The sequence below is a fragment of the Caretta caretta genome, chromosome 8, assembly GCF_965140235.1.
Source record: "Caretta caretta isolate rCarCar2 chromosome 8, rCarCar1.hap1, whole genome shotgun sequence".
NCBI classification, from domain to species: Eukaryota; Metazoa; Chordata; order Testudines; family Cheloniidae; genus Caretta; species Caretta caretta.
The window spans coordinates 1,701,117-1,827,941 of record NC_134213.1 but is presented as its reverse complement, the minus strand read 5'-3'; the positions used below and the strand labels follow the sequence as shown (position 1 = coordinate 1,827,941).

The 126,825-nt window shown below is 58.9% G+C and overlaps 3 protein-coding genes and 1 long non-coding RNA gene across 11 annotated transcripts; 2 read left to right on the top strand and 2 right to left on the bottom strand.

Moving 5' to 3' along the window:
• Positions 1-10,407: 10,407 nt before the first annotated feature.
• Positions 10,408-85,461, top strand: CPLX2 (complexin 2). Of its 6 annotated transcripts, none has more exons than XM_048860088.2 (6): positions 10,738-10,839; positions 21,207-21,302; positions 36,278-36,314; positions 70,720-70,835; positions 75,100-75,275; positions 81,177-85,461. In XM_048860088.2, the coding sequence occupies exons 4-6, from the start codon at positions 70,805-70,807 to the stop codon at positions 81,372-81,374; spliced, it is 405 nt and encodes a 134-aa protein (XP_048716045.1). In that variant the 5' UTR covers positions 10,738-10,839; positions 21,207-21,302; positions 36,278-36,314; positions 70,720-70,804; the 3' UTR covers positions 81,375-85,461. The 6 variants fall into 6 exon arrangements, with proteins under 6 accessions (XP_074987323.1, XP_048716045.1, XP_048716048.1 ...); XM_048860089.2 differs by lacking the exon at positions 10,738-10,839 and adding an exon at positions 12,209-12,230; XM_075131222.1 differs by lacking the exons at positions 75,100-75,275; positions 81,177-85,461 and adding an exon at positions 12,034-12,230 and having other exon boundaries at positions 10,408-10,839; positions 70,720-70,809.
• On the bottom strand, positions 77,522-95,561 carry LOC142072928 (uncharacterized). The gene is made up of 3 exons (XR_012669539.1): positions 94,633-95,561; positions 89,314-89,544; positions 77,522-77,830 (listed from the first exon to the last, which is right to left on the bottom strand). It is a non-coding gene; the product is annotated as an uncharacterized LOC142072928 (long non-coding RNA).
• Positions 95,562-97,165: 1,604 nt separating this feature from the next.
• On the bottom strand, positions 97,166-107,137 carry THOC3 (THO complex subunit 3). The gene is made up of 6 exons (XM_048860086.2): positions 106,903-107,137; positions 106,095-106,251; positions 104,958-105,162; positions 98,656-98,817; positions 98,471-98,571; positions 97,166-98,095 (listed from the first exon to the last, which is right to left on the bottom strand). Exons 1-6 carry the CDS (start codon positions 107,083-107,085, stop codon positions 97,932-97,934), a joined length of 972 nt encoding a protein of 323 aa, XP_048716043.1. The 5' UTR covers positions 107,086-107,137; the 3' UTR covers positions 97,166-97,931.
• A 150-nt stretch (positions 107,138-107,287) lies between these two features.
• On the top strand, positions 107,288-126,368 carry SIMC1 (SUMO interacting motifs containing 1). 3 transcript variants are annotated; one of them, XM_048860068.2, is made up of 10 exons: positions 107,288-108,753; positions 117,015-117,758; positions 119,299-119,528; positions 120,412-120,481; positions 121,444-121,592; positions 122,021-122,212; positions 122,893-123,021; positions 124,664-124,820; positions 124,901-124,985; positions 125,946-126,368. In XM_048860068.2, the coding sequence occupies exons 1-10, from the start codon at positions 108,712-108,714 to the stop codon at positions 126,167-126,169; spliced, it is 2,022 nt and encodes a 673-aa protein (XP_048716025.2). In that variant the 5' UTR covers positions 107,288-108,711; the 3' UTR covers positions 126,170-126,368. The 3 variants fall into 3 exon arrangements, with proteins under 3 accessions (XP_048716025.2, XP_048716026.2, XP_048716024.2); XM_048860069.2 differs by having other exon boundaries at positions 107,289-108,018; XM_048860067.2 differs by lacking the exon at positions 107,288-108,753 and adding an exon at positions 109,156-109,299.
• The last annotated feature ends 457 nt before the right edge of the window (positions 126,369-126,825 follow it).

Genomic DNA, 126,825 nt, shown 5'->3' with positions numbered 1-126,825 from the left:
TCCTTGCAAAGTGCTCTGAGCTCCTCAGATGAAAGAGGCTCTAGAAATGTGTATTGTTATGCTTCTCATGGCTTTCACACCAGGTACAATGAAGAAGCTTGTGTGAAATCGTAAAGCAAGTGCAGAATCTCCCCAAAGGAGTTGAAAAGAAAAGAAAAGAAAAGAAAAGAAAAGAAAAGAAAAGAAAAGAAAAGAAAAGCTGCCCCATTTTGCCACCCTAGAATATCCTTTCTCTCATTCTGGCACAGACAGGCAGTGGGTTGTGGAAATTACCTTCAGGTTGGGTTCCCTATTTATTTTGTTAGTTGGTTTGTTCACAATATGGATGAGTCTATTTACATTTAAAAAAAAAACCCTGAAACGTTTCATTTTCACTGGAGTTGATCAGAGACTGGTTAGAACCAACACCAAGGGTCGTGGTCATCCTTAGTGGGGCTCAGCCTCTGTTTGCCACATGTGCTTAACATCATCCCACTGGTTCGATCAACATTATGGACTGGCCCTGCCAACGGCAACCCGTGGGGGAGGGGGGCCCCCGAAGGGTCACATGACTCTCCCCAAAACACCTGGGGGGGTGGACAAGGCCGGCAGCTGGGGAGATGAAGGGGCAGGGCCAGAGCTTGCCTTCTTCCGCCCATGCTGCCTGCCTGGAACATCCCATAGAGTGCAGTTGCTGTGTGCCACACTGGGCAGTGTCCCCGGCAGGCAGTATGGCTGGAGGCTGCCTGGGACGTGCATTAGTGGTTCCACACACTAGGGGGACTGGAGCAGAGCCCTCCCCCCCGCCGCCAGGTAATGTGGAATGAGGAGGGGATGGGGAGAGCACAGGGGCAGGGTGGGAATGAGTCACATGGGGGGGCTCACGTGGGGAGCGGGACGGACTCACGTGAGGGGGTCACGTGGGGGACAGGGAAGAGTCACAAGGGGGGGGTCATGTGCCCCCCTTTAGCTGGTGCCCCCTTGTGTCCCTCCCACTAGTCACCTGCTGAAGGACCAGGTGCTCCGGTAGTACAGAGGAAGCCCCATAGAAGTACTGAGAGGTGGACTGGTACGGATCAGAATCTGATTCCACAGCTTTCCGTGATGTAAGCGTCTTCTTCCGCTTCCAGAGAAAAAGGGAAATCGTCCCTCCGGCATGCTCTGCCTGTGGCAGGCATAGGAATGGCGGCTAGCCCTGGTATGTTGAGTCAATCCTGTATTAAAAGACAGCACCAAAGAGTTACAAGACAGCATTTCAGCAGAGGCGCCGGGGCAGTTACCTACAGAACCAAAAAGGAAACCAGGCAAAGCTCTCCGTCCTTTTAGCAAAGCTTCTGTTCCCGTTTCCAGGCTGGTGAACCCCTAAGAGCGGAGAAAGTCAATCTGCATATTGAATGTCATAAATAAAACATGGTTTTAAAGAAACCAGTGCTGCCCACTTGGCTCTGGGCGGCTCTTGGTGCTCGGGCTGCGTCTACACTGGGGAAATTTACAAAAAACAGTCCTGCCAGCTCGAAGACCCAGGCCCCTCTTGCACTGATTAGAATGTGCCTGTATTTGCATCCAGGTTTTGCTGCCTCAGCGCTGGTGGGGATTCAGGTTTCAGAGGATGTGACGAAGTGGGACTGTTCTTAATGTTTCCTCTGAATAGTGTGGGGGTGCCTCAGTTTCCCCTAGGCAGTTCTTAAGTATCTAGGGGGTGGGGTAAGGGTGTATGATCATTGCAGAGCCCTAGAGGGCAGGTGTGTGCAGGAGTCTGGACACAGAGAATGGCCGACACCCTGTTTCCTGGCAACTGATGGCCTGGGCCCTTCCCCCTGCAAGGTGAAAGCTGAAGGGTTGGAGAACAAAGGAATCAGGTGACCACTTGGCCCGGGAAAGGAACAAAGCCCAGAGGAGGAGGGGCTGGAGGGGGTTTTTCAGTTTGGGGCTGGCTGGGACATGGAGTGAAGTGCAGACGTGGTTGTCTGGCTCACTGCCCCCCAAAATGGACCCAGCTGAGGGGTCCCGTTCTCTGCACCTGCAAGCTCTGTGTTAGACCATGGTCCTGTCGTCTAATAAACCTTCTGTTTTACTGGCTGGCTGAGAGTCTCGTCTGACTGCGAAGTTGGGGTGCAGGACCCTCTGGCTTCCCTAGGAGCCCCGCCTGAGCGGACTCGCTGGGGGGAAGCGCACGGAGGGGCAGAGGATGCTGAATGCTCCGAGGTCAGACCCAGGAAGGTGGAAGCTGTGTGAGCTGTGTGTCCTGAAGACAGGCTGCTCACAGAAAGGCGACTACCCCAGAGTCCTGACTGGCTTCATGGGGAGCAGTTCCAGAGCATCGCCCAGGGACTCCGTGACAACTGGTGGCAGCGGTGGGATGTACTGCACCCCGTGGATGGCGCTTCCTGCAGTAAGTGACTGGGGAGCAGTAACACGAAGGGGGATTGCCGAGGACCAGGCCTGCTGAAGGCTCAGAAAGGAGCGGTTTCGGGGGGCGGTTAACCCCTGGGAGTGTGTGACCAGCGAGAAGGACTGTGCAGTAATGGGGTCCCCCTGGGGATTGCAGCAAGCAGTCCAAGGGGCGGAGGAGTCTGCAGCTCGACCCTGGCAAAGAGGTGGTGACCTCGAGAAGGGCTGGCACACTAGGGGTTCTCCCTGGAAACCGTGGGGAGCTGAGAACACACGGGCCTGTGAGTCCACAACAACTTGGGAGGAGCGGAGTGATGGCCTGTCACCGTCTCCTTAAGAAGGACATTGTAACCCTGTGCAGAAAGAGAGGGTTGAGCATTGGAAAGTTCACCAAAGCAGAGTTAATCGTGCAGCTGGAGGAGGATGACCGCTCTAAGGAACAGATTCCTGACCCCAACTGGGGCTATAGCAGGATCTGGGAGCAGCTGAAGCGGGAGCCAGGCACCCCCAAGACTCCTGTCCCCGACCAGACGAGGGTCTTCACGATCGGGTTCCCCATCGGGGGATCGAGACGGACGGGATTGGAGCTGAGTCTGAGAGAGCAAGAGGACCCTGGGAGACAGCGAGAGCCCGAGAAAGAGCTGCAGAAGCAGCAGCAGCATGAACTGGCGGTGGTGGGGCGGAGAGGCCTAGGGGACCTCCCCGGGGTGAGTGGGGATAGATCCCGGGGGGCCAGTTCCGCAGGGAACCTCGAGACTAAATTGCTGCCCCTGGTTAAGGAGGGGGTGTGTGTGGATGCCCACCTCACTGCCTTTGAGCAGGCTGGCGATTTGAACCAAGGGGACCCTGCGGAAAAGCCCCGGTGTCTAGCTCCCTTGCTGGGTCCCAAGGCCATAGACTCCGTCAGCCAGATGGGTGGGGAGGTGGACAGGCTCCCACTCCTGACCCCAACCTATATGTCTGTGTGGAGTTTCCTGGGGCCAGGCCCCCCGGACCTCCAGTGGGAGCAGAAGGTGATGGTCAATGGGGAGACATTCTTGGGGTGGCCAAAGGGCATGGGCTGCATAAACCTTCCCACATGCAGCCTGCTAGTGCTATCGACCACCCCCGACCTAAGGGAGGGTGTGAAAATGGAAGGGCCTGGTGTAACTCCTACCAAGGAATGGGAGAGATGCTGGGGCATCCATGGGAACGTTGGTGGCTTCGAACTTCCCCAGGTCACCGGCTAAAGTGACCCCGCTCAGTTCGATCTCGAAGGGGGGAGAGATGTGACGAAGTGGGACTGTTCTTAATGTTTCCTCTGAATAGTGTGGGGGTGCCTCAGTTTCCCCTAGGCAGTTCTTAAGTATCTAGGGGGTGGGGTAAGGGTGTATGATCATTGCAGAGCCCTAGAGGGCAGGTGTGTGCAGGAGTCTGGACACAGAGAATGGCCGACACCCTGTTTCCTGGCAACTGATGGCCTGGGCCCTTCCCCCTGCAAGGTGAAAGCTGAAGGGTTGGAGAACAAAGGAATCAGGTGACCACTTGGCCCGGGAAAGGAACAAAGCCCAGAGGAGGAGGGGCTGGAGGGGGTTTTTCAGTTTGGGGCTGGCTGGGACATGGAGTGAAGTGCAGACGTGGTTGTCTGGCTCACTGCCCCCCAAAATGGACCCAGCTGAGGGGTCCCGTTCTCTGCACCTGCAAGCTCTGTGTTAGACCATGGTCCTGTCGTCTAATAAACCTTCTGTTTTACTGGCTGGCTGAGAGTCTCGTCTGACTGCGAAGTTGGGGTGCAGGACCCTCTGGCTTCCCTAGGAGCCCCGCCTGAGCGGACTCGCTGGGGGGAAGCGCACGGAGGGGCAGAGGATGCTGAATGCTCCGAGGTCAGACCCAGGAAGGTGGAAGCTGTGTGAGCTGTGTGTCCTGAAGACAGGCTGCTCACAGAAAGGCGACTACCCCAGAGTCCTGACTGGCTTCATGGGGAGCAGTTCCAGAGCATCGCCCAGGGACTCCGTGACAGAGGAACAGCCGTGTTAGTCTGTATTCGCAAAAAGAAAAGGAGTACTTGTGGCACCTTAGAGTGCCTAACCCTGGGGATTCATTAATTCAGCAGCCTGTCCATCGTGCCCTATCACTGCAGGGCTCCGAGAGCAGCTGGATGAGATGTTAGCGGGAGAGTCGCAGAATGCAGGGGAATCAGAGCTGGTGACCCAGCTGCCAGTTGTTTTCCTGGCCCCATTAGCTAGGATCCTCTGATTACAGTAGGGTTTTGCAAGATCCACCCGATGTCTGTGAAATCTGAGTAGTAAATTCTCCCACTGATAGTATCTGCTTCAGTCCCCATCTGGCTCCCAACACCCCCGTAAGGGAGCAGCCCCCAGCATTAATGAATTCATCCTCACAACACCCAGTGAGGCAGGGGTAGCTTACTACCCTGGTGTACCAGAAGGGGAGCTGACCCAGAGAGATCAGATGACTTTCCCAAGGAGTGCACAGCAAAGCTAGGAATTCAGAGTCCCAGGGCAGGGCCTTCACCAGAAGATCAGCATTTCTGTATGACTAGTTGTGCAGGAAACCTGAAGCTAAACCCAGGCAGGCAGCAGTGAGGAAACATCAGCAAATCCCTGTCACCAAAGACGCACAGGACAGTAGAAAGTCACCTTGCTGGCCTGGGAGTAGTGTGCTGGGAAGGGAAAATGGCTGGTTTCTGAAAGATAGTCTCCAGAAGGCAGCCTGACTTACACTGTCCGTTACCCGACCAGTGACCTCATTTGATTTAAGGGCTTCCCCTATTAGGAGGAAAGGCACCAAATGTGCCTTCATCTACTGGAGGAATTGGTGTCTGGGAGGACCCAGAGCAGGTCTCATGCCAGCTGGGCAACAAGGATTAGTTCCATTAGCATCTTATTGTCTTATAATACATGGCACCAGCACAGCCGCCTGCTCGACTGATGTTATTGCCACTGACGAGATGCCAGTTCCGCAGTGTAATAGCCAGCGGGTCACAGACCTCTACGGTAGGATGCGGAATCCTCTTCCTGCACAGTGAGCAAAGTAACCAACAAGCCATCGCTCTGGGGAGACAAAAGGCAGCCTCCATGTGTTGTCCTCAAGCTGCTCTGTGCTCCCCGGGCTGTCCCCGTGCTGTGACTCACCTTCGGGATGTCCGATGCCCGGCTGGAATTCCTGAGGCAAGAGGGGCTGGGCATGTTCAGTGAAGGGCCCTTTGCTGTGGCAGGATTTACGTGCTGTCTAGGCCTGGGACTCACACACTGGATGCTACGGCGGCTGGTTACTTTTCCCGGCAGCCAGCAGCGTGCAAGGTGCTGCCCCGTCTCAGGTGAAAAGAACGTGTGCATGCCCCAAAGAGTGGACAGTCTAATAATCGATGTGACGAGTGAACAGCTTCTTTCCCTGAAGCACAATGCCAGCCTCCCCGCTTAGAGCAGGCCCTCCCACAGAGGGGGAGCCCGCAGCGTGTCTGGCACCATTCCCTCTCCCCCGACTCTGGTCTCCTCCTCGAGAGATGACCTGGCCCCATGCTCAGGCATTGGCCTGGGGCTCAAGGAACCTGGCCTTCCTTCCTGGGTCTGCCACAGATGCCTTGGGTGCGTCACTTAGGCGGTGACAACACGAGAGGGCACCAATGCAGCCACGCTGCTGTAAGCTGTCGAGTGTAGCCACTCCGCGTCAGCAGGAGAGAGACGGGGTCCCACCACCTGAATCGACCCACCCCATCGAGCACCAACATAGTGCAGCCACACCGGCCCTAGGGTCAGTGTAGCATACGTCAGCTCTTGTTCACACGCCTCAGCGACATACATTATACCGCCATAAGTGAACGTGTAGACGTGGCCTTCATCTGGCTAAACTAGATTCTGAATTTCTTCCTCCCAGGGGTGTGCAGTTCACATAAGAGCGGCCACGCTGGGTCAGACCAAAGGTCCATCTAGCCCAGTGTCCCGTCTGCCGACAGTGGCCAGTGCCAGGTGCCTCAGAGGGAATGAACAGAACAGGGAATCATCAAGTGATCCAGCCCCTATCACCCATTCCCAGCTTCTGGCAAACAGAGGCTAGGGACACCATTGGCTAACAGCCATTGATGGACCTATCCGCCATTAACATTAGTTCTTTTTTGAACCCTGTTATAGTCTTGGCCTTCACAACATCCTCTGGCAAAGAGTTCCACAGGTTGACTGTGCGTTGTGTGAGGAAGAACTTCCTTTTGTTTGTTTTAAACCTGCTGCCTCTTAATTTAATTTGATGGCCCCTAGTTCTTGTTTTATGAGGAGTAAATAACACTTCCTTATTTACTTTCTCGACACCAGTCATGATTTCATAGACCTCTATCATATCCCCCCTTAGTCGTCTCTTTTCCTAGCTGAAAAGTCCCGGTCTTATTAATCTCTCCACATATGGAAGACGCTCCATCCCCCTAATCATTTTTGTTGCCCTTTTCTGAACCTTTTCCAAGTCCAATAGATCTTTTTTTGAGATGGGGCGACCACATCTGCATGCAGGATTCAAGATGTGGGCGTACCACGGATTTATGTAGAGTGTGACAAAGTTCCTCCTCTGCCTTGGTGGGTCCTGCGTTTATTGGCAGATTTGCTCGCCTCAGAGATTCATGGCAGCCCTCAGTTTGGCCACTTTTGCTAATGGCTCAAACCTGCCATTCATTCAGCTAACCTCATCGCTGGCCAGCATGGGGAAAAGGAAGGAGAACAATCCCCACAGTCTCTGCTGGTCCATCTAGTGGGTCAGGGGACAGGCCAGGGACCTTCCCCTCTGGTGGGACCCACAGTCCAGGTCAACTCCTCCTGTATCCAATAGGGAGTTGGGGGGAACCCGGGCCCACCCTCTACTCCAGGTTCTAGCCCAGGGCCCTGTGGATCACAGCTGTCTATAGTGTTTCGTGTAACACCTGTGTAACAGCTAGAACTCCCTGGGCTACTTCCCCATGGCCTCCTCCCAACACCTTCTGTATCCTCACCACAGGACCTTCCTCCTGATGCCAGATAGCGTTTGTACTCCTCAGTCCTCCAGCAGCAAGCCCTCTCACTCTCAGCTCCTTGCGCACCCCTCACTGACTGGAGTGAGGTCCTTTTTAAACCAGGTGCCCTGATTAGCCTGACTGTCTTGATTCTAGCAGCTTCTTAATTGGCTCCAGGTGTCCTAATTAGCCTGTCTGCCTTAATTGGTTCCAGCAAGTTCCTGATTATTCTGGAACTGCCCTTTTTACCTTACCCAGGGGAAAGGGACCTATTTAACCTGGGGCTAATATATCTGCCTTCTATCCACACTCCTGTCCCTGTTATTTCATTAGTTGTCCCCCGGAATCACTTGGTTTCCAGGTCCTGTGGATCCTCCCCTTAGCCTGCGGGTGGGCCCTTTAGCAGTGGGTGGGCTTCTGCCCGCCCGTTCCTGGATCCCAATAGGATCACTCTCCTGTAGCCAACTGGCCTGACCCTGTCACAAGAGGCAATATGATATTTTCTGTCTTATTATCTATCCCTTTCCTAATGATTCCCAACATGCTGTTCACTGTTTTGACAGCCGCTGCACATTGAGTGGATGTTTTCAGAGAACTATCTGCAATGACTCCATGATCTCTTGCTTGGTTACAGCCAATTTAGAACTGAGACTGGCCACTCAGTGCCCCATCTGTGAAATAGGGGTGACTGTCCTTTCTTTCTCCCACCTTTTCTCTGTCTTATCTGCTTAACTGTGAGCCCGGGGGCAGGAACTGTCTCCTCCTTAGTGTCTATGCAGCACCTAGCACAATGGGGCTCTGATTTACTTTAATAGCGATAAAGACTGAAATCAGAATCACAGCCAGTGACAGAGCAGAGGTCTTGGGAATAGTCTGACACTGCACAGCAATGGATTGGTTTTGATTCATTGTCACCTAGGAACGACAGCAATAACCGAGAGAAGATCGGGTGGGATCGGACACCATCTTGGGCTGGTACCATTGTCCTTGTTTCATGTGTTTATAACCTTGGTTCCCAACTCCCAACTTTGACCAGTCCTTGGTGTCACACTGTGGACTCCAGCAGACTAAGTAGCTAATGCAGGTCTTCTTTAAGCATCCACACTCTGCTTTGGCCCCGGGGTGACACATGCCTGTCACTGTCCTTCCTGCTCTTCCTCAGGTCAAGTGAAAGGCTGCTGACCTGTACTGTGTTATTTGGTGGCATCCTTAGTATCAGAAGCCATGCCAGGAGCTTTGCTCCTTACTCTGGTTTAGACATTAGCAAGATCATAACCCATAGCAAGGGAAATGCTGAATCTGATCTCCAGCCTTGATGGGTACAGAAAAGAGGATTTTGTTTTGAATATATTTCTTACTTTTAAATCTCCGCATGTAATTGCACAGGGTTGGATTCTGCCACTCCTACTCACCATGAGTTGGGCCTTGCTCCTTGAGGAGCCCCATCCATTTCAGTGGGACTACTCACCTAGTCCAGTGCTACTCTGCATGAGTAAAGGTGGCAGCAGCTGGCTCTTAAGCAGTTTTGAGGAGAGAGCCTTTCCGCTCCCTTCTGAAGGAGGCTCAGAACCCATCAATTCTTGAAGTCAAGACCCTCTCCCCTCCTCCCTCCGTGAAAGCAGTGGCCCTTTGAAGCCTTGCCGAAGGAATCTCAGCTGTTTGCTGGGGTGGCTTCTAATCTTGGTTGAGAGTTGTATGCTCAGCCCGTTCCTCGGATGCCATGGAAGGGAGCCCTTAGGACAGTAGTGAAGTTGGAGTTAACAGGGCCTGGTTTAATTAAACAGTCACTATATTGCTAGAGAGGAGGTGGGCGAGGTCACATCTTGTATTGGCCCAGCATCTGTTGGTGGAAGGTACACGCTTTCGAGCTGCACTGAGCTCTGCTTCCCATCTGGGGAAGGAAGAAGAGCTAAATACACCTAGGGACAGATTGTCCAGCAGATGGGGAACCGCATGTTGGAGGTGGTCCTTTGAAATGAAGTGGTCAGTTGTGGGTTAGACTGTTATGTAGAAAGGGTTTGAAGCAGGCAATTAAGGGTAGCGGGCAGTGTGGTGTGTTACAAATGAGCCATAAAACCAGGGTCCCTGTTAAGTCCATGGTGTCCAGCAAAGTTATGAATTCAAGTTGGCAGATCTGCCTTTTGCAGATGTTTGGCAGGTTTCCTTTGAGGACAAGTATTGAAAGATCAGCTAGAGAGTGATCTCTTTGTGAAAAGTGCTCGCCCATGGGTGACAGTGTGATTTTGTCTTTTATCATTTTCTGTTTGAGTTCATTTGAGAGTGTTGTGATTGTCTGGTTTCACCCACATAGCTGTTATTGGGCCATTTGATGCACTGGATGAGGGACACTGTGTTGTGATAGGCACGTGTTGGCTCAGGGATCTTGAAAGGTGTGCTGTGGGGGGTGTTGATCACTGTAGCAGTGGTCCTGGTCTGTGGGGAGCTTGCTTCTGATGATGAGCTTGGCAAGGTTGGGGGATTGTTTGAAGGCCAGAAGAAGGGGGTTCAGGAAAGATTTTTTTTCAGGATGTGATCCCCATTGGCAACAACACTGCAAACAGTTGTATTGCCAGTCAGTCCCCCTGGAGAGAGGCCCTTTGGCCACAGCTATCAACAGTCAAAAAAGAACTCAACAGCAAATGATAATGGTGAGAGTAATTAACCACTGGAACAACTTCCCCAGGTGCCCGGGAGATTCGTCATCACTGGCCATTTTCAAACGGGGGTGGTATGTTTTGCTAAAAGCTCTACTCTAGGAATTATTTGGGGGTGGGTCTCTGGCCTGTGCTCTGCAGCGGGGTCAGCCCAGATGATCACAACGGTCCCTGCTGGCTTTGAGAGCTAGGAACCTCTTCCCAAGCTTCTTCTCCCAGCTGTTGGGCACAAACGTTCCCTTTCAGAGTCTGGATCAAACTTCCTCCTTGTCTATTGATTAATGTGCCGGTAATAAGAGGGGCTTAGCCCTCCGCTCCCAGCTGTTCTGCATCGCACTTTCCCAGCCCCAGCAATGCTCCCCAAACCAGAGCGCCCCACTCTGACTGCGCCAAAGGGGGCTGTGGAGAGAGACCGGCAGGGGAAGGTCCCCGCTCACCTTGTCCGCCCAGGGGGGGAAGTGACACCCCCGCTGGCTGAGGCGGCCCGCCCGTGCTTTGGGGGGGCTGAGCCCCTTCCCCCCTCCCCCCCCGTGCGCTCCGCAGGTCCCAGGGAGGGGGCGGGTCTCCAGGCAGCTCCGCGCTCAACCCATCGCGGGCGAAACTTCAGCCAGCCCCGGCGCCGCAGCCCGCCAGCGCCGTGAACCCGCGGCTCCCCCGGCCGCCTCCAGCCGCCTCTGCCTCCCGTCCCGCGCCCGGGGAGCGCTGCCCCGCGGGCCGCCCGTGCCCCGCGGAGGGCGGGCGGCGGCTGTTTGCAGGCGGGGCGCGGGGTGGCTCGGACTCCGGCAGCGCGCACTCCGCCCGGCCCCGCCGGCCGCCAGCGCAGCCTCCCCGCCCGGCGTCCAGGTTCGTACCGCCCTTTGTCCGCCCGCTTCTCCTCCTTCCCCCGGCCCGGCCTCCTGCCCGCCTAGGCCCCGCTCCGCGCCCCGGCCTGCCGCCGCCGCGGGCTTCAGCACCGCGGGCGTGGACAGCTCCCTGCGCCCCGGGCGCGCCCCGCCTCGCCAGCCAGCGGGGCGAGATCCCCGCGGGGCCCGGGCCCGGCCCCGGCCCCGGCCCCCGGCCTCTTCCGCAGCAGCAGCCCCGCAGCGGCGGCGGGAAGGGGCCTGCTCGGTCCGGGTTGGGGCCCGGCTCCCCCGTGCCCCCAGCCCGCAGGGCTCCCCGCGCCGGCTCGGGGCTGCTCTCCGGCTACCCCGGGGCGCAGCAGCCCCCCAGTCACGGCGCGGATCTCCCTGCCTCCGTTCCCCGCGCCTCTTCATAGCAGGGCGGGTTATTGTGTGTGTGTGTGTGTGTGAGTGTGTGTGTGAGCCTTTAATTAGCCCATGGCTCCCGAGCCTGCAGGGCCCTGGAGCTGAAACAATGAATAAAAGGGGCTCCCGCCCACCGCCCTCTTATGTAAGCAAGGTGAAGAATAGCAGCGAGAGGAGGACGAGCTGCGTCCTGGGGGTGGGGGGAGATGATGCGGGATTCCCCCAGGAACCCGCCCTCCACCCCCAGGGCAGCACAGCTGCTTCCTCCCCCTGCAGCCAGGGCTTGCTTAGGGGCCTGCTTCCAGCAGGATTGCAGACCCAAGAACAGGGAAAGCAGGGGAAATCTTTGTCCGCTCCATGCAAAGAGGCCTGGGGCACTGCAGAGCCGCGAGGGGACGCTCCCCCCCCCCCCCCCAAAAAAAAACCCTCCTGAAACTAGGTGTGGGGTTTTGGAGGGATGGCTCCTGCTGCCCGCAATAAAGCCAGGTGTATGCACTGCGAGGTGGAAGGGGCCCAGGCAGGCAATGGGGCTGTCCCATGGCTAAGGAAAGGAAAGTGCAATTCAAATGTGCCTATTGCAATTAGAAGGGGTTGCTGGCAAAGGCCATCTGATGAATGGCTCTTGCCAAGCCAAGAACAGGCACGCCATGATAAGATCGTGGCCTGATAGAAAGCCCATCGGGCTGAATAGACAGACTCCCACTGAAGTCAGTGTGTTTTGCATTAGGCCTTTACACACTGGGGAAGTGCAGCTGGGGGCTCTCTACACACTTCCGGCATTTCTAAAAACCAGGTCCCTCGTGAGCAGAGCAGTCAAAGGGAAGCGAGTCGTCTGTCCCCTGCTCCATCATATGTCTCCCATCACTACTCGGGTTCTTGGCACAGGCATCTACAGTTCCTTGGCCCAGCCAGTCCGTCCTAAACACCCCGCTGATGGACCTCGCACCTTACAAGATGTCTCCACTGGCCCTGTTCTTAGGCGGTTCCCTGGTATGCAGACTATATTCTCCTTTTCCTTAGTTCACCCCATTTCTCTTAGTGCTATCTCGCTGACCCGCCCGCCCTCCTGTGCCTCCCATGGTATTCCTCTCCCTCCTTATTTAACATCTTATTTAGACACTCATCCTGCCCCTCCACTGTCCGTCTCCTAGCCAAGCTGCAGCTGTTTAGCCCTTTTAAGCTTTTGTACCTCACGAACCAGTCCATCCAAACCCCTAATCATTTCCATTGCATTTCCCCCAGTCCCCTCTGTGAAGTGAGGAGCGGGGTGCACAGTGGGAGCCAAGTCGCAGCATCTGCTCTTAGAAGCAGGTTTTGTGAACACAAAGTGCTTTAGGCAGGTGAGCTGCCCACCTAACGCAAGTGAGAAGGCCCATCAGTATTGGTGGGCTGACTTGCGTGAATAAGGCAACCAGGATTTGGCTCTGAGTTTCAGAATGGGTGGCCTGGGGAGGGCGCCTGATGCTGGGTTTTTCAGAGCTATCTGCTGGAGCTTAAGACGTAGGGTGCAGGCTGTTAACGCAGGTTAAAAGAAGGAGTTGGGTTGGCGGGGCATCAGCCCATTCCTGCTTGCAGAACAGTGCATGGCTACGAACAGAGATCAGCCCCGTACTGTACACCAGCAGCGTCTCAGTGCTAGGCCCTGCTGTAAGATTTGAACTCGTGTGTGTTGAAAGCTTGCTCAGAGTGCTATCCCCGGGGTAGCTGGGCCAGTGCTGGAATCCAGCGGCTCATTTACCTGTGTAGCAGAGGCCGGAGAAAGTTCATTGAAGACAGATTGACACATAAGAACATGTTTCAAAGTCAGCCTTGGCTGGGGCTGAGCGTTTGTTTCTTCGACTGCCTTATGGGATAGCATTAGTATTGAAATGATTCCAACTAGTCACAGCTATTAACACCTCCCAGAGGGGGATGAGAAATGCAGTTCACGCCTTAACTACTCCTGGTGTTGATTTGGAGCCCCCGGCAGCCACACTGATCGAGCAGACCCAGTGCTCTTTGTCAAGGATCTCTACACAGGGAAGGAAAAGAAATGACATCACAGTTTTAAATCATGAGAAGCCTCAGCGGAGATCAGGGCTCCCATGTGGCAGGAATGGTGGGCAGAGTAAGAGACAGTCCAAAGAGCTCCCAGTTTAAACAGACAAAGGCAGGAGACAAATACAGGTGAAGGGACTTGCCCAAGGCATGCAGCAGGTCAGTGGCAGGAGTAGAGGCCAGGTCCTCTGATCCCCAGGCCAGTGCCTAGCCACAAGGCCAGACTGCCTCCAGGGAACTTTTATATTCTGTAGAAAGCAGCAAAACGTTCAGGAGGAACCAACCCCTTCAATTTCTTGTTGCAATGCGTTATTTTGTGTTACCGCCGTGAGCTCCTCAAGCAGGGATTGTGTCTATAGTATCAGTATAGTATCAGTAAACTGATACTAAACTGGGAGGAGTGGTAGATACGCTGGAGGGGAGGGATAGGATACAGAAGGACCTAGACAAATTGGAGGATTGGGCCAAAAGAAATCTGATGAGGTTCAATAAGGATAAGTGCAGGGTCCTGCACTTAGGACGGAAGAACCCAATGCACAGCTACAGACTAGGGACCGAATGGCTAGGCAGCAGTTCTGCGGAAAAGGACCTAGGGGTGACAGTGGACGAGAAGCTGGATATGAGTCAGCAGTGTGCCCTTGTTGCCAAGAAGGCCAATGGCATTTTGGGATGTATAAGTAGGGGCATAGCGAGCAGATCGAGGGACGTGATCGTTCCCCTCTATTCGACATTGGTGAGGCCTCATCTGGAGTACTGTGTCCAGTTTTGGGCCCCACACGACAAGAAGGATGTGGATAAATTGGAGAGAGTCCAGCGAAGGGCAACAAAAATGATTAGGGGTCTGGAACACATGACTTATGAGGAGAGGCTGAGAGAGCTGGGATTGTTTAGCCTGCAGAAGAGAAGAATGAGGGGGGATTTGATAGCTGCTTTCAGCTACCTGAAAGGGGGTTCCAAAGAGGATGGCTCTAGACTGTTCTCAATGGTAGCAGATGACAGAACGAGGAGTAATGGTCTCAAGCTGCAGTGGGGGAGGTTTAGATTGGATATTAGGAAAAACTTTTTCCCTAGGAGGGTGGTGAAACACTGGAATGCGTTACCTAGGGAGGTGGTAGAATCTCCTTCCTTAGAGGTTTTTAAGGTCAGGCTTGACAAAGCCCTGGCTCAGATGATTTAACTGGGAATTGGTCCTGCTTTGAGCAGGGGGTTGGACTAGATGACCTTCAGGGGTCCCTTCCAACCCTTATATTCTATGATTCTATGATTCTAGCTTGATGTTTGTACAGCGCCTAGCGCATCCAGGTCCTTGTCCTCAGCAGGTCTCCTGGGTGCTACCACGTTATCAATATGAAATAAGAATGAAGGTGACTTGGGATTCTTATCAGCCAGATGGATCATTTAGCTTCCTCCTCTCATTTCCTAGTGTATAGACAACACAAACCTTTTTAAGAAGAAAAAAAAAAAACCCTGAGAACTTCAGGTACAAGCAGGGGTTTAAAGTCAGAGTTATCAGCACAGATGAGAAGTCAGGCAAATGGAATGACTGCTCCTGGAAGTGTCCTTGGGAGAGACGCAGGGAGCTGAAAGGATATTTGTCATTGCTGCTTCATGTCCCTTTTGTTGGCTTTTTAAAAGTGCCCAGCATTGGCCTACCTCTGTTCCCATTGAACTCAGTGCAGCTGCACTGATATGGTGAGTGCCAGCAGCGGGGCAGCTGTTCAGAGCATCCGCACAGTTTGGAACTTTCATTAGTAATGGAAACTGCCTCTGTGCCACCCACTTTCCTTGATCTATATGTTGCCCGACACCCGAGAGAGGGGAAATCCTAGCCTGACTCCCGGGCACTTCATTGCCTGGGAGTCTCTCAGATGAGACCTTACCCCGTAGCTTTGGTCTGCTGTCTGTGGCCGTTCATGATCCCAGGGCACGTTTTCATATGACTTGCTGCTGGCCCATTGTCTTTGTCCAAAATTTCATCTCCCTGCCATTGCTGCACTGCGAATTTTATGGTCGCTGCTCGGCCCCAGAGGTGGCTGCATTTAAGCGGTGCTGAATGTACAAAGTTTATAAAGTGCTTTGAGATCCCTCCAGACGAAAGGGACTAGAGAAATGTGATAGGTTCATATAAACGCATGCACCCTATCACAAATGCCTGTGAGAACTGTTTGACCGTCTCTCTGACACTCTCCATTCAGCCCCTTGACATCAAAGCCCGGCTGCAAATGGGGGCAGATTTCAGGCCCCGGATGGGCTGGATATGGGGCGGGCAGATGGTGTGTTTTAATTGGAAGCCATTTCCCCAGAACTTAGCTGATCTGTGACCCTCTTTCCCACACCCGAATGCTCCGGCTGTTGTGGAACTCACAGCTGCTGCTGCCGCGCTGGGAGAGCTTTGTTCTGCCGCCGGGGGAAGCGTTTTGTGGAGATGATTGGCACGAAAGACCCTGTGCAAAGTTTTCCTGCCTGTGTGGTTCATGCGCCTCTTTTCCTCGCTCACATCTTCCCGAGCTGCAGTTTTTTAAAAATGCAGAGGTTTTAAAAGACAAACGCGCCCTGCTTTGAAGCGCAGATGCCCTGGGGGCGGGAAGAGGCCGCAGCCAGCAGGTCCCTAGGGACAATGAAAGGAGCCTAGGAGGGAGGTAGCATCTTCTGTATCATGGCTACATACACAGTAATTTGACCTCCTGCGGATGAAAGTCCAGGGAGCTGCAATGGAGTCTTCTCAGTAACCAAATCCCTGGCTGTGCCTGGCTCGTTAGTGGTGTCTCCTGCCTGTGGGAGTGTAACACCTCTTCCCTGCTCCTTAGTGCTTTTAAAAGTGCGGCCTCCTATCCATTAGCACCATTGCTCCTCTGAAGTAGCTTTTGAGACGTGTTTTCCCTCTGCTCCCTTGGGTCATTTGTTTATCTACAATTTGCTGAATCTCCCTCCGTCCCCCATTTGGGGAGAAGACTGTTGCTGTATTACAGATGAATATTTCATTTCCCGGGGAACCTGGCTAACCCTGTGGCCTGGCCCCCCACTCTGGGCATTTGCTGTTTCTCTGCCCTCTTTCGGCTGCTTTGAGTTGCTAAAAGCCAGTGTTTTGCCCTGGGAGATTTCTGCATAGCATTCAGGGAACCAGTGGGCGGGTGATGTCACAGTGCGTTGCTGCGGTAATGGCGGTGATGTTGGTAGGACACAGTGATGATGCGCTTTTGCAACAAAGCGATGAAGGAAGAGAGGAACCAGCTCCGGATTGGTCCTGGAGACCCACAAACTCCTCCCCTTTTCCTTAAAGCTGACTTTCGTCCTGGCTGAAGGTGGTGGATTGCCAGCCCTGGCGACTGAGTCCCGTTGTTTGTCCCCAACCCAGGCAGCACCAGGGCGAGGTTCACACCCCGCCCCCCACCTCCCAGGAATCTACCTTGGCTCTGCCCTGGAAGGGCCTTTTCTGGGGTGAAAGGGGCAACGGGGGACTCCCTCACCCATTCTGTTCTTGGCCTCTTAGCTGCTTCTGCCAGAGAGGGGGCCAGCCACTTCCATCCCGGAGTCCCCATCAGCCCCCCTCCTTCATCCCATTAAGGGCTCCCTTCCTGGCCAAGGCATCCCATGTGAATGGGCAGTTCTCCCTGTCCGCACTCCCCACCATGAACCCCGACAGGCCACAGCCTCCCTTCTCGTCAGCTGAGAGTGACTCATTTCCATTCCCATCAGCACCTGCTGCCCCTCCCCGCCCATCTCCCCATCAGCCAGAGTCCCACCTGGGTAACGTAAGATCCTCTCTCCTCTTAAGGGACTGAGCACCGTATCTGCAGTGCCTACAGCCCTGCCACCCCAGGGAGCCTGTGAAAGCAACAGCCCATAGACACCTTGGGGCTGAAAACCCTGCTCCAGGACCCACTATCCCATTTACGTGAAGACACCTACCACTTTCCTGGCGCTAAAAAGCCCATCAGCGCTGGCAGACGTTTAATGCGGCTCTGTCACCGTGCAGAGCAAAGGCTGCTGTGACGGTGCAGGTCCCCGGGGCCATGCAGTCATGCTGCTCTTACCGCTCGTGGGCTGCTGCTCGGTGCTTGTGCATATTGTCACTCAGCAGAAAAGGGGCCAGCGGCTTCTGGGTCACTTACACTCCAGGGCCGAGTTCCTAGTGATCTAAGGCACCTCCGTTTTGGGGGCCCATGGGGCCTGGCGCACGACAAAGAGGTCTGATCCTCAGAGAGCGCTGAGCATCTGCCCTTGGGAAATCAAGCCCCGCTAAGCAGTTTCACTGGCGATACATGAATGCGTAGGCCGCGGCTCCTCGCTTATCACTGGCTGCAGCAGATGGCCCCTTTGGTGTCTTGAGTCTCTCCATCCCCTCTCCCAGGGAGCTGCCCTGCAGAGAGCTTGGCCTTGCTTCTTAGCGTCATGTCATAACAAATGTCACACAGATAGGAGCAGACACAAAATGATTGCCCCAAATACCTGCTCTGAGCTGCCGTGGCTGTGCCAGCCGGAGACATTGTCAACCCCCTGATTTAGTTCTTGTGCCAACAGAGCTTCCCCCCGGGCCTAGCCTCCTGCCTGTTGTCATGGAGCCACAAGATCTGTGCTATCCCCAGCTTTTAAACAGTCCCTTGGAGGAGCCCCAGCTGTGGAGCAGACCCCCAAGGGGTCCCACTCTTCCTTCAGGGTAGGCCTCATGGCCTCACCATCTCAGACTGAGCCACCTCCTGCTTCACCCCATGAGCTCTGACCCACAAGCCTAAGTGAGACAGGCCCCCAGGCAGAGATTGTTACACTCTTTGGGCACCTCAACAAGTGTCTGTAGTGGCAACAGGCAGCGGCTTCAAAACGCAGGAGGGTTTATGAGTCAGCTGGAAGGCAGCACTGGAAGTGTAGGTTAGCACAGAGAAATACAGGTGAGGACAGAGTCCAGCTGGCCAAACCAGAGCAACCCGCCAGCCACGCTGCAGGAGACTCTAATGCAGGCTCCGTCCCGTTGTCAGACCAAGGTGAGAGCAGTCGAGCCTCTTCCAAAAGCCCACTCTGATGCCGGTGCCCTGACACCTCCCAGTCTGGCATCCGCTCACCTTCCCTCCTGAGAGGTGGGGAAACCTCCTTCCTCTCGGTCCTTGGTAGCTAGGCATCAGTGTTCTGCCCCTCGTGGTTTTCGGTGTCTTCTCGGGTTTTCCATTGCTCTGGGTGGGCCTCCGCCAGTGCTGCAATGACCCATTCGGACCTCCCCAGACAATTAGTGACACCCCCACCCCATGTCCCTTGCACTTCCCCACAAGCAAATTCAGGCCAGGTCTACGCTCAAGTTATTGCTCCGGGGTGTGAAAAATCCCGACCGCTGAGCCACGGAGCGGTACTGACCTAACCCCCCGGGTGGCCAGCACTGTGTCAGTAGGAGGGCTTCTCCTGTCGCCATAGCAACCGCCTCTCGGGGGGGGGGTGCCTTAGCTACCCGGACAGGAGAGCTCTCTCCTGCCGGCATAGAAGCTTCTTCACCTAGCCACTGCAGTGTTTGCCCCATGACACACACACAGGATTCATAAAAAGTAGTACCAAAAAATTCCCATTTTGTCGCACCTGTCTCCCACTGCTTGTCACAAACGCCTCTTCTTCTTCGGCTGTCCCTCAATGCGAGGATGGAGTCTGCCAAGGGGGTTCATTGCTGGGTTTTTAAGTGGCTGAGGAGCTCAATTCGTGCCCTGCAGATTTTCCCACAGAAGTGACAGGTGTAATCTTGGAGGAGACATAGTTGGTGGCTGGAGCGTTGTGCCCTTTCTTTCCTCCTCTGTTGCGTCTCGGTCTCATGAGCACTTCTGTTCTCCTCAAAGTGAGCTGTGGCTTGGGGTCTGGTGTGGGTCCACCATGTTCTGTTCTGCGCCGAGTCCTCCCAGAGGGTTGGGCTGATGCTTCCCTTCGTCAGATGTACTTTCTGTACGTCTTTGAAACTCTTCCGCTGCCCTCCGCGAGCCCTTCTTCCCTGACTTAATGGAGAGAAGAGCACTTGCTTCGGGAGGCATACGTACACAGCAGCCAGCCCAGCGGAGTTGGTGTTTCATGACCTGCGCTTCTGTACTGCTGATGTTGGCTGCAGAGAGAACGCGGATGTTAGTGCGTCGGTCTCCCCAGCTGATCCTGAGAATCCTCCTGAGGCAACGCTGCTGGAACCCCTCCAGCCTCTTGAGATGTCCTCCAAAGGTTACCCAGGTCTCACACCCACAGAGAAGGGTGGGCATGACAACTGCCTTGTAAACCAGGATCTTGGTGCCTGTTTGTAGATCCCTATCAGTGAAGACTCGTCTTCCTGTCACAAACACTGAAAAGCCCTAAGGAAATTCACAGACTAAAATCTGCATGAAGTTGGCATTAGAGTTGGAAGGACCCATCAGTGACATACAGGGGGTTGTTTTTATTTTTTAAAAAGCAACAACATTCTTGTTATTTTTTTAAACTAACAAGAATGTTATTATTTCAAAAATGATGTTTAGAAAGCCAGGAAAGTCAGAGTTAATATTAAATGTCAAAGAAACCCAAGCATTTGAGAGTTTGTAAATACATGGTTAAAGCGCCCAAACGGATTTAACTCTGCCCTAGGGAGAACCAGAAATGGGGTGAAACCCAAGGCCATCACTAAAGATTGTTTCTCTTCATCACTGAGAGAAAAGCCAGGCTGCTTTCTGCTCAACCATAGCATGGTTGTGGTGGCTTTTTACCAATCCCTGCTCAGCCGTGTCACCTCCTGACAGCCATCCTTCCTTACACATCAGTCAGGTCCCCGGTGCCACCAGTTAGACAATTGTAATTGGACACAGAACTAGTAATAACAGCAAATGCAATTCTCCTAGGTCCAGGCCATTAAATTAGAGAATTTAACCAGAGAAGAGCAAAGTCTGTGCAGTGATCCAGCATCATTCCTAGTGCTCGCCATGGGGGATATTTGGGCCAGGGCAGGGAGATCCCCAGTTGCAATGGGAGACAGTGGGACTTACAGCCAGGCAGCTTACCTAGCTTGAAACTGGTGAAGCAAACCCAGTGCCAAGCTCCCAGTGCTGGGCACCCTTCGTAGAGTCTGGAAACGCTCTAAGAGCTGGGGGGGTGCCCCTTCTCAGTGCCCCGCCCACAAGCTGTGCAATGCTGCAGCTCTTGTAACATGCAGGGCATGGCTCGGTCCCGGAGAAAGTGGAGGGTGAACAGAGGTGAGGTTGGCAGCGGTGCCATCCCTGCAAGAGCAGCCACCCTGCCACGGTGAGGATGCGCTGCCCCTTCTTCAAGGCCTCGGAGAAAGCCCTTGGTCCAGAACTTACCCGGTCTTCCAAGGAGTCTGAAAGGGAGCAATGCGGGGCGGGGCGGGGCCGAGCGGGGAGGGCAGCCATCTGAACACAGCCGCTCCAGACTTCAAAGGCTCTGCTTCCTTCGGAATGGAATCTGAACTCCAGCGTTCTCCACTTCCTGCTATTTTGTAGACCTGCCGGGCTCTAGGCTTTAACTCCGGCTTAGCAGAGTGCTCTGGGCTGGGGACTTTCCCTCAGAGAGAAGGAGAGAGAGTGGGGTGGGGGCGGGGGCTCCTGGCAGTAGATCCCTAACATAGGGAAAGCCAAGTTCCCATCTCTAGGAAGGCACGGATATGGACCTAGGAGAAGGAGGGGGCTCAACATAAACTGCGGGGGGGTGTCCACCAAAAGTCGGGGCCCTGTGCCTGGTAGGGTGGCTGAGGCAGAGAGGCTGGAGGGGGGCGGCTTTGGGAAATAACGAGATGCCATCCTGAGGGAGACAGCACGAATTGGGAGCCACATGTGCTCTGCAGCCTGCTGCTGTACCTGGGGCCGCTTTGCACACAGTGTGAATTACACTCCTGCCGTGGTGTGGGGCTGACGGATCCGTCCCAGAGATGGAGGGTCGGGAGAAGCTGCTCAGCTCCCCTACTCTGGCCTCCTCTTCTCTCCTCTCTAGGGCACAGGCTGCCCCTGACATGCTCTGCCCCAGCGAGGAGCCATCGTGTTAGTGCCCCGAAGACAAACGGACGCCTGGCTGGAGAGACACAGAAAGGTAGGCACGGCAGCTGCCCCAGTCCCCTGTGTGCTCCCCTGCACCGCATGCAACTCTCCGGCCTGTCGCTGGCAACTTGCTCGCGCTCCCTCGGGCTCGGGGGAACCAGCCAGCTCCTGAGCCATCCTTCTCCCTGCAAACATTGTTCCCAGTAATGAACCAACAAGCACAAATGCCAGGAAGCGAGGTGCAGTCGTCTGCCAGGGCGAGCGCAGTGCCCCAGGGGCTGGCGGGAACCGCAGAGCTCAGCAAGAAAACAACAAAGCAGGCGTCCCGGCCAAAATCAGTGCTCGGCCTCTGGGCCCCTAGGAATCCTGGGCTTCCTTCTCCTCTCCTGGTGATGGAACCTCACCCCAGAATTAGAGTGTTTTCTATTCGCGCAGCACGAGGGCTGGTCTGAAAGGCGGGGGTTCCCCTGGACATTTTTGACTGTTTATTGAAAACCCCCAAACTGAAATATTTGGGGCCCAAAACTGCTGAAAACCAAAAACGAAACAAAACTAAAGGGGGGAAGGGCAGTTTTCTGACATAGTCAGTGATTTTCAAGGGAAGTGAAACTGAGAGCTGCAGAGGAAGGTCTAAGAACCCACCCCAGCAGAGGGGGATAACCTGCCCTCATTCAGGTCTCCAAGAGTTGAAGAATGACACCCCCTGAAGCAGGTGATCTAATCACCCTACCAGGATGCTTGTTGTTCTGCATTGTGATACCCATAGAAACGGCCAGTCCCTTTTGGGATCTTGTTAAGTTCTTGGCCTCCAGTGAGCTCGGCATTTACCTGCCTGCCTTCCCCTTCCCTTGTACGTGGGTCTCCCTTTCTCCATCTAGGTATGGTACTGTGCCCATCATTGTCGTATCTGACCATCCCTCCCATGGTCCTGCTACTGTCTTTGCAAACTGTGCCATTCCTCCCACACCATTCTGCTCCCGCGGCCCCCATGTACCTGGTATTTAGCAGGCCCCATTCCCCGAGTATCTGAGAGCACAACCCTTTGTGTATTTCTCCTGGCACCCCCCAAGGGTCCGGCCTTGCTATCATCCCCATTTCCACAGAAGTCGAGAAAGACTAAGGGCTGGATGTTTGGTTCCTAACGTCAGCTTAGGCTCCTAACTTCCACTGATTCCCATAGCAGTTAGGCTCCGGGCCGCAAGCTAGCACGCTGAGCATTGGGCCAGCCTTCCTTGCCGTGCAGCTGGCAGCCTGGGGCCAGTCCTCCTGGCAGACTTGCCATGCCTTGTCATGTGGCGGAAGCCATCCTGAGGGGGCTCTGTGCTACCTGCACTGCCCGTGGGGGAAAACACTGGCAGGACATGGCTTCTGGTGGCATCAAAACCAAAGTGTGTCCCAACCCAAAGCTCAGCTCCCAGCGTTCAGCTCAGACGGTCACTCAGATTCAGGGACAGTTCTCTGACAGAGCAGGGGGGTTGGCCCGGGATAAGACAAGAAGGGCCTGGCAGTGACCATTCCTGGCTCTGCTGGCAATTTGCCATATGATCCCCAGCAAGTCACTGCCCGTCTTTCTGCACCTCCATTTCGTTACCTGTAAAACAGGGACAATTACAGCAGCCCTGCGAGGTTCCCCCAAGGGTGAGGTGGAAGCTGGCCAGGGCATGTGGCGGCCCCATTACCATTTGGGTGCCCACTGGCAAAGAAAATCGAGCAGAAACCGTGCATCCGCCTCCCAGCAGGACAGTCTCCGCCTGAGTTATGAGTAGTGTTTGCAAAGTGAGCGAGGTCAACCGGGCACTTTATCCCCATCCATACCCGAGGAGCCTTCTGGACTGTTGCTTTCCCACAGATCTCAAAGCCTTGCTGTTGATGTCGGTGGGTGTTTGAAGCATCTCAGAGCTGTTCTGGGGACCGGAGGGGTAGGACGGGGGGTGGGAGAGGAGCTCTGCAGTGCGAGGTCTCCAGAGAAACCCTTTGTCTGATGCAGAGCGATAACTAAGTGGCTCCTGGTATTCTGCTCACAGCTCCTTCTCTGACTCCCCTGCAAGGCTTTGTGCATGTGTGCGCCTGCCATAAATATTGATGGGCTGGCCGAGGGGTAAGTGTGCATTTATATACCACATTAGGTAGGTAAATGCCATAAGAACCTGCTGTGTGGGTAGAATCATAGAATATCAGGGTTGGAAGGGACCTCAGGAGGTCATCTAGTCCAACCCCCCGCTCAAAGCAGGACCAATCCCCAATTAATAGGAGGTAGAATCTCCTTCCTTAGAAGTTTTTAAGGTCAGGCTTGACAAAGCCCTGGCTGGGATGATTTAATTGGGGTAAGGCCAGGAGAAGCCATGGCATTGGTGCTAGCATCGGGGCTGAAAGCGTTACGGCTCTTTAATGGAAAACGTGGGGGGAGGAATAAGGAAAGAACCTAGAAGAAATCTGCAAAGTCAGAAACCCGTTAAGAGAATCATCCGTACCTGCAGCAATTCCAGATACACAGCCTGAGCTTAGCAGGGACTTTCAGAGATAAATATCTGCTCAGAGAACCCACTTCCTGTGCAGCAAAGCCCAGGCAGGAAAAACACAGAGGGGCTGCAGTATATCTGTTTAATAATGCATGGCACAGACAGGCAAGGCGCATGCTGCTCTGTAAAAACCATGAGGATGAGAAGTCTCCCCTCCAATAGAGTCCAGCCTGCATGCAGATATTCCCAGGGCAGTGCACGGCCATGGATATCACAGGACAATCTAGGTGTGTGTGCCAGTCAAACCCAGGTAACTTCCTAGGGTCGGCACCAACATGGCTGATTCCCCTGGAGCAGTGTGCAGAGGTCCCTGGTGACACTCGCCTTTACCCCGCAAGGAAGGAGTTTGCAAAAGGGTGATGCCAGGCAGGCAGAAATCTCTCATTTCTATGGTGTGGGGACAGCCCAGAGCATATGCGGCAAATCTGAGGGAATCAATTACACAGCAATTACAGGTGACACAGTAATGGCAGGGTTTGCTTCACTGAGCACCATGGAACCTGCCCGTGGGTTTCAAGGAGAAAAAGTATTAGTAATAGGGAGTATTAATGAGAATAACGATTCTTAATTCCGCATGTGCATGACAGCAGCAGTCAGGGACTCCAGTCAGGGTCAGAGCTGTACGGTGCTGGGTTCTGGGCAAAGGCAAATAGAGACACGGGCTCTGCCCCACTGAGCTTACAGTCTAAGGATAACACCAGTACCTTCCACCTGGGGTCAGTGACACTATTGCGGTAGTGTCCAGCAGCCCCAGTCAGGGAGCAGGGTCCCTCGGCGCCAGGCACTGCACATCCACAGACCCAGGAGCCCCTACCTCAAAGAGCTTCCACCTAAGGATCAAAGGTCGATCTAGCGGATTGGAGGAGCGGAAGGGAATAGTGAGACAATGAGCAGCAGCAGGCACAGTGCACCAGCTGCCAAGCCACTGACTTTGGTTTGCAGGCATCACAACAGAAGAGCATGTGATAGGGTTGCCAACCCTCCAGGATTGGCCTGGAGGCTCAATTAAAGATTATGTCATGTGACGAAATCTCCAGGAATACATCCAATCAAAATTGGCAACCCTAGTGTGTGATTGCCCATGGCCGGGTATTATTGTATACATGGGGAATCAAAGGCATAGAGGTCATGTGACTCACGCCAGGTAGCAGGCTTGTGAGGGACAGCTGGGAATAGAACCCAGGAGTCCTGACTTCCACTTCTCTGTTCTAATGGCATCATGGGACAAAACCTAGATCTAAAAAGCAAATGAGTGTTTGTGTCTGATCAGCCTTTCAGGGCCTCACTGCAGATAGATGGTGTCGCTGGTGACCCCAGCCACCGAGTATCCCAGGGGCAAAGCAGCTTCCTCCTGGCTGCTATCAGTGTTGCAACCTGAGAAATCGTATTCAGGGGAGCAGAACTGAGTGGCCCTGAGAAGGGGAGTGAAATATGGACCCCTCCAGTGGCTGTAAATCTACACCCCATGCCTGGGATTCCCTGAAGATGTTTGGTGCTTCCTGCTTCCAGTCGGGCTGTGAATCCCCGAAGGGCAGGCCCAGGTACATCAGACCTTCTGACGATCCTGACATCACACAGTGAAGGGAGGAAACCTGCCCCCAAACATTGCACGGATTCAGACTCCAGGCCAGAAGGGAGCAGCCTGAGCATCTAGCCCCACCTCCTGCATAGCTCAGGCCGGAGACCCTGCCCCAGGGGTGCCGAACCCTCTGCTTTAGCATCAGTTCAGAAAATGGGCCAGCAGCAGCAGGGTGGCAAGGTTCTCCCAAAAGAAAGGACCTGCACGCCCATTTTGGCTGCTGCAGGATTGTCCGAATCGCCCAGGTTTACAGACAGACTCTGGAGCTGAAGAAGTATGTCGTGTATTCACTGCTTCAGTGAGCGATCAGTTCCCTGAAACAGGGCCCAGCACAGGGTTAAACGCAAGTGCACCCCCTCGTTCAGGTGCTGCCTTAACTACATTGTTACAAAGCGATTCATTATTTATCTTGTCTAAACACTTTCCTGGCTAGCACTGAGATTCGTTTGCTAACCCAGTTGTTTACCTGATTGGACGGTTGACCAGGTTGTTCACCTGATCAGGTCGCTGGCTCAGCTTTTCACCTGGCTGTTCGCTTGCCTTGCCAGACAAATCAGGCATCTTTTCACGTGTCCCAAAACCTGAAACACTGTACACAGTCGACAGCCCAGGGTGGCCGAGTCTGACTAATGGCCTCTGTGGGTGTCTGACATGCCCAGCACTGTGTGCAAACAAAACTCGGCTCTGGCTCCGGCTGGGGTGTCACTCCACAAAATCTCTATTAGAGTCAATTACGTTGCTGCTGCTGCCAGGTCTCTGTCTCTCGCTGACAAATCACCGGCTCAGATTGGAACAGAGCAGCTGGGTGATTCTTTATGACCCCTGTCATAAATATAAAGGGAAGGCTAACCAGCTTGCCCTGCCTCTCTGGCGGTCTGGGACTGCTCGTATCGATCAGCATAAGAAGCAAGACTTTCTGCTGAGTCCATTTCCTTATCCCATAAACACTGTTTTATTTCCTCCTTGGACATATTCAGGAATTGCTCCTGAGCTATCAAATCACACATTCCGTCAAAGCTAGTGACACCCCTTCCTTGGACCCATTTATCTAACAGATCCCTTATCTGGTTTAGATAAGCCACATTACTTAGTCCAGGCCCTCTCTTAAGGGTTCGAAATTTTACTCTATACGTTTCAGATGTAATTTGAAATTGCTTTAAAACCAAATCCTTGAACTTATTATAGTCAGAAGCCTCATCAATAGGCATCTTATTGAATATGTCCAGAGCTCTTCCAGTTAATTTTGCGACCAATGTGGTCATCTTGTGAGCTTCAGGAATTTTATGGAGAGTGCACAGTCTCTCAAAGGTGAGAAAATATTCAGCAATATCACTGGATTCATCATACTGTGGACATAGTCGCTCCCATTTGTGGATTGTTGGGGAAGGATTGTTAGGGTTATCCAGTAGATTCCGCTCAGCCCTTACCTTCTCCAACTCCAGTTCATGCTTCCTCTCTTTTTCCCTCTCCTCCATTTCTTTTTCCTTTGCCTCCATTTCTTTTTCCTTTGCCTCCATAGCTCTCCTATGAGCAGCCTCTTGGTGTTTTTCTGCCTCTTTCGCTGCCTCCATAGCTCTCCTGTGGGCAGCCTCTTGGTTTTTTTCTGTCTCCAGTTCTCTCCTGTGGGCAGCCTCTTTGGCTGTTTCTGCCTTGGGCTCTGTCATGTTTGCCTCTCTGTTTTTAACTAACTTTACACCCGAGAGTTAGAAATAAAAACAAACAAACAAACAAAAAACTTGGCTTGTCAAATATATATACATATATAGAGAGAGGTTGTGCTGTAACCGGATACCGATGTTCTCAGATCGTGACTGTCAGCCTACAGAAAAATTAAACCTTAAAAAAAAACCTAACACCTTTGTCTCCAGGCAAATAGACAGAAAACCCCTCGAGTTGCTCTTAGGTCAAAACAACTTCAGGTCTGTGAAGACTTGTGAATTTCCCTGCAGGAGGTTAACTACCCTGCCTTTAGGTAGAGAAAACTCCAGCTCACAAAAGACAATTCCCTTTTGTCTCTGCTCTGGCCCCCAAGCAGAGACAAAAAACCTCTAACTGCTTTCAGCTTAAAACCTGCTTTCCAGCAGCCCAAAGGAAAAAAAAAATATTTCCTTTTAAAAAAATCTGTGCTTCTGGTTCAAAAAATCTCAAATTGAGCTCAAAATGATTTCAAGTTAATCCCACCGCTCTGCCACCATGTCAAGGTTCCTTCCCCACTCTGAACATAGATGAGGTTTTTTGCAGGAGTGGGTGGGTGAGCTTCTGTGGCCTGCATTGTGCAGGAGGTCAGACTAGATGATCATAATGGTCCCTTCTGACCTTAGTATCTATGAAACTCTAGAGTACAGACGTGGGGACCTGCATGAAAAACCCCCTAAGCTTATTTTTACCAGCTTAGGTTAAAACTTCCCCAAGGTACAAACTATTTTACCTTTTGCCCTTGGACTTTATTGCTGCCACCATCAAACGTCTAACAAACAGGGAAAGAGCCCGCTTGGAAACGTCTTTCCCCCCAAAATCCTCCCAAACCCTACACCCCCTTTCCTGGGAAAGGCTTGATAAAAATCCTCACGAATTTGCATAGGTGAACACAGACCCAAACCCTTGGATCTTAAGAACAATGAAAAAGCAATCAGGTTCTTAAAAGAAGAATTTTAATTGAAGAAAAAGTAAAAGAATCACCTCTGTAAAATCAGAATGGTAAATACCTTACAGGGTAATCAGATTCAAAACATAGAGAATCCCTCTAGGCAAAACCTTAAGTTACAAAAAGACACAAAAACAGGAATATCCATTCCATTCAGCACAGCTTATTTTATCAGCCATTTAAACAAAACAGAATCTAACGCATATCTATCTAGATTGCTTATTAGCCCTTTACAGGAGTTCGGACCTGCATTCCTGCTCTGGTCCTGGCAAAAGCAACACACAGACAGAGAGAACCTTTGTTTCTCCCACCCTCCAGCTTTGAAAGTATCTTGTCTCCTCATTGGTCATTTTGGTCAGGTGCCAGCAAGGTTATCCTAGCTTCTTAACCCTTTACAGGTGAAAGGGTTTTTCCTCTGGCCAGGAGGGATTTAAAGGTGGTTAGCCTTCCCTTTATATTTATGACAATCGCTAACCAGGAATTAAGCTGGTGGTCTCCCCTGCCTGCTCACCCCTAGCAAGCGTGCCCCTCCCTTCCCCAGCAAGTTCTCCTGTGTCTCAGAAACGGGAACCCCCTGGAATCAGCCAAACAATTGTCCAGGCTGTTCTGACAACAATTTACAAACCATGCCTGCAAACAGCACCTCAGGAAACACACACAGCAATAATTGAGCAGGGTGCCATATGGTGCTGCTGCTCTCCCCGTGGCCTGGTCTTCCTATGCCGTAGGCCTGGCAGCAACGAGCCAAGCAGCAGAAAACCCGAGCCGACTGCCAGCCCGGGCACCTGGGCAAGAGAAACACGACTGCAGGGAAGGGGAGCCCCACCCAGCACCCAGGAGCACACCTCCTGCACCCTGGGAAACAGGAGCTGGCAGCAAAGCAAAGGCAGAGGGTGGGTTGTGTCTTTCCATGGTGATAGACATTTGCTATTGTGGATAATTGGGGGCAGAACTGTGGCCAGTGCCGTCCAGAGGGTCAGACTCAGCACCATGCTCCCCTCTGGCCTTGGAATCTATGAAAGGGGCAACCGCCAGGTTAAACACCAGCAGCCAGTTCCTGCCACCAGGCTGAGCAGCACCCAGCCCAGAGCAGCTCGCGGGGCCAAGCCTGGCTCCGTACATTACACGGAGAGCAAGCGTCTGTCTCGCTCTCACCCTGCCGTCCCTACTACGCCCCAGTCCTGAAGCTGGACCTGCCGGGGCGGCGCCACAAGAATGCAGCAATCTGCCCCGGAGGTTGCATGGAAGGACGGGGGTCTCTGTACCGAGATCAGTGAGATCTCTGCCGGGGGGAAGGGCCCTCAGGGTTGGGCCTGGCTGACAGAGAGACCTGCGTTGGGTGAAGTGAGTTCCCGGTCTGAGCTCTGTGCTCTTGCCACTGCGACAGCGGGTCTGGCCCAGTCGCACCATTTTGCTTTCACCTCTCATCAACCCTCTGTGCGTACTCGCACGCACGGCCCAGCCAGCCCGGAATTTGTGCCAGGGCCCCAGCACCTCTGGGCCTGGCAGGTCAGAGCCCGGCACCTCTGGGCCTGGCAGTTCACAGCCTGGCACCTCTGGGCCTGGCAGGTCAGAGCCCGGCACCCCCAGGCCTGGCAGTTCAGAGCCTGGCACCTCTGGGCCTGGCAGGTCAGAGCCTGGCACCTCTGGGCCTGGCAGATCAGAGCCCGGCACCTCTGGGCCTGGCAGTTCACAGCCTGGCACCTCTGGGCTCAGCAGTTCAGAGCCCGGCACCTCTGGGCCTGGCAGGTCAGAGCCTGGCAACCTCTGGGCCTGGCAGGTCACAGCCTGGCACCTCTGGGCTCAGCAGTTCAGAGCCCTGCACTTCTGGGCCTGGCAGGTCAGAGCCCGGCACCCCCAGGCCTGGCAGTTCAGAGCCCAGCACCTCTGGGCTCAGCAGTTCGGAGCCCGGCACCTCTGGCCTTGCTGCATCAGTTATGAATGTAAAAAAATTGCTTGAGCCATGGAATGTAAATGCTTGAGCCCCGGCACCTGTTTCATTGCAAATGAAGCCCTGGGCCCTGCACTGGCAAACCCTGCGGGGGAAGGGCCATGCCTGTGTAGAACCGTCTGTTTCCATTTGAAACAGGACAGTGACCAAGCCTGGGGAAACATTTCCTCTTGGGGACATTTTAGAGATCCAGGGATTAGCGTCACATGACTAACGCCCGATGCATTTTCAGGTTGGCTGTAAGCGTTTCCCGTCTACCCAGGCCCAGTAGTCTCCTGCTGGTAACAATGGTGGAGGCAGGAATGTAGAAAGAGCTTTGGTAACTGGAGCCAACAACAGGGAAGTGAAACTCCCTGAGCCCTGTCTACACTACTGCCCCTGAGAAAGCTGCACCAGTGCAGAGTTCCTGGGATGACCGGTCCATGCATTGTCTCCTCCAGAAAGCCAAGGAAAGTCAAGCAGCAGGTTGTGACGCAGCTCATTATACAGAGGACTGCAGTTCCTGGTGGCCAATGGACAATTTGTGCATCAAACAATTTGCATATGTGCCCCAGTGTATTCTGGGTAATAATAGCCACATACTTGGGAAATCTGGTTGCCCAGGTTGCCTGTGTTTACTTTGCAAGCCTGCAAACATCCCTGGGAAGGCAAAGCATGTGCTGGAACAGCTGTGGTTGGATGGAAGGCATTACGTGCTGACAACTTGCGAATTGGTGTTCTCTCTGCATGGGAAGAGCTGCTCCTAACAGCCAGCTGTCTGCATGGTTTTAGAGCTGTGATCAGGAGTTGTTGCGTAGCTACAGAAAGTTTGGATAACAAGATTCTTGGTTTCATGGCTCAGCTTGGCCCAGGAGTTGTGTGTGAACGGGGACAAGCCACTTACACTTTTGGAATTTGTTTCCCTGTCTGCAGTGTGGGGGATAGAAATCCCTTTGGGAAGCCAGGGGAGGTACTTGGGTAGCAGCTTCACCTCATTACTGCTGCTCTTTTAATTGTTTGGCAACTGTTTCAGCTTTGTCTTGCATCCAGCAATGCAGCCAGGTGCTGTTGTCGGAGCTTCGAGTCCACTAAGTTTGGGTGAATCTCAAGCATTGCGGTGGATTTGGCTTGTGCTAAGAACAGGAGAGTAAAACTTTGAATGGGGACTCCTGGGGCAAAGCAAAGAGGAATAAAAAGTGCACATCTGAGATGAGCTAATGATTGCTGTGAGTGCCAGCCTTCCCTGGGTGCACAATGGCAGAGCTGTCTAGGGTGGGAAAGCTCCAGGCATCCACACGGGTGGGGACCAGGGGGCAGCCCTAGGCACTGGAATAGTGGGGGGAGGCTGCAGGTTGGGACCAAGGGGTGTCGGCAAAGTTGTGTTTGGGGGTCCAGCACTGGACTAGGGGGGAGTTGTGAGCCAGGAGGGCATCAGCCGAGCTGTGTGTAGGGAGCCCAGGGCTGGGATAGCAGGGGGTCAGGGTCCAATGGAGGCAGCTTGCATGGGGGGGCTAGTTCCTGACTCAGCCACCTCAGTCCCTCCCTCATATTCCAGGAACAGTAAGATCCCTTCACCACTTCCCATCCCCCTCGTGCAAAGGCTGCGCAGTGTTGCTTTTAGCAGCACTCATGGGCATTGCAAGCCCTGCTGAGCCCCACCCTGACCAGGGCCTTTCCCCAAATCTTCAGGGTGCGCCAGCCCCCCTCTCCCTGCGGCCTGCGCTGCGAAGGAGTTTGCATTAGAAGACAGGCTCTTTTGGACGCTAATTCTAGAGCTTGCTTTTTTTACGGCCCCGTGAAGTGCTTTGGTGTTCCAGAATAGAGTAGATGCTGTTGTCTGATGCGCTCACGTATGTGTGTGTGTGTACGCGCGCGTGCAAGAGGGTAGCTGTTTGTTTCCCTGAAGATGAGCATACGCGGGTGGGCGGTGCGTGCGTGAACACCTGTTCAGAGGAAGGTGCTTGCGTGGTCTACGCTTTTGTGCAGTTGGAAGTTTGGGCAGGTGCCCTGGTTGGTGAGTGCCAGGCTGGAGGGGTGGCAGAGGTGCCCTGAGGGTGTGCCCCAGATTCACCCGCTGTGGAAGGAAACACAAAGTCCCTGCAGCTGGTCTCACCCTGTCCCTTTGCCGGGGGCTGGCCTTGTTTTCTGCAACCAATTCAAATGCAGAACAAATCAACTCAAGCTACTGGGTAACTACTCCGCTCGCCCGCCATGTCCCCTCTAGCTGGGGAATGGGGAGGCTGTACACCTTTTCCCTAGGGTAGCCTCCTCTGCCCCCTTCCCCTGTGCTTCTATAACCCCTTCCAGACCAGCTGTGGGACCAAATAACCCATGCACATACCAGAGTGCCTTGATGCCACCCAGGTAGGCCCATGGCCTGTTGCTTACCCAAGTAGCTCTGTGGATTGTGCTGGACAGTGGCGTGACATTGGCCCTGGGGGATGGTTCCTGATCTGTATGGGTCAGGTACATCCCCAGGCTGGGCCCCGACTAGCCCCCGCCCCTCTGTGACTGGTCCAGCCCACGGGTACAGCCCCAATTAGGAGCGTCGCCCTCAGCAACATAGCTGGCGTCTCCCACCGGGGGCTTGGCATTTCTTGTCAGGCCTCGGTATAGAAGCAGCAGGAGACTCACACACACGTCCTGGCTGAGCAGCCTCCTGGACCTCAGTAGAGTTAGCATCACCGTGTCCCGGCCCACGGCAACAGCAAAGTGCCAGCAAGGGGAGCTTGTCCAGCACGGCTGCCCAGGCTGGGCGTTGCCCTGTGCTGCCAGCCACGTGCCATCAGTCAGGGCTCTGGGAGGGGTCACTGCAGCAGACAGATGGAGAGTGGCCAGTGCTTCTTACAGACCCCAAGAGTCAGACTCAGGGAGGCTCTTCCCAGCTGGGTCATTAAGTCCCTGGGGCAGCCACAGTCTGCACTGATCTGGGTCACTTCGTTTTCTGGGCATCCAGCTCTGGCTTCAGCAGCTTCTTTAGGGTGTCTGTTACCCGTGGGGCGCGCTGGTGCACGCGGTGTGGGGCTGGGGAATGAAACGCACCTCCCCCTGTTTGTGCTGGCAGGAGAATGGGCTGCAATGGGGTGGGGGGGGGTCAATTCTGAGCACTGGCCTCAAGGAGAATAAAAGCAGATCAGCCTCCAGGGAGTCGGGGGGGGGGGCAGTTAATCTTCAGGGGGCTGGGGGGGCAGTTAATCTCCAGGGGGCTGGGGGGGCAGTTAATCTCCAGGGGGCTGCCCCTGGTTTGAAGCGTGTGTGTTCTGGTGCATCGGGGGGGCACGCTGGCTTTCCTCCCCAGCTGGATGAGGGGACAGGACAATGGTGGCTTCTCTAACGCCTGAGCTCAGAACGGGCGGCCTAGGGCAGTGCCGGCCGCCAGTCGCTCGCGCCAAGTGCAGGGAAAGGCTCCGACGCCCCGTGAACAGGGCAGGGGGTTGGAGGTCGTGTATGAGTCTGCACTGGTGGTACCGGAGGCCCAGGCCTGCTCTGCCGTCCAAGGAGGGGGGACCCTCCAGGCCAGGGTTGGTGCAGAGCAGCTGGGGGTGGCAGCCCTGCCAATGCCGAGCCCATTTGCAGACAGAGGTCACCGCAGTCCCCGGGCCGCCAGCTTGCACTGGTACCCGTGCCCAGGCACTGATTAGTGAAGGGCCCCCCCACACCCCTCGCCCAGTGGGGTGCTGGGGCCAGGGTAACGCCCCAAAGCAGCTCACCCCCCGAACCTGGCAAAGGCTCTAAAAGACGTTGGGCCGGGCTCTGCTCCCAGCCACTCCAGCGTCACTCCGCTCCCCGGACGCCAAGGGACTGACTTTGGATTTCCAGGACTTGTCCCCTGGCATTTCCCAGGACGGGGGTGAGGTGCCTCCGGGCCCGGCGGCAAAACCCCTGGAGCTCTCAGCGGCCCAGACCCACTCATCTGCCAAGGGGTCAGCATGGCGCGGTGCGGGTGTTTGCTCTGCTCCGCGGGTGCTGGCTTGGTTTTGTTTACAAGGCCGGGTTACGCATTTTAAACAGGCTCTTCCAAAACCCAATTACCTCCAGAAGACAGCCGGGTAAAAGTGGCATAAGTGGCTGTGTGGAAATCTCCCTGCGCAGCAGCCTGGGGAAAACCGACACAACAAAGCCTCTGTAAATTGAGTTAACCGCTTTTAATCCTCTTTACAGATGAGGAGAGCTGATAATTATTTTCTGCAGCCGCTGTCAGGGCCCGGGGGGGGGGGGGGGGGATAAATAACTGCCCTGCACCAATGGGCTGCGGCAGGCCTGGAGTTCAGCGGCCGTGTAGCCAGGTTGAATTATTCTCTGTTACACGCTGCCTCTCCCACCTCTCCACTCTCTGGGGAAGGCCGGTTTGGACAGCTTGTGGCTTGTGCCGGCCTTGGTGATGCCAGACCATTCCCCTGTTCCTCCACCGCAATCCTAAGTCGATCCGCAGCTTCCTGCTCCCTGGACCCTGGCCTTTCAGGTAACCTTCCTGGGCCTCCTCGCTCTGTGCCCGGGCTGGATGGCTGGGCACCCCGGCTCGTCTGCTGCTGCGAGCAAAGCTCAGGGGGTGGGGGGGTGGCTCGGGTCTCACTGTGCCTCTGGGGAGTCCTTTCAGGGCCGGGTCCGCGTTACGCAGGTAACGCCTGCGGTCCATTCAGCTGGGTGGAGATCGGAAGGGGACCATAAGGAAACCAAAGGAGTAACAATAGCCAGCTGCTGGTGACTGCACCAGAGCTCAAAGCGGTGGGCTGGGCTGGAGAGTGAGCACGAGAGCACAGCTGCGCCGGGGGGGAGTCGAACGCGGAGCGAGAGGGACAAGGACAGGAGCCCTGCTGGCTGGGGTCTGCCGAAGGGAAGGGGGAGGCAGGAGGGACCCCGGAGCAGGGCCTGGGGGCTAGGCGTGAATGTCCACCATTGGCCGAGTCCGTGGTGCTCACTGCTCACGGAGACAGAGGAATACACAAGAGCTGGGCAGACCTGGGGAGTGCGGGGCTCTGGCTGAGGGACGCTGTGTGGGGCCGGAGTCATATCAGCGCTGTGGGGGAGCGGCCGCCATGTTCCTGTAGCGACCCGCATCCAGGGTCTGTCAGGCTGGTGCGGCGTGTCCCCGCATCCATCCGCAGGGCAGGCAGCCAGGAGGGAGGGGGTGTGCCGCTGGGCACGTTGCAGCCAGAACTTCCATCCGGCAGGAGCTGCCGGCGCTCCCCCCCCCCCCCCCCGAGGGGCTGCTCTGGGCTCCGTTTAAAGGGGCGAAGAGTGCTAGCATTCAGCCTCCAGCCCTGTGCACTCTCCCCTCGGCCCCCCCGGCTGTGGGGCTGGGAGTGGGGAGGAGTCCATGTTGTGAACTTGGCGGCGCTGAGAACCTTCCCCACCTGGCAGATCTGCTGCACCCGCGCCCTGCCGAGCAGGGAGGCCGGTCAGTCACTCGGCCCTGTGCTGCCAGGGGCTCCAGAGGACAGGAGCAAGGTTCTGGAGGCTGCGCGGGGTCTAGTTCTCCCTTCTGCTGTCACACTGAGATGAGACGATCCATCAGTGCCAACTCCCCAGCTGGCACAGGGTCTGCGATTAAACCAGGCTGGAGCATGAATGTCCTTCGGCCCTTGGCTAGAGCCAGAAAGGCATACCGCAGCAGGGCTGGGGAGGGAACGGAGCCTGGCCTCGGGGAAACTGACAGGGTCCGTCATCGAGCGCTGTCAGGGCTGTTACTTTGGGAAGGGGAGTAGCCAGTCAGCAGGATTGTCAGCATCAGGGCAGCCCTCCAGGGCTTGGCCATGCTCCCTAGGGACCCTGTTTGTCACTGAGCTGGGACCGTGCTCGCTCCAGGGGCATGACGCTGGTTTCCCCCATCTCCTTCTCCCTGCTGGTGCTGGAGGAGTCTCTGTGCTTGTCGGCCTGCGTGGCCAGGGGATGACTGCATATGAGAGACCATGTCCGTGTGGAAGCCAGGAGCCGGGGGGTGGCGGAGGGTCTCTCATCATCCAAAACAGGGCTGAGCAAAATGTAAGAGGAAGCTCATGAATATGCCTGAGAAAGTTGGCGTCATCTTGTTCTTCTAACCTGTTCTGCGTCGGGCCCATCCCCCGGGTATCTGAGCCCCCCGGTACAGTCACTTTCCCTGAACTCTCCTGCCATGGAGCGTCACAGGTGCAATCTCTAATCATTGGGGTTGGGAGGAGACCTTCTTGGGGCCAGATCCCCCATCTTCCCCTGCAGGGTCCCTACACCTTCCTCTGCAGCACCCAGTGCTGCCACTGTCAGATACTCAGCCAGGCAGCCCTGGGGTCTGTCATCCTGAACCCCGCAGGAGCCCCCTTTCCCCTCCTAAGCACAGAGTTTGCCTTTGGATTTTCACTCTTTTCTGTTCTCTCCCCAGGCTCTTACTGCTGCCCGACCCCAGGGTGGAGATCAAGGTAAGCACCAAACCTCCCCTTCCTGCTTTAGAGTGCGAGGAGATAACTTCCCAGGGGCTGCACCAGCCCATTACTGCCCATATCCCCCTTCCACCCAGGAACTCCCAGGGAAAGACTCAGGCCCTGGTTATTGTCGGGGAGCGAACTCAGCGTGCTGTGATAGACTGGGGCCGACTTGCGTTAGCCTGTGACCCGCCCCAACCCCCGGCATTCTGGTGGGATTTGTTGTATCCTGTGATGTTGCCCTGAGCTGGCCCTGCACTGCTGATGCTGAACTGAAATCCTGGGGGGGCTCTGGCCTGCTGCGTGATGCAGAGCGTTTCGGGTCTGGACAGCGTGCCTAGGAGGCTGTTTAGTTGGGGGCGGGGGGAGTTGAGGCCAGATGCCCGGGGCGCTTTGTGTTGCTCTGGCCCCATGTGGATAAAAGTTGGGCAAAGCAGCGAGATGGCCGTGTTGCATTCAGGCTTTCTTTAGAACAGCTGTAGTGCCCGGCCTAGCAGGGAGCTGGAAAGAAACTGAAATAAGTCAATAAACCCAACTTTCTCCTGGGATCCGCCCGCCTAGATCCATTCTACCGCAAGGCACGGAGTGGCAGCGGCTGGGGGTGTTCGGCTCAGCCTGGTTTGATTTCTGTCCTCGTTGCTCATTTGGTAGCAGTAGCTAAAGCACTGGGGCCTTTTCTAAGCCGTTGCTATATTGACCGGGCATTAACTCTCAGCTGTGGGGGTGTTGCTGAAAGGGTGGGGGCAGCATGCAGGGCCTCAGTCTGTCCCCTCTTCCCCCGCTCTTGTTCCATGTGCAGAATTTCGTACGATGAGCCCCCTGCTGTGCAAGGGAGACAGCCCCCTCGGAAGAGGCTCCCTGAGGCGGCTGGTGGAGGGCAGGGGATGTTGATCTGTCACCAGAACAACTTCTCCCTCCCCCTCGCAACATGCTGCAAAGCCCAGTTGGGAGATCTGGCTGGGGAAACACTTACCTGCCCTGCTGAAGGGTTCCCCACTGTCACGGAGTCCCTGGGCGATGCTCTGGAACTGCTCCCCATGAAGCCAGTCAGGACTCTGGGGTAGTCGCCTTTCTGTGAGCAGCCTGTCTACAGGACACGCAGCTCACACAGCTTCCACCTTCCTGGGTCTGACCTCGGAGCATTCAGCATCCTCTGCCCCTCCGTGCGCTTCCCCCAGCGAGTCCGCTCAGGCGGGGCTCCTGGGGAAGCCAGAGGGTCCTGCACCCCAACTCCGCAGTCAGACGTGACTCTCAGCCAGCCAGTAAAACAGAAGGTTTATTAGACGACAGGAACATGGTCTAAAACAGAGCTTGCAGGTGCAGAGAGCGGGACCCCTCAGCTGGGTCCATTCTGGGGGGCAGTGAGCCAGACAACCACGTCTGCACTTCACTCCATGTCCCAGCCAGCCCCAAACTGAAAACCCCCTCCAGCCCCTCCTCCTCTGGGCTTTGTTCCTTTCCCGGGCCAGGAGGTCACCTGATTCCTTTGTTCTCCAACCCTTCAGCTCTCACCTTGCAGGGGGGGAAGGGCCCAGGCCATCAGTTGCCAGGAAACAGGGTGTCGGCCATTCTCTGTGTCCAGACTCCTGCACACACCTGCCCTCTAGGGCACTGCAATGATCATACACCCTTACCCCACCACCTAGATACTTAAGAACTGCCTAGGGGAAACTGAGGCACCCCCACACTATTCAGAGGAAACATTAAGAACAGTCCCACTTCGTCACACCCACACATGCCATCGGCTGCTCTCAGCTGGCCCTGGGTCGGGAGGAAAGCTACGCCCTGATGGGAGCTGTGCAGCGGGCACAGGGTTGGTGTATCAGGGCAGCAGTTCCTAACGCACCCGGCATCTCCTGGCGTTCGTGAGTGGTGCTTGGGGCTTCCCCTCCCCACACTGGCGGCGAGTTCCAGGGCCAAGCCTACCGGGCACTGTGGGTACCAAGCTGCCCACACTCAGAGCCGAGGGAACGCGGCCTGCCTGCACTGCTGACTCTGGGCAGTAGCCGGGCGCTCACCCAGCCAGCTGCGAGCTGGCACACGGCGGATGGCGCTGCCCGGCCTGTGTCTGGTTAGACTGGCCCCAGCACCTGGCCAGGCTGAGATGCTGCCGTAGTGCCTCGGGAAAGGCTTAAGGACCCAGCCCAGGAACAAAGGAGGCACTGATAGATGGGCTCGTTCATTCCCCCGGCTGTCACACTGATCTGTAATGAATCTCCACTCGGCTGGATTATTTTTAATACAACAGGCAGCAATGTCTCTCTCCCGCCCACCGCCCGGCTGCTGGGGGAGCCGCACATAGGAGCCTGCAGCGGTGCTGGCAGTGAGGTTGCAGAGAGAGGGCTCGCTCCCCCGCCCAGCACCGCAGCGGCACCATTGAACCGCACGGCCGGGGCGGCTGGGAGAGCTGGGGGCCGGGGATGGTCGGAGCGATTGGTCTCTGAGGCTGTTGGGGAGGCGGTGACTGTGCGGGGGACCTGGAGAAGCCATGCCAGGGCCAGCAAGGAGACAGGAGACTAGCCCAGCCTGCGGAGCAAGTGTGCGGGGACCTGGGCTCCAGTCCTCGATTGCTTGTCACCATCCCAGGCAATGGCAGCTAGAACGGGGTCACCCTCTGCTGCACCAGAACCCGTCCCGACTCCCCTGGCTCCAGCGTGCCGGGTGCGAGGCTCTTGTCTGGCAGGGAACGGAGACAAGGGCCGGGGGCTTCAGCCTGCAGTGAGAGAACTGGACCTTCGGCCGGCAAAGCCTGTTGTGCTAGGGCAGAATAGAGCCATTTCCTGGGGTCCCTGCTAACCCACCGCCCCTGCGGGGAGTGAGAGGCTTGTTCCGTGCAATGGGGTGACCTTGCATCTGTCCAGGGTGGAGTCACTTGTTGCTGTGTTGCCCACGCACTCGGAGTTGGTGATTCCATGTGCATATAGTGCTGGCTGCAGCCCATTCGCCTGGCCGGGGAGTGGCTCTGCGGCGCAGGGCTGATCTCTGCTTTGGCAGGACTGGATCGCGCTGCCTTGCCACCAGACCCCGGGCTCGCCTCCCACGAGGCCACACGGCCCGTCTCTGTGTGGGCAGTGGCTGGGATTCGCTTCCCCCCGGGGACTGTGCTCCAAAGAGCGAATCCGTCAGGACAGATCCCGGGGGAGGTGGCCGCCAGGTCCACCTTGATCACAGGACTGAGGCTCCACAAGTGCTGTGGGGAGGGGAGGACGTCTCGGCGAACCCGCAGAGCCCCACAGCAAGGAGACGCTCGGCCACCTCTGCCCCAGCCGGCGGGGTTGTGGTCAGAGAAGGACCTGGCTGGGGAGGTTATTTCTCCATGGGCTGCACCCGGCCAGCACTGAGTGAATGCCCCTCCGGCAGGCAGGTGAGCCCGTGGGTACTAGCCACTCACCACTGCTCTCAGAGGCAGGAGGCCCAGCCATTTCCCCTGGCTGGACCAAGCCCACAACGGTTATTATGGACTCCTCCATGCAGGGGGCTGCATCCCCCCTTGCCCCATCCCAGGCAGGTACCAAGGGCGGGTGAGAGCCGGTTCTCCCCGTGTCGCACGGTGGCCCGTGACCATCCAGCTGCACCACAGTGCAAAGAGCAAGGCCCTGTCCACGCGGCACGGTTCACCTGGATTTTAAACGCGGGTCGTCGTGTGTTGAGCACTCCAGAGGGGCCGTGCGGGATGGCCATCGGGGATCACCTTCTCTCCGCAGTGGGCCGCGTGCGTCGCTCGCACCTGGGCACAGCGGGGGTGAAACACTACCACTGACCGTGCTCCTCTGACAGCATTTCACCTTCACCTCTCGGGGGGGGCTGCAGGTCAGGATTGAGGGGCACCGGCAGGACTGTGGAGGGAGCCCCAGAACGGTTCTGGTCCCTGACATCCCTCTCGGCCCTTTCCCTGCGGGGCAGCTCAGTGATAACGCCCCCCCACCCCACCCCGCCTTAGGAATCGCCCTGATCCTTGTTCTCTGCCTGTATCCTGCCAGAGCTGCCCAGGCTTCTGTGGTTGTCTCCAGTGCCCCCACCCCTTCCTCTGCCCATCTTGGCTCCCCACAGCGCAGGTTACAAGCTGCTGCTAATAGCCCTCTTCTCCTCCGCCGTGTTCATCTGCTCTCCTTGCCACTTCACCATCCATCGTTTGGACACAAACCCTCCTGTACGTCTCGAGGTCCCCTGGCCCAGGGCCTGCAAGTACAGTGTCAACTCCAGCCACGGTGTAACACGCACACCCTGTCCCTCCATGTCCCAGGCTCCCCCTTCCTCAGGAACCTGCTGCTTGCCAGCTTCCCAAATTTCTGGGCTTCAGGACCTCCCACGAGGCTCCCTCGCTGCTCCTGGAGGAGGACTACATTTCCCAGCATCCCTCTTCCCAGACTCACAAACAGCCAAGTATCTGACTGGGAGCTGGGTCCAAATAACCCTTTATAAACTAGGCTGCCCGGCAGGGGAGAGCTGACAGCACTGTGTGGTTGTTCATGTAACGAACTGCAGCTGAGCGCCCAGCCCTTTAACTCTGGTGCTTAAATGGCCCTAAAAACCTCCTTCCCTGCAGCTGTTGTAGGATTACTGGTGAGCGCTGGGTTGTCGTTCTTGTAGGGATGCTGGTGTGCACTGGGTTGTCATCGGGTTGCTGGTGAGCGCTGGGTTGCGTGTGCTGGGTTGCCGTTGCTGGAGGGTTGCTGGTGAGCGCTGGGTTGCGTGTGCTGGGTTGCCGTTCTTGGAGGGTTGCTGGTGAGCGCTGGGTTGCGTGTGCTGGGTTGCCGTTGCTGGAGGGTTGCTGGTGAGCGCTGGGTTGCGTGTGCTGGGTTGCCGTTCTTGGAGGGTTGCTGGTGAGCACTGGGTTGCGTGCGCTGGGTTGCCGTTGTTGGAGGGTTGCTGGTGAGCGCTGGGTTGCCGTTGCTGGAGGGTTGCTGGTGAGTGCTGGGTTGCGTGTGCTGGGTTGCCGTTCTTGGAGGGTTGCTGGTGAGTGCTGGGTTGCGTGCGCTGGGTTGCCGTTGTTGGAGGGTTGCTGGAGAGTGCTGGGTTGCGTGCGCTGGGTTGCGTGCGCTGGGTTGCCGTTGCTGGAGGGTTGCTGGTGAGCGCTGGCTTGCGTGCGCTGGGTTGCCGTTGCTGGAGGGTTGCTGGTGAGCGCTGGGTTGCGTGCGCTGGGTTGCCGTTGCTGGAGGGTTGCTGGTGAGCGCTGGCTTGTGTGCGCTGGGTTGCCGTTGCTGGTGAGCGCTGGGTTGCGTGCGCTGGGTTGCCGTTGTTGGAGGGTTGCTGGTGAGCGCTGGGTTGCCGTTGCTGGAGGGTTGCTGGTGAGTGCTGGGTTGCGTGCGCTGGGTTGCCGTTGCTGGAGGGTTGCTGGTGAGCGTTGGGTTGCTGGTGAGCGCTGGGTTGCGTGTGCTGGGTTGCCGTTGCTGGAGGGTTGCTGGTGAGTGCTGGGTTGCGTGTGCTGGGTTGCCGTTGTTGGAGGGTTGCTGGTGAGCGCTGGGTTGCGTGTGCTGGGTTGCGTGTGCTGGGTTGCGTGTGCTGGGTTGCCGTTGCTGGAGGGTTGCTGGTAAGTGCTGGGTTGCGTGTGCTGGGTTGCGTGTGCTGGGTTGCCGTTGTTGGAGGGTTGCTGGTGAGCGCTGGGTTGCGTGTGCTGGGTTGCGTGTGCTGGGTTGCGTGCGCTGGGTTGCCGTTGTTGGAGGGTTGCTGGTGAGCGCTGGGTTGCGTGTGCTGGGTTGCCGTTCTTGGAGGGTTGCTGGTGAGCGCTGGGTTGCTGGTGAGCGCTGGGTTGCGTGTGCTGGGTTGCCGTTGCTGGAGGGTTGCTGGTGAGCGCTGGGTTGCGTGCGCTGGGTTGCCGTTGCTGGAGGGTTGCTGGTGAGCGCTGGGTTGCTGGTGAGCGCTGGGTTGCTGGTGAGCGCTGGGCTGCACTGGATAGTTAGCATATCAAAAAGAAAAGGAGGACAGCTACAGCAAATGCATCCGATGAAGTGAGCTGTAGCTCACGAAAGCTCATGCTCAAATCAATGGGTTAGTCTCTAAGGTGCCCCAAGTCCTCCTGCTCTTTTTGCGGATACAGACTAACACGGCGGCTACTCTGAAACTTTGCATATCAAATGACTCTGGAAAGCTGAGCCCTCCCCACGCCCTGAGCAGAGGTTCCTCCCCTGCGTGTGCCGGCACCCAGTCTCCAGCAGGCAGGTGAAGCAGGTCTGCCACCTCTCCCTGAGCCCATCCCCATTGCTCCGGGCTGCAGACCAGGGCTGGCCCTGCAGTGTAAAGCTCCGCGAACCCGAAGCCCCCTGACCCTGCCTGGTCTCGGCCGGCATTAGGAAGTGAAGCGTTTCAGCACCATGTCGCGGCGCGTGCTCCCCGCAGAGCTGGTAAGAGCTTTGCTGGGTGCTAAAGATGCAGCTAAAGCAGGTGACCTTAGCAAGAGCCCTGCGTTCCTAGTGTGCTCTGCATGGGCAACCCTGATCCTGCCCGCCTCCCCTAGGGCCTGGCCTACAGCCCCACGGGAGCTAGTGCAGGACTCTCATTGAGCCTCGCTGGTCATCGCTCGGTGCTGGGGCTGCCGGCGTCCTGCCTACGGTCAGGAAGGAAGTTTGGGAAGGAAGGAAAAGCCACAATTGCTTGAAGAGCCTCAATAATGCAGCAAAGGCCTGGCCCAGCCATGCTCCCGTGTTCCAGATTTCCCAGGGCTCTGCGAGGCCGGGGCTTTTTCACATGGCTAGAGAGAGCTGAGAAATAAGCCAAGATCTGGGCACGTTCCAGCTCCTCAGTCCAGACTTAATGTAGTCGCTGAAGGATGTCCCCCTCATGGGGCTAAGCCTCCAGTAACCGGAATCTGAGCTAATCCATATTTGCCAGCAGCCTTGCTCGAGCGGAGTCCATCCTATTTGGAAAAGTTGATTATTTTGTTCTTAATATTCTCGAGTCAGATTAATTAGGAGATGCTAATGGTGTCCCTCCTCTGGGCCCTGTTAGCTTCGCCGTGACCCTTGTTAATTACACAAATGGCCCCAACTCTTTTCTCTAATTTAAGACAATGACGGGGAACGTGGCTGTCAATTCCCCATCCTCCCCGGAACAGTCATGGAAAGTGCTGCCCTCCAGCAGGGAGCTGGGGCCTGGGGGTTGGACTCTCCTGAGGGTGAATGGCTCAGAAGATCAGGTCCTTGGCCCTATCCCCACCCTGCCGCCTTATCTACCTGCGTATTTGCCCCTCTGCACGATACTGGATGGGGCGAGCCATTTATTTTGTGCATTGGGTTTTTTGTGGCCTCCAGTGTCTGAGCGCCTGGCACCCAGCCCCGGGAGATAGAGAAGTATCATTCGCCCCACTTTACAAATGGGGAAACTGAGGCACGGAGGGGTGAAGTGACTAGTCTAAGGTCATAGAGGGAGTCTGTGTCACCAGCTGGGAACCGATCCAGATCTGCTGAGTCCCAGCCCAGTGCTTCAGCCACCCCTCCCTTGTACTCAGGCTGTGGTCTCACCTGCCCCACGGATCAGCAGAAACCCACTGGCAGGATCCCCACAGCTGCAAGCAGGGTGGGGGCCCTTGTTCCCCCCCCCCGCCCCACACAGTGCAGGGGATAGCTGTGCTCCAGGAGGGTGCGTTGGTGGGTCCCAGGACACTCCTGCCCAGTTTACACCCAAAGGAAAGAGATTTATTTAGTCTTCCAACCTCCACTGATATTAGCAACGACCATCCAACGACCCCCAAGTGGCACTGGGGAGGGTATCGGCTCTGTGCTCACGTGTTCCTGCCGTGGCACTCTCCGGGCGCCATGCCCTTTGTGGCAGAACTGGAGAAAGGGGAAGGGGGGAAACAGCCCTTTTATCTGCCAGCAGAACCTTTGTTTTTCTTCCTGATGCTTTTGCCGAAATAAAAGGGATCCGGTGTCTGAGCTGCCCACCGTATGCTAATGGTTTGCACTTAGAAACGGGCTCCCTTCAAAGCAACACTGTCAAGATGAAAAACCTACTTGAAAATAACTCCCATGGCTGTGTTATTAATAACCCCTCGGATCGTTAGCGCCAAGCCGCTCGCAGCCTCCCTTGCTTTTCCCTGCTTCTGCTGTGGGTTTGCATCCTGCAGTTTGATCAGTTTGGTGGGCAAAGCCCGGTGAGTCACTTTCACTCCCTGGCTCTTGTGCAGGGCCCTGGAGCCGCAGGGGCAGTGCTGGGGCTGGTTCGATTCCCAGCAGGCCATTTTCTCATGACTCTCCTCTCCCACCCCCAAGTGTGAAAACGTTTCTCAGTGTCTCCAGGCCTGGGGTAGGGCACTGGGCTGGCAGGGGACCTGGCCTAGTCCTGGCTGTCCCACAAACTGGCTGCATGAGCGGGGGAAAATCAGTTTCCCTCTCTGCCTCTGTTTTCCCTCCCAGCCTCCTTCTGCCATGTCTGTGTGGGGCCAGGACTGTCCCTCACTAGCTGTCTGTGCGGCACCCGGCCCAACAGGGCCTCGAAGGCCGCTGATGCTAGCAGGCAGTGTCAGTTGTAATGTAATTAACACTGTCTCTTTCAAGATCTGTTACTCTGGGAAACTGCTGCTGAAGACAATTGTTGTCCCAAATTAGAAAAGGTCTGGGGTCAAATTCCCCGCTGCTGTGAACTCCGTGTGTAAATTGGCACCAATTTACAGCAGGTGGGGATTTGGCCCCTTGTAACCTGTATATTTCTGTCCCGGACGGGCTCGGAGGGCCCCCCTGGGCCCCATCACGTCACTGAGTGTGTCCCGGGCTCTCCCCACCACACGGCAGAGCGTGAACTAGGATGCTGGAGGGGTAGATGGACAGCAGGAATAGGTAGCCAGGTTCAGTCTAAAGTCGCCCACCCCCGAGGCGTTTGAGCTGGTCCCGCTCCTGCCTTTGTCATCAGCAGAACAGAGTCCCTGCAGAGTGCCGGGCTGCCCTGGGTCAGATACTCTGGAGACTATTCCAGAGGCTTTTACTGACAATCACCCACTCCAGAAGCTGAGCGGCTCGGGAGGACCCTCTCCCGGGAATGCATTTTCAGCCCCATGGACTCCTCTCCATGCTCTTCAAAGGGTGACTCAACAGATCCCAGAGATGGTCACCGTGATTGAATTTGGGCCAGGCAGGGGGGAGCACATCCATCTTCTCCTGCCCTGGCCTCAGCTCAGCACTGGTGTCTGCAGGTACCAGCCCAGCCCTGATCCGTGGGGGCAGTGTCCTATTGGGGAAAGATAAACTGGCAAATCCAGATTTGCCTGAACTGATTTCTCCCCCTTTGATTAAAGGATGCCTTTCTAACCCCTCTCTCCTGAGCTGAGAATGAGCTCTCCCCGTTTGTTGCAGTCCCCAGTAAACAGCAGCTTTTAGAGCTTTCAGCGGTTAAAAGCCGTCCAGATCTCCCAGGGTGCGGGACCTTGGAAGGAGAGCTGTGCTCGGAAGCCTGCATGAAATGGACTCGGGCCAGGCCGAGGCGTCAGGTGTATTCCTGCAGCAGAGACCGGGAAATGGCTTTCAAAGGGCCCGTTGTTCTGGGACAACTCTTCTCGCTATTCTCCAGCTAGTCAGCATGGGGGGCGGTTTGATGTTGGGTTTTGCTGTTTGTTTTGCGTGGCGGGTTTTGTTTTGTTTTGCTGCTGTTGGGTTCGCTCCAAAACTCACCAGATTGTTCTCTGGTTTAGCCTGTTTCATGCACCTTGTCAGCACCATTTGAGTCTATTAAAAAATACCCCGAGGAACCAGCACACTGAAAAACAAATCAGTTGCCAAGGGAGGACGCCAAGGCTAAATCTGGCTTGTCCAGGTCCAGCTGGGCTCTGGAGCAGCTTTGAAATTCACTGTTCTATTGTCATGAAATCTGCTTAACACCATGTCGGGGACGAGTGCCAGGCAGTGGGTCTGCGTCTCCCTCCCCCTGCAGCTGGAGTGAACCCAAAGTCCCCGTTCTGGCTGCGGGATGCCTTCGCTTTATGGCAGCTCTAACAGACCACTGTCCACCAGCATCCAAGTGGCCTGAAGAATCAGGGAGAGTTTAGGAGCTCGGGATTGTCCCTGCTGGGGTTTGAGGTGGGGGGGGGGGCAATAGTGAGGCAGCACGGGAGCTTGGGGGAGACAAAGACCTCCCGGCCATGGAGCTACCTAGACCAGAACCAGCAAGATGTTTGTATTTAAGAGTTACAGGGGAGATTTTCCAAAGCTCCTAGATGAGTTAGGAGCACAGGACTTTCCCACTGACTTTCCCTGGGGTTTGGGCTCCTAACCTGGATGCTTTTGAAAATCCCTCCTGACATCAGCATAAGGGGTGAAACTAAATTCAGCGTCTGAGCAACCCCTCCAGTCTGTCTGTCTCTCTCACCGGCTTCCCAGGAGATACCTGCAGGGTCCACCAGAAGGTGCCATGCCATGTGGCACAGGGTAAAAATTCCGGTCCTGAGGGCAGGCAAGTCTGTGCAGCTGCTCAGGATCCTGGATTTCTCTCAACCTGGAGATGAGTCCTAAGCCGCCACCTCCACACTGGCCAGATCTGAACAGCCTTCCGTCTGGAGGAAGGGGGGAGGGATTAGTGTCCAGATGCAGGGTTTGCAAACAGCCCCTGTAGTTGGCCCGATACCCTGGATCTGAACCAGCCCGGCTGCAAAGCCTCCTCATCAGCGTCAGCCCCTCCCCTGGGAAGGCAGGAGCCAGCCTGGAGCAAGGGGCTGCACAGCTGAGGTGAGAGCAGCACCGTTGTGCGCACGCGGCCGCTGGGCTAAGGGAGGTGCCCGGTCCCCTGCAAAGAGGCTGTTGCCCTCACCCAGCTTGGCAAGAACCTGGGAAAAGGTGACCCCCTTTTGGAGGGGGTACACAGGGGCCCTGTTCCTGAGGGCTTGTGCTTGAAGCAGGCCTGAGGATTCTTCAGGGAGCCCTTTGCATCAGCACTCTCTTCTGCGTCCTGATGGATCTGGGCATGCTGGGAAAAGCGCCTTCCCCACACCCTCTGGAGAGGCCTTCCCTGGCAGTGACACTTACCTTGTGCAGCATAAGAGCGGCCAGGCTGGGTCAGACCAAAGGTCCATCTAGCCCCGTATCCTGTCTTCCGACAGTGGCCAATGCCAGGTGCCCCAGAGGGAATGAACAGACCAGGTCATCGCCAAGTGATCCAGCCCCTGCCGCCCACTCCCAGCTTCTGGCTAACAGAGGCTAGGGCCACCATCCCTGCCCATCCTGGCTAATAGCCACTGATGGACCTATCCTCCCTGAATTTCTCTAGGTCTAGGAGCTGTGGTGGGGCATGATGCCTGGGCCCTGGACAAGTGCACAAGAGATGGGCATGCTCCCCGTGCCCCTCTCTCCCCCCGGCACGCTGGAGCTGGCTAGGCACCGTCTTGCCTGTGGTCACCCAGAGTCGGTGGCAAAGCCAGGGCACTCAGGAGTTTGCAGCCTCTCACGCTCCGCCCCGTAAGCAACACTGCCCCTTGCTTTCCCTGTCACCTCTGCCCTGCGATAATTAAAGCTCCTGTAAGAGCTGTAAGAAGGTGCCACCATGGGGCGGGGGGGCTGCTGCTGTTGTCAAAGCCCAGCAGAACCCTAATTGTGTGCGCTGAAAGCAATCACGTTAATACCTTCTGAGAACGCTGCTGGAGCCTTAAAATGCTCCGATAAGCTCCGGAAAGGCATAAAAGAGCCTTGAGTTTAATTTGTAGTCAGCAGGACGTTTGTGTCTCATGGTTTCTCCCTCCTGCATCCACGCACGCTCAAGTGTAAGGTCAGCCGGGGAGGTCAAGGGCTGTTCTCTCTGCTGGCCCAGCCTGGTCCGTGCTGTGGGCTGCTAGCTTTGAGCCCCATCCTGCTTGTCCGCCCAGGGGAGGAGCGTCTGGATTTCAGAGCCTGAACGGGCCTCACATTAAAGTCATGGCAGGCTGATGAGGACGGTCCTCCAAGTTCCACTCTTGACAAGGCGCTCACCCCTGGCCAGAAAATGTTAATATGTTTTTAAAAACCTTGAGCCCCAATTTAGTGAATTGAATTTAATTGTGTAGGCTCTATATAAACACATAGGGACAATGGTGTAACTCCATTAGTTTCCCTGGAATTGTTACAAATTTGGCCCAAGATTCCCCCCTCCCCACCTGGACCTTCAGGCTCCAGCACCTGCCTTCTCGCAGCAGCTCTCTGGAGCGAGTCCAGGGGCTGGGGGTGGGGCCCTCGGCACGGGCCCGGGGCACAGGACCAGCAGCAGGGGTGTGGGGCCAGCGGCCAGGTCCCGAGCCCCACATGCGGGGTTGGGGAGCGGAGTGCGGGGCGCAGGACCAGTGGCCACGGAGCCCCAGGCAGAGGGCCAGGAGCAAAGACCCAGGTGCAGAGCCAGCAGCTGGGGTGCAGGGCCAGCCCCTGAGACCCAAGCCAGGGACTGGAGCCCAGGGCGCGGGGCCGGCAGCCCCATATAAAACCTGGGGGGACTGCAGCACCCCTGCACCCCTATGTCCCGCGCCTCTGCAGAGCGGCTGAGATGCAGCCCTCGTGTTCCTAGAGAAGCTGTGGCATTGAAAAGAGGGGAAACGGGGGAGGTAGTACGTTGCAGGTGACTTTCCAGGCGTGCTTGGCCTAGGTGATTTGGGTGCTTACAGGCTCCAGCGCCCCTGAGCACCTGTGCATGGGAGGGTCAGCAGCCCAGCCAAGTAAGTGCCCGACACTGCTGACCAAGCCCTCAGCCCCGGAGCATGCAGATGCCTTTGTGCCCATTAGCTCTTTCTCTGGGAAAGCTCCTGAACGGCCAGCGGAGCAGCGCTGATGAGTCAGTGACCGGGCTGTGCATGAGGCCATGCAGGCTGGAGACGAGGCAGAGGCTGCTGGTGCAGCCAGAGTGTAGGTTGCCAGGGGCATGGTGCATCTGGGCATGCTACAGTGAACAGGACACAGTCCCTGGGCTGTCTGGCGAGGGAAGGCAGCTGCTGTGCAGGGTGAGGGGCAGAGGCTGTGCATGTTGGCATCTGACTTCATCTGCTTCTTCGTGCATGGAGGAGAAGGCGCCGTTTGTCTGGCCTGGGAAGTAGGAAGGGAGCTGTGAAGAGGGCTGGTGCCAGCCGCCCCCAGCCCGCCCCGGCTGCTGGCAGAGACAGGGTGTCACGGCACCAATCCTGCTCCCTCCACACTGTGACTTGCCTTGGAGGGGATGGAAAGGGCCCTTGGCATGGGCCTACCTGTGCCAGCAAGTCTCCAGGGGCTCAGCAAGGGGACTTGTTTCAGAGTCCATTGCAGACGCCCCTGGAGCCAGCTCAGCCCCGTGCCCCGTGGCGTCAGGGAAGGCTCCCCGGGGAGGTGTGTTCTGGGTTGGGTGCCAGGAGGAGCAAGCTGTGCTGTGCAGAGGACGTGGGATTGGCTCGTGCTCCGGGTCCTGCCCTGGCCTTGGAGCAGAACAGTCCAGAGGATCCCAAGAGATCCAGTGATCACACCGGCCTGAGCTGTGCTGCTGGCAATCCCAGCCATTGCCTTCCTGGGCAGGTTCTGCCCGATGCTGGGCAGCGGTTGTGGGGAGCTGGGACCAGGAGTCGTCCCCATTGTCCCCTCATGCTGATCTCCTGGTCAGGGCATTGCCCCTAGGCAGCAGGGTGCCCTGCGGGGGTGGTCCCCCAAATGCGTTGGGTATCGGGGCTCAGCTGGGCCTGCAGATTCATGCTTCAAAGCATTGGCCCAAAATAAAGCACATGGAAAACAGAGCATGATGCTCGGGTGGCAGGGGGGAGAGGCCAGGGCAAAGGAGCTGGCAGACAGGTGTATTCCAGGCAGGGGCTCAGGAAGGGGCTGGCAGGCAGGTGTATGCCAGGCGGGGGAAGGGGAGCTGGCAGAGAGGTGTATTGCAGGCAGGGGGTCAGGAAGGGGATGGCAGGCAGGTGTATGCCACGCGGGGGAAGGGAAGCTGGCAGACAGGTGTACTCCAGGCAGGGGCTCAGGAAGGGGCTGCCATTCACATATATGCCAGGCAAAGGGGGGCAGCGGACAGGTGTATGCCAGGTGAGGGGGGAATGAAGAAACCAAAATGCTTGACTCTTCCTTCATCCAGCCACCCAACCTGCCTTGTCGCTCTCCTTGCCCAGTGCCGGGATGTGGGGCTCCCATCCATCCTCAGCCAACGAGTCCTTAGTGCTGAGCCCAGGGCGATGAATGGCAAAGCCTCATCGCTCCCCTCCTGGCTCCTTTTCCAGCCGAGGCCCCTGCAACACCCTGCACCCCACTTACCCCGCCACTCCTGGAGTGCTGGCTGCTGGAGCCCTCCTCTGCCCCCCGAGCACTCACACCTCGGTTCCCTGCCTCTGCCTTTGGAGCCCCATAAGTGCTGGGACCGGATCAGCACTGACTTAACCAGCTGTCTGCGCCCCGTGTCCCAGGAAGCAATGTGCTGGTCACGCAGCACCATGCGGGGGCCAAGCTCGCAGCAGGAGCGGGAGCCGCTGGGGAGCAGAAAAGTGCAGTGCAAGGGGCTGGGGTGTGTCCAGGGGGTAGGAGACTCTGCGAGCAGGGGGCTGGGAGCACACCTGTGTGTGCACACGTAGGTGGGAGTGCCCGGGTCACGGGCGAGTGTCCGAGCGTCTGCTGGGAATAACCCAGCTGCTCTTGGGGGCAGCTGAAGGCCGGGCTGTGACTTCCCTGCTCTGGCTGGCCCCGGAGGGGCCCATCCGTGGGCTCTGCCCTGCTCCTGTGCAGAGCTGAGCCTGGGGCTCTCTGGGGGCACGGCCGGTCCCTCCTGGGGGGGTCCTTAGCTCTGCAGCCTGCGCCCCGCCCTGCCGCCCTGGGCACCGCATGGAGGAAGCACTGCAGGGGGGCCACGCCGGGCAGGCAAGCCAACGCCTCGTTCAGTTGCTAAGTGTCACCACGCAGCACGTGAGCGAGAAGCCAGCAGGCAGCGGGGGGCATGCAGCGGGGGGGAGGAGCCCCCAGGACCAGGGAGGGGTCCGGAGATGGATCCGTTTGAGGTGAAAGGGTGGGCGGGGCAGCTTCGTGCTGAAAGGATCTGGCAGCAGGAGCCAGCCCCAGGGGCACAGGAAGAGCCAGGCTGCCCTATAGGTTGCCTGGGGCTGGGCCCTGGGGGTGGCTCCCACTGGGCAGCTGGGCGGGGCGGGGGGAGCCACGGAGCACGGGGTCTATGGGCTGGGTGCCCCTGCCACCCTCTGCTCCAGCCCCCTTGGCCCTTATCCCGTCTCGCAGGCTGAGCTGCTGCTCTCTCCCCCCACCCCGTTACGGAGCCGGGGCTGAATTCCAGCTTCCTCCAACCACCCCAGGTTAGTCGGCTGTAGCCTTGTCAGACGCGCACGCGGGAGAGGTGTGAGCACACTCGCTCACACATGCAAGGAGAGGCATAGGCACACACACACCCAGGGAGAGGCGTGCACACATGTGGGAGAGGCGTGTGCACACACATACGGGAGAGGCGTGCACACGTGGGAGAGGCGTCCACACGTGTGGGAGAGGCGTGCACGCACACACGTACAGGAGAGGCGTGCACATGTGTGGGAGAGGCGTGCACACGTGTGGGAGAGGCGTGCACACACACACGTACAGGAGAGGCGTGCACACACGTGGGAGAGGCGTGCACACACATGGGAGAGGCGTGCACACGTGTGGGAGAGGCGTGCGCACACACAAAGCCCTCACCACACAGCAGCACAAAGGCGGCCCCATGCACATCTGCCCAGCAAAGGCAGGTGGCTTTCAGGAGCAACCTGCCGGTGTTGCGGAGGCCCCTCTCCAGCTGGCGTGCACACAGCTGCTACATGCCGATTAAATGGCCCCTTCTTTTAAATCCATTTCTCCTGCTGATTAGAATTAAAACAGGAACAGAACACTGGCTGCAGCAGGGAGCGGGGATGGCAATCAGCGGCGGCTGCTAATTGGAGCCATTGTCGAGGTAACTTCTAGCCAGGCACCCTTCAGCCCCAGGCAGGCTCTGTGCCGAGACCAAACTGGACAGTTTTCTCCTTTCAGCCCTGAAGAATCAGGAGGGGGTTGAAGCAAACCCCATCTAGACTCTAAACAGAGCCTGGCCTAATGCTGACCATGCTGGGAGGAAGTGTGGGGGGGTCACCTGGAGACAGCGGCGCTCCTCCCGCCATGTGCTTCCGAAGGGACTTAGCCATACCCCCGTCCGACTTGGGCCATGGAGGGCCACCCAATGCACTAGACCAGCCCCCGGCTAGTACCTGTGGGATCACTGGCTCCCAGATCCGCTCTGATCCAGTGTGGGTACACAGGGGCAGGGGGTTCCTTGACCCCCTTTCCTCCCGTTCTCCCACTCACAACAGACCTGAATTTCCCCCCTCATCCAGAAGGGCTGCCATTGCTGAGAACAATACATTTGTGCAGGACCTACACAAAAACAGTGCGTGGCACTCATGAGCTCCCTCTGCTGGCAGTGCCGTGTAAAGGAAGCAAACAAGCTGGTTCCGGAAAGGTGTTGGGGGTGGCTATCAGCGTCTGGCAACCAGAAACACAGGGAATCTAAGGGAACGCCAAGCTGCCAGGAGAGTAGAGTGAGCGGTGGGGAGGGGACACTCGAGCCATCTGTCTTGGGGCTTTATGTTGCTCCCACCCCCATGGTATCTGCGGGCCTTCCATGTACAATCAGTAACCTAGTGGACTTCCTGGAGTCTCCGGCACATCTCCCTTGTCAGCTTGGGCTAGGGTTGTTGGGTTTTTCAGTTGGCTGGTTGGTGTTTTGTTTTGGGGGGGTGAGCGGGGTGTAGGACTCAAAGGGGGGTTCCTAGTGCCACTGTTATCCATGGTAGAAAGGCATTTCCAAAGGGGAAGGTTTTTGCAACATTTCCTGAAGCTGGCCAGCTTCTGGGTTCCCCTGGCCGCAGCTGGAAGATCGTCCCCCAGCCAGCTCCCCGGGGAGAGGCAGCTTTGTCCCCCGCTCTCGCGCTCCGTCCTGCATTTGGGCTCTGCCCACTCTCAGAGGAGTGCAGGGATCCCTGTGGCCACATGCTCACCCAGGAGGAAGGGATGACCCTCCCTGGCGAGCTAGAGGCGAAAGACATTTTTGGAAACTGATGCAGCCTGGTCATCCAAGCTTAGCGAGGAGTCCAGCGGGCCCCCGCGGCTTCGTGCCACCTGATGACCGGGGCCGTGAGCCCTGATGGAAGGCAGAAACGCGCATGCCCCCTCTCCGACCAGCACGGCTTTGCCTTGGCTGGGTTCAGTGGGCGCCAGCTGCTCTCCCTCCAGGAGCTGCTCTCCTGCCGGCCGCCTGGCATTTGGTCAGGCCAGTGGTTGGGTTGGTTGAGACTGAGATGGGTGCGTGCCCTGGCAGCCAAGCCTGTGGTGTCTCCCTCTCCCCGCAGTGGTCTCGGGTAGCTATTGAGGGGAAGTGAGGAGAGTCTGGATCTCCGCGGGACCCCCACTGGCAAGGGCCTTCAGGGAGGGGGAGCCGTTACCCATCACCAGAAAACGGGGGACCAGGACTCTCCGGCTCTACGCCTGGCCCTGGAAGGAGGCTCGACCTACTGCTCAGGGCAGTGGACTGGGGGTCAGGACTCCTGGGTCCTGGGACCACTGACTCCTCACTGCATGACCTTGAGAAAAAATCCCTCGTGCCTCCGTTTCTTCATTTGTAAAATAGAGATGGTGATATCTCTCCACGTCTGGGGGGAGGGGACGGGGAGGTGCCCAGGCCTGTCTGCCCATCGCTGAGATCCCTGCATGGCGGGGGGGGGGGAGCAGGGGGAGCAAAGTGCATTTTTCAGCAGAAAGGCAGGTAGCTGGGAATGGTGCCAGCAGCGGCAGCCTGGGGGGGTGGAGGGGACTGTGCTGCATGGGGCTGGCCCTGCCTTTGAAGCTCTGCACCACCGCACAGCCGGTAAGTTAGGGGGTGTCTGTCCCCCCCCCGCTCGTTGGCCCCCCGGGGAGAAGGGGAAGGAAGCGGTTGGTGCGGGAAGGGAGCCTCGCAGCGTCTCTGCTGCACCAGATGAGAAGAGGCCTGTAATTTCCCACCCAACAAGCAGCCGAGTGGAGAGAACAACAATAATCATCATAGCCAGGAAGCCTGGCCCCCGGCGCAGCCCTTGGCAGCGTGGCTGTGACACGGGGGGGGGCTGCCTGGCCGTGCCGGGGCGCCCCCTGCTGGGGAGACGGGCTGCCTGCCCCAGGGGGTGGGGAAAGCACCAGGTGGGGATGGCGCTGCGGCCCTGGGGGAAGCCACAGGCCGCTCTGCACAGAGGAAGGCGCCAGAATCCCCTGGGGGCCGTTTGGAATCCCTGGGCAAAGGGGCGGGCCGGGCCCCCTAACCCGGGGCAGGGCGGCTCAGGCCCCGAAACCAGAGAGCACAGGTGCCACCTGGTGTGACGGTGGCTGCTCCCGTGCAGGCCAGGCTGGCAGCTTCCCCCTGGCCAGCAGTGCCGCGGGGAGGGCTCCCTTCCCCCGCCGGAGGCCTGTGTCGCTCACGCTAGTGCACAGAAGGGCGCCTGGGCACAGAGTGAGGCACGGCCCAGTTTTTAGCACCTTTAGAACACGTGACGGGGCTCTGTAGCTCCCATGCGCCAAGGGGGAGAGGGAAACCCCCGCCTGACTGCAGGGCACGGCCCCGGGGGCGGGGCACAGAGGCATGAGGGGGCAGGGCAAGGTAGAGCCAGGAGCAGGGCAGAGCTGGGGGGCAGGGCAGGGCAGAGCCAGGAGCAGGGCAGAGCTGGGGGGTAGGATGTAGAGCCAGGGGGCAGGGCACAGAGGCATGAGGGGGCAGGGCAGAGCTGGGGGGCAGGGCAGAGCCAGGAGCAGGGCAGAGCTGGGGGGTAGGATGTAGAGCCAGGGGGCAGGGCACAGAGGCATGAGGGGGCAGGGCAGAGCTGGGGGGCAGGGCAGAGCCAGGAGCAGGGCAGAGCTGGGGGGTAGGATGTAGAGCCAGGGGGCAGGGCACAGAGGCATGAGGGGGCAGGGCAGAGCTGGGGGGCAGGGCACAGAGGCATAGGGGATCTGCTGTTACGCTGGGTGCATGCGGGGAGGAGGCTGCAGCCCTGGCCCCGGACACCGGAAGCCCTGGGGCATCTCTCCTGGGCTTTCCCGCGGAGCTTGTCCATTCTGCCGGCCGCTGCATTGGAGTGAAACGTCCCGGGGCTTCTCCTCCGACTCCTCCAGGCGGAAGCAGCCAAACTCCACCCCTGGGGGCTGCCCCCTCCTCTGCCCCCCAGACTCAGGCTGTGTCCTTCCAGCCACAGTCACTGTGGAGCACGGCCATCCGCGGGGCACTCTCTGGGCGCCCTTCCCACCGGCACATCCCTGCCTTTCCTGCGCAGTCCGAGACAAATGCCCTACGCCCGTTGCTTGTTTCTGCCAGGCAGCGGGACAGCGTGGAGCCAGCAGAGCTGGAGGAGAAGACAGATGCGTAGCTGCCTTGGTGCACTGGGGTCCCTGGCACCTTGCAATCTCTCTGGGCATGTAACAGTGAGAAGCTGCTACTGGCTCAGCGGCATGGGGCTGTAACTGGCATACGGCTGAGTGGGCTCAGCACCCTCCCAGGCTGACTGGCACCTTGGTGCGGCTCAGGGCTTGGAGCCAGTGGATGTTGGTATTTCGATTATTCAGTGTGTGGACCACAGTCTTGCCTTGGAACCAGCGGGAGAGCACAGAGCCATGGGGCTGGGTGCGGTGAGACGTGGGCTGGGTAAACGGCAGTAGCCCTGCAGAGCCAGGCCCTGACATCTGCCTAGGCAGGACAGCTCCAGGGCTGGGCGGGCAGGCGGGGTCACCCGAGCACCATGATCGGAGGGATGGGTTACAAGCAATGGGTGCCACCGTTGGAGTGGGTCGCTGTTGAGGGGTCCCCCCATGTGCTAGGAAAAGAAGGTTTTTAACCTTAAACTCCGTGCTCCTTCCAAAACCCCCGCCGGGGGAGCGCTTGTGGGGGGAGGAGGGGCATCGCCCCTCATTCCACGTCACGCTTCGCTCCCTGGCTTTGCTCTGCCTGTGGGAGACACCATGCTACGGCACCCGGGCAGGAATAAAGCGATTGCATTCTCTCTTGGCAGCCCCGTGGCGCCTCACTAAAGCATGCAGCTGGCACCTGCAGCGCGCCCATGGCCCGTTAAATAATGGGGCTAGCCCCAGGGGCACCGTCCAGCTGGGCCTGAGCGCTGCACCACTGCCTGGCGAGCACCACGCACGGCACTGGGCAGAACGGAGCTGGGGAGGGGGCGTCCTCCGCCAGAGTCAATTAGCCGTTATGCTCCTTAGGAGGCCTGGCAGCTGGAATTAGTTCAGCATCTGAATTTACTTAATGGTATTTATTCTGTGTGTTTCTAATGAAACTGCTTCATGGGGCAGACGCTGCTGGCCCCCGAGGGGCCGTCACCCCGGCACAGGGCACTGAACCCAGAAAACCAGACAGGCAGTCTCTGCTGGCACGCAGCTCTCTGCTCTGCAGCCGTCCGGGGCTCGGCACCGGATCCCTCCCTGGCCTCGTTCTGTGGACCGCAGGGATGAATGCGGCCCACTAGCGTCGAGTTTAGGGACTCCCCTGACAGGACAGCAGGCCGGGCTGTCTGCCGGACAGGTCAGCAATCAGCCAGGAAGCTCATCCTTAAAAGCTGTACAATTCTGTACAATGTGCCATGTCATTCACAGCCCTTCCTCGGCATTTCAGCACCTCTCCTACCAGGGCCTGGTGGTCTACTACTCTTCAGTCGGTTTTGATGCCTCGAAGGTCATTGCTTCTCGTGATATGCGTAAATCCACTGTTTCGTCGCAACTCTCCCTGTGCCTTCGTGGTTCTGGCTGGCTGAGCACGGCTTAGAAATGTTCCCTCCAGCGGGCACTCTGTCCGTCCTCTGGGGTTAAAATTGTACCAGCTCGAGCCGTCTCAATGGCGCAAGTAGATCAGAGGCAAACTGGGCTTTGTCCAGCCAAGGGCTCTGTTGGCAGCTTGCTATGCTTCTGCGGGCCACAGCTAGCTGGCAGAAACTGCAGGTCCCAGCATGCCATGCTCTGTCTTCACTTGAGCCACCTGGCCAAGTGGCCTCATGGGGCCTGAAAGTCCCCACAGGCAGTGGCTTTCTGTACCAGAGGATGGTGGGTCGGGGCCCCGTTGGCCTGGGTCCTGGGCACAGCCCCTGCCCTGGAGAGCACTGCAGCAACAGGCAAGGTAACACTCCCTGCTCCCTCCTGCCCTGGGCGACTGGCCTCCAGCTCGCCCCGGCATCTTCCCCGGGCAAAGCAATCGGCAGGAGGAGCCCGTGGCTGGGACAGAGGAGGGAGAGGAAGCAGCAAAGCTGGGATCCCTCCCCGCATTCACTCGTTCACAGGACCTGAGCCTTCATTACGCTGACGCTTTCCGACTGGTCAGCTGGGCTGTGCTGGGAGCCCAGGTACTTAGCCCCGGCTCAGTGAGGCTCGGAGGTGGCACCTCATGAAGTCCCTCCCCCGCTTTAGCGATCCTCTCATTTCCAATAGCTCCGGCGGGTACAGCTCCAGCCCTCGCCTGGGGTTTCCTGGGTGCCCCTTGGGGGAGACGCTTGCACTGAGCTGTTGCTCGTGTGACTGCTGTGGGCATCGGGCGCTGAGCAAAAGGCCTGGCAGACTTACCCTCCTCCGGCCATCCTGCGGCCCGCACGGGGTACCGAGTAACTGCGCCAGCCCTTCCTCCCTCACCCTCATCCCCTGCCACTGGTCCTGGGCTGGGCACCTCTGGTGCTCACGCTGGCCATGGGCACGTGCATGCTGCCACGCCTGGCTGCAGGGTGAGGAGGCAGTGGGTTGTGAGCAGTGTGTCTAGCCAAGCGTGGCAGCATGTCTGTGGTGTTGCAGTGAGGGAGGGGGGTTGGCCTGGCTTGCTGGGAGCGAGGGGGCCGCTGCACGGGAGCAGGTGCAGTTTAGATCCCTACAGTGACCTGGGACCCACTGCTGGGACACAGACGTAGAGCTGCTGCACCAAGCCAGACCCCGTGGTGGGGGAGGGGGTCCACACCTCTGTTCGCCTCCTCTAAGAAGTGAAATGATGAGTAGCAGGCGCGCTGCAAGGGCCAAATGCAGCCTGGAAAAAGGGGGAGCAGGTCCCCGCAGAGTCTCCAGTGACCTAACAAGGGGAGGAAACCAGGTGTACGTGGTAGTGTGGTGTAACTGGCCTCGATCGGGGTGTGCTCTGGGTGTGTCAGAGCGTGTGACAGGCCACCAGTGTCTTCAGGGTTGACCCCACTGAAGGAAACTCCGCTGGGAGGGAATTCTCTCCCCATGGCGTGTTTGTGAGGCACCTAGCACAACAAGGCCCTGGTCTGATCATAATTGATCATAGGGGCTCTGTGGGGTCAGTGAGGCAGGTGGCTCAGAAAGAGGATGTTGGGTGTGGGCTGAGCAGTGCTGAGCGAGGAGCCCCAGGGACAGCCAAGCCAGGGGAAGAGTTCCTAGGTGAACTCTGCTCTGTCCTTCACGACTGTGTTGTTAACGCTGAACAAAGACAGTTCCGACTCTACGTTGTGTGTGGATTCCAGAGCAAGCGTGGGTAGGTCACGTCCACCCGGGGAGGCAGGGAGGGGAAGGGAAGTGTCACAGAAGAAGCACTTCACAAGAGGGTATCAAAGAGGGGACACCTCCCGCCCTTATTTAATTCCAGCTAGCTCAGTCTTCAACACTCCTGGGGCCAAATTTGTCCCTGGTGTAGGAAACCACAACTCCCAGTGATGTCACCCAATGACACCCTCTCACTGTCCCATGTACACTCAAGGCACGACCATCTCTCTGCCGTGGATAAATCCCTGGAAATCTCTCTCTCACACACACACATGCCCCAACATGAGTATCGTGACACCTCCACACCATACAGATTGATGGGCACACCTAGCACCCAGTGCACGTTACCATTCATCCCCCCCGAACACACACACATTGCCACACTGTCCACAGAGTGTCCATACAGCCCTTCGCTACCCCTCCCTGGGAACTCCGGGAAAGGTGACTGCCGGGCTCTGGTCACCCACTTGCTGAGTCCGGACGTTTTTTCACAGGGGAGTGAAATATCTGTTTCCCCCCATTACCCTCAGTCATGACAAAGGGCGGGTGAGCAGATGCGGTGCTTGAGCGGATAAACGTTCATGCCCGTTTTGCAATGCTGGATCCCTGGGGTTTGAAAAAAGCATGTGAAGTTATTATCGTAGCAGGGAACAAACACACACGCACACGGCTGTGCCTGCATGCACATACAGACGCCTGCCAATATGCACAGATGTACGCGGGGAGCCATGCGTTCTAACCCTGGGCACGCGGACTGTCACGGGGTCCCCGGGCGATGCTCGGGAACTGCTCCCCAGGAAGCCAGGCAGGACTCTGGGGCAGTCGCCTTTCTGGGAGCAGCCTGTCTGCAGGACACACAGCTCACCCGGCTCCACCTCCCTGGGTCTGACCTCGGAGCATTCAGCCTCCTCTGCCCCTCCGTGAGCTTCCCACAGCGAGTCTGCCCAGGCGGGGTCCTGGGGAAGCCAGAGGGTCCTGCCCCCCAACTCCACAGTCAGACGTGACTCTCAGCCAGCCAGTAAAACAGAAGGTTTATTAGACGACAGGAACATGGTCTAACACAGAGCTTGTAGGTGCAGAGAACAGGACCCCTCAGCCAGGTCCATTTTGGGGGCAGTGAGCCAGACAACCCCGTCTGCCCTTCACTCCATGTCCCAGCCAGCCCCCAACTGAAACTCCCTCCAGCCCCTCCTCCTCTGGGCTTTGTCCCTTTCCCGGGCCAGGAGGTCTCCTGATTCCTTTGTTCTCCAACCCTTCAGTCTTCACCTTGCAGGGGGGGGGGGGAAGGGCCCAGGCCATCAGTTGCCAGGAAACAGGGTGTCGGCCATTCTCTGTGTCCAGACCCCTGCACACACCTGCCCTCTAGGGCTCTGCAATGATCATACACCCTTACCCCACCCCCTAGAGACTTAAGAACTGCCTAGGGGAAACTGAGGCACCCCCACAATATTCGGAGGGAATATTAAGAACAGTCCCACTTCGTCACACGGACACACAGAGACATGCCCACACCCCCCAGGATACAGGCGTGCAAAGAGACGTGCCCCGCAGGGACAGGCACAGGTGCGGAGGTGCCCACATGCCTGGCTATGGAAATGCAAACACAGCTACGCCCACGGCCAGGCCTTGCGCCACCGGGCCCCTGGGTTGCAGGGCCCACTTGCTTGCTCTTTGATACCAGGGCACAGGTCCCCCCCTCACCTTGGCTGCGTCTGGAAGCATTTGATCTCTTTGGAGGATAGCACCTTAATTGGCAGATGGAGACACAGCCGGGAGTGTAAAGGAAATCCCCACTTGTCAACAAATTTGCATCCTTTGACATTTTAATTCTTTCCACGTTGTTTTTTCTCAGACCGGCACACAAACCGCTGTCATTAGCTTCCCCGATGAGCTCTCAGGCCCAGCCAGGGCTCATTACAGGGGCAGAGGTAGGGGCCTCCCAGCCAGCCCTTACTTAGTTCCGCTAGCAAACACGCAGCAAAGGCGGGGATATTGGCTATAAATCATTTCTAAGTACAGAACGTGGATCTGCCCTTGTCGGGACTCTCTGCTGGGTCGGGTGTGAGGCCGGCTTGCCGTGTAAACTCCAGCTGTGTGTTTTCAGTGGGATCAGCAGAGCTGGAAATGTAAAAGAAAAGGGGAAAGGCCAAGTGGAAGGAGGGGGGGTCGGTTAATTCATGGGCTGGGGGGCGGGGAGGGGGTTGTCTGCTTCGGTTTGGAGCGGAAGAGAAGGGAGCCAGACCCGCTCTCCAAACCGGCAGCCCAGAATAATTACCCGGCTGCTGTGTGTGTCTCTCCCTCGTGTTTACAGGGCGCTGCGCTAAAACGCGGAAACCGGCTGGTCCCGATCCTGCTGTCACCTCAGCGGTGACTTCCGTGGAGTTACTCCGGATTCACCAAGTCTGAGCTGGAGCAGTCAGACCCCTCCCCGCCCCTTCCATCCTGCAGCCCCGCCGGCCGGAGGCCGCGCAAGATCCAGCCCCGGCCCCCACCGCGGTGTTCAGGGCTCTGGCTGGCCGCTGGAGAAGGGCGCGGGGCCCCCTTGGCTACCAGCAGGCGCCGGGAGGCGGCGGATGACCCGGCTGGCGGGCAGGCAGGGCGCTAACCAGGGTGCTGAGGACGGAGCAGCCCCGTAGGGCTCCAGCCCCCTGCCCCCGGGCGGCCCCGTGGCCGCGCTGGGGCCGCTGGCAGGCGGGGCGCAGCGGAGCGAGCCGGCCCCGGGGCTGGGCAGAGGCGCCCCGAGATGGCGGGGGGAGCCGGCAGCTGCCCACTCGCTCGGGGAGGAGAGAGGCAGGCGCGTCAGGGGCTGGGGGGAGGCACCGGCAGGCTGCGGAGAGGAGGGAGGCGGGCTCTGCGCGCAGGGCTGGGGAGCGCTCACTCCCCGCCGGCCACGGGCTGCTGGAGCGTCCCGGGTGAGTGGGTCCCGCGGGCAGCCCCGGAGCGGGAGCGGGAGGGGACGGGGCTTGGCACCGCGGCCCGGGCGCATGGGTCTGGGCGCGCAGCGCACCCGCCCCGGGCCTGCTGGAAGATGGGGGCGCATGGGGACGGGCCCCATCCAGGGCTCCGGGTCCGCGGGGCGAGACGCCCGGCGCGTCCCGCAGCCCCCCGCACCCGCCCGCCGGTCGCTGCTGGCAGGAGAAGGAACTTTTGCGCAGAGGAAGCGCAGGTTCGCGTCCCGGCGCGGGGGGAGCAAACCGGAGCGCTCCGATCCTCCCCCTTCCCCCCTCCCCGCAAAGCCAGAGGCTGCCCCGGGGGCCCCGTCTGTCCGGGCTCGGGCTCAGGCAGGAGCCGAGCGGCCGGTGCGGGGCTCCTCGGCCCGGCAGGTGCCCCCGGTGGTGGGGGTGGGGGTGCCGGGGTCCCTGCGTGCCCCGCTGGGTTGTGCACGGCGCTGGGCGCTGCCTCCGGGCGCATGGACCCGCCGGCAGCGCCCCGGGCTAATGGTAAAGTGAGTCCGGGATCCCACTGATCCCCCCAGCCTCTCGCCCGCCTGGCGCACCCGGGTTACTCCGGGCCAGGCTGCGCCCGTGCAACTCCCGCTGTGTGTCCCCGCGGCGCTGCTCCGGCCCCTGCCCACTACAGCAGGGAAGCGACGCCGGCCCCTCACCGTCCCCTCGCGGCTGCGGCCAGCGGCTGGGACACACGCGAGGCGCTGGGGGCCGAGCCGGGGAACGTGCCTCCCTGCGGGTGCGGGGCTGGGACAGGGCACGCGGGGCTCAGCCAGAACTAGGGAGCCGCAGAGCCCCTCGGGGAGCCCCCATCCTGGGCTGGCGACCCGCCCCCTCTCCCTGCAGCCAGCCGGGCTCAGCTCCCAGTGCCCGGAGCCCCGCACAGCCCAGCCCGCCTGCCCGGGCTGGAGACAGATCCGGGACACGTTCCCCAGTAGCTGCCCGCGGCCGAGCCCCGGCAGAAGGACGCCCCAGCTCCGCCGCGCGGGGGGCAGCTGGGCACAGCCTGTCCTGGGCTGGGCTGCGTCCCCGCTAGCTCCGCCTCACACACACCTGTGTTTGCACCCCGGAGCGGCGAGGGGAGCTGGGGCTCCGGGCTGCAGACCCGCTGCGCCAGGCGGTATTTGCCTTGGGGGTCTCCTGTCCTCTGCATGTGCCAGAATCACAAGAAAACCGCCGGGGGAGGGGGGCGGGCTGCCCGCTGGACCCTCTGCCCCGCTAATGCGTCCCTCCCTGGGCGGCTCAGGGCTCCCCCCGCCTGCCGCTTGCCTGCCCCTGGCCATGGCCGGGCGCTCCGGGCACATCCCCCGACACGGCACGTACACCCCAGGGCACATTGTACACCCCGGGCACCTCGCCCACCCCCCGACACGGCACGTACACCCCAGGGCACATTGTACACCCCGGGCACCTCGCCCACCCCGCGACACGGCACGTACACCCCAGGGCACATTGTACACCCCGGGCACCTCGCCCACCCCCGACACGGCACGTACACCCCAGGGCACATTGTACACCCCGGGCACCTCGCCCACCCGCCGACACGGCACGTACACCCCGCGGCACATTGTACACCCCGGGGCACCTCGCCCACCCCCTGACACGGCACGTACACCCCAGGGCACATTGTACACCCCGGGCACCTCGCCCACCCCTGACACGGCACGTACACCCCAGGGCACATTGTACACCCCGGGGCACCTCGCCCACCCCGCGACACGGCACGTACACCCCAGGGCACATTGTACACCCCGGGCACCTCGCCCACCCCCGACACGGCACGTACACCCCGCGGCACATTGTACACCCCGGGGCACCTCGCCCACCCCCGACACGGCACGTACACCCCGCGGCACATTGTACACCCCGGGCACCTCGCCCACCCCCGACACGGCACGTACACCCCAGGGCACATTGTACACCCCGGGCACCTCGCCCACCCCCGACACGGCACGTACACCCCAGGGCACATTGTACACCCCGGGCACCTCGCCCACCCCCGACACGGCACGTACACCCCAGGGCACATTGTACACCCCGGGCACCTCGCCCACCCGCCGACACGGCACGTACACCCCGCGGCACATTGTAGACCCTGGGCACCTCGTCTGTGCCTCCCTTCACACACACAGACGCCAGCCAGAATTGGCGTGAGACCTGTTCCTGGGGCAGTGCTGGGAAGGGGCCCTGGGGGGCTGGACAGCATGTCCATCTCTCCAGATCTGTCCAGCCTTGTGGGCTCACAACTCCTCACCCTCAGTAGCTGCGAACAAGGGAGACAATCAGGTGGAGCAGGTGCCCGGTCGTGCGGCGGGGAGAGGGGAGGGGCTCTATGAGACCATCATGATCCTGTTACACTGGGGGCTGTCTATGTCTCAGAGCTCAGTGCCCACCCTGCACTCCAGGCCCCAGGCTCTCCTCCCACACTGCTCCATGGGAAGTCCCTGTGGCCAACTCCAGCTGGGCACTGGCCATAGGGAGAGCATGGCCATGCCCATCCCCACCACCTCGGGCCTGGAGCAGTGATGCAGGCCCTGACTGGGCTGAGCAGAGTCTTCCTTGGTGACTTTTTTCTGCAGGAGCAATGGGGGGGTCAGGGGCTCCCCAAGGGGCCCAGAGCTAGAAGGGACAGCCTGGAGGCTGTGGGTCACCCCTGCAATCCAGCTCCTGCCCCGCACCCTGCTCCCCTTGTGATACACTGAGGCTCCAGAGCCAGGTTCCCTCCAAGCCCCAAGGTCCTGCAACAGCCGGTCCAGGCGCAAGGTGACTCTGTGAGCCCAGGGAGCGGGCAGAGCCCTCAGGGTTCGGCAAAGGTCGGGGACACAGTCCAGGCTGAGTGGATGGGTGTGCTTGCTGGGATTGTTCTGGGCTGGCTCTGATCCCAGACTAGGGGCTGCATGCACCAGACTGGAAATAAGGTGTAACTTTTTAACTGTGAGGGTGATGAATCAGTGGAAGAACTTCCCCAGGGTCCTGGTGGATCCTCCATCACTTAACATCGTTAAATCCAGAGGGGAGGTTTTTCTAACTGCTCTGCTCTAGGAATTAGCCTGCGGCAGGTCTTTGTCCTGTGTTATGCAGGAGGTCAGACTAGACAATCACAGGGATCCCTTCTGGCCTTGCAATCGGCGAGGAGCTGCAGCTTGTGTGCAAAAATCCGTGTTTGTCTGAAACCTCTTCCCTGCCCGGCCCCCCACATGGCGCAGTGCTGACAGGGGGGCAGGGGCAGGGCTGGCTGAGTTCACAGCACTATATAAATACGCCACCGTCCCATTCTCCCCAGCGCGGGTGCTGCTGGCACGGTGACTGGCAGCGCTGGGTTAGGCAACAGAATAGTTTCCTGGGGGCCGTGGCAGATGTCCGATTGCCTGGGGGTTTTACACCTAGATTGGACCCTATTCCAGGAAATGGCCAGCCCAAATCAATCCTGCATTGGCAGGGAGACTTCCTGGGTGATGTCATAGGTCTTTCCCCTCTCTAGCAGCTGTGATTCTGTTATTTATGATTATTGCTAAGATTTCTCTTCCTTGTGACTCTATGGCGACTTGCCAACAGCCTCACTTGTCCAAACCTCGTTTGTTCAGAACCTCCTGCTTCCCCCAGGGAGCTGGCGTCCTGTCCCCATCCCCCCATGTGTGGGCTTTACGGAGAACAGCCCTCCCAGGTGCCCCATCCCACCCCCAAATTATGCTAGTTAATTTTCTGATCCCCGATTCCACACCCAGAAGGCCGGGTTCGCCTGGGGGTGGTGGCATGAGACGTGAGTGGGGAGAGCCACTCTCCCAAGTATTAGCCGCAGCGCTCGCAAAAGGAATCGTCTTCCTGATGATGATGCTGTATCAAAGCATTAAATCAAAGGGGAGGGGAGGATGCAAATTGACTACAAATGCTCCGTCAGCAGCCAGGCCCGGCCCGGCCTGGTGGGGAGGGACAGGCTGGTGCTAAGTGCTGAGTTGAGAGCCTGCCTGCATCCTGCTAACGAGCCATTAGCTGCCACGACCTCGACCGAGAAGCGTTCTCTGCCTTGCAAAAATGAACTTAATTATCAAGAACTTACAGTGGCTAATTCATATGAGGCAGGGCTAAAATCAATTGAGTGGGGAGGCTGCCTGCTTTCCCGGGAGCAGCAGGAGAACCCTCATCCCCTCGACACGGGGCTTGCTGCGGTTTGTAGTGGCTGACCTGTGTTTGTGTTTGAAGCAATGTGGTTGACGGGGTCTCCCCCTGCCCTCCAGCAGCGACAGGCCAGGACTGACGCTAGTGAATGATGATACAGGTGCAGGGGATCTAAGGCAGCCGTGCTCTGCCGGCAGGTGCCTGGCTTGGGAAGCAAACTCTAATATAAACCCAGGCTGCGTCTCCACTAGAGATGTGAGCCGTTTGTAACTGAGCCGTTTGTAATTGACCGGTTTAAGCCATGCTGAGGTGGCTCACCGTCTGAATCCATTTCATTCGCACGGCCCTCTGGGTACCAATCCCCACCTGCTCCACTCGCTCCCAGAAGCAGGGCCGGCTGGGAGATCCTGCTGTCGGAGGGTGGGGACAGATCGAACTGTTTCTGCTTTAATCAATTATTAAATCGGCTGCAAGGCCAGCAGGACTAAGCAGGGAATCGGTGTGTGTAGACCCCAGGCGTTCCCCAAACCTTCCAGCGGCCAGGCCCCAGGGCCCAGGCCAGGCCATGGTAAGAGTGCAAATGTGTGACTGCAACCGTAACACCCGTTCCCTCGGCTGCTGGAAGCACCGCTTGAGACAAACCTCCATGGACACTCCCCAAAGCGGCAGGCTTCATTCCAGCTTCAGATGTTCCCGTGTAGAATAGAAATTGGGTGGAACTGCAATAACCCCTACCCCAGAGCAGCAGGGCTAATGGGGCCATGCTGCCCTCTAGTGTTTACCTCAGAGCTGGCCCTCCAGTTCAACGAGCAAGTGTAGGCATGGGGCTTGGTACCGAAGGGAGTCCCTCTGTTCTCCACATGTGCTGGCCAGGACTATACTCGGAGCACTCTGCCGGGTTAGCTATCCAGGCACGTTACACCAGCAAAGCACTCCAGCCTGGATGCAGCTGATTCCATGGTTTGTGCGAGCAGGGCTTGTATCAGCCCCTCAAGCAAAATACTCTGTAGTGGCAAAAATGCCATTTTGCAGCTATAGCTGTGTCTACACAAGGAGCTTTTGCCAGCAGGGATCACACCTCATCACACACCCCTGGCTGACACGGCTAAGCTGGCAAAGGCTATCGTGGAGACTTGGCCTCTGTATCCAGGGGCTCACAGGGGGCACGAGGAAATGGAAAATGCTGAGCTGGCTTCCACATTACGATGGAAACAGCCTTCTGAGAACCCAGCTGAGGGCAGTCTCCTCTGCCGGCTGTCTCCTGCTGCAGAGCGGGAGGGATGAGGGGGCATCAATTCATACACTGGGGCAAATAAGGAGCTGGGCATAAGCAGGGGCACTCGCCACGGACTCTGATAGTAGTGGTCTCCATTTACGTGAGGGCTGAATTTGGCCCATTGTCTGGCCAGGGCATGCCGGGCTCCATCCCGTCCAGGCAGCCAGCAGAGTTCCCTGGCAGCTGTTCAGCCCTGGGAGGGAGCATGTGCAGTCGCTCCGTGGGGACAGAGCGCGGGCAGTCCTGTTGGCATGTAGACGCTGCGAGGGGATGCAGCATGCTCAGTGCAGACGGACTCTGCAGAGAAGTTGGCTGCTGAACCCTAAAAAGGTTTTACTGAGCTCGTGTGAAAAGCCGTTTCCAGCAGTTCCAAACTTGGGCAGATTTCCCTGGGGAAGACAAAAGGCACATTCCTGACACCAGGGTGCTACCCCCAATCTCCTTGTGAGAAGTGGCTGAATCATTTTTGCTGAAACATTCAGAAAAGTCCCAAATGGTTAAACTTTGTCAAATTTACAAGCAGCTGAATACTGGGTCTTATGATGGGACACGTCAGGCAACCTTAAGTCTAGGAACTGCCCATCATCACTGGATGGAATGGGCTAGAGCTCTTCCAGGGGTCTCCTGCATGGTTCTGGAGATATGCAAAGAGGAGTTAGGAACACGGAACCCTTCTGAAAGGGAAAGGAAGGCGCTGATCTGCATGTTAGATCGGTCGTGCATGAGTCATTGGCATCACGGCCGTGCTGCCTGCCCTCACGTCAAATGGTTCTGGGCACATTCCGCTGGCCCGCGAAGGATCAAATCCCTGCTTGTTTCCAGTCACTTAACCCCACAGCCAAGAACGAGGTGCTCCCAGAGGGCGTCGCTCCAGAAAGTAGGCAGGGTGCAATGAGCAATCTCTGGAAGGGCCTCCAGTCAAGCTTGTGCCTTTCACTGTTGTAAAGCCCCATATGGAAATGCAGCCACTCGAATAGGCTGCAACCTGGTGTGCAGAAGCAGAGCCTCAAGAACTGTCTCCCAGGGACAGTGCAGCTGGTGCTTCAGTCAGCCTAGGGTTAAATGTCCCAAGCGATGGGACTTGCACCCATGCCCTGGGGAGATGGTGCAGCAGCCTAAAGCAGTGCTCAGAGTTCCCATTCTCACTCTGGGCCTGTGACTCCTAGCCACACCCTCCGTGGGGTTTGCACCCATCCAGTAGTTGCAGACTGTCGGGAATATTCTGCACGACTTCTGCAGTAGGGAGGCGTCGGAGGTTTATCAATGTCCTTGGGCCTTTGTTTGCACAGGAGGAGTTTTGGTTCAGATAGAGCAGGGACTCTGTGCTTGTACAGCACCTAGCACAATGGGGTCCTAGGCCATGACTAGGCTCCTAGGCGCTACAGCAAGGTACCCCAGGTAGTCCTGATGCAAAGAGCAATGTCAGGTTACTACAAGAAGAGGACAGGGGATTGACAGGAAGTGAGGATGCTCCAATGGAAACAGCGTAAGGAGAGGGGAAGCCACCTTTCAGCTGTTTGAGGGGAATCTGTCCCCAGCTGGGGTTTGAGGGGCAGGATGGCCTAGTGGTCAGGGCACTGGCCTAGGACCCAGGAGACCTGGGCTCAATAACCTGCCCTGCCACAGACTCCCCAACTGACTTGGGGCAAGGCACTTAGTGCCTCAGCTCCTCACCCATAAAAGGACCCTGACAGCACTGCCTTACCTCGCAGGGGCACCAGCGGCTCACTGTGATAATGGGGCCATGTAAGTAACGAGGCAGACAGGTGTGAAGCAGGAAACCTCCGGGCTGAAAGCTGCAGCTTTGCTAAGTGGTAGCTGGGCTTGTCACTTCTTTCCTGGCATCTAGCAAATCTCTTTAGCAGCACCAGAGCAGATCTGCTCCCCCGCCAGTTAGCAGAGGTGCCCACACAGTCCGGTCAGCTCATTGTACCATGAACCCACAGCAGCCAAACACAGGGTCACTCCAGTATCCATCCCGGACCCCACGTGGGTCCCTGAGGCAGAAAAACAGCCATACGTCTCTGTACAGCTGCCAGCTGAAAAGAGCTTAGTTCCATCCAGGGCTCCATTGTATAGGGGGGGCTGGGTGGTGGCCACGGTGTGTCATGCGGCTATTCCAGCCAGGCTGGGGCGAGCTGCCAGCTGGCTTTGTCCCCTCTGGCTGTCTGGCCAGCAGTTGGCAGACAGGAGCCCTGGATCCTTCCGGCAAGTGGGAAGCAGGATGGTTGTAAGTCTGTCTGAAGCTGCTGTGGTGTAAAGTGTGTGTGTGTGTGCACAATCGCACACTGAGCGTGGGGTGAGCGTGTGAGAGGTAGACTAGGTGTGCGGGAGGTGCATGAGAGAGAAAGAGCCGGCTTGTATTTATCAGTCTAATTATTTCCCTGAGTGGATCCATGACTAATCCTGCGAAGGCAGCTGGTGAGCGGGGGCCAGGAACACAGCCCTGGGCACCCACTTTCGGTTCTGGATGCCAGGGATTCTGCCTGTGTTGGCCTGTATCCATCTGGGTCAAACTGGAGTGTCCCGCACAGTCCCACGTGGCCTGCTGCACTTCATCCCTACAGTCACCTCCCTTTGGCCCCGGAGACAAGCTCACCCCGTCATCGTATGCGCCATAGGCTTCCGTGGGGATTGTGCAGGGAGATTGGGGCCTGAAAGTGATGTCAGTGGAGTTAATCCTGATTTACACCATTGCAAGTGAGAGCAGAATCTGGCCCACGATTTGCATCTCAATAACAATTCCTTTCCCCCGCCCTATCACCGCCTCTGGTGAGTGTGACATGGTTCCCTTCGGGCCTGATTGCGCCAGCAAAGACTAGGGCTAATCACAAGAGCAAGGTTACCCCAACGCTCCTTGCCCCAGGCTCTGGAGTACTGGCTGTCAGGGGGTCCCCGGGCGATGCTCTGGAACTGCTCCCCATGAAGCCAGGCAGGACTCTGGGGAAGTCTCCTCTCTGGGAGCAGCCTGTCTGCAGGACACACAGCTCACCCGGCTTCCACCTTCCTGGGCCTGACCTCGGAGCATTCAGCCTCCTCTGCCCCTCCGTGTGCTTCCCACAGCGAGTCCACCCAGGTGGGGATCCTGGGGAAGCCAGAGGGTCCTGCACCCCAACTCGCAGTCAGACGTGACTCTCAGCCAGCCAGTAAAACAGAAGGTTTATTAGACGACAGGAACATGGTCTAACACAGAGCTTGTAGGTACAGAGAACAGGACCCCTCAGCCGGGTCCATTTTGGGGGGCAGTGAGCCAGACAACCACGTCTGCCCTTCACTCCATGTCCCAGCCAGTCCCAAACTGAAACTCCCTCCAGCCCCTCCTCCTCTGGGCTTTGTCCCTTTCCCGGGCCAGGAGGTCACCGGATTCCTTTGTTCTCCAGCCCTTTAGCTCTCACCTTGCAGGGGGGGAGGGCCCAGGCCATCAGTTTCCAGGAAACAGGGTGTCAGCCATCCTCTGTGTCCAGACCCCTGCACACACCTGCCCTCTAGGGCTCTGCAATGATCATACACCCTTACCCCACCACCTAGATACTTAAGAACTGCATAGGGTAAACTGAGGCACCCCCACACTATTCAGAGGAAACATTAAGAACAGTCCCACTTCGTCACAAAGGCCTCTGCACTGGCTCTCAGCCCATCTCACTGTGTCTCTCCTTCCCGGCCAGGTGGCACCTGATCCTAGGAGTCCGGCCCACAGCACTGGATGAGAATTCTGCTGTGGTCTAGAGCGCACTGATCCAGCCCGGCAGCATGGACTTTGTAATGAAACAAGCATTAGGGGGTAAGTCTGTTCTTCATATTTGGATCGTGCCCGCCTGCCTGCCCCACGCCCTCCTGGCTGGGTGTCTGAGAAAGGGTCCCACACTGAGGAGAGCTTGGCCTAGGACTGTCTCAAAGGCTGCTGCTAAAGGGGGAGACCCATGTGGATTGTTTCTCTCTGTCTACGTTCCCCCTGGGTGCCAGGAGCCAGGTGTAGGGAGTTCTTCCAGGGGAGCCGAGCCCAGCTGTGGTCCCATGCACCAGCTCCCCAGTCTCTCTCTAATGGCGGTGCTGCTATTCCCTCGCGTCCCGTCCCGTGAAAAAGCCAGAAGCAGCAGGGATCCTGTACCCCTGGCATCAGGCTGGCAGGCCAGGAAGTGCCTGGAATACCTGGAGAGCTGACAAACCCTCCACCCCAGCCCGTCCCCGCTTCAGCAATAGCCCCGCTCACTCACCCTGGGGGTCCGGCAGCTCTGCTGGGAATGGAGCCCACAGCTTTGAGACCCTGGGAAGTCCCTGGTATAACTCACCGGCGAGCCCCAGGCAGGCGGACGGGGGTGGGTGCTAGCCACACGGAAGGGCTAGATAACGACAGGCTGAGAACAGCTGTAGCAGGACAGAGGTGGCAGCTGTTTTAATCCCTGAACTGTTTCATACTCAGAGCTCTGGCATCACACACTGAGGGGAACTCCCAGTGGGGTTTTGATTTTCCTGCTGCCAGGTGAGGCCGTTAGCCACAAGGGTTTCCTGGGCCACCAGCCTCGCTGACTGGCTGGCGTTTTCCCTTGTCACCCTGGCTAGTGGAGTTGGTTTGTGTTGGGGTCCTAGCGAAGGGACTTGCCTGGCCCCCGTGACTCTTGTATCTGAGCCCCTCCCAGTCTGTAATGGATTTACCCTCCCACCCCCCTGGGAAGACGGGCCAGGGCTTTGATTCCCATTGAACAGACTTGCCCACGGCAGCTCAGGGTGCTTGTGGGAGAGCTGAGACTTGACCTCAGTCCCACTGGGCTGCCCTCCCCTGAGCAGCCCCTGGCTGATCGGGAATCACTGTCTGGTTGAGGTCATTGTAGCTTGACAGTGATGTGAAGGGCCCTGGGGAGGCAGCTCCCTTCCCCGTGGAGTCACAAGAGACACTAAACTAAACAGTGGTTTGCAGAGCCCAGGGGCCTGGCATGGTCAGCGACACGGGGACAGCCCAGCAGCTATGTAAGAATAAACCAACCCCCCTGGATTCTCCGGGGGAACAGCAGGGCACCTGGCACCGAAGGAGAGTGCAGTGACAGGGGAGGCCGGGGAGGGGCAGGACACAGCAGAGAGAGCAGCCAGTGGGGCTGGGGCTGCAAGCACGGCCCAGAGCGTCGGCCGAGGGGCAGAGCGGAGCCACAGGACATGACGGTGGGCCGCGGGTGTCTGAGAGGAGACGGCCATGCTGCTGCCCTGCCCCACGGGGAAAGCCCCCTGCCGGCAGTCCAGAGACCCAGCTCCCTAGGACAGGCAGAACTGGAACACCCGGAACCCAGCACCTTCCTCCATGGCATCTCTGCCGTTCTCCCCACAGCGAGCTCAGCCCCAGCCCAGCCCCCAGGCCGCTGCCACGCGCTGCCCTCCTGGCTCTAGGCTGCAGCACTGGCCTCACTGGCCTGGCCGAGGGGCCAGCCCGGAGCAGCTCCAGCTGGGAGAGCTGGTCCCTGCATGGGGAGGCTGCTTGGCAGGGACCAGCACACTGCACCAGGGATCGCTGGGCACCAGGCTGGGTGCTCAGGGTGCTCTGAGGGCTCGCCCTCTCTGCGGGGGGCGCCCCAGCTCCGCAATGTCTGCTCCCCAGCCCCAGGCCTGATGCTGTATGCGTGTGGGGCGGGGGGGGGCAGGGCAGCTCTGTATCAGCAGTGGGTGGCATGTTGCCAGGGCTGCCTAGCCTGATGGGGCCTCGCGAGACATGGTCACACCCCAGCCTGCTGCTGCTGCTTCCAGCCTGGTGCCCCCGGGCACTCCCCGGCACGGGCACCGGCTGCCCCACCTCCTGCTGGGCCCTGGGCCTGCCCTCTCCCAGGTACGCCTCATGCCACACTGTGGGTCTGCAGCACAGCCTCGCCCCCTTGCCCAGCACTGCGGGCAGTAGCCCCCCAGCGGTCTCTGTGCTGGGTGCCAGGGGAGCCTGGCATCTGCAGCGGCTGGGCAGCTCCACTGTGGAAGGGGGAGCCCCTCAGCCTGGCCCTGGCACAGAAGGTGGCAGGAAGGGCCCCAGGGGGCCTGCTCTCTCTGAGGCCGTGCTGGGCCCAGGACAGGGATCTGGCTGCGCGTCCAGGGACCCTTCTCCTTGGCGTCTTGCTAGCTCACAACTGGTCTGCTCAGCTTCTTGCCTTTGCATTCGTGGGGGACAAAACTTCACCGCCAGCTCCGTGGGCTTTGCAGGGAGGGTCTGGCAGTGCACCTGGGCGCCCACCAGAGAGTTGTGGAGGGTCTCTCCCCATCTGGGGGGTCTCCACTCGTGACCTGCGGCTCCGGGGTTCCATGCTGAGTGACTTGCACAGCTCTGTGGCTCACGTCTCTGCCCAGCACCGGGCCAGACCTGCTGCGGCCCCTCCCGGGAGAAGGCACTTGAGCTGGGCCGTGGGTCGCCTGTTTGCTCGCTGCTCCCATTGCTAACCTGTAAACTCGCGTCTCTGCTGTCAAAACACATCAATCTGCCTCCCATCAGAGCAGGGAGGGGCGAGGGGAGCCGCTCCTTGGGCCACACTCCCCTCTGGCTGTCCCCTGGCCTGGCTCCCTGCATCCCCGTTCCTTTGGCATTAGCTGCCACTGATGCTTGGCCACGTTGTCCCTTTGCTATCACCCACCTCTGGCTGCCTCCTTGCTGGCCCTGCCCAGCTCCGAGGCTGTGGGACGCACCCCGAGGGAGCCCCTCTAGCCCTGCCCAGGGTAAGACAGTTCCCTCCTGGACATTTCCTTACCGTTTGTCCAGGCTGGACTGCCTTTGCCAGGCCCTGAGGCTCCCCGCCCCCTGCCAAACGGGCTGTGTCTGCACGTGGGGGCTGCTTTGCAATCGTGTCCCCCGTTCAGCTCCTCAAAGGGGAGCCCAGCTAGGAAGGGGTGGTCCCAGCCGAGGCCTGCACACAGCCCCCCCTGCCCATGCAGCCCCCAAACTGCACTGGCTGGGTGCCCTGCCAGGGCTCATTGCAACCCGGGAGTCAGCGAACATCCTGTCCACAATCGCCCCCAAGTCTTCTCTCCTGGCTACTGCTTCCCGGGGGAGGGGGTGTCTGTGTGGCAGGCTGCGGCCTTTGGGATGTCTCAGGGGCAGGTGCCTGTGCAGAATCTCCCACGGATCTTTCCGGCCTTTCCAGGCGCCGTGTCACGCTTGCCTGCCCTCCTGCTCTTGGCGGAGCCTCCCTCCCTCCATTGAGGCGCCTGTAATTCCTCGGCTGAAGGGCACGGGCCAGACCCAGCCTGGCACAGAGCCCCGGCCGTCCCGCAGCCTGGCTCTGCCGCGGAGCAGGGCTCTTTGTTCAGAGCCATGCTGCAGCCAGTTTGAAAACGAATCAGCAGGCGCCGGGTGTGGACACTGCCCCCTGCGTAGCAGAGGGGGATTCCCCGAGACGCTGTCTTGGAGCCTCGCTGGCACCCTGCCGCCCTGCAGCTGCGCCTCAATGACAGGAGAGAGCTGGGTTCCCAGCCCACCAGCCTGCGCTGCTGAATGCCTGGCCCCGGTGCTGGCAGCTGGCACTTCCCAGACTCACTCCAGGGTTACTCTGTGCCCCAAGCCCCTCGGCTGCCAGTTTACAGGGTCCCGGCAGTCCAGCTATGAGTCAGGGCTCCTGCTGGTCTCCAGGCCAGGCCCCGTGAGTGCTGGGAGACCCCGCCCCAGATGCCCTGGGTAGAGCCTGTTCTCCGGGCCTCCCTGCCCCAGCTGCCAGATGGGGTACAGCCCTGCCTGGCCCCCAGGGGCGTTATGGGATAAATACAGCGCGGCTGCTGGGCAGACAGGAATGAGGGACAGACAGGGAGATACGTCAGTCCCGCCTGTGACACGCTCATTCGCACTGGTGTAAATGACTGCACTGGAGGAGGGGCAGGGCAGCCCCAGGCCGCTGGTGAGCTGCAGCAGCGTCTCATTCCCTAGTCGCCTTCCTGCCTCTCCCAGTTCTGCCCCTCCTGGCTGCGGCCAGGCGGGGGCCGGCAGGGGATGGCGCCAGGCAGCTATTGGAGGGGGGCATCTGCTTGGGGAGCCCCGAGCCCCGGCCGCAGCCTTGCTCCCCTTCCCATGCTGCCTGGTGTGTCCTGTGCAGGGGCCACCAAGGACATGGGGAAGATGCTGGGCGGAGAGGAAGAGAAGGATCCCGACGCTCAGAAGAAGGAGGAGGAGCGGCAAGAAGCCCTTCGCCAGCAGGAAGAGGAGCGGAAGGCCAAGCACGCCAGGATGGAAGCCGAGAGGGAGAAGGTCCGGCAACAGATCCGGGATAAGGTGGGTGAGGCGGGGCAGCGGGGCTGGAGTGTGACTGTGTCACACAGACGGTGCCCAGCCACAGCCTGATGGGCCCATGCGGGAGTGGGGGGAGCCCTGTGCGGAGATGGCTCGGGGGCTGGCGCTGTGATCAAGCTGGGGCCATAGCAGGGCCAAGTAGAGAGGGACTCCCTGCTCTGGGCAGTCACGGGGCCACCCCGGCAGCTGCTGCTCCCTCCCGCCGCTGCAAACACCCCGGAGCTGGCTCAGCGCCCCTCTGCCCCCTCCCAGTGCCAGACTCTGGACAGCCCCATGGGGCGGGGCTCGAGTGACTCCGGCTCAGCCAGACATGCAGCAGTTCTGCAGGACCCTCCCATACGACACCCCTGAACGCCGCTCGCCTCCTTCGCCCCTCCTGGCCCTGTGCTGAGCATGCTGCCCACGCTGCTCCTGGCCCTGTTCTGTCTCCCCGTCCCGCCTGGGCTCTGAGACCGGTAGGCTTGTGGTGCAGAGGGTGGTGGTTTAGGGCATCTGGGCTCCACCAGCGAGTAGAACTGAGCCTGGAGCCAGGCAGGGGAACTGACCAGGCTAGTTTCGAAGTGCAAAAAGCGAAGGAACTGCTCTCTGAACTCTGTGGGGTGGGGCAGAACCAGCCCCCAGGCCCCTGGTGCTCTGCCCCGCCGGATGTGGTGGGAGCAATAGGGTTTTTCAATGGGCACAGAGGGGAGGGCTTGTGGCTGCAGGGATTTCATCTGACCGCTCTCTGACTGCGTAGCTCCCATGCAACCGCCAGCCCTCTGCGTCCCAAGGGCCGCGACTTCCACCTGTAACGAGAAGGGCGGCAGGTCCCATGTCAATGAAGGAGATGGTGCGTCCTGCACACACGGCGTCGGGGAGGCCGTGGGGTGCAGAGTTCTGTGCACTGGATCACTGACTCCCTGCCCGGGGGCCTGCCTGATCCCGGCTCGTCTCTTCGCCAGTGTGCTGAGCTCCAAGGGGAAGTCAGTGTCCTGTCCTGTGCTCGCTGCCACGGATCCCTGTGCCGGGCACACTGCCCAGGTTTAGGGTTGGGGTCTCTGTGCCATGGCCAATGTCCAGGCCTAGGGATTCTTGCATGGTTTCTCAGCTGGCTGCAGCCAGGGCAGCTGCGCTGGTGACAAGCCACACATTCTCCAGCCTTGCTCCAGGCGTGGGGGGGAACTCTGCACAGCTCCTCTTCTGGGAAGTCAGGAAGGGGAGGAGGCTGGGGACTCGGGCGGGGGAGGCCAAATGGGTCATTTCCCCTCTATGCTGCGGGATCCAACCTGCCCCAGGTGGGCAGGGAGTGTTACTCCCATGGGTGGCCCATGTATGCAATGAGCTTGGTGGGTCTTAGCCTGGTGCTTAGTAGGGCAGGGTCCCCATCACTAAAGAGCCACATCCCCATTGGCACTAAGTGGCAGCCTGAGCAAAGAGGGGGAGGACAGACTGGGCCATGGAGACTCAGTTCCCGTCTCGGGCTGGGAGAAGCGAGCCACTGCCCTCCCTGGGCCTGTTCTCTGCATGGCAGGGGAGGCCCTTGCTGAGCTCGCTGCGGGGAGCAGGGCGGAGCTGGGGCTCTGGTGTCCTAGAGCCGTCAAACCCGGGCCCATGGGAGCCGCAGGCAGAGCATGTCCCTGGCCCAAAGCACCTGCGCAGCAGTGAAATGCTGGTAAATTAATGAGGGTTCCCTGGGGCCAGGCACAGTGCACGTGTTACCCGCCCTGGTGTAACACCCCTACCCTCCTCTGCATGGAGGGGGACCCTGCTCCAGCGCACACACCCCTTGGCACACCCAGGGTCTCACACACCCCTCCGTACGCATCCCCAGAGTGCCCCCCGCACCTTCACACACCCACTGCTGCGCACACAGCTACACACTTGCTCCCACAGAGCCCCTCTGGCACACACAAAACCCACCTGCCTATGGCCCCCTCCCTGGCCTGGCCAGCCCTTGCAGCAGGAGCCCCGGGCGCTGCTGCCTTTGAGCCTGGATTTGGACACAGCCGAGGCTTGGCCCCTTTCTCACTGGTGACACTGTGAGAGGCAGCAAGACCTGACTGGGGAAAAGCTGCCCCAGAGATTCTCCCCCTTCGCAACTGCTCCGAAACTCTGCCCCACCCTCGCTACGCGCCCCTCCTGCCACCGCAGCAGGGGATTAGCTTGGAACGGGGGTGGGCTGGGGGGGGGTCCTTATCTCCCCCGCCTGCTGCAAGCGGCCGCATGACAGCCTGGAATTGTCGCTCGCTATCTGCCATCTTTAATAACCCGCTGAGGAGCAGATAACATGGCCACATTGCGCCAGGAGCTGCCTCGGCCCAGACGCTGGGGAAGCCCGACTCTAATCACAGATGCCTCCAATATCCTGTGAGCCGAGACAGATGGGAACAGGCGATTTCAGGCAGCAGGGCTCTGCCAGCCAGTTCCTCCTTTAGCCCGTGCGGGAGTGGGGGGAGCTGCACCGTGTCCTTTGCGTGGCCGGAGGCGCCCCAGGGCAGCTGGGGATGGGGAGCCTGGTCGCTTTGCAAGCTGGGCCTGGCCGTCTGCCCCGTTCTCGCCTGTGGGAGGAAAATGAGGAAAGGATGAGTGGCTGTGATGGGCTTCGGCCCACACCTGCCCCGGGAGCCTGGCAGGCGGCCTGCACGGCCCGGGCAACGCTCTGGGCACCGCTGCTCACGGGCTTTTTTCTTATGGAGACAGCAGCACCTAGATGCCAGGGTGGTGGGCATTAGAAACATGACAGACCAAAGCGCATCCCCCAGCCTGCCCCGGAGAGGCAGGCAGGGTAGTTGGCTGGGTGGTGAAGGAACGTGGGCCTGGCCAGACACATGCCCAAGGCTGGCGTCATGGCAGTGCCAATCCCCCTTGCTGTGCTAGGCTCTGGCTGTTACCTGCTGTCACGGAGTCCCCGGACGATGCTCTGGAACTGCTCCCCATGAAGCCAGTCAGGACTCTGGGGCAGTCGCCTTTCTGTGAGCAGCCTGTCTTCAGGACACGCAGCTCACTCAGCTTCCACCTTCCTGGGTCTGACCTCGGAGCATTCAGCCTCCTCTGCCCCTCCGTGCGCTTCCCACAGCGAGTCCGCTCAGGCGGGGCTCCTGGGGAAGCCAGAGGGTCCTGCACCCCAACTTCGCAGTCAGACGTGACTCTCAGCCAGCCAGTAAAACAGAAGGTTTATTAGACGACAGGAACATGGTCTAAAACAGAGCTTGCAGGTGCAGAGAACGGGACCCCTCAGCTGGGTCCATTTTGGGGGGCAGTGAGCCAGACAACCACGTCTGCACTTCACTCCATGTCCCAGCCAGCCCCAAACTGAAAACCCCCTCCAGCCCCTCCTCCTCTGGGCTTTGTTCCTTTCCCGGGCCAGGTGGTCACCTGATTCCTTTGTTCTCCAACCCTTCAGCTCTCACCTTGCAGGGGGGAAGGGCCCAGGCCATCAGTTGCCAGGAAACAGGGTGTTGGCCATTCTCTGTGTCCAGACTCCTGCACACACATGCCCTCTAAGGCTCTGCAATGATCATACACCCTTACTCCACCCCCTAGATACTTAAGAACTGCCTAGGGGAAACTGAGGCACCCCCACACTATTCAGAGGAAACATTAAGAACAGTCCCACTTCGTCACATCTCTCCCCCCTTCGAGATCGAACTGAGAGGGGTCACTTTAGCCGGTGACCTGGGGAAGTTCGAAGCCACCAACGTTCCCATGGATGCCCCAGCATCTCTCCCATTCCTTGGTAGGAGTTACACCAGGCCCTTCCAGTTCACGCCCTCCCTTAGGTCAGGGGTGGTCGATAGCACTCGCAGGCCGCATGTGGGAAGGTTTATGCAGCCCATGCCCTTTGGCTACCCCAAGAATGTCTCCCCATTGACCATCACCTTCTGCTCCTACTGGAGGTCCGGGGGGCCTGGCCCCAGGAAACTCCACACAGACATATAGGTTGGGGTCAGGAGTGGGAGCCTGTCCACATCCCCAACCATCTGGCTGACGGAGTCTATGGCCTTGGGGCCCAGCAAGGGAGCTAGAAACCGGGGCTTTTCCGCAGAGTCCCCTTGGTTCAAATCTCCAGCCTGCTCAAAGGCAGTGAGGTGGGCATCCACACCCCCCCCCCTTAACCAGGGGCAGCAATTTAGTCTCGAGGTTCCCTGCGGAACTGGCCCCCCGGGATCTATCCCCACTCACCCCGGGGAGGTCCCCTAGGCCTCTCCGCTCCCCCACCGCCAGTTCATGCTGCTGCTGCTTCTGCAGCTCTTTCTCGGGCTCTCACTGTCTCCCACAGTCCTCTTGCTCTCTCAGACTCAGCTCCAATCCCGTCCGTCTCGATCCCCTGATGGGGAACCCGATCGTGAAGACCCTCGTCTGGTTGGGGACAGGAGTCTTGGCGATGCCTGGCTCCCGCTTCAGCTGCTCCCAGATCCTGCTATAGCCCCAGTTGGGGTCAGGAATCTGTTCCTTAGAGCGGTCATCCTCCTCCAGCTGCACGATTAACTCTGCTTTGGTGAACTTTCCAACACTCAACCCTCTCTTTTTGCACAGGGTTACAATGTCCTTCTTAAGGAGACGGTGACAGGCCATCACTCCGCTCCTCCCAAGTTGTTGTGGACTCACAGGCCTGTGTGCTCTCAGCTCCCCACGGTTTCCAGGGAGAACCCCTAGTGTGACAGCCCTTCTCGAGGTCACCACCTCTTTGCCAGGGTCGAGCTGCAGACTCCTCCGCCCCTGGGACCGCTCGCTGCAATCCCCAGGGGAACCCTGTTACTGCACAGTCCTTCTCGCTGGTCACACACTCCCAGGGGTTAACCGCCCCCCGAAACCGCTCCTCTCTGAGCCTTCAGCAGGCCTGGTCCTCGGCAATCCCCCTTCGTGTTACTGCTCCCCAGTCACTTACTGCAGGAAGCACCATCCACGGGGTGCAGTACATCCCACCGCTGCCACCAGTTGTCACGGAGTCCCCGGACGATGCTCTGGAACTGCTCCCCATGAAGCCAGTCAGGACTCTGGGGTAGTCGCCTTTCTGTGAGCAGACTGTCTTCAGGACACACAGCTCACACAGCTTCCACCTTCCTGGGTCTGACCTCGGAGCATTCAGCCTCCTCTGCCCCTCCGTGCGCTTCCCACAGCGAGTCCGCTCAGGCGGGGCTCCTGGGGAAGCCAGAGGGTCCTGCACCCCAACTTCGCAGTCAGACGTGACTCTCAGCCAGCCAGTAAAACAGAAGGTTTATTAGACGACAGGAACATGGTCTAAAACAGAGCTTGCAGGTGCAGAGAACGGGACCCCTCAGCTGGGTCCATTTTGGGGGGCAGTGAGCCAGACAACCACGTCTGCACTTCACTCCATGTCCCAGCCAGCCCCAAACTGAAAACCCCCTCCAGCCCCTCCTCCTCTGGGCTTTGTTCCTTTCCCGGGCCAGGTGGTCACCTGATTCCTTTGTTCTCCAACCCTTCAGCTCTCACCTTGCAGGGGGGAAGGGCCCAGGCCATCAGTTGCCAGGAAACAGGGTGTTGGCCATTCTCTGTGTCCAGACTCCTGCACACACATGCCCTCTAAGGCTCTGCAATGATCATACACCCTTACTCCACCCCCTAGATACTTAAGAACTGCCTAGGGGAAACTGAGGCACCCCCACACTATTCAGAGGAAACATTAAGAACAGTCCCACTTCGTCACACCTGCCGCGGGCTCACAGGGAGGGGCTCGCTGAGGGTATCAGCAATGGACGGGAAGGCTGCTCTCTGCTGGGCTGGCATGTGTTCAGACCCGCAGAGAGGTGTGTGTGCATTTGCACACGTGTCTGCACACTCACAGCACTGCACATGCTGGGGCAGGCCAGTGGCTGCAGACCTGGCCCCAGAGGAGAGGGGCTCCCCAGGCACTGAGAGGCCCGGTCTGTCTCTGCCCCACAGTACGGCCTGAAGAAGAAAGAGGAGAAGGAGGCAGAGGAGAAGGCGGCGATGGAGCAGCCGTGCGAGGGCAGCCTGACGCGCCCCAAGAAAGCCATCCCGGCAGGCTGCGGGGACGAGGAGGAGGAGGAGGAGGAGAGCATCCTGGACACGGTGCTCAAGTACCTGCCCGGGCCCCTCCAGGACATGTTCAAGAAGTAACAGCCCCGCGCCACCCACCCGCCCGGGCCCACCCCCACACACTGGGGTGCACTGGACCGGGGGGGGATTTTCATTTCTTTTATTTCATTTGGTTTTTGTTCCAACTCAGTTTCGAAGGGAAGATCCCAGATGTGTCCCCTGTGCCCAGAACCCCTCGCTGCTCCAGTGGGGCGGACGAGGCAACCAGACCAAAACCCACCCCCCGCCTGCTGAGCTCCGGACAGCCGGAGCCCCAGGCTGGGCACTGCCAGGAGCCCAGGGCTCCCCCTTCCTCCCTCGCCCCTCAGCCATACGGAGTCGGAGTTCTGTTGTGCCAAAGTGCCAGCCGGTTGCTTGGCAAATCCCCCCGGGCGTGGGGGGCGAACTGGGACCAAATTCACTGCAGTAACCTCATGTCGGGCGGAGGGTGGGGCAGACGGTAGGGAAAGGCACGGCTCTGCCCGCTCTCCATGCCCCCTCCCTGCCCTTCACTAACTTCAGACATTCCTCAGTCCCACACTGCCTGCCTACTGCCAGGGGTTAGGGATGTGCTGGCATCAGGAGAGCACCCGCAGGCTGGGGGCTGTGCCCCCCACAACCCCGGCCCTGCCTGGTCTCAGCCCATGGAGCAAAGCAACCCTGGCCCGTTCCAGCTCTCCAGCTGGCGGCTGTAGATGTCCTGCCGGGCCAGGTTCCAGGGGCCATCCTGGGGGCTGGCGCAGAGGGGACATGGTGGGCTACAGGCCTGGCTTCCAGCGGCGCCACCCCACAGCTCTGCCCCCCGCCCCCCCCAGCTGCTGTGCCCATTTCTGTTGCATTTTGTTTGGGCTTCAGGAAGGAGCTGTTGGGTCCAGCCCCTCCCCTGGTGCTGGGCAGCCACACGCTGCCCCTCGCCTGCCGCAGCAAGCACCGGGGAGAGCCCTGGAGCAGGGGCTGCGGTACACAGGGGGACACGTGGACTCCCCAGATAACCCTGCCCCGGGGCAGCAGGGCAACTGGTGGGACTGGGGGGGCCGGAAGGAAAGATGAAGCCTTCCTCACCACTCTGCCTCTGCCCCCAACCCCTCCGCAGGCCCAGGCGCGACCCCAGCCATGCCTGTGCCCCGGGAGTCACGTCCCCCGCATGTCTCCAGCCAAGCCGAGCCCGTATGGGCGTCCCTGGCCGAGCTCGGCCCTTGGGGGGATCAAGCCGAGCACCTTTGCCATATTCAAGACCCTGCCCATTAGGGCAAATGGTTGGGGAGGAGATTTATAAAAAAACAAGGGCCAGAGTTGGGCCCAAGGAACTGGGGGTTCCCGCCTCCCCTCCCAGCCCCGCTGCACAAGGAGTGTGTGTGGGGGGTCTTGGGTCTGGGGACGATCCTGGCAAGTTGCAAGGCTGGAGCCCAGAGGGCGGACGCAGCACTTAGCCCTCCGGGTGTCCCCTACCCAACGATTCCCATTATGGCAAGGCTGCCAGCACCTGTCTCCCCAGCGCTGCCCTGAGCTGGCTGCGGGCAGCCCGTGGCAAGGCTGAGCAGCCTCCAGGGGGGTCCCACTCAGCACACTTCACACCCTGGCCCTCGCCCACATTCCTGCTATGCCCATCGCTGTGGTATCTGGGCACCCGTGCCCACTGACATACACTGAGCCCTGGCTGGAGGGACCCGTCCTTCTGCCACGCTCGGCCCCTGCTGGTATCTCTGGCTCATGGCTCCTGCCTCTGGGCGCCAATCTGCCCCTGCATGGCTCCAGGGAGCTCCCCCCATCACCAGGGCAAACCTGCCCTGGCTCTTCCCTCCACGGCAGCACCAGCCCGCCCAAGGACACAGGCAGCCTCTCCTGCGCCTAGCCCGGGCTGCAAGCTCATTGCCCAGCTGCAGCAGTGCTGAGCCAGGCAGAGCGAAGCGGCCGAGAGCTGCCCGCCCGAGCTCTCACCAGCAGAGACAGTCCCCCCCCATGCCCTGAGGCGGGTTCAGAGGCCCAGGACTTGTCTCCTGTTTCCCAAAGGGGTTTCTTTGCTTGGGGTGGGAGTTCCCGATTGCATCCCAGGGTTTCCCTTTTCCAGGGGTTTTGTTTTTGCCTGCGGGTTGAGTCTGAGAGAAGCCACAAAGTCTCGCTCGCGTCTGTGTCCTTCTCCGATAGTTAAAGCCATATCAGTTAGACTGCAATACATGCAACGCATGCCAGCGAGCCGCGCCGCCGTGCTCCAAGCCTGCGCAAAGGAGCAGAACCGGGCGGGACCCCCCGGCCCCCAGCGTCCACGTCTCAGGCCACCGTTGGCCCATGTGTGTTTCCGCATTAGTGTTTGTGTAACAGGGTACACTCACCCCAACCCTCTCATCCTGTCTGCTAGTCACTGCACCAGATGGTCACCCCATGGCCCAAGGGACCCCAGTGCCAGGAGGGGTAACGGGGGGGCAGGGGCCCAGGACTAGGAGGGGGGCACTGTGCGGGTCGATGGCACTGGCCCTTTGGCACCCGCAGCCAGGGCTGACAAGAGCAGGGGAATGGGGGGACAATGGGGCTGGGGGCCTGAGGCCAGGCGGGGGGGACGGGACACACAATGTATGTAACATCTGTGTAAATAAAGTGAACCGGGAGGGGGTGGGGCTGCAGTGACCATGTGGTTCCAGGACCCCCACCATGTCGGGTGATGGGCCTGCCCATCACCTGTTGGGCAGTGAAGCACCGTGCACTGCAGCACCGCTGCTGTGTATTTTCCCCACGTGCCCGCAAGGAGGGAGAGTGGGGGTCACCTGCTGCGCTGCCCAGGGCTCCCCCCAGCTCGTTTCAGCTGCTTCCATTGTCTGACGCTCCCACAGCTGAATGGCTGATGTCTGCAACCTGCAATAAACCCAAACTCTACCATGGGGCAAAGGGCTGATCCGCCAGACCCGGGCTCCCCCTGGGGTGGCCTGCGTTTGGTTTATACTTTTACCACTAGGCCGAGAGGCCTGCGACCCTCTGCGGAGGAGGGCGACTGGAGCCGACCGCACATCTGGCTGCCCCGGGGTCCTGCTGGCCTGAGCAGCTGTACTTCACGGCTTGGTGAGATGAGGGGCCGGCCAGCAGCTCACAAGGCCAAGTCCCTGCAGCTAGGGTGGGTACGTGAGGACCCCCCCGCTCCCCAAAGGGGCTGCAGGCCCAGGACACAGCAGCAGGGTTTCTCCTGGCTGTGCCACAAGGGCGTTTCAAAGGGGCTCGATTCTTGTCACAGGCTTTTCCTCCCCACCTGGAAACTGACAGGAGAGAAGCGCCAATCTTGTGTGTGTGAGAGAGAGAGAGAGGGCTCGCGTGTTTGTGGCTTTGAGTGCGTGTGCAAATGAGTGTACAAATACGGCTGTCTTGGCGCATGAGCGCATGCGTGCGCACCGAACCATGTGCTGTTTGCACCTGAGCAAGGGGACAGTAGGCGTGACAGGGAGTGTGCGTGTACACGGCTGGATGTGCGCCTGTGGGTGGGTGTACGCCCGCGCACGCTTTGCTTGTGTTCCCGCCCACGCCCTGGGGCCGGCCGGCCGGCAGAGCGTCGCCAGAGCCTCCAGGGGCATCCCAGCGCCCCCCGCTGCCCAAGGCGGCTGCGGCTCTCACCTGCTGGCAGCGACACCAGCCCTGGGGCTGAGCCAAGCTCACTTGCTCGATATGGGGAATGTAAAGTCCTGCACGTTAGCCCACCAGACTGCTGGATCCATTCTCCCCTGCCCAGCCCCCTGATAGTGCTGCCCAGCGCAGCCCCCCACCCACCCCGGGGGCTGGCATCCCACATAAGGAGGGGGACAGGCCCCCCCAGACGGGGAGAGCTCCGGGGAGCACACTAGAGCACCAGGGAGGAGGGTTCCTTCAGTTGCTGGATGTGTGACCCTGCACTGACCCCCCAACCCACAGAATACACCCCCTCCTGATCCACCAACCCCCTCTCAGCCACTAGCTTCTCTGCAGAAACTCATGGGGCACAGAAGGGCCCTAACCTTTCCCTGCTCCCTGATCTCCTGGTGCTCACACCCACCTGAGAAGTGCTCTTGGGACAGGGGCCGGCCCAGGCAGGGGTCCCTTGCCAGCCATGCGGTGACCATCCCACTCCAACTAGTCTTCGACGAAATAATAAAATAAAGGAATTTGTACGTTGCCCTATGTCTGCCCTGAGTGCGCTGCGGCCCGCAAGCTGGGACAGCCCCCCCACCCCCCCCAGTGGGCCCAGCACGGATCAGTACGGCCAGTGTCTGCACTGCCGGGAGCGCCAAGGGCTCCCAGCGTTCCTGGGCCTGACCCGGATCCAGAGGGGAGCTGCCTTTCCGAAGGGGCCACAAGGTAGGGCAGCAGGACAGGGAGCAAAGCAGAGCTGGGGGGCAGGGAGAGACTCCAGCCTGAGCAGCTCCAGCACGGGCGGGACTGGGGGTGGGGGACCAAGGGCCGATTACAGGGCTGAGGCGGGAGGAGGCAGGTGGTGGCTGAGGCCTGCGCTCTCATCACAGGGCTCCACCTAGGGAGGCCCTGGGGAAAGGGACTGCATCCCCATGACACTCAGCTGGAGGGACTGGGACTGTGAGGCAGGGGCAGAGGGGCTGGCCAGAGAGGGAAAACTTTGCAGCCCTTTCTATCAGCACGACCTGCTCTTTCCTGGCATAAGCTGACAGTCTGGGGAAGTGGCAGGGGGCGTTGGTACTGCTGCCCAGGGCTCTGGGACAGCCGCCCGCCGCACCCTGCAGTGCACCCATCGGCTGACATGCAGTCCCATCGCCTTGAAACTGATGTCGTTAGAGCTGTGAGCTATTGGCCTGCACGGAGGGCAGGCAGCCAGGGACTCCGGAGCTGTGCTCCTGGCTCCGCAAACACCTCCCCCATGACCTTGAGCAAGTCACCTCTGGTCTCCCTTTCTCCATCTGCAATACAGGGTGACTCTACATGAGGTGCAAATCACCATTGTTAGGGCTGGAGCCTTAAAAAGCAGCCCCTTGGACTGCAGCTGGCAGCTGGTGCCCTGCAGCGAATGGACCCAGGTAGGCACAAAGGGACAGACTGTTAAAGGTGTTTAGGTGCCTAGCGGTGCAGGGCAGCTAGTGCCCCAAGCTGGGTGCGTGACTCCCGGGATGGCAGCTAGGGGCTAGGCCCTTCTGAAAACTGTCACTAGATGCCCAGGAGACCAACTCCCAGCGGGGGAAAGAGGAGGGAGAGGAGAGGAGCTGGCAGAGTTTCCATTGGGAGTTAGGCAGCCAGGCACTTCTGAAAATCCTGCCAGCTGCATCGTTAGGCACCTAAATACCGTTGCAGACCTGCCCCAAGCACTCTGCACACACCATCAGGTGCATGGACGTCAGCTGGCCTCTCCCGACTCGGTCATTGCCCCTAACTCCCAGAGCACGCAGTATTGCGACCCGCGACCCATGAGGCTCATGCCGGCCGAGTTTCACAGGCCCCAAATCTGCAGCCCACGCCAAGCCAGCTGCAGGCGTTTAACTGCAGGGTAGACAGAGCCTGTGAGGGTGGGCCCCCAGGGGGATTCCCTCCTGCCCCCACCCCACCCCAGCACAGTCCCCCATTCGTACTCGCTCTGATGTACCCGGACCCGTTGCCAAGCAGCGCGGTGGGGCTTGTAGCTCTGCCCAGGAGCTGCGACCTGCTGCCCCCGCAGGCTCTTCGAGAGCAGATGGTTCCCAGCATCCTGGGCTGCTCAGCTCAGTGAATTCGGCCAAGCGGAGCACAACCTGCCAGCGCTCAGCACCGGCCCGGCAACGTTGTGCCAACAAGCTGCTCCTGGCATTCTCCATCCCTGAGAGCCATTGCCCAGGAAGCTGTGTGGGAGCAGGACGCCGGGGTTCCCCGCTGCGGCCCTGCATCCAAAGGGACCCGCATTTCTGTGCCTCCTGGACTGGAGTCTGCCGGGGACAGCACTAGGTCCTCATTAAAACCGTGTCACGGCGACATTCTGCACCGGGAAGCTTAGCCAGGCTCCAGGAGCACACCAGCCTGGCTCCCTTCAGCATCCTTCGCTTTGCCAGCACCTCCCCATGGAGCAGGTACCCGACCCGCGGGGGTGCTCCCCGTGAGCAGATGCTGCCTGCGGCACGGCCCCGGCCACCTCCCGGCCCTGTGCCCACTAACCCAGGGGGGGCCAGCCTGGGACTCCGGAGCCCCACGCAGCTCCTCAGACGTTAACAGGCGGCTCCCTGTCGAGGCACCGACTCCGGGGCTGGAGTTACAGGCGCCAACTTTCCAGTGTGCTGGGGGGGGGTGCTCCCTGCTCAACCCCTGGCTCTGCCCCAGGCCCTGCCCCCACTCCCTCCCTTCCCATGCCCTCCCGTGAGCCTGCCGTGCCCTCACTCCTCCTCCCTCCCCAGCCTCCTGCACGCCATGAAACAGCTGATCGGGAGGTGCGGGGAGGGAAGGGGAGGTGCTGATCAGCGGGGCTGCCGGTGGGTAGGAGGCGCTGGGAGCAGGGGCAGGAGCTGATGGGGGGGGCTGCTGACCTATTACTGGGGCTCTTTAGCAATGTACATTGGTAAATTCTGGCTCCTTTCTCAGGCTCAGGTTGGCCACCCCTGCACTAACCCATCACCCGGGACTTGCCCCCCGGAGGATGGAGAAGGCTGGGGCTGGCATCCCCCCTTTATCACAATGCAGAGAGGTAAACAGCAGAGTCCCCCGAGGATCTGTACTGGGACCTGTGCAGTTCAATATATTCATAAATGATCTGGGAAAAGGGATAAACAGGGAGGTGGCAAAGTTTGCAGATGATACAGAATTACTCAAGATAGTTCATCCCAAGGCAGACTGCGAAGAGCTACAAGGGATCTCACAAAACTGGGTGACTGGGCAACAAAATGGCAGATGAGATTCAACGTTGATAAATGCAAAGCAATGCACATTGGAAAACATCATCCCAACTATGTATATAAAATGATGGGTCTGAATTAGCTGTTACCACTCAAGCAAGAGATCTTGGAGTCATTGTGGCTAGTTCTCTGAAAACATCCACTCAACTTGCAGCTGCAGTCAAAACAGCAAACAGAGTATTAGGAACCATTAGAAAAGGGATAGATAATAGGACAGAAAATATCATTCTGCCACAACGTGAATCCATGGTATGCCCACCCCTTGAATACTGCATTTAGTTCTCATTGCCCCATCTAAAAAAAGATAACATTCAAATTGGGAAAGCTGCAGACAAGAGCAACACAAATGATGAGGGGTGTGGAACGGCTTCCGTATGAGGAGAGATTAATAAGCCTGGGACTGTTCAGCTTGGAAAAGAGACGACTCAGGGGGAGATGAGAGAGGTCCATAAATCTTGGCTGATGTGGAGAGAGTGACTAGGGATGTGCTATTTACCACTTCCCATAACATAAGAATCAGGGGTCACCCAAGGAAATTAAGAGGCAGCAGGTTTAAAGCAAACCAAAGGAAGTGTTTCTTCACACAACACACAGTCAACCTGTGGAACTTGTTGCCAGGGGATGTTGTGAAGACCAAAAGTATAACTGGGTTTAAACAAGAACTAGGTAAGTTCCTGGAGGACAGGTCCATCAATGGTTGTTAGCCAGGATGGGCAGGGACACAACCCCATGTTCCAGGTTTCCCTAAGCCTCTGACTGCCAGAAACTTGGACCAGAGGTCAGGGGACGGATCACTCGATAACTGCTCTGTTCTGTTCACTCCCTCTGAAGCACCTGGCACTGGCCGCTGGCGGCAGACAGGACACTGGGCTGGGTGGGCCATTGGGCTGACCCAGTCTGGCGGTTCTCATGTTCTTCTGGAAGGCCCCTGCCTGCACTGTCAGCCTGGCCACCATGGCCTCAGTTGGGTTGTTTGGACGCTGTTGTTTGCAGCACAGAGCTTGGGGGAGACTGAACTGTGGGAGCCCCAGGTTTTCCTGGCAGCATCGCAGCCCAGCCTGGCCAGACACTGAGACCTGCAGCCACGACAGGCATGAAGCATCCCCCAAACCCCAAGGGCAGGTTTGGAGCCAAGCGAGTGCACCTACCCCAGCTCCTCACACGGGTAGACCCCAGACAGCCAGGCCCTTTGCCTCAGGATCCGGAGGAGACACCCGAGACATCCTGCCTTAGCGCTTGGCTGCCCATCCCTGGGGCACGCTGGCACCAGCCGGAGACAATCGCTGCTGACTGCTGCGAAGGCGAGCAAGCCCAAGGCGGCAATTAGATGGGGGTGGGGATAATAGTAGCTCTCCAGGCCGGAGGGCCTAGTCCTTCACCTAATGAAATGAACATAATAGCCATAATCAGTAACACCGGCAGAGCTAGCCACAGAGCATCCCCGGCCTCGGCCCTTGGGAGCTGCTTGGATTCGACCACAGCCACACCCCTCGGGTCAGCCTGCCATTGCTGGGCAGCTGCCTTCAGCTCCCTCCGCCCGCTGGGCCCTGGGGCGGGCGCTGCTCTGTGTCTGCCCACTTGGGGCAGAGACCGCGGCTCAGGCACTGGTCGTCTGCCTGCACCCCGCGCGCACACAACACAAGGAGCAAAGCCTTCCATCGCTCACAGTGAAATGTGCAGAGAGGCACCGGGCGTCAGACCCGGCTGGAGAACAGTGGCGCTAAGGAGATTTACTTGGGATGTTTTGACATGTGATGTTAACAGCTTGTGTTTGGAGATGGATAGCTTAGTGGTTTGAGTGTTAGCCTCCTAAACCCAGGGTTGTGAGTTCAATCCTTGAGGGGGCCATTTAGGGATCAGCACAAAAATTGGGGATTGGTCCTGCTTTGAGCAGGGGGTTGGGCTAGATGACCTTCTGAGGTCCCTTCCAACCCTGAGATTCTATAAAGCTTTCACTTTTTGAATCTCAACATCTATTGTCATTTAATACTTATTGTCTGACCCCCCCCATCGTCCGACCTCTCCCTATAATCAGGGGCGACAGCTTCTTCTTAATAGTGGGGGGGGGTGCCACAGGGCTCCGCCCCCTCTGTGGCTCCACCCCTGCCCCCTGGCCAAGCTCTGGAAGCCAGAGGCAGGCTGGGAGCTGTGGAACCTCCACCTGCTGGGATGGGGGGGGGTCAAGAGCAGCCCCCCGCCCGTGTCCCCACCCCTTGGGCCCCCTGTGCAGAGCCGGTGGAAGGTCCCCGGCTCCCCACAACGGCCTGCGTGGCTCTTACCTCGGCCAGGCTCCAGCTTCTGCCCCGGCCAGGGAGTGGGGCCTCAGGGGGAGAGGAGGGGTAGGGCCAGGCTGGGCCCATCCACTTTCAAAAGTGAGAGGGCCATGACCCCTCTTCCCCCCGCCCCACCCCTGCCCATAATTTCCCACAACTGTGAACATTTAAAACCGGAACTGGTTAAAACAATGCTGACAAACAAACAGTGATTTTATCTCTCAAAATTACAAGAAAATAAAAATCGAATGTTCCCAAGTCCCGCCAGCCAGGCGGGTGGGACTGTAGGTGACCCGCACCGGTAGAGGCCGTTGGCGTCTCTGCGGCCTCTACCCCCGGATCCCTGCGTGGAGAGGGAAAAGGCCTGGGGGGCCTATTGGAGGGACGGCGATGCACTGGCTTTGGGGGGTGTCCAGAGAGCGAGTGCGGCCAGCCGGCATTGTGACTAGCACTGAGATGGGGCAAAGGGTCAGGCAGGGGTTCAATGAGGAGGGGCCAGGGCCCAGCCCCGTTCCTTGGCTATAGACAGGGAGGGAAGGGGTGAGAAGTCGCAGCAGTCAAGGTCTCTCTGGTGGGAGGGGAGATCGCAGCAATGCCAAGGGGGGGACCCATGCACCTCTCAGCCCCTCCTTTGGAAACCTCTGGTTGTGCCCCTGGGGCTGGGGCCAAGGAGCTGGGCAGATACGCCAGACAAGCCGTAGCGACCACTCCCCTTCCCCGACTCTTGCTGTGACCAGCTCCCGCGAGTTCGAGTTGGAGCCGGGCTGGGGAGGGCTTGGCCCCCCAAGATCTGAGCTGTCCTCCTGGGGAACCAGGCCCTTAGCCCCGCCTGGGTAGCAGAGAGTCGGTCAAGCCTGCAGTGCACGGAGGAAGGCGAGAGCAGAGACCGTGCAGGACCGGAGAAATGGGAGCTAGCCATGACCTCTGCCCTGGGGCAGGATGAGGTGCCCAAGTCCAACCACACAGAAAGAGCCTGCTGCCCTCGTCTGGGCTCCAGGAGGGCGGCGGGCGGCCACGGGGCTGTCTGGCCTGTCGCTGGAAGGAGGGGGCAATCCTGAGACTAGGGACACTCCCAGACTTCCCCCTCCCACAAGCAGGCCCCCGTCTCTGAGTGCAGGGAATTCAGGCCCCTGCCCCGATCCTGGGGACCACTGGGCATAGCCCCCTTCCCGTGAGCCCCACCCACAGGGTGCTGGAGGGCAGGGGAGCACTGTCACTTTAACGGTGATTGGAGGCTGCCAGCCTCAAATGGGCTTCTCTGCCGGTGAGCTGGCCTGAGACCTCCCATTGATCTGCCCTCCTTTCGCTGTAGAGCTCGGCTTGACTGCCAGCCAAAATCCATGCGGTAATGGCAGAGCAATCACCAAGAAAAGCCATTTGTCGGGAGAAAATATCCAGCTGGGAATATGATAGAGATCCAGCCCGCGAGGTCTCCATCCAACGGCCAGGGATGTGCGCTCACCTGGCCCCTCCCTGCGCCTGCACTCCCCCCTGGGCAGAGGCTGCAGACAAGCACGGAGCTGGCTCTGCACATGCCATGCCGCCCCCAGGAACTGGGGGCGTTCGCTGGGGCTCATGCCTGTCTGCTAGCTTCTGGGCACAGCTCAGCTTGGGCCCTGCCTCGCCAGCCCCTGGGGAAGAAACCACACCAAATCCCACCGGGGCCCAGGGCCCAGTCGAGGGGAAAGCGGGGTGCAGCTGGATGCTGGCACAAATCCTGGCCCTTGCCTCGTGGATCTTGGCATGGCCCCTCTGGGAATTTCCCCATCACCTCCTCCCAGCCCCCACCCAGCTGGCTTGGTGGCTGACTCACCCTTGGTCTCCTCTCCAAAAGAGGTTGGGGCCCTGTGCAGAGGGGAGGCTGCGCCCAGCACCTGTCCTCCGCTGAGGGCTCTCAATAAAGCCATGAGCATCTGGGGGCCGCGTGCACAGGTGAGTGGCGGAGGCCAGGACATGGTGCGCCCGAGTGTCCCACGCCAGGCTGCAGCACGCCCAGGCGAGGGCCCGGCTTGCAGCGTTTTCTCCCGTCCCTGCAGGAGCCAGAGCAGCTCATTTCCCCTTGTGACTCTCTATCTCCCTCGCCTTGGGGAGATCGTGCCCTGCCCAGTAGAGAGGTGCCGGAGCGACGGCCCCCCGTGCACAGGAGAGGGAAGGAGCCCGAGTGGCTCTGGCGGTGCCCAGCAGCGCGGCTGACAGGCGTGATACGAAGCTATTTAGTGCATTAAATTGGCTGCTGTGACCTCGGGGTGGGAGCTGTGATAAGGAGCCCGGGGCCTCTGTCAGCGTGTCTGGATGCAGCTCCACATGGCCGACAGCCGGGCAGGAGCCTTTCCAGGCACAAGGCCCAGGGAGGGCTCCAGCAAGAACTTCCAGCCCGGTGAGTGCCAGGGAATGTCTCCAGCGGAGCTGAGGACACCCTCCCTCACCCCCCGGGGAACTCCCCCTCCAGCCAGGCCCCGGAGCCAACTCCTGCCCCAGGCACAGAGCGGGAGCACCCGGAGGGAATGGCCCCTGAACTAGGCACACAGGACTGGAAGGATCTCCTGGGTCGGAGTCCAGAGCCTGCTGTCACGGCACCCCCGCCCCTTCAGAAATCCAGCAAGCTCCAGCTTAACACCAGGCAGGTTTCTAGCTCCCACTGCTCCTGTGGGGCGGCTGGTCCTGAGCCTCACCCCTCTGCTGGCTAGACCCCTTCTCCACATTTCCAGCCTGACCTCGGGGCCACTTTACACCAATTTGGGCTGGGGCCTGCACGGACCTCTAGCTCCAACAGCTCTTTGCCCTCCCAGTGCTCAACCCCCTGCCAGCACTGACAAAACCCAGGGAAGGGAACTCAGCATCAATGTGGGAAAACACCACAGCAATGGCTCAAAAGCAACCACCCCCCCCTCAATAGCTGGGCAGGGTCCCCTGCCTCAGTTTCCCACAGTCCAACAGACAAATGTCCTTTTAACACACCCCCCACACGCACCTTTTTCCTCCACAGCCCCCACTGCCCATGGTCAGCAAAGTCCCAGCATCCAGGGTGCACTCAGGGGGTTTCACCTCCAGCCCTCGGAGATGGGGGGTGGGCCTCAGGGAGGCGAGGGCTATCCTGCCAACACCTCTGCCACTTCTGGCCACCGCTCAGTGTTACGGCCACTCGTCCAGGCTCATCCCCTGGCTGGAACTGAGCCAAAACCGGATGTGGTTTTGTCCGGTATCAGATGGGGGGGGATGCTATTTTGAAAAGTGCAACGCTCCCCCCTGCTGGCGTGACCTTGCACCATGCATGGGGGCGGGAGGGAGACGGGCAGGGCAGGGCTCTTCAAAATGTCACGCCCCTGTACGGCATGACCTCGCACACAGTCCCATCAGTGGGGCAGGGTCACGGCGTTCCTGGAAGTACTGGAACAGCTGGTGTTCCAGGAACATGCGTGGCCACCGCACATGCCGCTGTCACGGCTGCCTCTGCAGCACTCTGGGCCGGTACACACACGGCCGCAAGGGCACAGGCAGGTGTGACATGCACACGCACTGTATCTCACACGCAGGGACACAACGCCCACGTGCAACACATGCAAATCCAGCCCAGCCCAGCTTCTAAAAACAAGCCAGCTGACACGCCGCTTGGCTAGCTGTTTCCGATTGCATTGTGCCCATCCCCACCCCCTCCATCCCAGGCAGCCAAAGCACTGTACAAATCTTCAGTGGCCCCTCAACCCAATGGGCAGAGGGGAAACTGAGGCACAGAGCAGCAAAGCCACTCTCCTGAGGTCACACACTAAGTGGCAGAGCCAGGACCAGACCCCTGGTTTCCTGGCTTGCAGATCCCACTCCTCTCCTCCCCCCCCAACCTCTAGGTCTGCTCCCTTCCAGTTTATTATTAACTGTATAGAGAGGCCCCAGAGGGCTGCAAGCCCCCCTCACCTGCTCCCCAGGCCTTTAAGCACGAACCGAATTACACTCCCCTCCCCGGGGTCCAGGACAGGTCCAGTGCAGTGAGATCCGTGCCCAGCAATCCTGCTCCCACTGCAATTACTGAGCCTGCCAGGGTGCAGGGCTGTTGGCTGCTCACCAGGCCTGGGACCAGGCCTAGCAGCTTCCCGCTGCTAGGGGCATGGCCGGGGGCAACTACAGACCTCAGTGGCCAGGCTGGGGGTAGATACGGAGCATTGCATGCTGGAAGCTGTGGTCTTCAGGGCTTGTACTTACCCCGAGGGCAGTGGCAGACTGCACTGTGATGGCACCATCCTACTCAGAGCCACGAGTTCCAGCCTGGCGTGGCCATGACTGCTGGGAGCATGATGCCCCCTGCACTTGCAAATCCTGCGTGGGCCTGGGGAGCAGTGGGACCCCAACGAAGCGAGTGGTGCTGTGACCTGGTGCACAGGGGTTGCAGCTCCGCCCCAGGAGGGGCTGTGGGGGCCAAACCCTGGGTAGGCAGTAGGGTGGCCAGCGCTGCTGCTCCTCGCTCCTACACTGGGGCTTCCCCCCGGAGGCCTGCCTGGCCTCACCCCACTCCCAGCAGCCTGCGTCCCCTGGCAGGGGGCATTGTGGTGAGCGGGGCAGGAGTGCCGCCTGGGGGAGGTGTCCCAGCCTCTCTGTCCCTGCACTGCAAGCGTTCGCTGCCCCAGGCACAAGCTCCTGCAGCCTCACTAGCTTCCGACTTTTCTCTGGGGCAGCTGCTGCAAATAGGCCCTGGGCAGAGGGCCCCACCGGCAGTGGCTGCTGGACTCCGGCCCACCCCAGCCACACTCTCCTCGCGGGCGGAGGGCCAGAGACAAGCCACCTTCCTTGGGAACCATGACAACCAGGCCGTGCTTGTTTCCAGGACGCAGGGTGGGGTAGGGACAACTGTGGGAGCCGTGCTGCCACTCACTTGTCACTGCTGGCAGCAGGTGCCCGCTGCTGCAGAGGGCAGCGTGGGTGGGTGGAGGCGGCTGCTGGGTACGCAGGGCTCGGGGCCATTAGCATTCAGAGAAATGCAGCTGCTGTCACTCCTCGCCCGGGCTGCAGTTCCACTCGCTAGGAGCGGCCTCAGCCCCGCTCAGCTCTAACAATAGCTGAGGCTCCAGATCATTTAACCCCCAAGGCTAGAGGGAAAGGCCCAGGGCACCTAGCAGGCTGCTGCGAGCTGCCAAGTGCCTGGGAGCTCCCGGCACTCCTGCCCCTGAGCCTGCGTGGTTCAAGTGACAGCAGCAGGGAGGGGTGCTGCAGATGGCAAGGGCGCTGGAGGGGGTAGCATGGAGCTGGGCTGGAAGAACAGACCACATCCCCCAGAGGTGCTGCTTGTCTGGCCCGTGGCCAGCAGCCCAGCTCCTGCCCATTGGTAGCTCTGGGCACAGGGGGCCACAGAGATCGATGCCAGTGCTGCCCACCCAGGGCAGCTGACCACTCAGCCCGTGGGGAGGCCAGTCTGTAGGGGACAGGCCCCTGAACAAGGGTGGCTGCAGTAATGCCCCCTCCCCACTCCCACGGGGGTCCCCTGGGTGCTATGAACGGAGCTGCTGGCAGCCCTGCCCGGCGACAAGCACAGTGCACACTGCCCAGCTGCTCCGAGCAGGGGAGCTGGGGAAGGGTGGCGGCGGAGGGGCCTGACTGGAGCGAAGGCCTGGAGAGTTTAAGCTCTAGCTTTGCTGAGCAGATGCTGCAGGGGCCCACAGGGACAAGGCCCACGGCTCGTTAGCCTTCCAATAGCATTGCCATTAGCAGCTGTGTCTCTGCCCCCTGCCCCTGCAGGACACAGCCACCTGCGCTCCCGGCTCTGGCCCAAGGGAAAGGCGCTGCTCTGGAAGAGGGCCTGAAGCAGACGACCTGGGGACACGCTCCTCGTTAGGAGCGAACAAGGCAGGGGAGACTGGCCACCAGCCGGCCATGCAATAGGGACAGGGAGGCCAGCTGGCACAGAGAGCAAGGCTGGGGGCACACTGCCCTCTGGTGGAAACACGGCACCGGGACAGGCCTGTGCAAGGCACCAGGAAGCCAGACAGCCTGGGTTTTGACCTTTGGGGGTGGGGGAAGAGGCTTTCCCCCAGGGAGTGTTTATTCCTGGGGGAAGAAAGGGGCCAAGTTTGCTTTGGCCCAACCCAGACTCGGGCAGCCAGCTCTAGGCTCAGACTGTGCAGGCTGGGGGTATGGGGGAGTTGGAGATGGACCCATGAGCCAGCGCCCACACCCAGCTCCGGGACGGTGAGCGGTCCACGCCTCTCTCTGGAGAAGGGGATAACGCTGACCTACCTCACAGCGGGGGGTAAGAGTCATGGCCAGGTTCTGAGCACACCCCCGCCCGCTGGCTCGGCACCTCTGATCAGCAGGTCCTTGCTGTTTGTGAAGTGCTTTGAGATTCACTGGGAGGCCACTGAGCAGAGTTAGGCCCGCAGTTCATGCAGCACTTGCTGGGGGGCTACAGAGGGCCCCGCAGGCACCCGGGGCTGGCTCTCCCCCTCGTTTCCAGCTCCTCCACATCCATTCAGCACCACCTGCACAGAACTGCCCATGGAAGCCAGTGGGAGGCCGTCTGGTGAGGAGGCATGTCCAGGGCTGGTGAATGAGGTGGCGGGTGCACCGAGCAGGAGTGTGACAGCCCCTCCAGTCGGAGCCTGGCAGGCACGGGCTAGAAAGGAGCGAGGCCTCTGCCAGCTCTAGGAGCCCACACAGAGCATCCACCCGCCCCTGTGGTGCCGTGCAGCCGCCCTGCAGAGCAGTCAGCGTCTGCCTCCATGCGCTGCAGAGACTCCCCGACAACCAGGCCTTACTTCCTTTACTGACAGAGACTTATCAAAATTACAAAAAGTCATACAAAAAGAGCCCCCCCCCAATTCACACCCCTGCCCAAGAAGGTGCACCTCTGCCCACTGGCACATGCAGCAAAGGGACAAGGGACAGCTGCCCACCTGGCCTGGGCAGGTGACAGCCTAACGCAAAACCCTTTTCCAAAGGGGAGGGATGTGCTGGGGCCTCCAGGTGATTCCCAGCCTGCCAGGGAGTTGGCCACACCACTGGGGGTGGGGGGTGAGGGGGACAACCATGCAGCTTATCAACAAACAGTTCTAGCAGCAGGAGGCTCGACAGCAGCCTCGAGCTGAGTCCTACTGGGATGGCCACAGGGCAGGGCTCCTTCCCCCAGAGAGGCCATCCTGAGTGGTCAGATTCTGGTGACTGCTCCTCTCTGGCCACCAGACTTCTGAACACAGCCATCCGCCTCCTTGCAATGAGGGAGAGAGGCAGCCCTGAGATGGGTGGAGGGACTCTGGCGGCAGCCCCCGTGTTCTTGCTAGGCCAGCGGCTGCTGGGTACAAAAGCTCCCAAGGGCAGGGGCCGCTGGCAGCTGAGCTGAGGGTCACAGCACTGCCAGGAGCGAGGAAGCCCAGCCCAGGGAGTGGCCAGCAGGACGGAGCTTCCCTATCGCCAGAGGACAAGGGAAGTGCTTTGGCAGTGCAGAACATGGCTGGGGAGGAGCCCCACCTCCCTGCCCCTTCCCAGGCCCTAGCCCAGGGCCCACTGGGAGCCCGTTATGCATCATTGGGGAGGCCGAAGAGCTTGACGGTGCCTGCCTCCCGGCTGCTGTCATATTTGCCGTCTTTGTCATCACAGGCGAAGGCCAGCAAAGGTCTCTTTGGGTGCCAGGCCACCGTGAAGGTGGGGGACTCACACTGCACCTCCCACAGCTTCTCCCCTGCAGGAAAGACAGCATCAAATGAGCCAGGCCCAGGAGCAGCTGCAGGGGGAGAGACTGAGGGAATGCCCCCCTCCCTCCACCCTGTGCAGGAGGAGCGAGACCACCACCTTTCATGCTCCTTTCGTTCAGTGCTCCAAGACAAGGCGAGAGACACTGTACAGATTCCTAAAATAGATGCAATCGCCAGAATCTCTCCTGCGGCCCGCCCCTGCTGCTCCAGTCCTGCGCTCCCCGGCACACCGCTCACTACCCCTCCCTCCCAACCTACACCCCCCCACAGCCCTGCCACTGCCCTCCATCCAGAGCCACAGCCCACACCCACCATTCCTCCCCGGACCACTGAACCCCTGAGCCATGGGCATGAGCAGTTACCTGTCTCCACCTCGGCAATGTCGATGAAGTGATCCTCAGACGCGGACGCCAGCATCTTCCCATCATGGCTAAAACTCAAGGTTCTCACGGGCCAGTCCAGCCTGCAGCACAGGGCGAGGAGACAGTGAGGGATTTCCCGTCTCAGTGCCGGGGGTGGGAACTGCACACGGGGCAGGGTCACCTACCTGGAGAAGCACCTCACACACACCAGCTCGTCCACATCCCACAGGCTGACCAGAGCATCTGCGCTTCCCGTGGCAAAGTACTTCCCCATGGGGTCAAACTTGATGCAGATGCAGTTTGAAGGGTGAGCATTGATAGACTGGATGGGCTTCAGCTCCGGGTAGCTGCAGACAGATGGGAGAGAGCAGAGCGGGTGAAAGAGCCAATTCACCAACACTGCAGGGTCCAAGTGTCCGCTACAGAGGGACGCCGTGTGCCCTGACCAATACATCCACATGCAGCTGGGCCGCAGAGACCCAAGACCTCATGCACCTAGCGTCAGTTTAAGTGGGCTACAGCAGCTGGATCGCTTCTGAGGGTGTCTGGCCCAGAACAGTGCGGCAACGTAAGAACGGCCAGACCGAGTCAGACCAAAGGTCCATCTAGCCCAGTATCCTATCTTCTGACGGTGGCCAATGCCAGGTGCTTCAGAGGGAATGAGCAGAACAGAGCAATTATTGAGTGATCCATCCTGTTGTCCAGTCCCAGCTTCTGGCAGTCAGAAGTTAGGGACACTCAGAGCACGGGATTGCATCCCTGACCATGTAACAGCCATTGATGGACCTATCCTCCAGGAACGTATCTAATTCTTTAAACATAGTTATAGTTTTGGCCTTCACAACATCCCCTGGCAGGGAGTTCCACAGGTTGACTGTGCGATCTATGAAGTACTTCCTTATGTTTGTTTCAAACCTGCTGCCTATTAATTTCCTTGGATGACCCCTGATTCTTGTGTTATGTGAAGGGGTAAATAACACGTCCCTAGTCACTTTCTTCGCACCAGCCATGATTTATAGACCTCTCTCATCTCCCCGAGTCCTCTCTTTTCCAAGCTGAGCAGTCCCAGTCTTATTAATCTCTGCTCATATGGACGTTCCAGAGCTCTCATCATTTTTGGTGCCTCTGTCTGTACCTTTCCCTAGTCTAATTTTTTTTTTTTTTTTTTTTTTTTTTTTTTTTTGAGATGGGGCAACCACATCTGCACGCAGTATTCAAGATGTGGGCGTACCATGGATTTATATAGTGGCATTATGATATTTTCTGTCTTATTATCTACCCCAGTCCTAATATTTGCTAACCTTCCATTAGCTTTTTTGACTGCCCTGCACATTGAGCGGATGTTTCAGAGAACTATCCACAAGATCTCTTTCCTGAGTGGTAACAGCTAATTCAGACCCATCATTTTGTATGTATCGCTGGGATGCGTCCCAATGTGCATTACTTTGCCTTTATCAACATTGAATTTTATCTGCCATTTCGTTGCCCAGTCACCCAGTTTTGTGAGATCCCTTTGTAACTCTTCCCAGTCTGCTTTGGACTTAACTATCTTGAGTAATTTTGTATCACCTCCAAACTTCACCACCTCACTGTTTACCCCCTTTCCCCCAGTCATTCATGAAGATGTTGAACAGCACAGGACCCAGTACAGATCCTTGGGGAACCCTGCCATTTACCACTTTCCATTGTAAAGTTGACCATTTATTCCTACCTTTTGTTTCCCATCTTTTAACCAGTTACTGATCCATAAGCGAACCTTCCCTCGTATCCCAAGACTGCTTACTTTGCTTAAGAGTCTTTGGTGAGGGACCTTGTCAAAGGTTTTCTGAAAGTTGAAGTACACTATATCCATTGGACCACCCCCTGTCCACATGCTTGTTAAAACCCTCAAAGAATTCTAATACATTGGCGAGGCATGATTTCCCTTTACAAAAACCATGTTGATTCTTTCCCAATGTACCACGTTCATCTAGGTGTCTGATAATTCTGTTCTTTACTATTGTTTGCCTGGTACTGAAGTCAGGCTTACTGGCGTTTAGTTGCCAGGCTCATATCTGGAGCCTTTTAAAAAAATATTGGCTTTACAATAGCTGTCCGCCAGCCATTGGGTACAGAAGCTGATTTAAGCCATAGGTTACATACCACAGTTGGTAATTAAGCAATTTCACATTTGAGTTCCTTCAGAACTCTTGGGCGATACCTTCGGTCCTGATGACTTATTACTGTTTATCAGTTTGTTCCAAAACCTCCTCTAATGACACCTCAATCTAGAACAGTTCCTCAGATCTGTCACCTAAAAAGAATGGCTCAAGTGTGGGAATCTCCCCCACATCTTCTGCAGTGAAGACTGATGCGAAGAATTAATTTAGCTTCTCTGCAATGGCCTTATCTTCTTTGAGTGCTCCTTTAGCACCTTGATCATCCAGTGGCCCTACTGACTATTTTGCAGGCTTTCTGCTTCTGATATACTTAAAAACTAGTTTTTGTCTTTTGCTAGCTGCTCTTCAAATTCTTTGGCCTGCCTAACTAACCTTTTACACTTGACTCGCCCGAGTTTATGCTCCTTGCTATTTTCCTCAGCAGGAGTTGACTTCCAATTTTTAAAGAATGCCTTTTTGCTTCTAACCACCTCTTATACTCTGCTGTTTAGGCACAGTGGTATTTTTCTTTTTGGTCTTCTATTTTTTTTATTTGGGGTGCACATTTAGTTTGAGCCTCTGTTATGGTGTTTTTAAATATCTTCCATGCAGCTTGAGGCATTTCACTCTTGCGTTTCTTTTCATTTCTGTTTCACTAGCCTCCTCATTTTTGTGTAGTTCCCCTTTGTGAAGTTAAATGCTACTGCGGTGGGCTTCTTTGGCGTTTTCCCCCCTACAAGGATGTTGAATTTAATTACATCATGGTTGCTTGGGCATGTAGGAATTATATTGCTCGGGCATGTAGGAATGAAATCAGGAGGGCCAAATCGCACCTGGAGCTGCAGCTAGCAAGAGATGTCAAGAGTAACAAGAAGGGTTTCTTCAGGTATGTTGGCAACAAGAAGAAAGCCAAGGAAAGTGTGGGCCCCTTAATGAATGAGAGGCAACCTAGTGACAGAGGATGTGGAAAAAGCTAATGTACTCAATGCTTTTTTTGCCTCTGTCTTCACTAACAAGGTCAGCTCCCAGACTGCTGTGCTGGGCATCACAACATGGGGAGTAGATGGCCAGCCCTCCGTGGAGAAAGAGGTGGTTAGGGACTATTTAGAAAAGCTGGACATGCACAAGTCCATGGGGCCGGACGAGTTGCATCCGAGAGTGCTAAAGGAATTGGCGGCTGTGATTGCAGAGCCATTGGCCATTATCTTTGAAAACTCGTGGTGAACGGGGGAAGTCCCAGATGACTGGAAAAAGGCTAATGTAGTGCCTTTAAAAAATCTTTAAAAAAGGGAAGAAGGAGGATCCTGGGAACTACAGGCCAGTCAGCCTCACCTCAGTCCCCGGAAAAATCATGGAGCAGGTCCTCAAAGAATCAATCCTGAAGCACTTACATGAGAGGAAAGTGATCAGGAACAGTCAGCATGGATTCACCAAGGGAAGGTCATGCCTGACTAATCTAATTGCCTTCTATGATGAGATTACTGGTTCTGTGGATGAAGGGAAAGCAGTGGATGTATTGTTTCTTGACTTTAGCAAAGCTTTTGACACGGTCTCCCACAGTATTCTTGTCAGCAAGTTAAAGAAGTATGGGCTGGATGAATGCACTATAAGGTGGGTAGAAAGTTGGCTAGATTGTCGGGCTCAACGGGTAGTGATCAATGGCTCCATGTCTAGTTGGCAGCCGGTGTCAAGGGGAGTGCCCCAGGGGTCAGTTTTGTTCAATATCTTCATAAATGATCTGGAGGATGGTATGGATTGCACCCTCAGCAAATTTGCAGATGATACTAAACTAGGAGGAGTGGTAGATATGCTGGAGGGCAGGGATAGGATATTAGGAAAAACTTTTCCACTAAGAGGGTGGTGAAACACTGGAATGCGTTACCTAGGGAGGTGGTAGAATCTCCTTCCTTAGAAGTTTTTAAGGTCAGACTTGACAAAGCCCTGGCTGGGATGATTTAATTGGGAATTGGTCCTGCTTTGAGCAGGGGGTTGTACTAGATGACCTCCTGAGGTCCCTTCCAACCCTGATATTCTATGATTCTATGCTATTACCAAGCGTTTACATTATATTCACCTCTTGGACCAAATCCTGTCCTCCACAGAGAACTAAATCAAGAATTGCCTCTCCTCTTGTGGGTTCCAGGACTAGCTGCTCCAAGAAGCAGTCACTAATGGTGTCTAGAAATGTTATCTCTGCATCCCATCCTGAGGGGACATGTACGCAGTCAATATAGGGACAGTCTACATCCCCCATTATTTTCTGACTTTGTAGCCTCTCTGCTCTCCTGGAGCATTTCACAATCATCGTCACCACCCTGGTCAGTAGTATATCCTTGCTGCTATACTCTTGTCAGTCAAGCCTGGAATTTCTATCCAGAGAGATTCTATGGGACAGTTTGATTCATTTAAGAGTTGTTCTATATTTGACTCCACGCTTTCTTTCACAGACAGTGCCACTTCCCCCACCAGTGCGATCTACTCTGTCATTCCTATATAGTTTGTACTCTGGTATTACCGTGCCCCACTGATTATCATCATTTCACCAAGTTTCTGTGATGCCGACTATGTCAATGTCCTCATTTAATACCAAGCACTTGAGTTCACGCATCTTAGTATTTACATTTCTAGCATGTCTATAGTTGTCAGTATTTAGTTGTCTGCTTCATGTGAGGTAACTGAATGGGACTCTTTCATTTGACTGTTTCTCCTCAGTTCCTACCTATACAGGCGAGTCTCATCTTACACTGCGGTTACATTCCGCAGACAGCGTGTAAAGCAAAAATCACATATAGTCAAAATTACATTGAGTATAATGGCGGGAGGAATCGCCCACACTACAGGTACAGTATTTAAATTGTTACCTTTCTCTCTTTTTTTTGTTTTTGCCGACCGCACAAAGCTGAATTCACACATGTTAAATGCGCGTAAGATGAGAGTCACCTGTACTTTATCAACTTCTATCCTCTCCCCTTTACTAGGATATAGAGAATCCCTGTTCAGAGATCCTCCCCTAAGGGATGTCTCTATCTGAACCATGTGCTCCTCCGTACCTGTCGGCTTCTCCCAGCCGTTAGTTTCAAAACTTCTCTACCACCTTTTAACACTACACAAGCAATCTGGTACCAGTTTGGTTTAGGTGGAGCCTAACCTTTCTGTATAGGTTCCTCCTTTCCCAAACCCCTCCTCCCTACACCATCGTCTCATCCACGCATTGAGACCCTGCAGTTCTGCCAATCTCCCTGGCCTGGAGTGTGGAACTGGAAGCATTTCAGAGAATGCTACCATGGAGGTCCTGGACTTTAATCTCTTACCTAGCAGCCTAAATTTGGCTTCCAGGACCTCTCTCCTATCCTTCCTATGTCATTGGTACCTACCTGTACCATGACCACCGGCTCCTCCCCAGCACTGCACATAAGTCTAGAGAGATCTGCAACCTTTGTACCTGGCAGGCAATTCACCATGTGGTTCTCCTGATCATCACAAACCCAACTAGCTATATTTCTAATGATCAAATCCCCCATTACTGTTATCTGTCTCTTCCTAATAACTGGGGCCCTGGAGGAGCACCACATCATCATCTGGAGGGAAGGTCCCAACTATGGGAATGTTTCCCTCTGGTCGAGCTTGATGTTCCTCTTCCCCGAGACTTTCCTCCTCCTCAGCAGCACAGAGGCGGTCAGACGGGGGGTGAGACCACTCTACTGTATCCCTGAAAGTCTCCTCTGGGTACCTCATTGTCCCCCTTAGCTCCTCCAGTTCAGCCACCCTGCTCTTAAGAGCCCGTAGTTGGTCTCTGAGGGCCCTGCGTTGCTTGCACTCAGTGCGCGCGCACACACCCCTGCCCACAAGGCCAGTAAGCATACATGGTGCAGTCAGTGCAATAAACTGGACAGCCCCCACTCGACTGCTGGACTTTGCCTGCATTATTTTTACTCTTGTGGGGTTTTCGGTTTAGGAGTACTGTTAGGTATATCTGCCTCTCTAAACTCCCCTGTTCGCCAGCTCTTCTAGTCACTTTGGAGCTGGCTTTTAAGTCCCTGTTCTCCCGAGTTAGCCCCTTCCCCTCATCAAGGGACCCTAAAGGGGTTAGGGATCACAGGACAGCAGAATAGAGCGTCATTAGGAAGCTCTCAGCCTCGCCTACCAGGAAACTTGTCTCAGCACACAGCTCCAAAACAGACCACACTATAACCTCAGCTACTGGCAAGGCTCTCAGTCTGTCACAAGAGCCATGCGAAGGAAACACAACTGAGTGCAGAGAGTCAGAGCGAGGGTGCAGGGCAGGAGATGTAAGAGGCGGCCAGCCTGCCCATCCCATCCCTGCCACTGGAGACCATGCCGGGACATACCTGAGGATGTTGATGCAGCCATTGCCATTGGTGAGGAAGAACATGTTGTTATCATTGTTCCAGGAAATCTCATTAACCTCAAATTTAAACTGCTCCTCGGCTTTGGAGCGATGTGTTTTGGCATCAATGAAGGTGACCACATCATCCTTATTCCCCACCGCAATGGTCTGGCCATCAGGACTCCAGCAGATATTAATGTTCTCTCCTGGAAGGGACGAGAATGCATCAGGTCCTACCATCACTCAGCACCATTAACAGGGGCAAGAGAACCACTCAGGTGCCAAAGATGGACTTTTGTATTTTTAACCCAAGCCCCAGGTCTGCTCCGCTAACCCTCTGCCTTAAGTGGCGAAGGCCAATGACATGACCAAGTTTAAATTTTAACAGCCTAGCTTTGCTTGACCAGCTGTGCCACAACTATGCATGCAAGTTTTAAGGGAAATTAACTCCAACAGAACTGTGGCCTCAAAACAGAGAATCACAATTACTCCTGTTGCATGTCTCTTCCCCGTGCAAATCTCTCTGCAAAGCCATTGCTCCATGCTACATAGGTCATTCAACAAATCTTTACATAGTACTGACACAGGGGTGCTGGAAAAGTGTGTGTGTGGGGGGGGGGGGGGGATGGGGAGGTGCTGAGAGCCATTGAACCAAACTGTAAACCTTGTATATGATAAAAAACACTTCAAGCCAGGTTCCTGCACCTGTGTACTGACAACTAAACCTGGGAAGAAAAGGTGCATCAAAAACAGAAATGGGTGATGGAGACTCAACTTCTCTCCCTAACCTCTATCCCTTCTCCCTACAGCCACGCATGCTAGTGAGAGTTTCTACAGTGCCGGTGCTAACGTAGACGGGTTCAGGTGTTTAACACTGTTTCACCTAACACTGCTCAGAGCTTGGCTGATGCCAGGCACAGATACAAATTCTCGCTGGAGGTAGTGTCATGTATGTTTACAATTGGCTAGCAAAAGCCAGAAAGATGCAATTGTCACAAAAACATCACGTAGAGGTCTCAGGGTTTCCTGAATTTGCTTCCAGTCCATGTTGGGAGCAGGATGCGTGTGCAAAGCGAGCAGTGTTTACAGCTGTCCTGAGATACTCTGGTCCCTCCTATCGCCTCATGTTATCACCCACCTTTGGTGTTCACGGTAGCAATGCACTTAGTGGTGCGGACGTCCCAAATACGGATGGTCTTGTCTCCAGACGCAGTAACAAAGAGGTCTGGGTTACTCGGGTGCCAGCACAGTTGATCCACGCTGTCCCCGTGGCCACGGTAATTGTTCTCCTTCACCTAGAGGGAGACGACCGCCCAAGCCATCAGACAACCAGGCTCCTACGGATGCTGCCCCCCTCACTCAGGAAACTGCCCCCGTGAGCTAAACAAAGACTACGGCCCCCATTTTACAGAGGGGGACCCGAGACCGAGGGAAACTAAGCGACTTGCCCAAGATCGCACACAAGTCTATTGGGGGGATCAGGAAAGCCAATGCTCCCCCTCCCGCGCCCCAGACTAACACTTGAACCCCGGGGGCCTTTCTTTGAGGGGTGCTCGGCGGCTCGCAGACCTGTCCCAGGCACAGCAAATGGGATCCCCCCACTCCCAGGGCCCGAGCCCCGGCCTGGGCTCGCCGGGCCGAGCCTGGGGGGCGGCTTCCCCTGCGCTGCCCGGGGGGGCGGGGGCGGCTTCCCCTGCGCTGCCCGGGGGGGCGGGGGGGGGGCGGGGCGGCTTCCCCTGCGCTGCCCGGGGGGGCGGGGGGGGGCGGCTTCCCCTGCGCTGCCCGGGGGGCGAGGGGGGCGGGGCGGCTTCCCCTGGGACGTGACCCCGCCCCGCCGCTGGCAGCCCCGCATGGCGGATGGCAGGGGACGGGGACCCCCCCCCCCGCGGCGCTGTGCCCAGCCCGATTGAACGCCCCGGCCCCGGCCCCGGCCCCGGCCCGCTCACCAGCCGGTCCTTCTCCAGCACGAAGACGCTCGCCGTCTTGTCGAAGGAGCCCGAGGCGAGCCGGCGGCCGCAGCAGCTCCAGGCCACCGAGTGCACCTTGGCCCCGTGCGCCGGGAACTCGCGGCTGCGCGTGTTGGCCCGGAACAGCTCCTGCATGGCGAGCACGTACGGGGAGAGCGCCATGGCAACCGGGCGCCCGGCAACCGCTTCCGGGGCAGCGGCCGCGGGGGCCACGCCTTCCGCTTCCGGGGCGCCTCTGGCGCTGCGCGCGCGGGGGGCCAGGGTCACGGGCCGGAAGGGACGGAGGCGGCGGCGCGCTCCCGGCGCGGGGGCGGGGCCGGCGGCGGGGCCCGCGGCCCCCGCCCGTCTCCGGCGCTAGGCCCCGCCCCCCCCGTGCTGTGCTGGCCCCTGCGCCCCGGGGGCGGCCGCAGCTCCGCGCTCCGCACCAGGACCGACTCCGGCCGGTGGTTCAGGCTCCGGCCCCCGGCTCCGGGACCGGGACCGGCCGCAGCGCCGCACGGCATTCAGCCCCCTCTTCAAGCGCAGGGAGCGGCTGGTGCCTGCCCAGACCCGCGTGGGCAGCCCCTCGGAGGGGTGCAGGTCCCCACCCCGGTGTTTCTGCCACCAGCCTGCAGCCCCCGATTTCCCGCTGCAGCCTCACGGTGCCCAGGGGCGTCTGGGGGGCACCAGGAAGAAACCGAGGAGTCACCGGACTCGCCGTTAATTGAATACACCTGAAAAGTAGCCACAGAAAACGTCACACAGCTGCAGAGACCAACAGCCCGGGTAGCCAAAGGAGATTCGGGGTGGTGCCCGCACGTGGTTTGCTGCCTGGCCTGAGTCTCCAGTTTGTTTTTACTAAGACTAGTTGCTCCTAACCAGAGGAGTAGTTCCTCTGCTCTAGTCTGCTCTGATTAGGCCTCAACTGGCGTATTGTGTCCAGATCTGGATGCAACATTTCAGGAAGGATGTGGACAAATTGGAGAGCGAGTCCAGAGAAGAGCAATAAAAATGATAAAAGGTCTAGAAAACAGGACCTTCTGGGGGAAGATTAAAAAAACTGGGTTTCTTTAGTCTGGAAAAGAGAAGACTGAGAGGGGACATAACAGTTTTCAAGTATGTAAAAGGTTGCTACAAGGAGGAGGAAGAAAAATTGTTTTGCTTAAACTCTGAGGGCAGGACAAGAAGCAACGGTCTAAAACTGCAGCAAGGGAGGTTTAGGTTGGAGATTAGGAAAAAATTCCTCACTGTCAGGGTGGTTAAGCACTGGAATAAATTGCCTAGGGAGGTTGTGGAATCTCCATCCGTGGAGATGTTTAAGAGCAGGTTGGACAAACACCTGCCAGGGACGGCCTAGATAATCAGTCCTGCCAGGAGTGCAGGGGACTGTAATAGAAGACCTCTTACGGTCCCTTCCAGTCCCTGTGAGTCTATATAGGATGATCAGCTGGAAGGCGGGGGCTGCTGGACTGGAGAGAGAGAGCAGCCTGAGCCCATGGGGACTGGGACAGTCCAGGCTTGAGGGCCCTAAGGCCTTCCTGTGCTAGGATCAGACACTCAGTAAACCCTCCTGTTTGACACTGGCTGAGAGTCAGTGCAGTCCGTAGAGGGGCTTTGCATTGTTCCCTCTGGTTGTGGTGGTCCCGGGGGGCCAGCGAGCGCGTGGACTCCCTGAGGGGGCCCTCGGTGAAAGGCAGGCAGGCGGAAGGCTCCGAGGTGCAATCCGAAGAGCTGGGGGGACAAGAGCGCAACCTTCGCGGAAGGCCCTGACGCTCAAGGGGCTTGCTCCCGGGGCCGTATGAGAAGGGGATGCGGAGAAGCATTCGGCAGCCGGCCACGCACGCCTCACTGGTGCGGCTCTCGGGGAGTGGGTTAGCGTGGCGGGGCCGGTAGAGGTACCCGGTCTGCCCCAGCCAGGGAGCCGCGGTGCTCAGCAGAGGAAAGGAGGAAGAGGGCCTGGCCGGGGTGTCCCAGCCCTGTCTCTACCCCCGCGCACACCCCTCCGGCCTTGCAGGGCTGAAGCCCCAGGCGCGGTGTGTGTTTGGGGGGGGGACCCCAAAGTGCCCCCCTGCAAACAGCCGAGCGTGGTGCCCCCCCCCCGGTCCAGGAACCCCGGGGGTCTCCCTCGCACAACCCTGGGCCGCGCGCCCGCGGCTCGCTGCCGGGGCAGGCGCGTGCCCGAGGGGCCCCAGCCGCCGGGGGCGCGCGCGGAGGGAGGAGCGAGCGCGGGCCCCGCCCATCGGCCCGGCGGGGGCGGAGCCCGGGGAGCAGGCAATGGCCGAGGGCGTCATCCTCGTCCGCGACTCGGGCTCGGAGGGCGGCTGCTCCCCGCCCCGCCGGAAGAGGCGGCGGCCCCGGCCCCGGCCCCGGCCCCAGCGCGGCCGGCCGGGACTCGCGGTGAGTCACCGCGGGCCCCGTTACCCGGCCGGCCGGGCGGGCGCGAAGGTGGCGGCGCTTCCGGCCGCGGGCTGGGCGAGGGGATGGCGGCCGGGAGGGGTCAGCTCCGGACCCCCCGCCTCGGGGGACCCCGCCCCCGTCCAAGCGCCCCGGCGGCCCGGCCCCGCAGCGCGGGCAGCGGCTCTCCGTGGGGATGCGCTCGGCCCCGTGCGCTGCGCATGCGCACAGGAACTGAGCATGCTCAGTAGCATCTGTTGAAGCCCCTGCCCTTCGCCCTGCCCTTCCTGGTGTCTGCCCGTCCAGGACAGCCCGGTCCGCGCCCCCCGGGGAGCAGTCTCCTCCCCTCCCCCGCGCCGGGGCCACGCTCCCACGGGGAGCAGTCTCCTCCCCTCCCCCGCGCCGGGGCCACGTTCCCACGGGGAGCAGTCTCCTCCCCTCCCCCGCGCCGGGGCCACGCTCCCACGGGGGGCAGTCTCCTCCATCCCCGCCCCCGGGGCCACGCTCCCACGGGGGGCAGTCTCCTCCCCTACCCCGTGCCGGGGCCACGCTCCCACGGGGGGCAGTCTCCTCCCCTCCCCCGCGCCGGGGCCACGTTCCCACGGGGGGCAGTCTCCTCCACAGGGCCACGTTCCCACGGGGCCACGTTCCCACGGGGGGCAGTCTCCTCCACAGGGCCACATTCCCACAGGGCCACGTTCCCACGGGGGGCAGTCTCCTCCACAGGGCCACGTTCCCACGGGGAGCAGTCTCCTCCATTCCCCCCCCACGCCGGGGCCACGCTCCCACGAGGAGCAGTCTCCTCCATTCCCCCCCCCGCGCCGGGGCCACGCTCCCACGGGGAGCAGTCTCCTCCATTCCCCCCCCCCCCCGCGCTGGGGCCACGCTCCCACGGGGAGCAGTCTCCTCCATTCCCCCCCCCGCGCCGGGGCCACGTTCCCACGGGGAGCAGTCTCCTCCCCTCCCCCGCGCCGGGGCCACGCTCCCACGGGGGGCAGTCTCCTCCATCCCCGCCCCCGGGGCCACGCTCCCACGGGGGGCAGTCTCCTCCCCCGTGCCGGGGCCACGCTCCCACGGGGGGCAGTCTCCTCCCCTCCCCCGCGCCGGGGCCACGTTCCCACGGGGGGCAGTCTCCTCCACAGGGCCACGTTCCCACGGGGCCACGTTCCCACGGGGGGCAGTCTCCTCCACAGGGCCACATTCCCACGGGGCCACGTTCCCACGGGGGGCAGTCTCCTCCACAGGGCCACGTTCCCACGGGGAGCAGTCTCCTCCATTCCCCCCCCACGCCGGGGCCACGCTCCCACGAGGAGCAGTCTCCTCCATTCCCCCCCCCGCGCCGGGGCCACGCTCCCACGGGGAGCAGTCTCCTCCATTCCCCCCCCCCCGCGCTGGGGCCACGCTCCCACGGGGAGCAGTCTCCTCCATTCCCCCCCCCGCGCTGGGGCCACGCTCCCACGGGGAGCAGTCTCCTCCCCTCCCCTGCGCCGGGGCCATGCTCCTACGGAGAGCAGTCTCCTCCCCTCCCCCGCGCCGGGGCCACGTTCCCACGGGGGGCAGTCTCCTCCACAGGGCCACGTTCCCACGGGGCCACGTTCCCACGGGGGGCACTCTCCTCCACAGGGCCACATTCCCACGGGGCCACATTCTCACGGGGGGCAGTCTCCTCCACAGGGCCACGTTCCCACGGGGAGCAGTCTCCTCCATTCCCCCCCCGCGCTGGGGCCACGCTCCCACGGGGAGCAGTCTCCTCCCCTCCCCCGTGCCGGGGCCACGCTCCCACGGGGGGCAGTCTCCTCCCCTCCCCCGCGCCGGGGCCACGTTCCCACGGGGGGCAGTCTCCTCCACAGGGCCACGTTCCCACGGGGCCACGTTCCCACGGGGGGCAGTCTCCTCCACAGGGCCACATTCCCACGGGGCCACGTTCCCACGGGGGGCAGTCTCCTCCACAGGGCCACGTTCCCACGGGGAGCAGTCTCCTCCATTCCCCCCCCCACGCCGGGGCCACGCTCCCACGAGGAGCAGTCTCCTCCATTCCCCCCCCCCCCGCGCCGGGGCCACGCTCCCACGGGGAGCAGTCTCCTCCATTCCCCCCCCCCGCGCTGGGGCCACGCTCCCACGGGGAGCAGTCTCCTCCATTCCCCCCCCCCGCGCTGGGGCCACGCTCCCATGGGGAGCAGTCTCCTCCATCCCCACCCCTGGGGCCACGCTCCCACGGGGAGCAGTCTACTCCCCTCCCCTGCGCCGGGGCCACGCTCCTACGGGGAGCAGTCTCCTCCCCTCCCCCGCGCCGGGGCCACGTTCCCACGGGGGGCAGTCTCCTCCACAGGGCCACGTTCCCACGGGGCCACGTTCCCACGGGGGGCAGTCTCCTCCACAGGGCCACATTCCCACGGGGCCACATTCCCACGGGGGGCAGTCTCCTCCACAGGGCCACGTTCCCACGGGGAGCAGTCTCCTCCATTCCCCCCCCACGCCGGGGCCACGCTCCCACGAGGAGCAGTCTCCTCCCCTCCCCCGCGCCGGGGCCACGCTCCCACGGGGAGCAGTCTCCTCCATTCCCCCCCCCGCGCTGGGGCCACGCTCCCACGGGGAGCAGTCTCCTCCATTCCCCCCCCGCGCTGGGGCCACGCTCCCATGGGGAGCAGTCTCCTCCATCCCCGCCCCTGGGGCCACGCTCCCACGGGGAGCAGTCTCCTCCCCTCCCCTGCGCCGGGGCCACGCTCCTACGGGGAGCAGTCTCCTCCATCCCCGCCCCCGGGGCCACGCTCCCACGGGGGGCAGTCTCCTCCACAGGGCCACGGGGCCACGTTCCCACGGGGGGCAGTCTCCTCCACAGGGCCACGTTCCCACGGGGCCATGTTCCCACGGGGAGCAGTCTCCTCCATTCCCCCCCCGCGCTGGGGCCACGCTCCCACGAGGAGCAGTCTCCTCCATTCCCCCCCCGCGCCGGGGCCACGCTCCCACAGGGGGCAGTCTCCTCCCCTCCCCCACGCCGGGGCCACGCTCCCACGGGGAGCAGTCTCCTCCCCTCCCCCCCGCGCCGGGGCCACGCTCCCACGGGGGGCAGTCTCCTCCATCCCCGCCCCCGGGGCCACGCTCCCACGGGGGGCAGTCTCCTCCATCCCCGCCCCCGGGGCCACGCTCCCACGGGGGGCAGTCTCCTCCACAGGGCCACGTTCCTACGGGGCCACGTTCCCACGGGGGGCAGTCTCCTCCACAGGGCCACGTTCCCACGGGGCCACGTTCCCACGGGGGGCAGTCTCCTCCACAGGGCCACGTTCCCACGGGGGGCAGTCTCCTCCACAGGGCCACGTTCCCACGGGGCCATGTTCCCACGGGGAGCAGTCTCCTCCATTCCCCCCCCCGCGCCGGGGCCACGCTCCCACGGGGAGCAGTCTCCTCCCCTCCCCCCCGCGCCGGGGCCACGCTCGCACAGGGGGCAGTCTCCTCCATCCCCGCCCCCGGGGCCACGCTCCCACGGGGGGCAGTCTCCTCCAGAGGGCCACGTTCCCACGGGGCCACGTTCCCACGGGGGGCAGTCTCCTCCACAGGGCCACGTTCCCATGGGGCCACGTTCCCACGGGGCCACGTTCCCACGGGGGGCAGTCTCCTCCACAGGGCCACGTTCCCACGGGGCCACGTTCCCACGGGGAGCAGTCTCCTCCATTCCCCCCCCCGCGCCGGGGCCACGCTCCCACGAGGAGCAGTCTCCTCCATTCTCCCCCCCCGCGCCGGGGCCACGCTCCCACGGGGAGCAGTCTCCTCCCCTCCCCCGCGCCGGGGCCACGCTCCCACGGGGAGCAGTCTCCTCCATTCCCCCCCCCCGCGCTGGGGCCACGCTCCCATGGGGAGCAGTCTCCTCCATCCCCGCCCCTGGGGCCACGCTCCCATGGGGAGCAGTCTCCTCCCCTCCCCTGCGCCGGGGCCACGCTCCCACGGGGGGCAGTCTCCTCCCCTCCCCCCCGCCGGGGCCACGTTCCCACGGGGAGCAGTCTCCTCCCCTCCCCCCCGCCGGGGCCACGTTCCCACGGGGAGCAGTCTCCTCCATCCCCGCCCCCGGGGCCACGCTCCCACGGGGGGCAGTCTCCTCCCCTCCCCCGCGCCGGGGCCACGCTCCCACGGGGGGCAGTCTCCTCCACAGGGCCACGTTCCCACGTTCCCATGGGGGGCAGTCTCCTCCACAGGGCCACGTTCCCACGGGGCCACGTTCCCACGGGGGGCAGTCTCCTCCACAGGGCCACGTTCCCATGGGGCCATGTTCCCACGGGGAGCAGTCTCCTCCATTCCCCCCCCGCGCCGGGGCCACGTTCCCACGGGGAGCAGTCTCCTCCATCCCCGCCCCCGGGGCCACGCTCCCACGGGGGGCAGTCTCCTCCCCTCCCCCGCGCCGGGGCCACGCTCCCACGGGGGGCAGTCTCCTCCACAGGGCCACGTTCCCACGGGGGGCAGTCTCCTCCACAGGGCCACGTTCCCACGGGGCCATGTTCCCACGGGGAGCAGTCTCATCCATTTCCCCCCCCGCGCCTGGGCCACGCTCCCACGAGGAGCAGTCTCCTCCATTCTCCCCCCCCCACGCCGGGGCCACGCTCCCACGGGGAGCAGTCTCCTCCATCCCCGCCCCTGGGGCCACGCTCCCACGGGGGGCAGTCTCCTCCATTCCCCCCCACCGGGGCCACGCTCCCACGGGGAGCAGTCTCCTCCATCCCCGCCCCCGGGGCCACGCTCCCACGGGGAGCAGTCTCCTCCCCTCCCCCCTGCCGGGGCCACGCTCCCACGGGGGGCAGTCTCCTCCCCTCCCCCGCGCCGGGGCCACGCTCCCACGGGGGGCAGTCTCCTCCACAGGGCCACGTTTCCACGGGGCCACGTTCCCATGGGGGGCAGTCTCCTCCACAGGGCCACGTTCCCACGGGGCCATGTTCCCACAGGGAGCAGTCTCCTCCATTCCCCCCCGCCCCGGGGCCACGCTGCCATGGGGAGCATCTCCTCCCCTCCCCCGCCCCGGGGCCACGTTCCCACGGGGGGCAGTCTCCTCCACAGGGCCACGTTCCCACGGGGAGCAGTCTCCTCCACCGCCCCCCCCACCAGGGCCACGTTCCCAAGGAGAGCAGTCTCTTCCCCTCCCCCACGCCGGGGCCACGCTCCCACGGGGAGCAGTCTCCTCCCCCCCCCGGGGCCACGTTCCCACGGGGGGCAGTCTCCTCCACAGGGCCACGTTCCCACGGGGAGCAGTCTCCTCCACTGCCCCCCCCACCGGGGCCACGTTCCCACGGGGAGCAGTCTCCTCCATTCCCCCCCCCAGGGCCCCGCTCCCACAGGGAGCAGTCTCCTCCCCTCCGCCAGGACCACGTTCCCACGGGGAGCAGTCTCCTCCATTCCCCCCCCCCGGGGCCCCGCTCCAATGGGGGGCAGTCTCCTACACTCCCCCCCGGGGCCACGTTCCCATGGGGAGCAGTCTCCTACACTCCCCCCTGGGGCCACGTTCCCATGGGGAGCAGTCTCCTACACTCCCCCCCCCCCCCGGGGCCACGTTACTCTCCCTGCAGCCAGGCCCAGCGGGCAGCCTGTGCTGCATCTGACTCGAGTTGCCAACTTTCCAATTCCACAAAAATCAGACCATGCCGCCGAGGGACTCAGGCCTGGATTCGCAGGCGGTGTCCTGCGGGGCTATGGGGTGCTGGGAGAGACAGCGTCTCTTGCCAGTGGTACAGGAGGGAGTGGCCTCTGGAACAGGCTGGAAAGCCTGTTGGGAGGGAGCAGATAAGTGATGAGCTAAGCACTTACCTCTGATCTTCAGAACAACTCTGCTGGGTAAAGTCCTACCAGCTGACAGGGGAGAGGGAGAGGGCAGAGTTACCCAGCCCCCCTGGGTTCCGGGGGCTCCTTTGTCTGTTCCAGAGAGCTCAGAGGCTGAGCATCCAAGGCTTGTCTGATTGTGTAAAGAAAGCCGGAGCAGATGGTTGCTGAGTGGACAATACATCTCATCTGGAAGGCTGGCTGCCGTGGCCCAGCTGCCATCTCAGCTTGAATCCTCTGAAATTCTCGCCTCCCATGCCCAAGCAGCTCAGGGATCAAATCAATGCTCTTTAGCCCAAGGGATTTCTCTTGCCATCTCTGCAGTGCTCCCAGTGGAGCTCACAGGGCTTCCCTGGGGGCCGCTGTATCAGTCACAGAGGAGAAGGCAGAATATCTGCTCCTGCTGGAAGGGTCCTGGAGGTTGCACACAGTGAAATCCACTGTGCTGGGAGCTGGAGTGATCTGGGCCCCAGGTTAAGAGTCCTGCCCTTTCCTCCAAGGGTGGAAAGGGACAGGAGCAGGTCGGGCAGGCGGGAATGATCTGCTCCCGGAACTCAGGCGCCGCACGGCCGCCTCCAGAAGGAAGAGCCCAGGAATGAGAGTTCATTGTTCTGCAGCCAAACCTGCCACCAATGGTCGCTTCAGTCACTGCTTAGGACAGAGCCCTGGTGAACAGCTTGCAGGAAACAAGGCACCCAGACCCCCAGGGTGGATGTCACCCACTGGGGCTTTTCCAGCTCGAATAGCGTCAGTCCCCTGCCTCGCGGGGTGGCTTTTCTGGCAGGCCGATTAGCACTCAGCAGCTCCCCTGCCACCATCTTACTGCAGCAGCCGTGGGTGCAACACAGACAGCAGCAGGCAGGCCCCTCAGCCGAGCACAACAGCAGCTTGAGCTGCAGCCGTGTGGCGTCAAAGCTCCTTGTGTCCGCTAGCAGGGAACCCACCCGCTCCACTGGCCACGCCTCGCCCTGTGTTTGTGGGTGCCCCGTGCAGATGTGTGCTCGCCCTCTGGACCAGTGCTGACACTCACTGGACCTGGACCTGGCTCGGAGGGCCTGCAAGGCATTGACAGACACTGCCCCACGGGAGCTGCCATGCTGTCTGAAGTAGAGCCCGGGCTTCTGCAAAGCGCTCTGGGGTCCTGGGGCCGCCCCTTGCCGGGGCAGTGGGAGGGATGAAGGGGGTCTGTGCTGATGCTGCAGGGGGAGGGAGGCACCACTGCTGGAATCCAGCCTCTGCCCCGTGTGCCCAGGTGGGGGCTGCAGGGCTTGGCTCGTGTCTGTTCTCAGGTGAGCTGCCGTCACTTTGTGAGGATTGGGGAAAACCCAGCCTCCAGCACCCTGCCCTGTCCCCTCAGCGATTCTGGCAGTGCTGATGGGGACATATGCAAAGCTCCAGCTGCCACGACCTCAGAGCTCCTGAGCCAGGGCACTGGGCCCTGCGTCCCATGTCCTAGTGCAGCCCTTGTGGCACTGCTTCTCCACTGCAGGAGGGGGCCCTGACCCCAAACTAGCAGCAAAGAGCCGGCCGCCATCTTGGGTTTGGGGCAGGGGCTTGTTCACTGCTCGGACGCTGCCTGACAGCCAGTTTGCCCATCAGGGAGGGGCAGGGTTTGCCCCAGGGATTAGGGCAAGGAAGCCCCCCCGGCTAGGCTTTTCCGAGCACAATTCAGACCGTTGCTTCACGCTGCTAGAGGCCGGGCCGGGGGTTTGCAATCTGAGCAGGGGATGGGCATTGCTTGCCACTAGCGTTCTGTGCGACCATGGGGAAGTCCTGTGCGCATGCCTCTTGCGATCCCGTGGGGCTGATGGGCATGCCCCACCTCCCCAAGGCCCTGCACCCGGGGATCGGGGGAGCCCAGCCCGTGAACTCCTTGTGCCCCCCTTAGCCGGCAGCACTAACCGCTGTCTGTCTGTCCCCAGGAGGTCATTGATCTGACCGGGGAGGACGAGTGTTCAGAAGCAGCAGTGCAGGATGACTTCGCTGTGATCGACCTGACCGAAGTGGAGGAGGAGCGTCCGGCCGACTTCCCCCTGGCTGATGCTGGCACTGCTGCCGGCATGGCATGCGCGTCGCCTCCCAGCCTCCCTGCCCTCGTGGACATAAAGCGTGAAAGGAAAGAGGTGGCAGACCAAGGCCTTGGGGACCCGTGGGACGGAGCCCAGGAAGAGACGAAAGGCACCCACTTGGAAGGCTGCGTCTCCCCCGTCTCCAGCTGCACGCACTCCGTCTGCGGCCCTGAGCTCAGCAGCACCACCATTAACAGCGACCTGGGCTCCTTGGCCAGCCTCCCGCTGGACTCGGACGTGTTCTCCTTCTCTCCAGCCAGCAGCAGCAGCAGGAGGGCATCCTGGGACTGCTCCGCCGCAGAATCTCACAGTAGCAGCCAGCAAAAGGAAGACCCAAAACGCCTACCCACCGCCCCTGCTCAGAGACAGTCCCCAGGCCTCTCCAGCTGCCCCCCAGCAAGCACCCCCAGGTCTCCAGAGCAGCCTTTGCTGGAGACAAGTAACCCAATGCTGACTGCGGTGAAGCAGGAGCCCCCCGAGCCAGCCAAACTGCGGCCTGTCAATAAGGCTTGGCTTCATAAGCTGCGGTACTTCAGGAGGACTCCGGTGCATCACCTCTTCCTCCAGGGCGTGGTGCAGGATGAGGAAAGCCGCCAGGTAACCTAGTGAGATCGCCCCGCCTCCGTGCCCAGGGCCAGTCATGGGCTCAAGCACAGGGGTGCTGAGAAGGTGCCACCCCTTCTCAAAGCGGGGCCTCTATCCTACATGGAGGTTGATGCTCTGGGCGCGCCCTCGGCATTTCCCTTCAGCCAGGCATACTGGGGTTGAGGAACGCTGCTCAAACGTCCCATCCAGCGGCAAGGAGGAACCCAGGGGATTGCAAGCATTCTTGGGGGGCTACTAATGACTCGAGGGTTTGGGTCCCCTCTGCAATTCAGCCTGGAGGGAGCTCTGCTCTGGTTCCTCTTCTGCCTTTCAGTTACGCCTTTGTTTTTCCCTGTCCATTCCTCTGGCTGCCTTCTTCCCTCTCTCTGGATTCCCGCACTTAGCTATGCTCTATGCTCAGCCCTTGCTCTGGCTTTGTTCAGACAATGGTCTTCGTCTGGAGGGAGGGCCCAGCCTGCTCTCCTCTGCTCCCGTATGCGGACACAGGGACCCCTCAGCAGAGTGGTCTGTGTGGTGAGAGAATGGGCCCGGGCAGCCGTAGCGAGCGCTAATCCCATTGCCGGAGCACTGCGTGCCGAGCAGACCGGCCCCCGTCACCCCTTGCTGGGCCAGCCTGTGAAATCCGCCCTCCTAATTGGGTTTCAGTCCAGTTAGGGAAGTGCCTGGCTAGCCAGGAACCGAGCATCATGTTACCACAGGCCAGCAGAGGCCTGTTAAGGTGGCCCCTTGTGCCTGTGTGGCAGAACAGTGCCGCTCCTGCAGGCTTGGAGGGGAGGAGGCTCATGCAGGCCAAGCCGTTCCATGGTCCTCGGGGCCTGGCAGACCCAGAGCCATGAGGCACTTGTGCTACCCAAGGGCCCTGGATGCATTTTTTTCAGCTCCTAGAGATGGTTGTTCAGCGTTTTCACTGCATGGAGACTGCGGGTTTGTGTGCTCGTAACCCTGGGGACAGCCCAGCCATGCACAACTGCCTTTGTGAGCTCCCCAAGGCCCACTGCAGGGTGTGACATGCCTGCAGCTGCGCCATTCGTTAGTCTTGATGCTGCTACGACACACTGAACAGAGAGGGCACAACGCTGCTCCTTGGTCTGGGTAGTTGTCCAAAGCTAGCCCCACCTCGGTGACTGGCACGGCCGCTTGCTACGGATCCTTCGCTTTCTCGTGCAGCCGAGAGCCCTGGTTATGGCGATTTCCTGGATAAGAGACCCCTTTAACAGCAAAGGTTCTAGACCAGCCCCCCGAGTCCTAAATCAATTGTAACTTTAGGGTAAGGCTAAAACTGATTGACGCCTAAGGCACATTTTAGTGCTGGTAAACTCCACCACCACCAGCCCTGCTCATCAGCAGGGACAAAGCACAACAACCGTGCATCTGTTCGTAAATGTAAAGGCAATCCAAATTAGTCCCAGCCTTGACTCCTGGCAAGCGGTGTATGGGGTTCCTAGTTTCACAAATGGGCTCTCCAGCCGGGGCTTCTTTGTCCCTTCACATGCCTTGCAAACCCGGTTCTAATATCTTATCGTCTTGACAGATCGCACAACGGAAGGCGCAGCCCATCCCCAGCAGAAAATTGAGCATGGTGTCCACCACCATGGAGGAGAACTTCCCCAAGGGGACCCTGCAGTTCCTAATGGACTTCGTGTCCTGCCACCATTACCCTCCAAAGGAGATTGTGTCCCATGTGATCAGGAACATCCTGCTGAGCTCAGAGGCTGGGGAGATGCTGAAGGATGCCTACATGCTGCTGATGAAAATTCAAATGTATGTGTTGCGTTTGCCTGGGTACCACCTGTGCTGCCTGGCTGGGGAGCATGCTTCCCCCTTATGGTGCTGGCCCACCTGGTCTCCATGGCAGGGAGAGGTCTCCTTTTCAGCACTGTGGATAAGATGTCCTGTTAGAGGCTAATGCCCCTCCTCTGTGGCTGGTACACAGATAGCCCTGCTGTGCATGCCCTTGGAGGATTGGAGGCTGCTGGCTGGTTCTACATACTAAATAGCTAGAAATGCAGGTGGGGGGGTGGGACACAGTGTGACCAGCAGGACGTGCTGGGTAAAATGGGCTTTGGGAACGTGGTTCTAACTACTTCGCGTCTTAACTTTTTAAATCAGATGTGGCCCATTCTGACGCTGGCTTGTCTGACACAGAGGTGAGGGGGTTAAAACTCTTTGCTTCAAGGTGGAGAGGACCAGGCCATGCAAGTCAGTGCAGTGAGTCCGTATGGGAAGGTACCTTCCCTGAACTCCAAGCTAGTCCATTGTTCTGGACTGGACACTGCAGGTTCCTCTTTCTCCACGAGTTGAGAAGTCCTTAGAGGTCTTCAGCCTGTAGAATCTGTAGCCCAAGGGATGAGTAGTGTCCATGACCTCCAGAGCATGCAAGCTCCCTGGTCAGGCTGTTCTACACAGCCACAGGGGGGCACAGGGAGGAGGAAGAAGGAAATAAGGGAAATCAGAGCTGGAGGACACTGCAATACTAGGGTGACCAGCAGAGTGTAAAAACCTGGGGCAACAGGGTTACAACAAGTGACCTGGCAGAAGGGCTGCTGAGTTCTTGGGGTTGCTTTGCCTTTTGCCCAGGCTCCAGTTGTCCCACTGAAGAGTCAAGCAATTCAGTAACCGACTGCAAATACCTGTGTCATTTCAGGCTTCATCCGGCTACCGCCACAATGGTGGGATGGGACTGGGAGCTGCTACGGTATGTCATGGAAGAACAGGTACAGTCACTGTGTCCCGTGTGGGCGTGTATGTGCGGGGAGGGCAGTGGCCATGTATTTTTCTTGTGCAGAAGGTGGGCTCACACTGAATTTCACAAGCCCTCGCAGTGCAGCAGAGGTACGTTGCTGGAGCGCCCTGCCTCCTTGCAGCTGGCGTGGGCCATTTCAACCAGCAAAGAGCAGTCTTTGGCTATCAGCATCTCCAGCAAGGCCCTGTCAGAGAGACCCCTGCCTCCTCCAGCACCTGTAGGAAATCCAGCAATGAGCCCCAAGTAGGCTAGCCACACAAGCCCTACCAAGCACCACATTGGCAACTTGCCCAGAGCCTCAGGCTTCCCCTAATTTACATTAAAAACTCAGAGCGCAGCCATCCTTAATTCCTTCACTGAGGCAAAGCCCATGGTGACTGTGGGTCCTGGCAACACTTTATCTTCCTCCCGCGTGCCTGCTGGCTCAGACGGCTGTGGAGCAATGCCAGGTGGGACCGGGCACAGAATGCTGCAGCCCACACTTTGACGACCCATGGACAGGTGGGTTGAGCAGGGCCAGAGTCTAGTCTCCCAGCTTCTGGTCACAGCTCTGCCAGTGACTTGCTGAGTGAGCTCAGGCAAGGCCCTGTACTCTCTGGGACAGTTTCCCTATCTGGTGAAGAGGGTAATGGATCTACCGAGCTCCCAGGGGCTGTGTTGGGAGATCCTCAGCAAGGTGATGGAACCTTCTCCGCTCAACCACATCGCCCTTGGGGTTGCCCCTTGGGCTAGCCAGGCAAGGCACGTCCTACTTGAGGAAAAACTACCTTGGCCTTCTTGCTTGAGCATATGTACTTGTCCCTATCCATCTCCCCCCTGGCCTCTGCCCCCCTAACCTTTGAGGCACCTAGAGTTCCCCTCGCCCGCTGAGCCCATCATATTGGCAGCCCTGACACGCCCAGGCGCCAGCTCTGAATCGCTCTGGGCCCGCAGGAGGAGACGCTCCCCGGGCGCTTTCTGTTCCTGCAGTATGTGGTGCAGACCCTGGAGGACGACTTCCAGCTGAACCTGAAGCTGCGCTTCCTGCAAAAATCCATTGCCAAGGAGGTGCTTTCCTGTGACCGGTGCTTCAGCAACGTCACGTAAGGCGTGCCCCCCGCGGCCCAGCCACATGCCTCGGCTGTAAGGCAGGGGCACTAAGAACCCTGATCTCCCAGGACTCAGTGCAGAGAGCTTGGGGGCTAGAGATCATGTACCTTGCCCATGGGGGAGGTTCGTATCAACAGCTGCTGGGAGGAGACTGGGGATGCCTTGCACTCAGGCTGGCCTGCTTTTTCCCAAGGACTGGGAAACAAACAGCCCTGAGAGCAGGAGGAATTCGTGCTGCTCCGCTGGTGGCACAGGGTTTATAAATCGTCATGTGGGTCCCACCCCTGGGAGCATCTCAAATGTGTCCTGCCCCATGTCCCACACTTGGTCTGTCCTTCTGTTCCAAGTGGACCTCGGGGTCTGAACGTGCAGATGGAAAGCCAGGCCCTCGTCCTAACTAACATTCACATTTCCATCCCAGGGAGGTGATTGAGTGGCTGGTTGCTGCGGTTACTGGACTTGGATTTTCCCAGCCCCGAAAGCAGCAGCTGAAAGCACCATGTCCCTCATCAGAAGCTGACGGTAGCATCTCCTCACGTGGGCCAGACTCCGCACAGAATGACAGTGAAACTGGGCAGGCAGAGGCCGTCCTACCAGCTTTCCTTTCCCAAAAGTGAGCCAAGGAGGCATTAACTCTGTCACTAAAGGCTACAGAGCTGGGCTCCTCTCAGACTAGGAAAGACACACAAGCTAGCAAGTACCTCTAGTCAAGAAAGAAAAGTGGTGCTTGCAACCTGGGTGCCCTGCTTGCCAGCAGCTTAGGTTCAACCTGACCATGTTTAGGCCCCACTGTAACTGATCCTACCACCTGACTGGAAGGGAGCCACTTATGCAGCAGGGATCCTGCCCTGCCTCAGAATGGCCCCAGGAGATCATCTGACAATCATACATTGGGGCAGGAAGCCCTTTGCTAGAGCAAACAGGCTGGCAGGAGCAGCAGCTATGCAGGCTTCACCTTGCTGCCCTGCCACTGTGCCTCCCGCCTGACCTTGAGGAACCTCAGCCCTTACCTCTGCTTCCAAGGATGCTAGGCAGAGCGGTGCTTTTGTGCAAGATAACCAGTGTCCCCTAGAAACTGGACTGAGCCCACCTACTCAATCCCCATAGGCCCTTGACAGTCCAGTGGTACCACGTTTACACTGTCTGCTGGGGGCACATTTGAAGCAGAGCTCAACTCTTGGTCCTCTGGATTCTCTGAATGGGGGAGGAGGCCTATGCTGTTATGCTTCAGACACAGGCAGACGCATTGGGAAGAAGCCCCACCTGTCGCCTAACTCTTGTTCTCTGGCCTAGGGTGGTGCTGCTTCTCCAGAGGATGCTGTCCATAGCCGTAGAGGTGGACAGGTCTCCCAATTGTAGCACCAATAAGATTGCCAATGTGATATTTCTATACTTGGTGAACATTCCTCTGAGGAGCCAAAGGTGAGAGAGACCGATCCATTGTTCCTTCTTGCTGGGGCTGGTTTGATTCCTGTGCTTACCCCCAAACCCATCTGCAGCTAACAGCTTAGCTAACTGGAACACACGTGGAGGGGCAGAATAGCCCCTAGCAAGTGAAGCGGTGGCCAGCATGGGGGACTTAGAAAGACTGGGATGGACAGACCAGAGCTGATTTTGATAATCACATCAAGGATCTGAGACAGCCCTACTGTGATTGGCTCCATCTTCCCCGGTTCTGTTGCGGGGAGGGGATACCCACCCTGACTGCACCAAGAAGAGAGAGTACATTGGTGTTCAGACAATCAGGGTCATGTACTTGGGCAGGTGAGGCCTGCATAGTAGTGGCAACTGGGGGCAGAGATCAGTGCAGCACCTAAAGCTTTAGGGCGACCCATTTCAGTTTCCCTGTGTAAAAGAGCTGTAAAGCCTAGGCTCCAGGTCCTGTCTACCTGATGGTTTCAGCCAGCCAATCAACTCTTACTTTCCTGACCCGCCATGGACAGAGCTGGGTCCTAAGAACCAGGCTAGCCAGACTCAGTGTCTTCCACAGACTAGAGCCCAGATGTGCTCCCAGTGAGTGTTAGAAGCAGCCCTGCTGAGGAACACTCTTGGTGCTGCCCGTGGGTCCCCATCGATCCCACATGTGAAAGCACGTTAGGGACTTGCTCAGAGCAGGGCTAAACCTCATTTCCATCATGCATTGAGAGGACTTAAGCACGTGTTAACACTGGACATCTGACCAACGCTCTCCCCCTTGTTCTCCTGGGACTTTAAGGGTGCTGCCCACCCCTCAGCAGCTCTTCCCCTCCTTTCAGTCATCCGTGCAGAGGCAGCCTCCAGCTGGCTTTCTTGGGGGAGGAGTGACTAGCCAGGAAAGCTGTTGGCACTTCCCTCTCACCTTTGCTGCTCCAGTAGGGTAGCATGGGGGCCGAGCAGAATGCCCCAGGCACTTAGTTCTGTCTAAAAGCCTCCCCTCTTCTGGTGCTAACCCCCCATTAAAATAAATTTAAAAACCACTTGGCTGTGGCATAGACTGCAGCGAGAGCAACGGGCAGGGCAGCCCCTTCCTTGCTACAGCAGACCCAGCATGGTCCTGCAATCTTTCATCCTGCTTGGGGCACCAGTGGTCCCAGCACTGGTCTGGCCGAGGTGAACACAGTCCAGGGACAGTGCTTACTGGCACTGCTGGGGGCTCGTCCCCGCAGGACCTGCTGGGGGCTCGTCCCCGCAGGACCTGCTGGCTGGTACGTCACCCAGTCTCAAGGCAGTCCAGCTGTGCTGCGCTCGGCAAGGGCAGACTCTCCTGCCCAGCCTGCCTTCCTGGCTGAAGGGACTGTCTTGACCTGGAGTAAACACGGGCGGATCCTAATGAAGTGAACAGCTGGGGCAGGCTGACGGGCTAACGAGCGTCTTGGTAACTAGGCTGGCCGCCGGGCTTGCGCTCAGCACTCCGGAAGCCCTGAAAATGGAGTTCCATTGTTGCATGCTCCTTCCCTATCGTCGCCATGCCAGTATCCCCTCAGCATGCTTGGCCTTGGGCTGGGGCAGGTGCTGGTGGCTCACAGGCTGCCCTAGCCTCTGCTTCCCTCTCCATTCCCTTGTTACTCTCGCTCCTTTCTTCCAGGGAGGCCTTCTTAAACAGCATGGAGAGCCAACTCCTGCGCTGCAAAGTGCTGGAGCTCCTGTTCCACCACAGCTGTGCCATACCAGCCTCCTTGCCCTTGTCTCTGAGCAAGATCCTGCATTTCCTGAGCTGCCATTCTCTGCTGCTGCAGTATCAGGTATCGCCCTCCTCCTCCTTCCCTGCCCTGGTCTTTCTTAGAGACCCCTCCTGGTAATCAAAGCTCTGCTCTTTGCACAGGACCACGAAGTAACGTGGCAAAGATGGGATGAGATGCTTCAGGACTTGATTTTACTGTTGATAAGTTACCGCAACGTTGTGCTGGGTAAGCAGCCTCTGTTAATGGCCTAGCAGCCTAGCCCAGCCTTAGTGTGTATGCTCTGACCCAGAGGAGCCAGACCACCCACGGCCCCCTTCACACCAAAGCAGCTGCAACCTCACTTTTCAGTTCCAGAAAGCTGCAGCATCTCCTGCTGGGAGCAGCTTGGAGTACAGTACATGAGAAACCATCCAGGCTCATCTCCAAAGGAACAATTCTACCCCATGCCACCAAAGTCAAACTCCCAAGAATTAGCCTGTTCCCAAAGGGTTTGCAGCACAATGCGTTCCTAGTTATTCTGTAAAGGGCTCAACCTGCAGTGCCCTCCCTGGGCAACCCTCTGGGTGGTGTGCAAGCCAGCTCTGCGGAAAGACAGGGCTGATAGGTGAAAGCCCTGGCTCAGGTGGGGAAGGGAAAGAAGGGGAAGACACTAGATTAATCTGGAAACAATAGAGGCTTAAGGTCTAACATCTGATTTTTGGGACAGTTACAAAGGCCTCTTCCCTGCTAGGAAACTACTTTAATGTACTTCTCCTCCACACTGGTGGGCTCTGCATTCACACCCCCATGTGCATTTAGTAACTATTAAACCTGACACCACCTACACACACACCCCCCTCCTTCTCGGTCCTAGCCTCCCAGAGCAGAGACTTTTCCAGGCATGTTAGGCAGCTGGCAAGCAGGAGAGTCTTCTGACAATGAAAGAGGGGTGTTGTAAATCTCTGTGGGGCTGGAACTCTCTCCTACTTTGCAGAACACGGGGCTGCTCAGAGTTGGGGGATGACACATTGCAACGGAAAGTCAGCTCCAAGCGTAACCCTGGGATGCATGCCACTTTTCCTACTGGTTCTGTGCAATCACTCTTCACCATGGGGCATGTACTGACTTCAACTGGAGCGGGGTCAGACACTGCCCCATAGCCGCCTTGTACTAACAAGTTGACCTTACCAGCATTTCCTTTTGCAGGACACTTAAGAAGTTCACTCAGTGAGCGGATGGATTTAATCATTTCAAATGCCAAACCCCAGCTACAGGATAATGACAGTATCACCACAGTGGACATTGAGCTGCATGTCAAGGACTTCAGCAGCTGGCTGCTGCAAATCCTGGGGAAGCCCCTTCCCCCGCAGATCAAAGACAAGGTGTGTGTGCTTCAAGCACTGCTGCTCACCGCTGCTGCCACCACCTGACAGGAAAAGGATGCTCGCAAGGGAGCTGTGGACCTGGCTTTCAGTGCCAGGCAGCAGCCTGGTCAAACATCAGTTGCCCCACTATTCAGTTCTGGTCATATAGTTTGTGGACCGAGGAGTCTCCTACCCTCCTCTGAAATCTGCTTCTCCTTGTGCAATCTGTGTATAGAGTTTTTTCAATTAAATTATTTTCCTGCTTGATGAGGTTCTTTCCTCAAGCTACCAGTAACAATCTAGCCCATGCTCAACTTCTGAGCCCTGCAGCTGCATTCAAAAGCTGGCACCACCTCAGAAAGTGCTGGCTGTCCTACTCTGACGGGGGAAGTACTTGAAGAAGCTTGCCTCGTTTGGTTTTAGCTGGCTACCCAAGACAGGCAAGAGCTCAGCGCGGGCAGCGTATGGAAGTAGCACAAGAATGGTAGATGCTGCAGCCCGAAAGTCTTTCAGCAGCAGCTATATTTGGATTCCTGGGCTGCACTCAGCACTGCGGTATCTGACCACGTACGCTCTGACTGAACAAGCTGATTGCAAGAGTGACGGCACCTCCTCTGGTGGAGCCATTCCTTTAGTTGGCTACTGCTATCCAGCCATGTCCTGGATAGCTGCTTCACTCTATAGACCAAGGGTGGCCAAACTTACTGACCCTCAAAGTCACA

Coding starts and splice junctions, on each gene's coding strand:
- CPLX2 (XM_048860088.2), top strand. CDS start 70,805: ATGGACTTTGTAATGAAACAAGCATTAGGGG. Junction 70,836..75,099: donor AATGAAACAAGCATTAGGGG/GTAAGTCTGTTC, acceptor TGTCCTGTGCAG/GGGCCACCAAGGACATGGGG. Junction 75,276..81,176: donor GGCAACAGATCCGGGATAAG/GTGGGTGAGGCG, acceptor TCTGCCCCACAG/TACGGCCTGAAGAAGAAAGA.
- THOC3 (XM_048860086.2), bottom strand. CDS start 107,085: ATGGCGCTCTCCCCGTACGTGCTCGCCATGCAGGAGCTGTTCCGGGCC. Junction 105,163..106,094: donor TGCTACCGTGAACACCAAAG/GTGGGTGATAAC, acceptor CGTCCCTTCCAG/GAGAGAACATTAATATCTGC. Junction 98,572..98,655: donor TGTGTGAGGTGCTTCTCCAG/GTAGGTGACCCT, acceptor CCTGTGCTGCAG/GCTGGACTGGCCCGTGAGAA.
- SIMC1 (XM_048860067.2), top strand. CDS start 109,177: ATGGCCGAGGGCGTCATCCTCGTCCGCGACTCGGGCTCGGAGGGCGGC. Junction 109,300..117,014: donor GCGGCCGGCCGGGACTCGCG/GTGAGTCACCGC, acceptor GTCTGTCCCCAG/GAGGTCATTGATCTGACCGG. Junction 124,986..125,945: donor TTACCGCAACGTTGTGCTGG/GTAAGCAGCCTC, acceptor TTCCTTTTGCAG/GACACTTAAGAAGTTCACTC.